At 43.9% G+C, this 132,967-nt stretch overlaps 1 protein-coding gene across 2 annotated transcripts; it reads right to left on the reverse strand.

Moving 5' to 3' along the window:
- Positions 1 to 26,443: 26,443 nt before the first annotated feature.
- Positions 26,444 to 119,625, reverse strand: LOC138765294 (uncharacterized). Of its 2 annotated transcripts, XM_069942340.1 has the most exons (9): positions 119,486 to 119,625; positions 86,413 to 86,793; positions 68,914 to 69,279; positions 68,099 to 68,461; positions 58,744 to 58,815; positions 56,722 to 56,976; positions 31,353 to 31,421; positions 30,104 to 30,175; positions 26,444 to 26,587 (listed from the first exon to the last, which is right to left on the reverse strand). In XM_069942340.1, the coding sequence occupies exons 1-9, from the start codon at positions 119,532 to 119,534 to the stop codon at positions 26,547 to 26,549; spliced, it is 1,668 nt and encodes a 555-aa protein (XP_069798441.1). In that variant the 5' UTR covers positions 119,535 to 119,625; the 3' UTR covers positions 26,444 to 26,546. The 2 variants fall into 2 exon arrangements, with proteins under 2 accessions (XP_069798441.1, XP_069798446.1); XM_069942345.1 differs by lacking the exon at positions 68,099 to 68,461.
- Positions 119,626 to 132,967: the final 13,342 nt, after the last annotated feature.

The following is a 132,967-nucleotide window of genomic DNA, read 5'->3' on the forward strand; positions in this document are numbered from 1 at the left end:
CTGTGTTGTTTATTCTTCTTCTTAAATCATTAAATTCTTGCGCTTGCCATTCTCTAAATGACTCCATGTATTCTTTAATAAGAGAAAGTATATCCTTTATCTTGCCTTTCCCTTCTTCTTCTATTTCACTGTACTCTTCCTCTTCTTCTTCCTCTGGGTTGGCCATCTGTTGTTTCTTTGATGCCCTTTCCTCCTCTTCTTTCTTGTTTCCATTGTCTTCTGTGGTCTCTTCTTGCTGCAGGTGTTCTGCAGCTGTCGTTGCCGGCTGTGGAGATCGACTCCCCAGCTGGTCACCCCTCCCGTCGGTGTGTTTTTTTTCATGCGCGGTTGCGCACTTTTACTCGGCTCAACGAGCCATTTTTGTAGTCCACTTTCTACCGACCTGAGGGAGCGGGTTTCTCTCTCCACCGCGGGCCTCTTCGAGCAGGTAAGGCCTTCTCCTTCTTCCTCCGTTGTCTTCTCTTCCTCTCTTCTTACCGTTGATTTCGATTTTTCTTTTTTTGTCACCATCTTCTTTCCACCTTTATACTCACTTTTCTTTAACTTTTATTTCTGTGCCTTTGTGTTTTCCTTTGTTTTTTCCGACTTTTCTGGAGAGGGCTGGAGTTCACCGTCCGGCCACTACTCCATCACGTGACTCCCTCCGGAAGATTTGTTTTGGTGAATTGTCAAACTTATTGAAAATCTTGGATATTCATTAATATTTACGCACCTGATATGAATGATAAGAAATTTATCCAAGATGCTTATTTTAATTGGGTTAAAAAAATGGAAGTATTGTAGTGGCAGCTACACTGCTCCTGGAAGAACACACACAACCAGACGGGTTGAGCTCAGTGAGAAGACTAGTTTATTGCAGGCTGCTGGGCTGCACTTATACTCCCAGCCCGATCCTGGCTGAGAACTGTGCTGGAGGGCGCTGACGTCATCTAGGCATCACGTGGTCCCCAAGCGCGGGATTCTGAGCCCTAAATTGGAAGAAAGGGAAACCCCTGACGGCACCATTTTGGCCAAATGCCCTGCTGCGTGGCTTACAAGTGGGGCGGGTTCGCCTGGCTTGTGGTGAGCCACCACAGTATGATAATTGATGGAGATTTTAATTGTGTTTCGATCCAATTTTAGATAAATCTCAAAAGTCTTTAATAAAAACAAAAACTGTTAAAGGAATTTTGATGTTAATGAAAGATTTGAAGCTGCTAGATATTTGGAGAAAATTGAATCCCAGGGAATGAGATTATTCATTTTATTCATATCGGTTTGATTCTTATTCTAGAATAGATTTCTTTTTAATCTTGGCTCATTTTCAAGGAAGAGTTAAATATGTACAGTATATACCTAGAATTGTAACTGATCATTCACAATTATTGATGTCATGTTTAAGATCTTATAAAATTGATTCACTTTATAGATGGAGATTTAACTCTTCATTTTTAACAAATGTAGAATTTTGTAATTTTATGAGGAATCAAATACAAATATATTTTGATATAAATGCTAATTCAGTTGATAATAAATTTGTTTTATGGGATGCATTAAAAGCCTATTTAAGAGGTCAAAAAATGTATTCAACTAAAATTAAGAAAAATTATTTTAAAGAGGTAGATAAATTAGAGAAGGAAATAACAATTTGGTAAAAGAAATTGCTAAAAGATTCACCTGAGAAAAAAAGGTTGGAATTAATAAATTTTAAAATGCATTATAATTCAATACAGACATGTAGAATGGAGAAATTAATTGATAGAACTAAACAGAAATATTATGTATTCGGAGAAAGGGTAGATAAGGTTGGCAATTGAATGTTAAAAAGAATTCAGAAGTTACTGACAAACCATAAGATATAAATGATTCTTTTGAGGAGTATTATACTAAGTTATATACATCTCAGTCAGTAGATAATGACGGGAAAATTAATGCATATTTACAGAAGTTTCAACTTCCATCTTTAAATTGTCAAGCTCATAAGGATTTAGATTATCCATTTAAGTTGAAAGAAGATATTAAGGCTTTAAATTCTATGCAAAATTGTAAATCTCCAGGTGAAGATGGTTTTATGTGTGAATTTCATAAACAGTCTAAAGATTTATTAATGCCTTTATTAATGAAGGTATTAAAACAAACAACTCAAACTTGCTCATTAACAGAATCCTCTTCAAATGCTGGGCTGATTTCCCCATTCTGCACTATGTAGCCCAGGATTGGCAAATTCCTGGTGCTAAAGACCACATTTGTCCCTGTTGTATGTTAGGTTCCTTTTCTCGGCTGCCTGGAAGAAGCATTTTAAATTTGTGTCATGATCCTCCTGAGTGTGGCCACAGATTGTCACATTGTCTAAGTAGGGGAACACCGCTTTCATTTGGAACTCATCTACTATTCGGTCCATTTTTCTCTGAAACAGGGACACTCCATTTGTGACACCGAGGGGGAGTCATAGAAATTGATATAGCCTGCCGTCTGCCTCAAGTGCCATGTAAATGCGATCGCTGTTTCTAATGGGCAGTTGGTGGTATGCTGCCTTCAGGTCTATGGTGGAGAACACCTTATATTGCGCAATGTTGTTGACCATGTCTGCTATGCGTGGCAGTGGGTAGGCATCTGTTGTGTAAATTTGTTGATTGTCTGGCTGTAATCCACTACAATGTGCAGTTTTTCCCCTGACTTTACTACAAACACCTGGGCTCTCCAGGGGCTGGTGCTCTGCTCTATGATGCCCTCCTGTAGTAGCCTGTGGACCTCTGTCCTAATGAAGGCTCTGTCCCTCGGGCTGTACCTCCTGCTCTTGTGGCTATTGTTGTGAATTCTGGGGTCAGGTGTGTGAACAGCAGAGGGGGTTCTATGTTCAGGACAGACAGGCTACAGTGCTGTTTCTCCGTAAGGCGTAGTGGGGGGTGAGGCCTGTTGTCCACTATTGTAATGCTTTCTAACTGGCACTGAAAATCTATCCCCAATAGTACCGGGGGACAGAGGCGAGGGAGTTCTAGTAATTTGTACCCTTCATATTTTGTACCCTGGATTTCTAGAGTAACCCTGCAAAACTGTTTTACCTCAGCCGCAAGGCTGCTGGCTGCTAACAGGATCTGATACTCACTCGGGCGTGTGGGTAGGGCAAGGCAGTTGACTAACCCCTGGTCAATAAAACTTTCCGTGCTTCCACTATCTATTAAGCAATTTACCCTCACATCATTAATTTTGATGCACACAGTGGCATCAGATAAATTGTGTGGACTGGTCTGATTCATGCGCAGGAAACAAGTCTAGGATGTCCTTCGTGTCCTTTGATCCGATAGTACTAGGCATCATATTCATCTCCTGAAGACTGTGTCCTCTGCTCTGTAGTATTTGTCCAAGATGGTCAGCTACACATGGCATTCTTCTTCCTCTGTTTGTCTGTGGAGAAAGAAGAGCTTTCGCACCTCTCAAAAGCATAAGAATGGGCCTTGGCCATGGCCTTGGGACTTCTGCAGACTTTTGCATAATACCCACGTTTTCCACAGTTGGAACAGACATTTTCTCTGGCAGGGCAGAGGGCTCTGGGGTGCTTTCTTTGTCCACAGAAAAAGCACTTGGGACCCTCAAGGTGCCGCTGCTGTGAATTCCTGTGAGGCAGCAAACTTTTCTTTTCGTGGGGCGAGAGAGTCCAGCAGTGTGATGTTTGTCCCAGCCCCAGGGTCCTGTGAGTACTCCTCCAATTCTTTCCTGGTGCTTTCTAAAGCTTCTGCAATATTCTCTGCCTCATCTAGCCCCACCATTCCTTTCTCCAGCAATCGATGTCTCATCTCAGTGGACCATATGCCCGCAACATTTCTGTCCCTAATAAGGTCCTCCGCATACTCCTGAGCTGATACTGCTTTGAAGTTGCAGCCTTTCTCCAGGTCTTTCAGAGAGAGTATAAAGTCTCTGCCAGACTCCCCTACTTGTTGTGACCTGGTCATGAGCCTGTACCAGGAGTGGAGTTCCCAATACCCCTCACTGTAATGCCTCTGTAAAGTGCTCATTGCTTCTTGGTAGGACCTGGCATCCTGTATAAGGGAGTAAGGGTGGTCTCCCAGCTGTGCTAACAGTAGCATTAATAGCTCTTAATCCGATGCCTCAGCACCCTCCACGTAATTCAGAAAGCATCTCTGCCAGCAGCCGAAGTGTGTGCTGGCTCTGGGATTTCTGCGGTTGAGCTCCAGACTGTCTGGTTGCACGCATGGCTAAGTCACAGTCTCTGGTCCCTTAGGTGTAGTAAGGGTGGACCCTGGGGTACTGGGAGCTGCTGGTAGACCCTCTGTGGGGCTTGTGTCTGCTGGAGGAGTAACCTGGGTGCTTGGGGCTGTTGGCTGAGTCTCTGGCTTTGAGATATTTGCAACGGGCTTAGTGGGGATCCCAGAGGAAGCGTCAGGTCTCTGTGGTACTGCGGAAACTGCTGCTGGGGGAGTGACAGTAGCAGTGTCTGCTTTCCCTGGTTCTGGAGTGGTCGGGAATTCTGCACATACGTGGCAATTGAGAGTACGACTTATGGAGATCCTTCCACCTGCTCTTGTAGTGTCCCCTTTATGATCAGACCAGGGTTTAGGGTAGGCGGTGCCTGTACTAGTGAACCCACGGGCAGGCAGGGCTCTTGGCCGTTTCTTACCTCCACTATTGTACTTCTGTGGTCTTCCCTGCATTCCACCACAATTCCAGTACAGCGGTTCCTCGCCGTCTCTGTCCTCAGATGCCTGTGCATGCTGGTCATCCCCAGATTCCATTCCTCAGGTAGAGTCTTCAGGTGGTTGGGAATGTGCATTGGAGCAGAAGCAGCTTCCATCCTAGTAGCTATCATATTAGTTTATTAAATTGTGCTGACAATAACCACACCAGCAGTGTGAGTATTAGACAGCTTTAATAAACTAATATGTACACTAAGAGGTCTTGTCTCTCTGCAAGATGAACCTGGAAGGTTAGACTGTAGCTCTGGACTGCTTTCTAGACAAGGTCACCGGGATGACCCCTGGTGACCTACTGGTGGAATTACATATCACCACAAAAACAATAATCCATAATACATGACTCCACAGCAGGTCCAATTAACACCTATTTGTGAAGTCTCTATAGCCATTCTTCAATGTTTTTGTAAAGGCACTTGGAGCCTGAACTGTCTGGCTTGAGCAGAGCTCTGGCATTTTAAATGAGATCTGTTTTGTGAAGTGTTTGTATGTTTTTGTGACCTAACTAAACAAAAACCCACAATTTATCTCCTTTGAAACATATCTATATATAATTAAAATATTACATAATCTGTCACAACAGGGACTGTTTGAAGCAGGAGTGTTTAAAAAGACAGAAGAGCAGTGGTTCTCAACCTTTTTCTTTCCACTCTTTAAGGATTCCCTATGTCATTGGTGCTCTGTGATTAGTAAGGGATTGCTTAAGGTGGAAAGAAAAAGTTTGAAAACCACTGTTTGAATTGTCCCTAATCGACTTGTTATGTGTATGGTTTCAGAGTCCAAAGGAAATGGCCCAATTTCTCAAGCAAAATATTTAACAATTGGGTCTGGAGCAGTGGTTCTCAATTTTCCATTCCCACTCACATCCCACCTTAAGCATATTAAAGTGGGAGATTGGATGAGACGTTACTACCAAGGAGTGGCAGTGTTGAACTATGCGTATGAAAAAGCATCATCTGTGACCATGGGCTATCCTGTGATTCTGTTCACGCACCATAAGGTAGCAGAATTATTAGAAAAAGGAAAATTTGTGTTGTCACCAGCCAGGATAGCAGCATTTCAGACGTTATTGACATTTCCAGACATAACTATACAAATTACATAGCTGATTACGTCCCATTAGGCTGAGGGGGAATCCCATGATTGTGTAGGTATGTACTAAGTTAAGATCAGATTTACAGTCAGAACCATTGGATGACAAAGATAAAAAGGTCTTGTTTGTAGACGACACTTGCTGCGGGGACTACAGTGGAAATCACACAGGGTTTGCAGTGCTACAGCAGGATCAGTCAAACTTTAGGACAATTATATTGGAAGCTGTTCCCCTGTTAAGGCTCTGACAGCAGCGTGTGAAATGATGAAAGGTGAGAAAGTTGATATCTATACAGATTTGGAATATGCTCAAGGGGTATGTCATTTGTTTGGGGCAGTTTGGTAAAAAAGAGGCTTCAAGGAAAGCAGTAGGGATCCTATACGCCTCGTCGGGAAATTTCTGAGTTAATAAAAGCATTGATGAAGCCTCGAGCACTGGCTGTTGTGAAGTGCCAGGCACATAAGAAGGACAATGACATGGTAACGAGGGAAATCAGATTGCTGCTGCTCTCCGACAGATCTTCAGATGGCAAGGTTGGCATGGCGGGTAGTGCAATATCTTTACAGTGCCAGGGATCTGGACTTGGGTTCGAATTGCGCACTGTCTGTAAAGAGTTTGTATGTTCTCCCCCTATCTGCATGGGGTTTCCCTGGGGGCTCTGATTTCCTCCCACTGTTCAAAACCTACCGGGGATATTGGTTAATGTGTTATAATTGGGTGGCCAAATTGGCCTGTTACTGTGCTGTATGTCTAAATGTAAAATTCTCTGTGGACATTCTGGTTGGTGGGGGGAAGGTTTGCCTGTAAAGTCCTGGGCTGTGTCTACTACATTTTGGAGGGCTTTCCGCTAGGGGGCACTGGTGTCCCCATACCAGACCGATCAGCAGAATTTCTACCACCCCTCCGGAAGGTTTCTGGTGTCATACCAAACCTCCGCAAACTCCTGAAGAAGTAGAGATTAGTATGTTGGGTCCAGGAAAGGTCCTCTGAGATAGTGACTCCTAAGAAGTTGTATTTGCTCACCCTCTGATCGCCCAAGGATCACTGGATCATAAACCTTTGGTTTTCCCTTCCTGAAGTCAACAACCATCTCCTTCGTTTTGGTGACATTGAGTGCTGGCCATATTACCTCAGGCCACACCGCCCAGGTCTGACTTACATTGTTCAGTGATCTTTGATGAAACTCAGAGCAAGGTATTAGAGGGGCAGTGGAGCATAGGGGCATGAACCCGGCAACTCCTAAAAGGAGAGGCTATAATAATTGGAAAGCAGGGGGAGGCCTTGCAATTTAAATGAAACACCTTCTTGGAAAAATGGTAGAGGCTACCAGAAGCTGCACCCTGTGTAACGATGCTTATAAATGAGGGGCACCAGTCCAAAGACTTGGGACTCCTGGTCACTAATTGGGAAAAGGTTACACCAAAGGTATGGAAATCTGGAAAAATTAACTACATCAAAGTAATGGTGAACATAGACATGGTAGGAAATCAAAGTAGGTCGGAGGACCTCCCCAACAACACATGCCATTGCTAGAAGAAGGAGACCAGCAGAAGAACAAAAGGTTGGGTGAACTGCCATCTATTCTATGCTCAGAACATGATATAGATGTAGGGAGAGCAAATTCAGCAAGTCCAGTCAAATTAAAATTGAAGCAGGGAGCAATTCCACCTCGAAGACCACAATATCCCCTAAAATCAGAAGCAGAAGGTATTGCATCAACAATACAATGTGATGGGCCCAGAGGACCCCCAACCCAGCAGCAATAGAAGTTCACCAAGTCAAATGGTTACTTAAACAAAAGTTGCTTTTAATTATATTTAAACATAAAAACAGGGTCAAACTTTAGCATTATTTTTAATTTAACTTAACCTAATTTAACCCCTTCTAATTCTAAGTGCACATGTATGTAAAGTGTATGTAAGTTCAGAAAAGTTCTTTGATTCACAGTCCAATCTCACTTCTCACTCCTCCAAATTCACCGGTATCAGGCAATGCTTAGACTGTGCACAGAATTTAATATTTATGAATCTTCACCAGACTTTGGTGCTTGAAAGGTAAATGGCTACCGCTCAGGAAGGTTCTTGTCAGTTTTCAGATTTGTTGCTCGTTGGACACAAACTGATTCCTTCCAATCAGCCACCTCAGTATCTTGCCAAAGAAATGCTCCATCAGTGATTTCCAGATGATAACCTCTTTTTTTCAGGTCACTACAGAGTTCCTTTTCTGCTTCCCTTATCTCAGGTGAAACATTATAGAGCCAGCCCTCTCCTCTTGTATGGACCACAAGGGCTTTGACCAGGCTGAACGAAGAACTCACAACCTGTCTTCAAAATGGGGTTTTCCACAAGCTTGTCAGCTTGTCCTGTTCCAGTCCCAGCTGCTACTGTTGACTGTAAAATTGTACAACTGAATTCTCTCTCTCTCTCTCTCTCTCTCTCTCTCTCTCTCTCTCTCTCTCTCTCTCTCTCTCACTGAATTCTCTCTCTCTCTAATCTCTAATCTCTCTAATCTCTAATCTCTCTAATCTGTCACAACAGGGATTGTTTGAAGCAGGAGTGTACTGTTCCTGAGGACAGTGCATGCTGAAGAAGTTAAACCCTTGTTTCTTGGTATACTATGCCTGTGCATTGTGTACATTTGTCTGTCAGTGGGTGTCCTTTTCGTGAATTCCCCTGTGTGTAAATAAAGACCACTATTTGTTCATAATGCCTGTTCAGCCTTACTTCTCTTTGAACCCATCAAACCTATTCTGAACACAGCGTGAGAGAGGGAAGACTACTTGTTGTGGAATAGATTTCCATAGGTCAGCACAACATTGTGGACTGAAGGGCCTGTATGGTCATGTTCTTAACAATCAGAGATCATAGTTTTTTGGATATCATAAGACTAAATCGAGAAGGAAAACTATGAGCTATTGCAGAGTGGAGCAGCTATGAAGGGCCTCTTCCTCTTTCTGTTGACTAAGTTCATGCATTTCCTGTGTATTCTCACACAGCGTGCTGAGGTGGAGAGATCAGTTCACAGAGTGGGGAACATTAAATGTTGTAAAGTAATAATTGATAGCAGCATTGCACAGAAGGAAAAGTCCCCACTCTCTCTGCATGTCATTTATGGCCAATCCAAGATTGCCTTTGAGCTAACTGGCTTTCTGAAGCATTTCAGTAACCTTTGCTGATGGTCTCAACTCGTGCAAGGACAGCTCCTTTCCTTCCTGAATTGGCAAAGTGACTTTTTTTTCCAATCTTTTTTATTGGTTTTTATAATAAATAATGAAGAAAAGGGAATTAAACTGAAAATTCAATTTTGTAGCAGCCCACGCGCGGAGACACGGACTGGCCCACAAAATGGCCGTCGAGCGTGGTGGCCGCATGGACCTGGGGGTGACGCCAGCCATCATTCTAGGTGACCTCCCGCACGTGGGGAGACAGTGCACTATGGCGGGAATGCCGGCCAATCCCAGGCCGGCATTCTGATGACGCGGTGGCCTGATGTCAGCACCCGGGGCCCAAATAAACGCGACGGCCAGCGCAATAAACCAGTCTCGACATCAAGGATTTGGTGTGTGTGTCGTTCTTCTCCAGGTTCACGTAACATGAGTGCTACATGGTGACCCTGCCAGTTAGACCTAAAGATAACGGACCAGGCGGAGCCAGTGACCATCCACGTGGTCTCACTCAGGCTCCCAATTTTGTTGCGTGTCGCAGCCACCCATGTGGTTCAAGCAGGTCGAAGCTCAGTTCCAGCTTCGACACATCGCCGCCGCCGACACTCGCTACTTCTACATCGTGAACCCACTCAATCGAGACACAGCGGCAAGGGTTGTTGACATCCTACAGTAGCTTCTGGAGCAAGGGAAATACATGGCCCTCAAAGAGCTGTTAACCCATACTTTTGGGATCTCCCAGCACGAGCACGTCAGCTGATTGCTGCTTAAGGACTGATTGGGGTACAGGGCCCCGTCCACCCTGAAGAGAGAGATGTTTGCTTTGACTGAGAGCCACAAGCTTTGCCTGCTCTTCGAGCAGACCTTTCTGGTGCAACTGCCCAAGGATATCCAACTTTTGATCATGGATGAGGACTTCAGTGACACTCGGAGGATCGCAGCCTGGACGGGCATGCTCTGAAGAGCGAAGAGAGATACCATTGCCCTCGTAGACCAGGTCAGCAAGCCCCATGAACAGCCGACTGCTAAACCAAGACCAGCGGAGAGGCAAGTTAATACCCCGGGGCAATTCTGCTAGTATCACCAGCGATAGGGTGCGGAGGCCTGTTGATGCCGCCCACCCTGTGGGTTTCTGGGAAATGCCCTGGCTAACTGCCATTGATGGCTGTGGCGGTTGGCCCATGTGACAGCCTCCGCTATGTTTGAGACTTCTTGCTGCACAGGCAGATATAAGACAGCCGTCTCCTGTCTCAGGATGGATGACGACCCCATCAGAACCAGGCAACCTGTCACTGCTGTGCAACATCTCCACCGGCAGCCCTCGCCCCATCGGCCCGGCCACATGGAGGAGGCAGATTTTCGAGCCCATACACAACCTGGCACATCTGGCAATATGAGCCCCAGTCAAGATGGTGGCTAGCAGGTTTGTCTGGCATGGCATCCATAAGCAGGTCGCCCAGTGGGCCAAGACCTGCACGAACTGCCAATCCTCAAAAGTGCAGAATCACACAAAGGCGCACACAGACTTTTGAACCAGCCATATCAATATACATATCAATATAGTGAGGCCACTACCAGTTTCCCGCAAGGGCAAGATACCTACCATGGTTGTCAGCTTCACGAGGTGGCCTCAGGCAGTGCCACTGACCTCAGGCAGTGCCGCTGGCTGATATCGCCACAGAAACCTGCGCCAGGGCACTCATTGACACATGGGTGTCCAGATTCATGGTCCCAGAGCAGCTAACCTCAGACATGGGGGCACAATTTATTTCTGGACTCTGGGCAGTGCTGGCTAATTTCCTGGGAACACAGCTCCACCACAATATAGTGTATTGTTACGGAGTCCAGAGGACCCCATAAGCCAACAGCAATAGATAAGCACCTCAACACACAGGGTTACTGAAACAAAAGTACTTTTTTAATTATACTTGATCAAAAATCCAGAATTAAACTTTAACTCATTACTTAACCTACTTACTTACCCTACCTAACCTACTTAATTCTCCCATCTAATACTAAGCGCAGGTGTGTGTAATGTCAATTTAAGATTAGGAAAGTTCTTTGGATCACAGTCCAATCTCACTGGTTGCAGGCAATTCTTGTTCTGTGCACAGAAGTTACCATGAACAAAGTTCACCAGGCTTTGGTGCTTAACAGGCAAATGATTACCACTCAGGAGGTCTCTTTCTGGTTTGCAGAGAGAGATTCCTTTTCCAGGACATCCGCAACTGATTCCTTCTCAGTCAGTCTTGCTGACAAAACTTGCCCCCTTCAGGGTTCTCCAGATGATCCTTCTTCTTTCAGGTCACCTTTCAGACAGGCAGTCTTCTCCTTTGACCAGGCAGCCTTCCAAAGTTTGCCAGCTTTGCCCTACTGGAACTGATTTCTGTCTCCTTTTCTCTCTGTTTCACACCCTCCCTCTCTGAGAGCAAAACTGTTCTGTCACTGCCTGAAAAGATCACATGCTGTATGTTGATACTTTGTTGCTCTTTTGCAAAAAATCTCTCTGTAAAAGTCCTGAAAAAATTCTGTGTGTTAAAATGTGTGTGTGTGTGCAAGCTGCTCTCATAATTCCTCCCAAGGCCCCTCAAAATACTCTGTCACAGCACCACCCTCAGGCCAAAGAGTTGGTGGAGTGATTTCACAAGTACTTGAAGGCAACCTTGAACGTCCAGCTCAAGGATACCAACTAAGTGGACGAATTATCTGGGGGCCTGCTTGGGATTCGCACTGTGCTGAAGGAATAATTCAATGCCTCAGCAGCGGGGACGGTCTACTCTGCACTCTTAATCATTCCAGAGGAGTTCCTGGCCCCTGATGAATGCCCGGAATAACCTGAAGCCACCCTTGAGAACTTGCGGCAAAATCTGGGCTCCCTGGTCCCGTGACAACCCCCAACACACAGCCGACACAAACAGAACATCCATAAGGACTTAAAAGACTTGTCAATATGTGTTTGTGAGAAGGGACACACACTGGCCGCCCCTACAACAACCCTACGAGGACCCCTACAGGGACAACGGCTCCACTTTCGTCCTCAACGTCGGTGGTAAAGAGGAGTGTCATGAGCCAAGAAGACCCATAAATCCAGCAATAGTAGATATTCACCAAGACAAATGGTTAATTAAACAAAAGTTGTTTTTAATTATCTTTAAACATGAAAACAGAATCAAACTTTAATTTATATGTTATTAACTTAAGCAATCTCTTCCTAATCGCTGAGCACCGTTGGCATTGAGAGTACTTCAAGTGGTATGTCAGTGGAAAGATAAAGGTTGAGAACCACTGATCTAAATGGAAGAGAGGTACCCAATAAGGATGCCAAGTGACTGTTAATTAACAATGACAGCTGATGGTTTGAAGATAACCAAAGGAAGAATTTCTCAAATACACTGACCCCAACATTTACTTGTCTCGCAAAAAAAAATCACCCAGAACATTGATCCTTCGGCGGGTGAGCAGTGTAAGAGGCACCGCCATCACGCTGAGGGTCGTTAACGACTGTTTTAATTGAATTTGGCGCATGGGTGATGACATCACAATCGCTGCCCGGGGTGCATGCCACGCGAGAGGTTTGAGTGAGGAAGAAACCCTCGACGATGCCAACTTCCCAGGGCTACCCTGCCACATGACGTTACAAGCGGAGCCGGTTCGCCCTGAGTGAGTGCGCCGCCACAATACATTAATTACTCTTTGGGTAGGAGCAATCACAATATGATCGAATTCTCACTCGACATGGAGAGTGATGAAATTAAAACTGAGACTAAGGTCCTGAATTTAAATAAAGGGAATTATGATGGTATGAGACGGGAGTTGAGTAAGATTGATTGGGTGGTGTTTATGGGGAAGTTGACTGTGGATAGTGTAAGGTAAAAACATCATGAGTTGGGACCGGAGAAGGAGTCACCCAGTACTAAGGAGTAACAGGATGCAGGTGTGACCTTGTACGCTCAAGATAAGTGTGGCAATAACAAGATGATGTGCAGCAGACTAACAGAGAAGGGTAGCAACAGCTTATTCATTGGACAATGTAATGGTATGATCATTTACTAAGTGCGTGTCCTGAGGTATAAAAAAAACACCACTTGCTGATATCGGGAGAATGCGCCTTCTCCAACTAACACTGTTAGTTGCAAGTGTTACAATCCGGTAATAAAGAACTTTGATTTCGACTCAGTCTGGTGTCTGACTCACTCATTCTCGAACAAAGCAGACCTAACAATAGACAATGGAAAGCATTCACAGATCTAATGGAGAAATTGCAAAAATCGTTTATACCGGTTTGGCATAAAAATAAACCAAAAAAGGTGACTCAACCGTGGATAACAAGGGAAATTAGAGACAGCATTAGGTCCTAAGAGAGAGCATATCAATCGGCCAAAAAAAGTACCACAACCGAAGACTGGGAACAGTTCAAGATGCACCAAAGGAGGACAAAGGGATTAATCAAGAGAGCAAAAATAAATTACGAAAGTAAGCTCGCGGCAAATATAAAAACCGACTACAAAAGCTTTTATAAATTTGTAAAGAGAAAAAGATTGGTGAAATCCAGCGAAGGTCCCTTGCAGTCGGAATCAGGGGAATATATAATGGGGAATAAGGAAATGGCAGACCAATTAAATTCTTACTTTAGTTCTGTTTTCACAAGAGAGGATACAAATAACCTCCCAAGGATGTTGGGAAACATAGAGACTAATGCAAGGGAGGAACTGAAAGAAATCAGTATCTCTAAGGACATGGTCTTGGGGAAATTGAAGGGATTGAAGGCAGATAAATCCCAAGGGCCTGATAATCTACATCCTAGGGTACTTAAGGAAGTGGCCATTCAGATAGCAGATGTTTTAAGAATTATTTTCCAGAACTCAATAAATTCAGGATCAGTACCCATGGATTGGAGGGTAGCTAATGTTACCCCACTATTTAAAAAGGGGGGTAGAGAAAAAGCGGGGAATTATAGGCCGGTGAGCCTTACATCAGTAGTGGGCAAAATGATGGAATTCATTATTAAGGATGTAAAAGCGGAGCATATGACTAGCAGAGAAGGGATCGGACAGAGTCAACATGGATTTACAAAAGGTAAATCGTGCTTGACAAATCTATTGGAATTCTTTGAGATGGTGACAGGTAAAATAGATAGGGGAGAGCCAGTGGATGTGGTGTACCTGGACATCCAAAAGGCCTTCGATAAGGTCCCGCATAAACAACTGGCTTCCAAAATCAAGGCTCATGGGATTGGGGGCAAAGTATTGATGTGGATTGAGAACTGGCTGGCAAGGAAAAGACAGAGAGTTGGGATAAATGGCTCGTTTTCTGAGTGGCAGGCGGTGAACAGTGGGGTGCCACAGGGATCTGTACTGGGACCCCAGCTGTTCACAATTTACATTCATGATCTGGATGAGGGGATTGGATGTAATATCTCCAAATTTGCAGACGACACTAAGCTAGGAGGGGTTGTGTGCACGGAAGAGGGGGTCAGGAAGCTCCAGTGTGATTTGGATAAATTGAGGGACTGGGCAGATACATGGCAAATGCACTTCAATGTGGATCAATGTGAGGTTATCCACTTTGGTGATACAAACCGGAGGGAAGATTACTATTTGAATGGCAATAGATTAAGAGATGGGGAAGTGCAGAGAGACCTAGGAGTACTTGTACACCAGTCTCTGAAGGCGAGTATGCAGGTACAGCAGACGGTTAAAAAGGCAAATGGTATGTTGGCCTTCATATCGAGGGTTTGAGTATAGGAACAAGGATACCTTACTGCAGCTGTACAGGGCCTTGGTGAGACCCCACCTGGAGTATTGTGTGCAGTTTTGGTCACCTTATCTAAGGAAGGATGTTCTTGCAATGGAGGGAGTGCAGAGGCGATTCACCAGGCTGATACCTGGAATGGCAGGAATGACTTAGGAGGAAAGATTGCGCAAATTGGGATTGTACTCGCTGGAGTTTAGAAGATTGAGAGGGGATCTCATAGAGACCTATAAAATTCTGGCAGGACTGGACAGAATGGATGCAGATGGGATGTTTCCAAGGATGGGAAAATCCAGAACCCGGGGCCATGGTTTGAGGATAATAGGCAAACCATTTAGGACCGAGATGAGGAGGAATTTCTTGACCCAGAGGGTGGTGAATCTGTGGAATTCATTGCCACAGAGGGCAGTAGAGGCAGGTTCATTAAATATATTTAAGAGGGAATTAGATTTATTTCTTCAGTATAAGGGTATTAAAGGTTACGGAGAGAAGGCGGGGACGGGGTACTGAACTTTAAGATCAGCCATGATCTCGTTGAATGGCGGAGCAGGCTCGAAGGGACGAATGACCTACTCCTGCTCCTATCTTCTATATTTCTATGTTTCCATGTCATGAAAAATCTTGCTGTGCATTTATTTCATACTTTGCAACACACAGTGGCGATAAAGTACCTCCTGGGCTCCTCCCCCCCACCCCCGGCCCTTTTGTTGAATAGAAAAATGTAACACTGCTCCATCAAAATGACTTCTGTAATCCCTCGGACATTTTGGCATCTGTAGTTTGGCATCGGCTTTCGCATTTGGCGATAGACATAATCAATATTATATTTTTCATTAAATATAATAAACATTAAGTATTGATTAAAATTGTTTCTTGGCGCTAACAGTTCGGTTACAACAATTTATTCACTTATTATACTTATTGCGAAGCGAGGTGCAGTGTTTCGGGCTGTCGTGTGGGGCCCTGCACTCAGCACAGTGGCTTTGCTCTATCATGTCAAGCTCACTGGCACAGCACTATGGGCGCTGGAGGCTTAACAGCGATGATTGAGTCAATGAGTCAACAGGACCGGGAGACAAGGGGGAGCCAGGTAGAGGGGGGGGGGGGTTGGGTGAGATGGAGGGGGACCGGAAGCGGAGGGTGATCAGGGATCATGAGACAGCCTGCCTCCGCTATCCCAAATGGGCTTAGCAACAAGTTCCCTCCCACCATTCTCTGCCGTCGCTTACTCACTGCCAAGCGGTGGTAAGCCTTCAACACCAGTGGTTCCTTGTTGGTCAGCTTGACATGATAGAGCAACAGCCACTGTGGGGTCCTGCATGACAGCCCAAAGCACCACTCCTCACTTCATAATAAATCGAAGTGAATAAATTGTTGTAGCCTAACAGTTAGGGACAAAATGTCCACCACCAACCTTCATTAAAATTAAACGAAACTTTTCCTCACAGAAGATCACGCACGTTGTTCCATGGTATAAAAAGGGTTCAAGGAGTAAACCAAGCAATTATCGGCCTGTAAGTTTGATGTCAGTGGTGGGCAAACTAATGGAAAATCTTCTTAGAAATGGTATATATACTTATATGGATAGACATGGTATGATCAGGAACAGTCAACATGGAATTGTGTTTGACAAACCTCATTGAATTTTTTTAAGAGGTTACCAGGAAAATTGACAAGGGTAATATGGTGGATGTTGTCTATATGGACTTCAGTAAGGCCTTTGACAAGGTCCTTCATGGAAGGTTAGTTAGTAAGGTTCAATCATTAGCTGTGAATATGGAAGTAGTAAAATGGATTCAAAAGTGGCTAGATGGGAGATGCCAGAGAGTGGTGGGCAGGTTAGAGGTCAGTGGCTAGTGGAGTGCCTCAAGGATCTGCACTGGATCCATTGTTGTTTGTAATATATATTCATGATCTAGATCAGGGGTGTCAAACTCAAATTCACGGAGGGCCAAAATTAAAAACTTGGACTAAGTCGAGGGCCGAACTAAATATTTATTGAAAATTTTCAACAACATCTGCATGTTTTCTCTTCTTTCAACATATGTAATGTTAAACTTTTTCTTATTAAAATAAATGTTTAATAATAGTTTTGGATAAACTGTTTCCAGAAGCATTAACAAATGAGAAATAAAATATTCAATAAATAATATTTCTCAATAGAGGATTTGTCAAATGTTGCTAGTGTGCTGTCGAATAGTAAAATCTGAGGGCTATTGAGAATGTGGGAGAATAACATGATTCCTGAAAGAATCAAATGGGTGACTGATTGTGGGCATGAACTCTAGCAGGGTTATTTGCCGCGCCCTTTTTCCATTGGTACAGATATCCTTTGATTGACACACTTTTCAAGTTTTATACCTAATGAGCTTGTATCCAGGTGCAGGACCATTTTTAACCAGGAATATATTTATCACTGTGACATGAAACTATTGGAAGATCGTTTTATCCTGAGATTAAAGTTCATAATCCTTACTCAGGCCTGTGTGCGGGAGGGCGGGGCTTGCGGGCGATTGGGTTGGACAACGACAGTGCGGGGGCATCGGCTCTCGCTGCAGGGCGGCATCTCGGCGGATCAGCGGCCCCGTCACCGTGAGTCGCGGGTCGGCCTGCGGCAGGGAGGGGTAGTGGACAACGGTCCTGGCGAGGTCAGGCCCGAGGCCTCCGGTTCCGGATGCTGGGAAGCGGCCTTAGCTTCCCCTGACACCGGCCAGGCCCCAAAACCAGAGTCCACGGTGAGACCCTGCAACGTAAAGAGAGGAGGTGGGGGGCGATTAGCAGGCTGACGCCAATGCATTCTGGGATTTGTTGTATTACTGTGCATGCGCTTTACTGCTGCGGCAGCCAGTGGGCCACCTCTAATACATTTTTGAAATGATCTTGCGGGCCAAATATAATTATATCGCAGGCCAAATTTGGCCCACGGGCCAGAGTTTGACATGTGTGATCTAGATGATGGGGTGGTAAATAGGATTGGTAAGTATGCAGATGATAGTAAGATAGATGGCATTGAGGATAGTGAGGAAGGTTTTCAAATCTTGTAGAGAGATTTGGGCAAGTTAGAAGAGTGGGGTGAAAGTTGGCAAATAGAGTTTAATGCTGACAAGTGTGAGGTGCTACATTTTGCTAGAACTAATCAAAATAGGACATTCGTGGACATTGATGAGAGAGATCGAGGAATAATGGTCCACAGTTCCCTGAAGGTGGAATCTCAGGTGGATCAGGTAGTGAAGAAGGCCTTTGGAATGTTGGCCTTTATAAATCAGAGCATAGAGTATAAGAGTTGGGAGGTCATGTTAAAATTGTACAAGGCATTGGTGAGGCCAAATTTGGAAAAGTTGTAGAGAAAGGTTAAACAAGTTCAGTCTTTATCCCTTGGACCATAGAAGGCTGAGGGGGGAGTTGATAGAAGTCTTTAAAATGTTGAGGGGGAGAGATAGAGTAGATGTGGGGAGACTTTTTCCGTTGAGGACAGAGGAGATTCAAACAAGAGGACATGAGCTGAGAGTTAGGGGGCAAAAGTTTAGGTGTAACACAAGGGGAAGCTTCTTTACCCAGAGTGTGGAATGAGCTTCCGGTGGAGGGGGGTGAAGGCAGGGACAATATTATTTTTTAAGAAGAATTTGGATGGGTATCTGGATGTAAAAGGTATGGAAGGTTATGGGCAGAATGCAGGTTAGTGCGACTAGGAGAGCGTAAGAGGTTCGGCACGGACAAGCAGGGCCGTGATGGCCTGTTTCTGAAGTGTAATTGTTATATGGTTATAAGATGTCTGTTAACCCTGAATAATTTGAAATGTCTGTTAGTTACAGTTCTAAACAATGTCTCAATACAAATAACACAGGAGAAGGGAGTCTTTTTTTAAATTAAACCTCAGCTCCACAGAAATATAGTGATGGTTAAAAGCCTTTACCCACTGTGAATGCTGCGAGATCTGCTGAGTTCCTCCAGAATTTCCATGTTTTTACTTTGCAAAAGAAGTGCAGTCCCCTCTCCCCCTCAGGGTGCCCAGCGCGCAGGTATGACAGAGCATGATTGACAGTTTTCATCGCTACACTTGACAGGGGTAATGGGACACGTGGTGGCGAATGGCCTGGAGGCGGGTCCAAGTGAATGACAGGTTTCCGAAGGCGAACACTGGTGGAAGATGGTGGGGGGGGCGGAGTTGAGTGGGTGGGTGCTGTGTGTGTACAGGAGATCACGTGGTCTACTTGCAGTTTGTGTATTTTTTCCATTGTGGGCAAAAACCCTGACTGTGCCCCATGTTAAGACTTCTGCTCCGGCAGCACTGCATCCCTGTGATGGCTGTGTTGGGCCCCCTTACCTTCCAGGCCCCTCGGTTTCAGCCTACTCATCCGCCACTGCCAACAGAGACTGCAGTTGAAAAGCACCACGCTGGCAATATATTGATCTTGGACATCTTGGCTTTTGCGAGACAATTTTCTCAAGAGTAGCTCTGAGTTTGCACTTGAGCAGCTGATGACATTTTGCAAACGTCCTGCCCTGCTTGTAAAGGTTACAACCTTGTGTTTTTACTTCTTAGTTAATTTTATGACTTTCCCTTTAAGAAAGATTGTTGTTTGTAATGTTACCACAGTTATAATAACATCATATGTCGTAATATCTGGGTGTATGGGGAGCTTGCTTTCATTCTTCAAAGAACCATGGAGGAGGCATAAGCCTCAAAATACTTTTCTTTGAATTCATTTTATTTTCTCTTAATCATCTCTTATTATCGTCTTATATCATTATGTCTTTAAATATAGCCGAATGGCAGAGGAGTCACGTGATGGAGTAGTGGCCGGTAGGAGAATACCAGCCCTCTCCAGAAAAGAAGGAAAAAAGTGAGGAAAAAACAAAGCCCCAGACACACAAATCACAACAAATAAAAAATAAAGGTGTGGAGAGAATGGCACCAAAGAAAGAAAAGCCAAAAATAACAGGAAGAAATGAAGAAAGAAAGACTTCAGAAGAGAAAGGTGAAGGCCTTACCTGTACGAAGAAGCAGGGACCCGCCGTGGAAAGAGGAACCCACTCCCTGAGGTCAGTGGTCACGACCCATTGAACGCAGGACTGCAAAGATGGCTCATAGAGCCAAACAGAGGTGCGCAATCCTGCATGCGTGAGGAATCACGCATGCGCGATGCACACGACAAAGTCAACACCGACAGGAGGGGGGACCAGCTGTGGAGTGGAACTCTACAGAACGAACAGCCGAGAAAGACCCGACAGCAGGGCTCCCAGCGGGAAGATACAGAAAATAACGGGAACGGGAGGGGTGAGAATGAAAAAAGGAAACCAGAGACACAACAGATAACCAGCCCAGAGGAAGAGGACCAACATCAAGAAACCATGGAGAAAAAAAATACCCAACAAACTGAGACAAACAGCCCAACAAGAAAGTCAGAAGAGACACAGATACAAGGAAGAGAAGTAGAAGACACAAACCCTTGAGCAGACACAGAAGAAGCTGAAGGAGAACATCAAGCTCTGCACAGAAAAATAGAAGATAAAGTGAATGGACAGTCCATAGATTAAAAAAAATTTCAAGAATATATGGAAGCATTAAAAGAATAGCTGACATGAGAATTTAGTGAAATAAAAAGAAAAAATGAAAAGTCCAGAAGAAAAAGTGAATAGAATAGAGCTGGTCATAACAGATGTAGGGAAAAGATTAGAAAATGTGGAAGAGCGTGTAATGGCGGTAGAAATGGAAGTGAACAACTAAAAAGAAAATTGGAAGAAACTGATAAAAAAGTTAAAGAAACACAGGAGTTGTTAGCTCAGAAGACGGATATAATGGAAAACTATAGTAGGAGAAACAATATAAAGATAGTGGGCCTGAAGGAAGATGAAGGCAAAGATATGAAAGAATTTATAAAAGAATGGATCCCAAAGGTCCTGGGAATGCCAGAAATACAGGAAGGAATGGAAATAGAAAGGGCACACAGAACATTAGCCCCTAAACCACAGCCACAACAAAAATCAAGATCCATTCTAGTAAAATTCCTGAGATATACGACAAGAGAAAATATATTGGAGAAGGCAATGAAAAAAATGAGAGAAGACAAAAAACCACTGGAATACAAAGGTCAAAAAAAAATTTTCTACCCAGACATAAGTTTTGAGCTCCTGAAGAAGAGGAAGGAGTTTAATGCAGCAAAATCAATCCTATGGAAGAAAGGCTATAAATTTATGTTAAGATATCCAGCGGTGCTTAAAATAGTTATCTCGGGGCAGCAAAGCAGACTATTCTCGGATCCGGAGAAAGCACAAGAATTTGCAGAACGCCTGCAAAACAGAAAGGGAGATGAAGAGATGTAACAAGAACAAAGAATGACAACAAACTACATATAAAGAAGAAAAATAATCTATAAATAAGAACTAAGGGGAAGGAAAGGGAAGAAAGGAAGTGAGGGGGGAATTAAGAGGGTGAGCTTTGTTATATGTGAAGATAAAAGTATTTTCTGGAGGGGGCTGGGTGGGAGAGAATAACAGTCACTACGAAATCAGTTGACGCTTGCGAGCGGGTTCCCAATCCAAATGGAGAGGGGAGTTGTGGTTGCCCGGCAAGGGACAAGGGGCAACTCAGAGAGGGGGGGTGACATTTGGGATTAAGGGAATTTTAGATGTGGGAATAGTGGAAATATTTTATGTTTTAGAAGTGTTGTCTTACAGTGCATTCAAAAAAAAACCAGAAATGGATAAGGAGGAAAGGTGGTGATGAGGAAGCGGAAATGAGAGGTAAACAAAGTATGAAATGGCCATGTTGAACTATATGACTGTAAACATTAATGGAATACATAACCAAATCAAAAGGAAGAGGCTGTTAAATTTACTGACGAAAGAAAAAATTGATATAGCATTCATGCAAGAAACGCATCTAACTGAAGTGGAACACAAGAAATGAAGGAGAGATTGGGTAGGACATGTAACGGCAGCATCATATAATTCAAAAGCCAGAGGAGTAGCTATATTAATCAATAAAAATGTACCAATCAAAATAGAGGAGGAAATAATAGATCCAGCAAGGAGATATGTAATGATAAAGTGTCAGATATATTCAGAATTCTGGAATTTGCTCAATGTATATTCACCTAATGAAGAGGATCAAAAATTTATGCAAGCTATCTTTTTGAAGATTGCAGATACGCAGGGGAATATACTGATAGGAGGGGAATTTAACCTTAATTTGGATTCAAAGATGGATAAAACTTGAAAAAAGACTAGCAAAAAGAACAAAGTAACCAAATTTATGGTTAAATCAATGCAGGAAATGCAACTTTTGAATATATGGAGGAGACAACACCCAAAGGAGAAGGAATACTCATATTATTCGGGTAGACATAAAACATACTCAAGGATTGACCTGTTCCTGTTGTCAGCCCACATCCAAGGGAGAGTTAGGAAAACGGAATATAAAGCTAGATTGTTATCTGATCGTTCACCCCTGTTATTAGCAATAGAGCTGGAGGACATCCCACCAAGGACATACAGATGGAGATTAAACTCCATGCTACTTAAAAGACAGGATTTTAGAGAATTAATTGAATGCCAGATTAAAATGTACTTTGAAATAAATACAGAATCAGTGAAAGATAAATTTATACTATGGGATGCAATGAAAGCCTTCGTTAGAGGGCAGATAATAAGTTATGTAACTAAGATGAAGAAGGACGACAATCGGGAAATAGAACAGCTGGAAAGGGAAATAGTAAGTACAGAAAAAGAATTAACAACGAGGGGAGATACAACAAAAAGAAGAGAATTGGCGGAAAAAAATACGAAACACTACAAACGTATAAGGTGGAGAAGAGCATAATGAAGATAAAACAGAAGTATTATTAGCTAGGAGAAAAAATACACAAAATACTAGCTTGGCAGCTTAAAACAGAACAAACTAAAAGAACGGTATTGGCATCAAGGAAAAGGGGCAAACAAATTACATATAACCCAACAGAGATTAATGAAATCTTCAAGGAATTCTACGAGCAACTATACCGAACTGAGACCGAAGGGAAAGAAGACAAAATAGATGAATTTCTAGCTAAAATTGAACTACCAAAATTGCAAGAAGAGGAGCAAAACAAATTAATAAAACCATTATGTTATATGTTATTTGAAATAGAGGAAATACAGGATATATTAAAACAAACTACTGAACAACAAAACGCTGGGAGAGGACGGACTCTCAATAGAATTCTATAAAACATTTAAAGACTTATTGATTCCTCCTCTCCTGGAAGTAATGAACCAGATTGAAGAAACATAAAACATGCCAGATTCATGTAAAACAGCAATAATTACAGTAATACCAAAGACGGGGAAAGATCCACTAACACCAGCATCGAATAGACTAATATCTCTACTCAACTCAGATTATAAGATAATAGCTAAACTATTAGCAAACAGATTGGCCGACTGTGTACCAAAAATAGTAAAACTAGATCAAGCTGGATTTATTAAGAAAAGACGAACAACGGACAATATCTGTAAGTTCATTAACTTAATCCATGCAGTACAAGGAAACAAGACGCTGTCTTGCGTAAACTTATACCTCTCATTTTGTTCGTTTTAGATTGATTACAGTGTTTGAGCTACCGAAAGAAAATAGACACACACACCGAGAGCAGTTCAGTTTATACAAATATTTATTGGAAAATCAAAAGCTGATTTCACACTACAATATGCAAGCCCTTCCCAACTATACTTATCAACCCTTGGACTGGTCCCAACTGCCGAAGCGAGGCAACGACTGCACACTTGTAGTAGGTTGTCAGGGCGCCGGTAGCAGCTTCTCCACCTCACCTGACCGGGACGTTGGCTGGACTCTAGAAGTTCTTCTTCTTACTGAGAGATGTTGCCACCTCTCGGAGAGTCTCAGACTTCAGCAGTGGGACCATGGCTTATATTACCCAAAAACTGCTTACCCAAGCACCTATTCCCAGCACAGCAAGAAAGATAAGCAAGCAAGCTAGCATGCTAGGCTTCTATCAAATAACATAATTTTCAGCTTATCACTTTGAATACAATGGTTTATTTTGCATCAAGGCTAGGCCTCTGACAGTCTGTGACCAAAACAAGCAGGAAGATTAAATGTTTTGGTACACAGAAGTCCTTTCTTCAGATAACTGCATCTCTGGCCCCTTGGTGGAATTTAGCTTATGTTTGCTGATTCTAAAAACAAGCAGGTTCTCAGCCTTGCAGAAGCAAAGGCTGCAAAAGTAAAAAACAACACAGTTAGAATCTTCCATTACAGATGCCAACAGTGGTGGTTACCTTAGATGTAGAGAAAGTCTTTGACAGAGTAGAATGGAATTATTTATTCAAAGTACTATAGAGGTTCAACCTACCAGAGAAATATATTAATTGGATTAATATATAAGGGACCATTGGTGAAGGTGACAGTAAATGGATATATATCAAACCAATTTAAATTAAGCAGGTCAACTAGGCAGGGATGTCCACTATCTCCTTCACTGTTCACATTAGCTATAGAACCCTTGGCAGAACTGATAAGAACAGAAAATAAAATAAAAGAGAAGGAATACTATTTGCAGATGACATCATAGTATACTTAACAGAACCAGAATTATCAATAAAAGAATTACATAAGAAATTGAAGAAATATGGAGAAGTGTCGGGTTACAAGATCAACGCAAATAAAAGTGAAGCCATGCCAATGAATGATGCGGATTTCACAAAGTTTAAGAAAGAATCACCATTTAGATGGCAAACACAAGCAATTCGATACCTAGGTATACAACTAAATAATAATCTAGGCCATCTATACAAACTAAATTATCAGCCATTAATTAAGAAATTACAAGATGACTTAGAACATTGGAAAGATTTACCACTAACACTAATAGGAAGGGTAAATTGCATTAAAATGAATATCTTCCCAAGGATACAATACCTATTTCAATCATTACCAATTCACCGAACAGAGAAACTCTTCAAGGAGCTAAAGAAAATAATTTTAAAAATCTTATGGAAAGGGGGTAAACTGAGGGTAGCGCTAGATAAATTAACAGATTGGCACAAACAAGGGGGCTTACAGCTACCAAACTTTAAGAATTATTATAGAGCAGCACAATTGAGATACCTATCAGATTTTTATCAAACAAGGGAAAAACCAAATTGGACCAGATTAGAGCTAGATAAAATAGGGGAGAAGGTACCTGAACATATACTATATAAGTGGATGAAAAGCTGGTGCAACATAGGAGTTCACCAGTACTGCACCATCTGCTCAACATTTGGAACAAGATTCATGTAGAAAGGAAAAAAACAAATTACCCACTATCAAAATTAATATTGACGCAAAATCAACTAATCCCTTTCACAATAGATAACCTTTCCTTTAGAAAATGGGAGAGAAAAGGGATCAAAAGAATAGAAAATTGTTTTTTGGGAAATAAATTATTATCTTTTGAAGAAATGAAGTACAAATATGGAATAACTCACGGTACAATGTTTGCATACCACCAACTGAAAATCTAAAAGGACAAATTGGGAAGAAGGCTGAGGTTACCAGAAGGAAGCAGTTTTGAATATGTGATAATTAAAAGATTTATAACGAACACGTACATCAAACTGCAAGAGAAAGAAAACGAGGAAACAAGCTGTAAACCCAAATAAAAGTGGGAACAAGGTCTAAACATAAAGATAAAGAATGAAACATGGGAAAAGCTATGCTCCGGAACTATGAGAAATACAATAAACACGAGGTTACATATGATACAATATAATTGGTTACACCATGCCCCAAAAATTAAATAAATGGGACCCAACAGTGTCAGACAGATGTTTTCGCTGTAAGAAGGAAACAGGAACAACAGTACATGCAATTTGGGCATGTGAGAAAGTGAAAAGGTTTTGGGAAGATCTAAATCTGGTATTAAATAAAATCACAAAAAGCATCCCAAAAAATCCAGAGATCTTTCTTCTAAGTAATATAAGAAGTAAAGAACTTGGCCTCGATTTGGTTGAAGCACAAAAAAGATTTATTATGATAGCCTTAGTTGTAGCAAAAAAATGTATAATGTCAACCTGGAAATCAGAAGAGAGCCTGAGAATACAGCAATGGTACATGGAAATGAATAAATGTATTCCATTGGAAAAAATAACATATAATTTAAAAAATAACGTCACAGTATTCGAACAAATTTGGGAACCGTACATGGAACACAACAGAGAGGACCTATCGCGGACCTCCATCCCCTAAAATAATAGAATGAGAAGAAGACGAAATGAACTGACCCAGAGTGTAAAAGTAGATGACACAAATCTCTTGTTTATTCTCATTGTGTGATGACATTGTCTAATGGGTTTAATGTATTGTATATATTGAACGTTTAGTGGGTAGGGAGGGGGTGGGGAGGAGGGAGGGAAGGGAGGGGGGGAAAGGGGAGAAAATGACACTGTGTATATTCAAGAAGGAAATGTTTATGTGTAATTTGGTTAATATGGTTCATAGTGTGAAAAATAAAAAAATTAAAAATAAAAAAAAATATATATATAGCCGAATGCTTTGTTTATCCATTGTTATGAAAATCTTGATGCAAACGTATGCAAATATTTATCCATTTATATCAACAAATTAAAGCTATTTACAGCTGCATCGACAGAGTTTGATTTATTGGAGATAAGATGGTCATTCGGAATATCGCCGCTTACGTTTCTTTGAAGATGACGTTTTGAAATTGGGAAATACTAGATATTGGAAAGTGTCATCCACACTGCTCCCTGTATGTGTCTCGAGGTTCCAATCCAGCTGATGATCAGAACTCCTTCAATGTTGTCCAGGGAGGTGTGTAGTGCACAGGAGACTTGATCTTCTTTCACATCATTGTTTATTTGAGTTAACAACTGTTGCGTAAATCTCAGCTGAAACAGGAACAACTCCATTTTAGAATTTCATTCTATGTATAGAGCTGAACTTTTCAGAAACATACTAAACACAAAATGGAACGAGATAGTACAGGAACAAACCTTTTGGCAGGCATTGTCTGTCCTTGACACAATGCCACTCAAACTAAATCACTTCTGCCCATACGATAAATATCTCTTTCTACAAGTGTCCATCTAGAAGCCGCTTAAACACAATTATATCACTGAAGGCACAGGAGAGACTGCAGTAGCTGGAATCAGAAGCTAATCTGGAATCTGGAGTTCATCCAGATATTTTCGTAATCTCAGAAAAATCTTCTTCATTCTACCATACCATTTGTTGTTTTGTTTTAAACTGTAGATTTAATTACTTTAAGTTCGACTGTCTTCGCTGCTACATCAGGATTTCAACCCACGCGATTAATGATCTGAGACTTTGGTGTTAGGAAATGAACCATGGCGTTATTGTACAGCCGATGAGATGCCCTTGGGCCAACCATTCTCAACCTCATTTGAACTGTGGCCCTTCTAGGACTCTGCTCAACGTTTTTGGCCCCCTCCCCGTAAAGCAGCCAAACTGGTTTCTTCCATGCTTCTCTCCCCTGACATCATTAAAAAAAACACATAAAATGTATGTTTAAAGAATTTCTTGCATGTAGCGTTATGACAATAATGGAACATTTACCTTTTTTTATGTGGGGTGGAAAGAAAACAAAAGCTTTCACTTAAATGTGGTGTGGCCCCTGGAGGGGGTGAGGGGTTGACATAGGGCTGCTCAGGGTCAGTCACTAGAGAGCAACAGCTCACAGGCCGATGTGTCAGAACCGGGAGAACTGATCAGAGATAGGGTATTAACATACTCACACTCATTGATACGATTTGCAGTCTGATCATTTCAGGGTTTCAGTTCAGGTTAACAATGGAGATTACAGACTTTAGCATGTAAACAAACAGGATTTTCCTGCCATAAAAAAACCCACTGGAACTTGATCCTTGCAATTCCCTCCAAATCATGCCCTGACAGACCACAGGCTATTATTTGGATAGGATAGAAGAATGAGGGAAGATTATGAGGGGGATTTACAGAGTAAATGTGAGTAGGTTTCTTCCACTGAGGATAGGTGAGATACAAACCAGAGGGCCTGGGATAATGGTGAAAGGGGGAATGTTTAGGGGGGAACCTCTTCACACAGAGAGTGGTGGGAGTGTGGAAAGATCTGCCAGCAGAAGCGATGAATGCGGGCTCAATTTTAACATTTAAGAAGAATTTGGACAGGTACATGGATGGAAGAGGTATGGAGGGCTATGGACTGGTTGCAGAACAGTGGAATTAGACAAAAAAAAATGGTTTGGCACAGACTAGAAGGGCCAAAGGAGCCTGTTTCTGTGCTGTAATGTTCTCTGGTTCTCTATGGGGAGGTCATTCAAAGTTTGGAGGTGCAAAGGGACTTGGGAATCCTCGTGCAGGATATCCAAAAGGTTAATGTCAAGACTGAGTCAGTGGTGGAGAAGGCAAATGCGATGTTGGTATTCAGATTTCAAATTTTTTGTCAGAGAACATACATGACATCACATACAACCCTGAGATTCCTTTTTCCTGGGGACAAGGCAGAATTTCCACTAATTGGTAGTGCAATAAATAAACAGTACGCAGCGTAAACATGTAAATCAGTGGTCTCAAACTTTTTCTTTCCACTCACTCCCACTTTAAGTATTCCCTATGCCATCGGGGCTCTGTGATTAGTAAGGGATTGCTTAAGGTGGTCTGTGAGTGGGAAGGGAAGGTTGAGAATCACTGCTCTAGACCCAATTGTTACTGGAATATTTTGCTCGAGAAAAATTGTCATTGTCCCATTTCCTTTGGAGTTATGAAACCGTGCACATAACGAGTCAATGAAGTACGATGAAAACAGTGATTTTCAAACTTTTTCTTTCCATCCACATACCACCTTAAGCAATCCCTTACTAATCATAGAGCTCTGATGGCATAGGGAATACTTGAAGTATGTAAATGGAAAGAAAAAGGTTGAGAACCACTGATGTAAACAAATAAAGAACTGTAAACAAATATTGAATGTAAACAAATTGACTGCAAAACAGAGAGAACAAAAATGAAAATCAATAAAGTGCACAAGCAAGAGTCGTTAAATAAGTCCCTGATTGAGTTTGACGTTGAGGAGTCTGATGGTGGAGGGGGAGCAGCTGTTCCTGAACCTGGTGGTGCGAGTCTTGTGGCCCCGAGACCTCTTTCCTGATGGCAGAAGTGCTGGGTGGTTCATATTTAGAGGAATAGTATATAAGAGCAGGGATGTGATGCTGAGGTTTTGTAAGGTACTGGTAGAACCACACTTGGAATTTTGGGTACAGTTTTGGGCTCCTTATTTAAGGCAGGTTGTGCTGGCATTGGAAATGTTTCAGAGAAGATTCCTGGAATTAAGGGATTAGCATATGAGGAAAGTTTGACGGCTCTTGAAGTGAATTCCTTGGAGTTCAGAATAATGAGCATTTGGATGTTGAAAGGCCTGGTAAGAGTAGATGTGACAAAGTAGTTTCCCATGGTAGAGGAGTCTTGGGCAAGAGGGCACAACTTCAGGATTGGAAACAGAGATGCGGAGGGATTTCTTTAGCCAGAGAAGGGTGAACCTCTGGAATTTACTGCCACAGGCTGCTGTGGAGGCCAGGCCATTGGGTACATTTAAGGCAGAGATTGGCAGTATCTGAATAGTCAAGGTATCAAGGGTTATGGGGAGCAGGTAGGGAAGTGAGGCTGAGTGGGAGAATGGATCCTCTCATGTTGGAATGGTGGAGCAGGCTCAAGGGGTTGAATAGCCTACTTCTGCTCCTGTATTTTGTGGTCTTGTGAAGGTCACTCCAGGTGCTGTGCTCTCCAGAGTTCCAGACTCAGTGGGAAACCCGATGCATGTGGTAGCATGGATAACTGTTCTGTGTGCTGTGGTGTAAGTAACCTCTGTGATCAGTGCTACCTTTACATCAGGGAACACAAACTCCCAAGGGAATCGTGTTATTCCTTCAGTGGCCTTGCCATTGGCGATCATGTCTCTCTGTCCATCACGATCTCTGACCCTCCGAATTGTAGTTGTTGCCTCCCCTGTTCTCCTTCGGTGAAGGCTCCGTCTTTGAGCTGAGACTGTAGTCGATGTTGAGGTCATGATTATACAAGGGGTAGAATAATGAAGTGGTTTCCCATTGCCTTCTTCAGTTGCAGGGTCCACACTGGACGGGTAATCCTGGCCATTGATCAGTAGATTCATCTGCCCAGTGTTTTTAGTTGTACAACCATAAATTCCAATTTGTAGAATCTGCTTGTAAAAACCATCCACCACCTGCAACCCATAGCTTCACGTGACCCTGACTGGGAGGCTAAACAGGTAACTACACCTTGCCCAAGGGTGACCTGTACCTATCAGAGAAAAGGAGATTGCAGAACACTAACACCGACGGAATCCATGTAGATGCTGGAATTTCCTGTTCACTGCCACCCAAATTCCTTACCTGTCTCTTCCTTGGCTCTGGGGGCACTTTGGACATTGCTGTAGAGGGACAAACCTGGAGACTTCTGTGGATCTGGAAATCACAGAGATACTTATTGAAACCCCCTCATCCTCTCCCCACTTCATTCTTTCATTAAAACAACCATCTCCACAACTCTGACAGCCCCGCACCTTCCTGTCCTGATAACCCCATCCACCCTCTCCTGCCCTTTTTGCCCTTCTTCCCTCGCGATCCACAGACGTGCTGGAGAAACTCAGCAGGTTACGCAGCAGCCATCAGAACTTTACCTTACCCGACGGGTGCTGCGTGACCTACTGAGTTTTTCCAGCATGTTTGCGGGCTGCACTCGACCCCAGACTTACATTTTTAACATCCTTCTTCCCTTATTCTCCAAAATCTGGGAGAACCTGAACTCCAATTGGAGTCTGCCTCTTCTCCCTGTAGCCGCTTTCCTCTGGGTTCTCCACATCCCAAAGAAAAGCGGGTTGGTAGGTCAATTGGTAAGTATGTCCCTTAAATTGTAATGTCCTGCCCCAAAAGGCAGTTGGTTGCTCCTCTTCTCTCTGCATGCCCCTCTCCCCACCCAAATGCCCCTTTCATCTGCTTGTCACACTCAAATCTTTTGGCCGGCATTGTCTGTGCCTTGAGTGCACGTTCACTGCTCTTAATCTGACAGCAACTTTGTCCCCTCTACCAAAATTCACACCTCACACTTACCCATAGAGTCTCTTTCTCCTACTCTAGCCCATTTGCATTTCCTGCTTCTTGCCTGCCTTGTGGGAAGCAGAAGACGACACCCCTGTGTTGAGATGTAATTACACCACTAGGAGACCAGGAGTCATCCACCGCGATGACCTTGTATATGAAGCAGTCCAGAGATACAATCTAGCTTTCCAGGTTCGTCTTGCAGAGAGACAAGACCTCTTAGTGTACATATTAGTTTATTAAAGCTGTCTTATACTCACACTGCTGGTGTGGTTATTGGCAGTATAACCAGCAAGGTCTTTGGGCCTGTCACACCTTGGGCCTTGCCGCTGCTTCCACCATGAGGGGCTTTACCCACACCCTCCCTCTCAAAGTCAGGATGTCAGACACCAAGCCCACCAAGCAGGGCTAGGTGGGATCCCCGGTGTGTGCTCTCAGCCCAAATGCCTGCTCCCTGACCTACCAGCTGGGAACAGGAATTCCCAGATGGTGTTCACACCACTGCTGGTGTTGGGCTGCACAACCTGATGGCTCCACTCTTTACCTGTTTTTGCTTCCACTTCAGAACGTCTTCGAATGTGAACAGTGCTGTAAATAACAGCATCTGAAGAATCTGGAAAGGACACAGATTTACTGCCTTAGCTCCAAAATCCCACTTTTTAGTTCTTTTTTTGTTACATTTTTGGTGGTAAATCTGGACCAGCTGGAAAAATGGACTGAAAAATGGCAAATGAAATGACAAGTGTGAGGTGTTGCATTTTGGAAGGACAAACCAAGAAAGGACGTACACGGTAATTGGTCGGGCACTGAGGAGTGGGGTAGAACAGAGGGATCTGGAAACACAGATACATAATTCCCTGAAAGTGGCATCACAGGTGGATAGAGTTGTAAAGAGAGCTTTTGGCATCTTGACCTTCATAAATCCAAGTATTGAGTGTAAGAGTTGAGATGTTATGGTAAAGTTCTATAAGACATTGGTGAGGTCCAATTGGAGAATTGGATGCAGTTTTGGTCACCTAACTACAGGAAAAGATATCAATAAGATTGAAAGAATGTAGAGATTTACTGGGATGTTGTCTGGATTTCAGGAACTGAGTTACAGGGAAAGGTTAAACAGGTTTGATTTTATTCCCAGGAGCGTAGAAGAATAAGGGGAGATTTGATAGAAGTATTTAAAATTATGAGGGGGTTAAAGTAAATGTAGACAGATTTTTCCACTGAGGTTAAATGAGAAACAAACCATAGGGTGAAATGGAAACATTTTAGGTGAACATTAGAGGAAAACTTCTTCAGACAGAGAGTGGTGGGTGTATGGAACGAGCTGCCAGTTGATGAATGTGGACTCAATTTTAACATTTAAGAAGAATTTGGACAGGTACATGGATGGGAGAGGTATGGAGGGTGATGGACATGGTGCAGGTCAGTGGGACTGGGCAAAAAAAAATGGTTCGGCACAAAGAACCTAGAAGGGTCGAAGGGGCCTTTTTCTGTGCTGTAATGTACTATGGTTCAAATTCAATACAATTACTGCATTAATCTGCAATTCAAACTATTCACACAAAACACAATTTACAAATTAAAACATGAACATCTCTGTCGATACTGTCAAACCCTTGGGGAGCCATCTGTTCAGGGAGACCCTCCAAGCTGCCCGTGAGCACTGAGTGCTCCTTTTCCAGGGATACACGGCACACAGGGGTCCTCACCTTCTTGCCTGTTAGCCCTTGGACCTTCACTTCTTCATTCCTTTGATCAGCCCACGATGCCTGCCCTGACAGCCTCTCCCAACACTCCTCCTGCTCCAAGCCCATCCCTCAATCTCTGAATCCCCTCTTCACCTTGCCAGCGATGGCCCTTCCTTGATTGGCTTCATCTCTTGCCAACCCTACCCCAGCCATTATAGCTCATTCTCCCTGCGTACAGAGAGCCTTCTCTTCCACTTGCCTGGTCCCTGTTACAAAACCAACAGATGGAAAATAAACAGATAAGAAAATCATGGAAAAGGAGGATTTCTGCAGGCTCCCTGTGGTTTTGCTGCTTGCCAAGTTTTCATTGCTCCTTAACCATCTCCATCTCCTTTAGCAGTCAGTAAAAACTTGGAGGGCAGCCTGTCACTCCTGCCTCTTCAATGGAGATCACAATGTATTTAACTTCGGCTGCAAGTCTCTATCCAACCTCTGCATGATAAATTTCACCCACCCCCACCCCGTGTACATCAAGTATGTGATGAAAATTCTGATGAAGGTTTTTCAAACTCTAACCACTGTTTTTCACTTTAAGGGTTGTGTGGTTTGCTAAATGTTTCTTCTTTTAAAATCGAAACCAGCTCTTCCTCAAAAATATTCAAGATTCTGCTTCTGCCTTTTTGGTGAAGGAAAATCATCTGAAAAAAAAATGACCTCAGCTCTGAGAAAATAATAAGTTGAGATGATATAGTAAAGTTGTACTAGGCACTGGTGAGGCCAAATTGAAGTATTGTGTCCAATTTTCGGCACCTAAGTCCAGGAAAGATCATAGTAAGATAGAAAGAGTGCAGAGATTTACTAGGATGTTGCCCGGACTTCAGGAGCTGAGTTACAGGGAAAGATTAAACAGGTTAGGACTTTATTCCCTGAAGCGCAGAAGAATGAAGGGAAATTTCATAGAGGCACATAAAAATTATAATGGGTGTAGACAAAGTAAATGCGAGCAGACTTTTTCCACTGGGGGTTGGTGAGATATGGGGTAAGGGTGAAAGGTAAAATGTTGAAAGGGCACATTCGGAAGAGTGGTGGGAGTGTGGAAGAAGCTGCCAGCTGAAGTGAGGAATGCAGGCCGATTTTGGCATTTACCAAACATTTGGACTACAACGTGGGTGGGAGTGGTATGGTATGGGTACAGGCCAATGGGACTAGGCTCAGTTAGTGTAGCAGTTAGCACAACGAGATCACATCCAATGCTGTCTATAAGGTGTTTGTACGTTTTCCCAATATGTGCATGGGTTTCCTCCCACTGCCCAAAATGTATAGGGTTGAAGGTTAATTGGATGTAACTGGGGGGCTCGTCGGCACACACTAGATGGGCTGAAGGGCCTGTTTCAGTGCGGTAGTGTTCGATGGTTTTATCCATCTTTTCTGGAGCTTAATGCAGTCTTCTCCCACGTTACAGTCTATTACCCCCATCCATAATAGTCCCTGTTCCCACGCCATTCATTTCACATCTGCCATTGAAGCAAATGCCCCAATTATTTCTCCAGCCCAGTCACCTCTTAGCTGGGCTTAACTCCTGTTATCCAAAATGGTACCAGTTCAGCAAAGCAAAAAAATCTCTTTTGTTCTCATCCATAATCTGACCCAACTCCATATTCCTGAGATCTTTGCCATTTTACTGTAGTAATAGAGTGCTACCACTAGTAGGAGTCGGAGACAAGTTTGTGGAATCTTGGGAATTCAAGATAGATGCCTCCACATGAGGTCTTAGTCCTGTGTGCTTTAGTTAAGAAGGAATAGTTGTTTAAAAAAAAACCCAAGTTTCTTTATTGAAATAAAAGAAACAAAGAAACATCACATGTTACTAGGAGTGGCAGAAGCTGGACCAGGCTGAAAGAAAACACCACAGTGTGAAGAGTGAGTATCAGTCAATAGCAGTAGAGACATGGAAAGTGTAAAGGCTCCTGATGCCGTAAATTGGACTGGAAATGTCGACATCAAGTGGAAGCTATTTAAACAAATATTCAGGCTTTACCTGCAGGCCATTGGAATCGAGAGCAAACCTGATACACAGAAGATTCTACTACTTGTTACCGTGGTGGGGTCTCAAGCTCTAGAGGTTTTCAACACATTTGTTTTTGCCAAGGGATGTATTATAGACCACCTAATGGAGAATGAGGACTAGAGGAGCAAATCTATAGAGAGACAGCAGATATTTGTAATAAGCACAGGGTTGTGATTTCCAAATATAGATTGGGAAACCGATTCTGTGATAGGGTTGGGTGGATTGGAGTTTGTAAAATGTGGTGGCAGTGTTGGATCTACTGTTGCGGAATGTGATAGGTCAGATGATGGAGGTAGGTGTTGGGAGTACTTTGGGTCCAGTGATCATGGTGCCATTCGCTTCAATCTAATTATGGAAAGGGATAGATCAGGGCCTAGGGTTGAGGTTTTCGAGTGGGGAAAATCTAGATTTGAGGAATGCAAAAATTTACAAGGAGTGGATTGGGACAATTTGTCTTATGGGCAGCATGTAGTAGAGAAATGGAGGTCCTTTAAAGGAAAGATTTTCAGGGTACAAAATCTTTATGTTCCTGTTAGGTTCAAAGGCAAAGTCAAAAGTTTGAGAGATCCATGGCTTTCAAAAGATATAGGAAATTTGGTTCGAAAATAGAGGGAGACTTACAATAAATGTAAGAAACAAGGAATAAAGGAGATGTTTGGAGAATACATTAAATGTAAAAAGAACCTTAAGAAAGAAATTAGAAAAGCTAAAAGCTATAGCAAGCAGGGTGAAAATAAATCCAAAGGGTTTCTACAAATATGTTAATAGCAAAAGGGGAGAGAGGGATAAAATCAGTCCCCAAGAGAATCACAGTGGACAACTGTGTGTGGAGCCAAAAGAGATGGGGGTAGATCTTGAACAATTTCTTTTCTTCAGTATTCACTAAGGAGAAAGATATTGAATCGTGCAGGGTAAAGGAATCAAAGAGGGTAATTATGGAGACTCTAGAAATTAAAAAAGAGGAAGTACTGGAGCTTTGAAGCAGATAAATGTGGATAAGTCTCCAGGTCCCGATGGGATTTTCCCCAGGACCTTGAGAGAAGTTTGTGAGGAAATAGCGGAGGCTCTGACAGTGGTTTTTCAAATGTCATTAGAGACGGGTATCGTGCCAGACGGTTGGGGTATTGCACGTATGGTTCCATTGTTTAAAAAGGGTTCGAGGAGCAAGCCTAGCAATTATCGTTCTGCAAGTTTTTATCTTTGTGGTAGGTAAATTGATGGAAAGTGGTCTTAGAGACTGTGTGTATATGTAAGTATCTGGAGAGAAGAGGTCAGATCAGGAATATTCAACATGGATTTGTGCGTGGAAAGTCACGTTTGATCAATCTTGTTGAATTTTTGAAGAGATGACTAGGAATGTTGATGAGGGTAGAGCAGTGGATGTTGTCTATATGGACCAGTAAGGTCTTCGATAAGGTTCCGCATGGAAGGTTATTCAGGAAGGTTCAGTCGTTAGGTATTAATTTTGAGATAGTCATATGGATTCACCAGTGGCTGGAAGGGAGATGCCATAGAGTTAGAGTGGATAACTGTTTGTCTGGCTGGAAGCTGGTGACAAGCTGATCTGGATTGGGACCTTTGTTGTTTGTCTTATACATCAATGATCTGGATGATGGGGCGGTAAACTGGATTAGTAAATAGGCAGATGGTATTACAATAGGTGGAATTGTGGATATTTTTAAAGTTTGTAGAAGAGTTTGGACTGCTTAGGAGAGTGGGCTGAAAGATGGCAGATGGAGTTTAATACTGAGAAGTGTGAAGTGCTCCATTTTGGAAGAAATAATCAAAACAGGGTGTACGTAGTAAATAAACATAGAAACATAAACATAGAAGATAGGAGCAGGAGTAGGTCATTCGGCCCTTCGAGCCTGCTCCACCATTCAGTGAGATCATGGCTGACAATAGACAATAGACAATAGACAATAGGAGCTGGAGTAGGCCCTTCGGCCCTTCGAGCCAGCACCGCCATTTTCCAGATCATGGCTGATCACTACCATCAGTACCCCTTTCCAGCCTTATCCCCATAACCCTTAACTCCTTTGCCCACTAGAGTCTTATCTAACTCTCTTTTGAACATAATCAGCGAATCTGCCTCTACCACCCTCTGTGGCAGAGCATTCCACAGATTCACACTTCTCTGGGTCAAAAAATGTTTTCTCATCTCCGTCGTAAAGGGCCTACCCTGTATTCTTAAACTATGCCCTCTAGTCCTCGTCTCCCCCATCATTGGGAACAAGTATTCCGACTTCATCCTGTCTATCCCCCTGATGATTTTGTATACCTCAATCATGTCCCCCCTCATCCTTCTAAACTCCATCAGATACAAGTCCAGTTTTTCTAGCCTTTCAGCATATGTCAACCCCGCCATCCCTGGAACTAACCTTGTAAATCTGCGCTGCACACCCTCTATAGCTAGTATGTCCTTCCTCAAAATTGGAGACCAGAACTGGACGCAATACTCCAGGTGGGGTCTCACCAGGGCCCTGTACAACTGCAGAAGGGCGTCTCTGTTCCTACACTCCAATCCCCTCTTTATGAAAGCCAACATGCCATTTGCCTTCTTCACAGCTTTCTGAACCTGCATGCTAGTCTTCAGTGACCGGTAAACAAGTACTCCCAGTTCAATTTGCTCCTCCCCACTCTCTAGCTTGTCTCCATTTAAATAATACTCAGCTTTCCTATTATTGCCCCCAAAATGGATAACCTCACATTTGCTTACATTGAACGTCATCTTCCATTCAGCAGCCCACTCCCCCAACCTGTCCAAGTCCCTCTGCATTTTCCTGACATCCTCCTCACACCCCACACCGCCACCCAGTTTCGTGTCATCTGCAAATTTGCTCAAGTTATTAATAATCCCCTCATCCAAATCATTTACATAAATTACAAACAACTGAGGACCCAATACCGATCCCTGCGGCACTCCACTCGTCACATTCTGCCATCCTGAAAAAGACCCGCTTACCCCAACCCTTTGTTTCCTATTTCTTAACCAATTTCCTATCCATGTCAGCACCTTACCTCCAATACCATGCTCCCTGATCTTGCCCACTAGTCTCCCGTGCGGTACCTTATCAAAGGCCTTCTGGAAGTCCAAATACACCACATCCACTGGCTCTCCCGAGTCCACCCTCTTTGTCACATCCTCAAAAAATTCCAGAAGGTTAGTCAAGCATGACTTACCCTTAAGGAATCCATGCTGACTAGCCCTTATACTATTATTTCTGCCTAAGTGTTCTGCTATTACTCCTTTTATGATGGACTCCAATATCTTCCCCACCACCGACGTCAGGCTGACCGGTCTATAATTTCCCGTTTTCTCCCTCCCTCCCTTCTTAAAAATCGGCACCACATCAGCCACTCTCCAATCCTCAGGGACCTCCCCCGAATCTATGGACTTTGGAAAATGTCGACCAGTGCCTCCACAATTTCCATAGCAACTTCTTTAAGCACCCTGGGATGCAGCCCATCAGGCCCTGGGGTTTTATCAGCCCTCAGTCCCAACAATTTACTCACAACCTCCTGCTTCTAGATCTGGATATCCATTAGATCCCCTACTTCCCCAGGAAAGTTCCCCAAGTCTCTTGATACCGCATGACCACTACCCCCTAACTGACCATAACCTATATCCTCCTTGGTGAAGACAGTTGCAAAGTATTTGTTAAATTCTTCAGCCATCTCCTTGTTTCCGGTAATAATTTCACCCTTTTCCATTCATAATGGACCAATTTTAGACTGAACCAATTTCTTCCTCTTCACATATTTAAAAAAGCTTTTGCTATCCTCCATTATATTATTTGCTAATTTCCTCTCGTACTTCATTTTCCCCTCTCTTATGACTTTCTTAGTTACCCTCTGATGTTCTTTGAAGGTTTCCCAATCCTCTAACTTCCCACTCCACTTTGCTATCTTATACTTACTCCCTTTGGATTTGATATTACACTTGATTTCATTAGTTAGCCACGACTGCCATTTGCATCTCCTCGAGCCTTTCCTCCACTTTGGAATAAATTTGTCCTGAAACCTGTGAAAAATGTCCAAAAATACCTGCCATTTTTCCCCAGTTGTCCTCCCAGCTAGAGTATCTTTCCATTTTATTTTGGCTAGCTCCTCCCTCATAGCTGCATAATCCCCTTTATTTAACTGCAGCACAGATGCTTCCAACTTCCTTTCTTTTTCCCTTTCTAATTGCAGCTCAAAAGTAACCATACCATGGTTCCCCTACATCGAGGTCACTTATTAACTCTGCATCACTGCACAGCACCAAGTCGAGAATCGACTTCCCCCTGGTAGGTTCCTCCACCAGCTGCTCCAAGAAAGTATCTCGTAGACATTCAATAAACTCAGTCTCTTCTGCTCCTGCCCCCGTCTGATTATCCCAGTCCACCTTCATGTTAAAGTCCCCCATAACTACTGTATTGCTACCACTTTGACATGCCACTCTTAATTCCTGATTTATACTTCTACTGATATCTAAGCTACTTTTCGGAGGCCTGTAAATGACCCCCATTATGGTCCTCATGCCTTTACAATTTCTTAATTCTATCCAAACAGTCTCTACCCCACCTGTTTCAATGTCTTTCCTTTCAAACGCCTGAATTTCATTTCTTACCAACAGAGCTACCCCACCTCCTCTTCCTAACTTTCTGTCTTTTCTATAGGACGTGTACCCTGGAACATTTATTTCCCAATCTTGCCCTTCCCGCAGCCATGACTCCGTTACTCCGACAATATCATAACCTCCCATTGCCATTTGTGCCTCAAGCTCATCCATTTTATTCCTTACACTCCGTGCATTCATACACAATACCTTGATACCATATCTCCTTTCTCCCTCCACCTTTGTTCTCGATGCACTTGCCCCTACTCTCCTATTCTTTTTAGTTCCATTTTTCCTTATTGTATAACGGAAACGCCCCTATATTCACTCTCCTATCTGCTTCCCTATCAGTCCTGTTCCCTTCCCCATGCCAAATTAGTTTAAATCAAATCTGACAGCATTTTTAAACCTAACTGCCAGTATATTGGCCCCCATTGCATTCAGGTGTAAACCATCCCTCCTGTAGAGGCCTTGTCTTCCCCAGAAGAGATCCCAATGGTCAATGAACCTGAATACCTGCACTCTGCACCATTCCTCCAGCCACATTCCTCCCGCCTTCTCTCCATAACCCCTAATTCCCTTATACTGAAGAAATATATCTAATTCCTCTTAAATATATTAAATGAACCTGCCTCTACTGTTCTCTGTGGCAATGAATTCCACAGATTTACCCTCTGGGTAAAGAAATTCCTCCTCATCTCGGTTCTAAATGGTTTGCCTATTACCCTCGAACCATGGCCCCGGGTTTTGGACTCCCCTAACATTGGAGACATCCCTTCCGCATCCATTCTGTCCAGTCCTGCCAGAATTTTATATGTCTCTATGAGATCCCCTCTCAATCTTCTAAACTCCAGCGAGTACAATCCCAAATTGTGCAATCTTTCCTCCTAAGTCATTTCTGCCATTCCAGGTATCAGCCTGGTGAATCGCCTCTGCACTCCCTCCATTGCAAGAACATCCTTCCTTAGATAAGGTGACCAAAACTGCACACAATACTCCAGGTGGGGTCTCACCAAGGCCCTGTACAGCTGCAGTAAGGTATCCTTGTTCCTATACTCAAACCCTCTTGATATGAAGGCCAACCTACCATTTGCCTTTTTAACCACCTGCTGTACCTGCATGCTCGCCTTCAGAGACTGGTGTACAAGTACCCCTAGGTCTCTCTGCACTTCCCCATCTCTTAATCCATTGCCATTCAAATAGTAATCTGTCCTCCGGATTGTATTACCAAAGTGGATAACCTCACATTGATCCACATTGTAGTGCATTTGCCATGTATCTCCCCAGACCCCCAATTTATCCAAATCACACTGGAGCTTCCTGACCCCCTCTTCCGTGCACACAACCCCTCCCAGTTAAGTGTCGTCTGCAAATTTGGAGATATTCCATCCAATCCCCTCATCCAGATCATTAATGTAAATTGTGAACAGCTGGGGTCCCAGTACAGATCCCTGTGGCACCCCACTGGTCACCGCCTGCCACTCAGAAAACGAGCCGTTTATCCCAACTCTCTGTCTTCTACCTGCCAGCCAGTTCTCAATCCACATCAATACTTTGCCCCCAATCCCATGAGCCTTGATTTTGGAAGCCAGTCGTTTATGCGGACCTTATCGAAGGCCTTTTGGAAGTCCAGATACACCACATCCACTGGCTCTCCCCCATCTATTTTACCTGTCACCATCTCAAAGAATTCCAATAGATTTGTCAAGCACAATTTACCTTTTGTAAATCCATGTTGACTCCATTCGATCCCTTCTCTGCTCGTCATATGCTCTGCTATTACATCCTTAATAATGGATTCCATCATTTTGCCCACTACTGATGTAAGGCTCACCGGCCGATAATTCCCCGCTTTTTCTCTACCCCCTTTTTAAATAATGGGGTAACATTAGCTACCCTCCAATCCATGGGTAATGATCCTGAGTCTATCCAGTTCTGGAAAATAATTCTTAAAGCATCTGCTATCTGAATGGCCACTTCCTTGAGTACCCTAGGATGTAGATTATCAGGCCCTTGGGATTTATCTGCCTTCAATCCCATCAATTTCCCCAAGACCATGTCCTTAGAGATACTGATTTCTTTCAGTTCCTCCCTTCCATTAGTCTCTATGTTTCCCAACATCCTTGGGAGGTTATTTGTATCCTCTCTTGTAAAAACTGAACTAAAGTAAGAATTTAATTGGTCTGCCATTTCCTTATTCCCCATTATATATTCCCCTGATTCCGACTGCAAGGGACCTACTCTGGATTTCACCAATCTTTTCCTCTTGACATATTTATAAAAGCTTTTGCAGTCGGTTTTTATATTTGCCGCAAGCTTACTTTCGTAATTTATTTTTGCTCTCTTGATTAATCCCTTTGTCCTCCTTTGCTACATCTTGAACTGTTCCCAGTCTTCGGTTGTGGTACTTTTTTTGGCCAATTGATATGCTCTCTCTTTGGACCTAATGCTGTCTCTAATTTCCCTTGTTATCCACGGTTGAGTCACCTTTTTTCGTTTATTTTTATGCCAAACTGGTATAAACGATTTCTGCAATTTTTCCATTAGATCTGTGAATGCTTTCCATTGTCTATCCACAGTCAACTCCCCCATAAACATCACCCAATCCATCTTACTCAACTCCCATCTCATACCATCATAATTCCCTTTATTTAAATTCAGGACCTTAGTCTCGGTTTTAATTTCATCACTCTCCATGTCGAGTGAGAATTCGATCATTTTGTGATCGCTCCTACCCAAAGGGCCTTGTACAACAAGATTGCTGATTAGCCCCTTATCATTGCATAATACCCAGTCTAAAATGGCCTGCTCCCGAGTTGGTTCCTCGACATATTGGTCTAGATAACCGTCCCGTAAACATTCAAGGAATGGGAGGGCATTGAGGAATGCAGTGGAGCAGAAAGATCTAGGAATAACGGTTCATCGTTCCCTGAAGGTAGAATCTCATGTGAAGAAGGGTTTTGGTATGTTGACCTTTATAAATCAATGCATAGAATACAGGAGTTGGGAGGTAATGTTAAGACTGTTCAAGGCATTGGTGAGGCCAAATTTAGATACTGTGTGCAGTCTGGTCACCGAATTATAGGAAGGATATCAACAAGGTAGAGAGAGTGCAGAGAAGATTTGTGTAAATGTTACCTGGGTTTCAGAATCTAGATTATAAAGAAAGATTGAGAAGATTAGGTCTTTATTATTTGGACTGTAGAAGGTTGAGAGGGGATTTGATAGAGGTATTTAAGATTATGAGGGAAATAGATAGAGTTGATGTGGATTGGCTTTTTCCCTTGAAGGTAGGAGAGATTGAAACAAGAGGTCATGAGTTAAGAGTTAAGGGGTAAAAGTTTAGAAGTAACATAATGGGAAACTTCTTCACTCAGAGAGTGGTGGCTGAGTGGAATGAGCTTCCGGGAGAAATAATGGGGGAAGGGGAAGGGGAAGGGTCCATTTTGTCATTTAAGGAAAAAGAGGTTAGGATGGGAGGGGAATGGAGGGTTATGGGCACGGTGCAGGTAGGTGGAAGTAGAGGAGAGGACTTGGTTCGGTGCAGACTAGAAGGGCCGAGATGTCCTGTTTCTGTGCTGTAATCGTTATATGGTTATATAATAGAAGGCATAAATGGGGTACGTGTACATGGATGACAAGATCCTCTGGGAATGGACATAACAACACAACAAGAGGTTCATCAAAGTGCTACAACGCATCCAGATGTATGGATTAAAGTTAAACAGAGAAAAGTGTCAGTTTGGTGTGAAGGAAATCACCTTTCTGGGAGATAAACTGTCAGAAGCAGGTGTGGAGCCTGACAAGAGCAAGGTGAAAGCCATTTTAGAGATGCCCAGACCCACTGACAAAAAAGACATATTGGGAGTGCTGGGAATTGGTGTATTACCACACATTGGTAAATTCATACCAAACCCCTCTTCCAAAGCAATGTACCTAAGGAAGATGATACAGGACAAATGTGAATTCAAGTGGACAGACAACTGCGACGAAGAATGGGGACAACTGAAGGCCACTCTAACTACAGAACTAGTACTTTTGACTTTCTTTGATGCATCCAGAAGGACAAAAATATCCACGAATGCTTCAAAAGATGGAATAGGTGCCATACTCCAGGCTGTGGGAGAAGATTGGAGGCCAGTAGCAGATGCATCAAGGACGATGACAACATTTGGATGTCGATATGCACAGATCGAGAAAGAGAGTCTTGGTCTGATCTATGGACTCGATAAATTCCACAGTTATGTGTATGGTCAACCAACATTCATGGCAGAAATAATCAAGAGAAATCTCAGTGAAATGTCGCTACAAATCCAAAGATTGATGATGAAGCTACAGAGTTATGACTGAATTGGTGTACACACCGGGGAAACTTATTGTGTTAGCTGATGCGTTATCCAGGGAAATGATGCAGAGTGAAGCACACATTGAGAGTTCCACAGAGACGGATGTGAATCTCCACATGAACCTGATCACTGAATCTCTTCCCGAATCTGCCATAAAATCCAAGCAGATCTCAGCTGAAACAGAAAAGGGCACAGTTCTACAGAATTAAAACTCAAAAATCTGTAGACACTGTGGTTGAAGTAAAAACACAAAATGTTGCAGAAACTCAGCAGGTCAAACAATGTCCTTTATGTAGCAAAAGTAAAAATACATAACTGTGGCCTTCTCTACATCAGGGAGACACGTCACAGATTGGGCAATCACTTGCTCAGCACCTCTACTACGTCTGCCACAGCAGAGACCTCCCAGTAGCCAACAATTTCATTTCTGAATCACTATCCCACACTCATATGTCTGTCCGTGGCCTTGTGTACTACCCCACCCTGACCACCCGCAGAATGGAAGAACAACACCTTATTTTCCATCTGGGCACCCTCCAGCCAGATGACATTAACAGTGACTTCTCTGCATCCTGCTAAACTTGCTTTTCTTTTATTTCCCTTCCCCTTTCCAATCCTCCCCTTGCTTTCCCCTCCACCCTCCCAGCCATCCCTCCTCCCCCCTGATTGCTACTCTCCCCTCCCTCCCTTCTCCACCTATCATCTCCTGCCTTTGCCATTTCCACCCCACCCCCTAACCTTTTTGTTCAAATTATTACGGAATAAGTTAATACAATTATGGAATAACATATATCTTAAGGTGTAAGGTTAGGTTGTGGGTGTTTAGGTATTAGTTTGGGTACACTTCACAGACATCTCAATAACATTTCACAAAAGACATCTCATTTGAAATGTAAAAGTTATGCCTAAGCATAGACTTCATGTTTGCCAGTGTCTTTACAGAAACCATGATGAGTGCCTATGAAGACTTCACAAGTAGTTGTTAATGGGTCTGATGTGGTAGAAGTGAAATAGACCATTGTCTTTAAAGGAACAGATGTCCAGGCTCAGAAACTGATTAATCATTTATTGCTAAACTGGTGCCAGCTGGAAGGTTGCTATTCTAAGAGGGGTCATGTGGTTTTGCAAATAGAGAGAGAGAGAGAGTTTTACTGTAGTCGGTTCGTGGTGAAGGCTGAAAAATTGGGAGACTTGGTAAAGGTCCCATTTGAAGATGGGTTTTGAGTTCTGAATTCAGCCCATTCTTATCCCTTGTAGTCAATTATAAGAGGATGGGGCTGGTTAATGTATTTCTCCGGAAATAGGGGGAAAAGAAGAACTCTTTGTGGTAACCATATATAACCAGAAAACCATTACAACAATTTACAGTACGGAAAACAGGTCATATCTAGTCCGCACCAATTTACATGAAACTCCATTAGTTCCACCTACCCATTCCCATGACCCTCCAACCCCCTATCAACCAGGTACTCATCTAACCTCCTCTTAAATGACAGAATTAATCCTGCCGCAACTACCTCCTCCGGTAGATCCTTCCACCCAGCCACCACTCTCTGAGTGAGGAAGCATCCTCTTATATTACTCCTAACATTTTTCCCCCCAATCCTTAACTTATGACCCCTTGTGCCAATCTGCCCTCAGTAGATTCGCATCTATTCTATCTATTCCCTTCATAATTTTAAACACCTCCATCAAATCCCCTCTCAACCTTCTACACTCCATTGAATAAAGTCCCAGTCTACTCAATATTTCTCCGTATTCAAAATACTGCAACCCGGGCAACATTTTCGTAAACCTTCTTTGCACCCTCTCTAACTTATTTATATCCTTCCTATAATTTGGAGACCAGAATTGCACACAATACTCCAAACTTGGCCTCACCAATGCCTTAAACAGTCTCAACAGCACCTCCCAGCTCCTATATTCTATGCTATGATTTATAAAGGCCAGGATACCAAAACCCTTCTTGGGAATCCACATTCGAGGAATGCTGAACCGTTATTCCAAGATCCCTCTGTTCCTCAGCATTTCTCAATCCCCTCCCCTTCACTGCATACGTCATATTTTGGTTATTCCTCCCAAAATGAAGCACCTCACACTTATCTACATTAAACTCCATCGGCCACCTTTCAGCCCACTTTTCCTTCTGCAGTCCATAAAAACCCTCTTCACTGTCCACAACTCCCCCTATTTTTGCATCATCCACATATTTGCTCACCCAATTTACCACCCTGACATCCAAATCATTAATATAAATGACGAACAACAAAGGACCCAACTCCAATCCCTGGAACCTGGAAGAAGAGGTTATCTTTTGGAAAAACTCATGAGGGGGCAAGTTTCTTTGGCAAGACACTGAAGTGGCTGATTGAAGGAAATCAGTTTGTGTGTGTCCAATGAACAATGAATATCTCTCACTGAAACCACAAAGATCTTCCTGAGCAGTAACAATTTAAGTTAAAGCACCAGTGCCTGGTGAAGACTATAAATGTTAAATTCTGTGCACAGTATGAAAATTACCTGATACCAGTGAAGTATGAGAAGAGAAAAGTGAATGATTGGACAGTGAAGCAAAGAACTTTCCTGAACATATGCACATTATATACATGTGTGCTTAGAATTAACTTAATACAAACAAGTTAAATATTGACTTTATGTATGAAGAGAATTAAAAGTATTTTTGTTTCGTAACCATTGTCTTGGTGTATTTCTGTGGTTGCTGGTTCTTTGAGTACTCTGAGCTTGTAACAGGATGCCTGCCAACACTCTTTCATACCTTGATGTCAAGTCCCAAACGTTGGTTCTGTATCTTTACCTTTGCTACATAAAGGACCCTGTTTAACCTGCTGAGTTTCTCCAGCATTTTGTGTTTTTACAGTTCTACAGAAGGTCATCAAGAATCTAAATGCAGGATGGCCTGAAGGTGAATGTCATCAGAGCTGAGCTGAGTATTGTCAATGAGCTTCTACTCAGACGGAGCAGAATTATCATTCCCCAATCACTGTGACAAGAGATGTTGAAAAGGGTGCACGAAAAATGCAAGAGGAGGGCCAGAACTGCTGTTTATTGGCCAAGGATAAATGCTGACCTTGGCAGGATGGTTTCAATCTGATTGAAACATCACACAAAGCAGGCAAAGGAACCCATTACCTACCAGCAGAACCAAGGCAGAAAGTTGGGACTGATCTGTTCCACATGGGTGGAAAAAATGACTTGTTGGTTATTCACTATCTATCGAACTATCCAGAGAGGAGGAGTCACGTGAGGGAGTAGTGGCCGGTCAGGGAATTCCAGCCCTCTCCCGAAAAGTTTAAAAAAAACACACAAAGCACAATGGTTCAAGATTGAAATTTATAATAAAGTAAAAATAAAGGTGAGAAGAAAATGGCAGCGAAGAGAGAAAAGTCGAAAACAACGGGAAGAAAAGAGGAAGAAAGAATGTCGGAAGAAGAAGGTGAAGGCCTTACCTGTCCGAAGAGGCCCGCCGCGGAGAGAGAAGTTCGCTCCCGCAGGTCAGTGGAAGTCCCGGGCTCGGGACTACAAAAATGGCTCGCGGAGCCGAGTAAAAGTGCGCAACCGCGCATGAAAAAAAACACACTGACGGGAGGGGGGAACAGCTGCGGAGTCGATCTCCACAGCTGAGAGAGACACCTGCAGCACAGCAGCAGGTGCAGAACACAGACAATAACGACAACAAGAAAGAAGAGGGTCAAAAGAAAACAAGGAAACAACAGATGGTCAACCCAGAGGAAGAAGAAGAAGAAGAACAGAAAGAAATGGAAGAAGAAGAGAAAGGCAAGACAATGGATGTATCTTTTTTTAAAGAATATATGGAATCAGTGAAAGAATGGCAATTACAAGAATTTAATGAGATAAAAAGAAGAATTAAGAATGCAGAAGAAAAAATGAATAAAATGGAAATGGCCATGTCAGAATTGGCAAAAAGAGTTGAAAATATTGAAGAATGAGAAATAATCGTAGAAATGGAAGTAGAGGACTTAAAAGAGAAATTAGAAGAATCTAATAAAAAAGTTAAAGAGACACAAGAGCTGTTAGCTCAGAAGATAGATATAATAGAAAACTATAATAGAAGAAATAATATAAAGATAGTGGGCCTTAAGGCAGATGAAGAAGGCAAGAATATGAGAGAATTTATAAAAGATTGGATCCCCAGGGTCCTAGGAAGACCAGAATTACAGGAAGAAATGGAAATAGAGAGGGCACATAGAACTTTAGCCCCAAAACCACAACCGCAGCAAAAACCAAGATCCATTTTAGTAAAATTCTTAAGATATACAACAAGAGAAAATATATTGGAGAAAGCAATGAAGAAAGTAAGAGAAGACAAAAAGGCACTGGAATATAAAGGTCAAAAAAAATTTTTCTATCCAGACATAAGTTTTGAACTCCTGAAGAAGAGGAAGGAGTTCAATATAGCAAAAATGATCTTATGGATAAAAGAATATAAATTTATGTTAAAGTACCCAGCGGTACTTAAAATAGTTATTCCAGGGCAACAAAACAGACTATTCTCGGATCCAGAGGAAGCACGAAAATTTGCAGAACAACTACAAAACAAGCAGAGAGATGAAGACATGTAATGAGAGTAAAAATGACCATGAACTATATGTATGTGTGTATATATATAGTGTGTATACATGAATGTATCCGTATTTAGAGGAAAATATATAGAGTATAGACAAGAATTAATAAGGGAGGGAAAGGGAATAGAGGGAATAAGGAGGGAATTAAAAGAGTGACCTTTGTTACATATGAAAATTGAAATCTATTCTGGGGGGGGCTGGGTGGGGAGGAGTTATGGTCACTGCAAAATCAGTTGACATTTGCGAGTGAATTCGCAAATCCAAATGGAGAGGGGAGATGTGGTTGCCCGACAAGGGATAAAGGGCAACTCAGGAGGGGGAGGGGAGAATGGGGTTAAAGAAGTTTTAATTAGGAGAATAAGGAAAATGTTTGGTGTTTTAGAAATGTTGTCTTATAAAGTGTTCAAAACAAGAAAGCAGAAATGGATAAGAAGGAAAGGTGATGATGGAGAAACGGAAAGGAAAGATAAACAAAGTATGAAATGGCTACGTTGAACTATATGACTTTAAATATTAATAGAATACATAACCAAATTAAAAGGAAGAAACTGCTAAATTTACTGAAAAAAGAAAAAATTGATATAGCATTTGTGCAAGAAACACATTTAACTGAATTGGAGCACAAGAAATTAAAGAGGGTTTGGGTAGGACATGTAACAGCAGCTTCATATAATTCAAAAGCTAGAGGAGTAGCTATATTAATTAGTAAAAATGTGCCAATTAAAATAAAAGAGGAAATAATAGATCCAGCAGGGAGATATGTAATGATAAAATGTCAGATATATTCAGAGTTTTGGAATCTACTCAATGTATATTCACCTAACGAAGAAGATCAAAAGTTTATGCAAGATATTTTTTTGAAGATAGCAGATACGCAAGGGAACATATTAATAGGAGGGGATTTCAACCTGAATTTGGATTCAAATATGGACAAAACTGGGAAAAAAATTAACAGAAAGAACAAAATAACCAAATTTTTAATTAAATCGATGAAAGAAATGAAACTTTTGGATATATGGAGGAAACAACACCCAAATGAAAAGGAATATTCATATTACTCGGCTAGACATAAAACATTCTCAAGAATAGACCTATTTTTGTTATCAGCTCGTGTGCAAGATAGAGTAAGAAAAACAGAATATAAAGCTAGAATATTATCGGACCATTCACCCTTGATTTTAACAATAGAGTTAGAGGACATCCCTCCAAGAATGTATAGATGGAGATTAAACTCCATACTACTTAAAAGGCAGGATTTTAGAGAATTCATTGAAAGACAAATTAAAATGTATTTTGAAATAAATACGGAATCAGTGAAAGATAAGTTTATATTATGGGATGCAATGAAAGCGTTCATTAGAGGGCAAATAATAAGTTATGTAACCAAGATGAAGAAGGACTATAATCAGGAAACAGAGCAGTTGGAAAGGGAAATAGTAAATATAGAAAAAGAATTAGCAATGAAGGAAGATACAACTAAAAGAAGAGAATTGGCAGATAAAAAAATAAAATATGAAACACTACAAACATATAAGGTGGAGAAGAATATAATGAAGACAAAACAGAAATATTATGAACTAGGAGAAAAAACGGACAAAATTCTAGCATGGCAGCTTAAGACAGAACAAGCTAAGAAAATGGTATTGGCATCAAGGAAAAAAGACAAACAAATCACATATAATCCAAAGGAGATTAATGAAAACTTCAGAGAATTCTACGAACAATTATACCAAACTGAAAACGAAGGGAAAGAAGGGAAAATAGATGAATTTTTAACTAAAATTGAACTACCAAAATTACAAATAGAGGAACAAAATAAATTAACAGAACCATTTGAAATAGTAGAAATACAAGAGATAATAAAAAAAATTACCAAATAATAAAACACCAGGAGAGGATGGATTCCCAATAGAATTCTATAAAACATTTAAAGATTTATTAATTCATCCCCTCCTGGAAGTAATCAACCAGATTGATAAAACACAAAGCTTACCAGATTTATGTAAAACAGCAATAATTACAGTAATACTAAAGCAAGGGAAAGATCCACTCGCACCAGCGTCATATAGACCAATATCATTACTTAACACAGATTATAAGATAATAGCTAAACTATTAGCAAACAGATTAGCAGAGTATGTACCTAAAATGGTAAATCTAGACCAAACTGGATTTATTAAAAAAAGACGCACAACAGACAATATTTGTAAATTTATTAACTTAATTCATGCAGTAGAAGGGAGTAAAGCGCCAACAGTAGCAGTTTCTTTAGACGCAGAGAAGGCCTTTGACAGAGTAGAATGGAATTATTTATTCAAAGTATTACAAAAATTCAGTTTACCAGAGAAGTATATTAATTGGATTAAAGCATTATATAAGGGGCCATTGGCGAAAGTGACAGTAAATGGATATATATCAAAGCAATTTAACTTAAGCAGGTCAACACGGCAGGGATGCCCATTATCACCCTTATTGTTCGCGTTAGCTATAGAACCACTAGCAGAATTGATAAGAACAGAAAATAATATAAAAGGGATAAAAATAAAAGACAAGGAATATAAAATCAGTTTATTTGCGGATGATGTTATAGTATACTTAACAGAACCAGAACTATCAATAAAAGAATTATATAAGAAATTGAAGGAATATGGAGAAGTGTTGGGTTACAAGATTAACGTAAATAAAAATGAAGCAATGCCAATGAATAATGCGGATTTCTCAAAATTTAAGAAGGAATCACCATTCAGATGGCAAATGCAAGCAATAAGATACCTAGGTATACAAATAAATAAAAATCTCAATTATTATCCACTAATGAAAAAATTACAGGACGATTTAGAGCATTGGAAAGATTTACCATTAACACTAATAGGAAGGATAAACTATTTCAGGCATTGCCAATACACTTGACAGAGAAATTCTTCAAGGAGTTAAAGAAAATAATAAGGAAATTTTTATGGAAAGGGGGGGAAACCGAGGATAGCACTAGATAAATTAACAGGATGGTATAAACAAGGAGGCTTACAACTGCCAAATTTTAAAAATTATTATAGAGCCGCACAATTACGATACCTATCAGATTTTTATCAAACAAGGGAAAAGCCAAATTGGACTAGATTAGAATTAGATAAAATAGGGGAAAAGATACCTGAACACATATTATATAAATGGGATGAAAAATTGGTACAACGTAGGAGTTCTCCAGTATTACATCATCTACTCAATATTTGGAAAAAGATTCATGTAGAAAGGAATAAAACAAATTACCAATTACCAAAACTAATATTGATGCAAAATAAGTTACTCCCTTTTACAATAGATAACCTTTCCTTTAGAGAGATGGAAGTCTTTTAAAGATCAGATTTTGAGAGTGCAAAAGCCTTATGTTCCTGTTAGGTTAAAAGGAGGGGCAAAAGGTTTGAGAGAGCCGTGGTTTTAAAGGAATATTGGAAACTTGGTTCGAAGAGAAAGGGAGGCGTACATTAGATATAAGAAGCATGGAGTTAAGGAGATGTTTGAAAGATACATTGAATGTAAGAGGAATCTTAAGAGAGGAATTAGGAAAGCTAAAAGAAGGTACGAGAAAACTATGGCAAGCAGGGTGAAAACTAATCCAAAAGAGTTCTACAAATATGTTAATGGTAAGAGGAAAGCTAGAGACAAAATTGGTCCCTTAGAAAATCAGAGCGGAAAACTGTGTGTGGAGCCTAGAGAAATGGGGGAGATATTGAACAGTTTCTTTTCTTTGGTATTCACTAAGGAGAAGAATATTGGCAGATGTGAGATAAAAAAAGCAAATTGGTTAAATATGGGGAATATAGAGATTACAAAAGGTGTAGTTTTAAGGCTTTTGAAGAATATAAAGGTGGATAAGTCTCCGGGACCAGACAGGATCTTCCCCAGGACATTGAGAGAGGTGAAGGAGGAAATAGCAGAGGCTCTGGCGGTAATTTTCCAAATGTCATTAGATATGGGGATAGTGCCGGAGGATTGGCGCATTGCGCATGTGGTTCCGTTATTTAAAAAGGGTTCAAGGAGGAAGCCTGGCAACTATCGGCCTGTAAGTTTGACGTCTGTGGTAGGTAACTTAATGGAGAAAATTCTTAGAGATAGTACTTATAAACATCTGGATAGACAGGGTCTGATCAGGAGCACTCAACATGGATTTGTGGGAGGAAGGTCATGTTTGACCAATCTGATTGAATTTTTTGAAGAGGTGACTAGGAATGTGGATGAGGGTAGCGCAGTGGATGTTGTCTATATGGACTTCAGTAAGGCCTTCGATAAGGTACCACATGGAAGGTTAGTTAGGAAGGTGCAGTCTTTAGGTATAAATTTTGAGATAGTCAAATGGATTCAACATTGGCTGAAAGGGAGAGGCCAGAGAGTGGTAGTGGATAATTATCTGTCAGGTTGGAGGCCGGTGACCAGTGGTGTGCCTCAAGGATCTGTATTGGGCCCATAGTTGTTCGTTATATACATTAATGATCTAGATGATGGGGTGGTGAATTGGATTAGTAAATATGCAGACGATACTAAGATAGGTGGAATAGTGGATAATGAAGAAGGTTTTCAAGGATTGCAGAGGGATTTGGGCTGCTTAGAAAAGTGGGCTGAAAAATGGCAGATGGAATTTAATGCTGATAAGTGTGAGGTGCTTCATTTTGGTAAGAAGAATCAGAATAGGACATACGTGGTAAATGGGAGAGCATTGATGAATACAGAAGACCAGAAAGATTTAGGAGTAACGGTACATTGTTCCCTGAAGGTAGAAACTCATTTGAATAGGGTGGTGAAGAAGGCTTTTAGTATGCTGGCCTTTATCAATCATTACATGGAATATAGGAGTTGGGAGGTGATGTTGAGATTGTATAAGACGTTGGTGCGGCCTAATTTGGAGTTCTGTGTGCAGTTCTGGTCGCCTAATTATAGGAAGGATATAAACAGAGTGGAGAGAGTGCAGAGAAGGTTTACCAGAATGTTACCTGGGTTTAAGCATCTAGAGTATAGGGAGAGATTGGACAGATTAGGTCTTTATTCTTTGGAGCGTAGAAGGTTGAGAGGGGATTTGATAGAAGTATTTAAGATTATGAAAGGGATAGACAGAGTGGATGTGGATAGACTATTTCCGTTAAGAGGAGGAAAGATTAAAACAAGAGGACATGAGTTAAGAATTAAGGGGCAGAGGTTTAGAGGTAACATGAGGGGGAACTTCTTTACTCAGAGAGTGGTAGCCGTGTGGAATGATCTTCCGGGAGAAATAGTGGCGGCGGAGACAATTGTATTATTTAAGAAAAGGTTGGACAGGTATATGGATGAGAAGAAGATGGAGGGTTATGGGCATTGTGCAGGGAGGTGGGACTAGAAAGAGGTGTTTGGTTCGGTGCGGACTAGAAGGGCCTAATGGCCTGTTTCCGTACTGTAATTGTTATGTTATGTTAGAATGGGAGAAAAAAGGGATCAAAAGAATAGAAAATTGTTTTTCAGGAAATAGATTATTATCCTTTGAACAAATGAAAGATAAATACAATATAACTCAAGATACAGTGCTGGCATATTACCAACTGAGATCCTACTTGAAGGACAAATTAGGAAGCAGTCTGAGGTTACCAGAGGGAAGTAACTTTGAATATGTGATTACAGATACAATGACAATCAAAAGATTTATAACAAATATGTATATTAAACTGCAAGAAAAGGAGAATGAGGAAACAAATGGTAAAACTGAACAAAAATGGGAACAAGATTTAAATATAAAGATAAAAAAGGAAACATGGGAGAAGTTATGTTCTGGAACGATGAGAAATACAATAAATATGTGGTTACGTATGATACAATATAACTGGATACACAGGCTATACATTACACCTCAAAAGTTAAATAAATGGGACCCAACAGTATCTGACAGATGTTTTCGTTGTAAAAAAGAAATGGGAACAACAATTCATGCAATCTGGACGTGTGAGAAAGTAGAAAAATTTTGGGAAGATCTAAACCAAATATTAAATAAAATTACAGAAAACAATATACCAAAAAATCCAGAGATCTTCCTCCTAAGTAACATAAAAAACAAAGAATTTGGACTCGATTTGGATGGTGCACAAAAAAGATTTGTTAAGATAGCTCTAGCCGTAGCAAAAAAATGTATTATGTCAACCTGGAAATTGGAAGATAATTTGAAAATACAACAATGGTATATAGAAATGAATAAATGTATTCCATTAGAAAAAATAACATATAGTTTAAGAAATAATATTGAAATATTTGAACAAATATGGGAGCCTTACATGAAACACAATAGAGAAAACCTACCGGGGACATTCACTACCTAAATTAACGAAAGGAGAAGGAAATGAAAAGAATTGACTCAGTAGAATTTCTTGTTTATTTTTATTGAATGACAACATTGTTTGACTTGTTTAAAGTATCTTAGATTTTGTACTTTAAATGGATGGGGGGGGGAGGTAGGGAGGGTGGGATGGGAGGAGGGAGGGGGAGAAAATGGCACTGTATATATTTGAAAAGGAAAATGTATGTATCATGGTCAATGTGGTTTATGGTGTGAAAAATAAAAAATGTAATAGAAAAAAAAACCTATCCAGAGATTGTGCTGCTTCCCAACATGTCTGCTGCTTGAGTGATCAAATGTAAGAAATCGATTTTTGCAAGACATGGAATTCCTCAAGTTGTCAACAGTGACAATGGACCATGCTATAGTTGTGGAGAATTCCAGAACTTGGAAGAAGGATAACTTTCAACATGACTTCAAGTCCTCTGCATCCACAGTCAAATGGTAAAGCAGAGAAAGGAGTTCACATCATCAAACAGTTGCTCAAGAAAGCACTAGACAGTGACGCAGATCCGTATCTCGCTCTACTGAGTTACAGGCTTTGCCATTTTAACATGACATGTCACCCACTGAGCTTCTGATGGGACAGAGACTACACACCACACTTCCCTACTCTGCAGACCCAAAAAAGAATGGAGATGTCAAAAATGTGGACCGGAAACAAAAGCATTTGCAATGAAGACAAAAAGCAAACTATGGCCAGTCAGCAAGAAGTTTAAGGCCACTGGCACGACATGACACAGTGAGACTCAGAGATTCCAATACTTGGGACAAAAAGGCCACTGGCACAACATGACACAGTGAGACTCAGAGATTCCAATACTTGGGACAAAAAGGCCACTGTTCTGAGGAAGTCAATCCAAGATCCTACACAGTCAGACAGAAGATGGTCAAATACAGAGGAGGAATCAAAAGAGCCTGCTGAAAATGCAAGAGATACTGTGGGAACAGACAAATGCAGAGGATCCAGCCTGCACAGAAACAGAGGAAACACCACCAGTGCTGGACAGTAGTGGAGCAGCGGAGCCGACACAAGCAACTGTGTTAAGAAGATCCACACACGTTATTGAAGCTCCTGGCAGACTGAATCTCTAAAAGAAAAAGAAATGTGCACTTAAAAGCTTGTGTTGCTCTTTTTGTGGATAGTGAGGAAGGTTTTCATGGACTGCAGAAGGATTTGGACTGCTGAGAAGAGTGGGCTGAAAGGTGGCAGATGGGGTTTAATGAGGATAAGTGTGAAATGCTTCATTTTGGGAGGAATAACCAAAACAGGACACATGCAGTGAAGGGGAGGGGATTGAGGAATGCAGAGGAACAGAGTATTGGAGTAACGGTTCATCGTTCCTTGAAAGTGGATTCACATATAGATAGGGTGGTGAAGAAGGCTTTTGATATGCTGTTCTTTATAAATCATAGCATAGAATATAGGAGCTGGGAGGTGATGTTGAGACAGTTCAAGGTATTGGTCAGGCCAAGTTTGGAATATTCTGTGCAATTCTGGTCTCCAAATTATAGGAAGGATATCAATAAGGTGGAGAGGGTGCAGAGAAGATTTACTAAAATGTGCCTATATTGCAGTATATAGAAAACGGAGAAAGATTGGGTAGATTGGGTCTTTATTCATTGGAATATAGAAGATTGAGGGGGGATTTGATAGAGGTATATAAAATTATAAGGGGGATAGATAGAGTAGATGTGAATAGGCTCTTCCCCTTGAGGGTAGGGGAGATTGGAACAAGGGGTCATAAGTTAAAGATTAGGGGGCAAAACTTTAAAAGTAACATAAGATGAAGCTTCTTCACTCAGAGAGTGGTGGCTGAATGGAATGACCTTCTGGAAGAGGTGGTTGCAGTAAGGTCAATTTTGTCATTTAAGTGGAGGTTGGATGTGATGAGGTTGGAGGGTTATGGACAGAGAGCAGGTAGGTGGAACTAGAGGAGTTCACTTAAATCAGTGCGGACTAGAGGGGCCGAGTTGGCCTGATTCCATACTGTAATTTTTATATGATTTTTATATCTTTTGTATTGAACTTAAAATTGACAGAATACTGTATTAGTGTGTCATGTTGCTAAATTAAATATGTCAAGGAAAGGGGATATAGTGATAGGGTGTTAACACTAGGAGGAGTCAGAGATTAGTTTGTAGCATCTTGGTAATTCAAGTTAGCATGAGGTCTTAGTGCTGTGTGCTTTAGTTAATGAAGAATAGTTGTTTTAAAAGAACCCGTTTCCTTATTGTAATAAAAAAATCATCACACTTACCTTCAGAAACATCCCCTGTTTTAACCTCTTTGGCATTGGTGGCCATGCATCCAGCTGCTGGATCATGAAGGCTGGAATTTCCAGCCTGAATCTCTCCATTCTCGACACTGTTCTGTGCATAACGATCTATAATGGCCATGCACACATCATCATGGCTGTCCATTGTTCCTGGTGTTGGAGCTGCCTGGTTTATATTTTCCGCTGTTGTCTTAATAGTGGAGTAAATAATAACTTCTTTTTCTAACCCCTGTAAAACTGTCAAAGACACAGAAATGTCAGAAAACATGGCAGGAAAATCACAGCTCCGACACGACTCTCTCCCAGGACTGAAACTGTCAATGGGAATATGAGGGAATCCTGGATCAATTATCACAAAATAGGGAGCTTTCCAATGTGGCCTTTGGCCAGGATCATGGGAGATGATGTCGCTGCTCTATTCCCAGCTCCAGGGTTGGGAAGAATAATTCAGGCTGACATTCCAGGTGTAGCACTGTTGGGGAGCCGCACTTTCATCTGAGGATTGCGGATGAGGTATTAAATAGAGACCTTTTCCACCTTTTCAGTGAGATCTAAGGGGTGGTTAGCGTAGCGATTAACGTGATGCTATTACAGCGCCAGTTACCCAGGTTCAAATCCAACGCTGTCTGCAAGAAGTTTGTACATTCTGTGTTGGAGGACCCCCCCCCCCACCAAGCTTGGGATTTGAACCCTGGTCCTGATGGCTGGCGCTGTAACTGCATTGCGCTAGCAGCTATGCTATCCATGTCACCCTAAGTTTGTATGTTCTCCCCGTGACTGCGTGGGTTTCCACTGGGTGCTCCGGTTTCCTCCCACCGTTCAAAAAGTACTGGGGCTGTAGGTCAATTGGGTATGTTACAGAGTCTAGAGGACCCCAAAAACCAGCAGTAATAGATATTCACCACAACACAGGGTTTCTTAAACAAAAGTAGTTTTTAATTATATTTGAACAAGAAAACAGAATTAAACTTTAACTTATTACTTAACCTACTTAACTAATCTACCTAACTACTCAATCCCCTCTCTAACACTAAGCGCAGGTGTGTGTAATGTCAATTTAAGATTAGAAAAGTTCTTTGGATCACAGTCCAATCTCACTAGTTGCAGGCAATTCTTGTTCTGTGCACAGAAGTTAGCATTAACTAAGTTCACCAGGCTTTGGTGCTTAACAGGCAAATGGTTACCACTCAGGAGGTTTCTTCCTGGTTTTCAGAGAGAGATTCCTTTTCCAGGACATCCACAACTGATTGCTTCTCAATCAGTCTTGCTGACAAAACTTGGCCCCTTCAGAGTTCTCCAGATGATCCTCTTTCTTTCAGGTCACCTTTCACACCACCAGCCTTCACCTTTGACCAAAGTTTGCCAGCTTTGTCCTTCTGGAACTGATTTCAGTCTCCTCTCTCTCTGTGTTTCACACCTTCCCTCCCTGAGAGCAAAATTGTTCTCCTCTGCCTGCAAAGATCACATGCTCTCCCAGGCAACCTGCTGTCCATGCTTTGTTGCCTCCTGCAAAAAGCATTCTGCAAAAGTTCTGCAAATATTCCGTTTTGAAATGTGTGAGTGAGAAAGCTGCTCTAACAATTCCTCCCAAACCACCTCTAAATACTCTGTTACAGGTGAACTTGGATGGCACAGACTCATGGGCCAGAAGGGTCTGTTACCATGCTCTATCTCTAATTTTTTAAAAATTTTCATAAGGAAGAATGAGAGGTGCCCAATTGAAATGTACAAAATACTCTTATTGGGTTTGACAATTTAGTAACATGAAGGATATTTTCCATGACTGAGGAGTCTAGAACCAAGGCAAATGTTAGGCAAGTCTTTTGGATGTTAGTCTTCCATCTTACCCACACAACTGAATCAGCCAAGCTCAGAGAGACCATCTTTGGCAAGGCTTGGATGATACTGGAAAAACTCGTTATAAGATTCAAGTCTAATCGCAGCCTTGCTTTTCAAAGAACATTCTCAATGTGAATGAGGTGTTTTGGAAGATTGCCCCATTACCTGGCTCCGCTCCTTCTGATTTCAGATCATTTGCCACATTGGGATCAACAGAGCTTTGACCCTTATGGGAATCTGTCAAATAAAAACCACAAAGGTAAGAAAGTATTTCCAGGGAGATGAACACTGAGGAGTGGATCAGGACCAGGGTTCGAATCCCATGCTGTCTGTATTTCCAGGGAGATGAACACTGAGGGGTGGATCAGGACCAGGGTTTGAATCCCATGCTGTCTGTATTTCCAGGGAGTTGAACACTGAGGGGTGGATCAGGACCAGGGTTCAAATCCCATGCTGTCTGTAAGGACTTTGTATGCTCTCCCTGTGTCTGCGTGGGTTTTCCCCTGGGGCTTCGGTTTCCAGTCACTATTCAAAAATGTACCGGGATGTAGGTTAATTGGGTGTAAATTGGGTGGCACAGACTCATGGGCTGAAATGGCCTGTTACAATGCTGTATGTCTAAAATCCAAAAAGATCTAAGTAACAAAGCTACCAAAGCCCTATACATTCAGAGCAGTGGTTTTCAACCTTTTTTCTTCCCACTCACATCCCACCTTAAGCAATCACTTACTAATCACCGAGCACCGATGTCATAGGGATTACATAAAGTGGAATGTGAGTTTGGGGCACAATTTGAAAACCACTGATTTAGAGCAAGAAATCTTAACTGTTGCAGTCATAATGTCTTGCATTAAAGTTCTACGTAATATTTGTCTTCACCTGCATGTCAGTTTATCTTGACTTGTGCACAAAGATATTTTCAGAGAACAGAGATCATTCCTGCTCATGATGCTGTGCCAACCTTTGTAAACCTACTCCACAACCACCTCACCCTTCCCTACCTCACGCCCAGAGCCCTCCATTTTCTGTCTAAGAGTCTTTCAAAATGTCCCTGTTGTACCAGCCTCTACCACCTGGCAATGCATTCCAGACACCTGCCGCTCTTTGACATGTCCCCAAAACTTTCCTCCACTCACTTTAAACGGATGTGTTCTGGTATTTGCTGTTGTCATCACAGGAAAAAGGTGGTAGCTGTCCATCCTATCTATGCCCTTCATATACCTCTATTATCTATCCTCTCATCCTCAGTTGCTCCGGAGAGAAAAGCCCTAGCCTTTGCTTCACATGACATGTTCTCCAATCCAGGCAACATCCTGGTAAATCTCCTCTGCATCGTCTCTAGAGCATCTACATCTTTCCTGAACAGAACTGAAGACAACCCTCCATGCTTGGTCTAACCAGAGGTTTCTTAGTGTTGCAACATCTAAATTACTCCTGGTGCCATGAACTAGGGAGGATCAGAATGGGAAGATAGCGCAGACAAATGAGCGGTGGATGTGATGGTGCAGGGGGCAGGGTTTCAAAATCTTTGAATCAATAGAACTTTTTTCTGGGGAAAGGGTGGCCTGTACAAGTGGGACAGGTTGCACATGAACTTGAGGGGAGCTAATATCCTGGCAGGGAGGTTTGCTCATGCTGTTTGGGGGGATGGGGGGTGGGAAATGGTTTTAAAACTAGATTAACGGGGAAGTAAGGGGTGGGAACCAAGAGGTGGAGGATGCAGCGATTGGCTCCTGAGCACAGGCAGATGGGGAAAAATTGAAGCCATGGGAAGAGCTGCAATGCCACAAAAACAGAGTTTTAAAAAAAAACAAGTACTGGGCTAAAGGTTTTGTATTTAAATTCATGCAGGAAAATAAATAAAATGGATGACCTTCTCATACAGCTGGAGATTAACAAGTTGTGGTCATCAAAGAGTTGAGGCTAACCCAGTGGTCCTCAACCTTTTTCTTTCCACTCACATCCCACTTTAAGTGATCCCTCTGCCTTGGTGGGATTGCTTAAGGTGGCATGTGGATGAGAAGAAAAAGTTTGGAAACCTCTTTTTTAATCGTCCCTAACATTATGTGGACGGTTTCCAAAGGAAGTGGGCCAATGACAATTTTTCTCAAGCAAAATATTTCAGTAACAATTGGGTCTAGAGCAGTGATTCTCAACCGTCCCTTCCCACTCATATACCACCTAAAGCAATCCCTTACTAATCACAGAGCACTGATGGCAGACGGATTACTTAAAGTGGTATGTAAGTGGAAATAAAAAGGTTGAGAATCACTGCTCTAAGGGTTTTAGGTTCTAAAACTAGATCAAATAGCAAGGGTCTAAAGAGACATCCCTGTCTAGTTCCCCTAAACAGGAGGATGTGTTATTATTAGTAACCACCATAGGTAAGGGAGTACTATAAATCAATTTAATCCATGATATAAAGCCCTTACCAAAATTAAATCTCCTTAATGTTTCAAATAAATAGTTCCACTCCACTCTGTCAAAAGCCTTTTCAGCATCTAGAGAAATTACACATTCAGGAATTAAAACCAAAGGGGAATAAGTAATATTCAATGATCTATGGATGTTAAAATTTGAATAAATCCAGTCTGATCTTTAGATATAACAGAGGGAAGGATATTTTCCAATCAACCAGCCAAAATCTTAGCGAGAACCTTAAAATCTACATTCAGCAAAGAAATTGGCCTAGAGGAAGTACATTCAGCCAGATCTTTATTCTTTTTAGGAATCAATGAAATTGACGCTTTTTTAAAAGTTGGCAGTAAGGTCCTAGAAAAAATGGAATTTTCAAATACTTTAGATAGTTGAAGGGCAAGTAAATTAGTAAATGATTTAAAAAATTCCACCATAAAGCCATCCAGACCAGGAGCCTTGTCAGATTGAAGAGAATAAATAGCTTGGGAAACTTCAAAGTCTGAAATTGAAAGCTTCCAACAAGTTTTGATCTTCCAGTGATATTTTGGGGAAATCCAATTGTTGCAAAAATCTATCCATTGACATAGAATTATCAGGAAATTCAGATTTGTATAGATCTGAACAGAATTCTTGAAACATTTAATTAATTTCAGAATGGTCAAAAGTAAAATTTCCATCCTTCTTGTAATTTGTCTTTTAGATGCCGCTGCCTTCAGTTGACTAGCTAACAGGTTACCTGATTTCTCTCCATGTACATAAAATTGAGATCCCTAAGTCTTCTGCTCCTCCTTTGCTTCAGTCGCATTTGAAAATGGTTCTAAGCATCCCCACTCAATCCTGGGCCACTTTGCTGCTCTTGTTAAACTGAGTGGGGATATGATGGTGTTGGGTGTTCAGAAAGAGTTGAAGAGGATATATCCTTTGATATTCAGATACATATCAATATCTGCCTTAAATACCCCCAATGATCTTGCATCCATAGCAAATTCCAGAGGTTCACCACTCTCTGGTTAAAGAAATTGCTCCACATCTCTGTTTGAAATGGGCGCCCTGCAATCCCGAAGTTGTGCCCTCTTGTCCTCGACTCCCCTCCCATGGAAAGCAACTTTGCCACATCTACTCTATCTAGGCCTTTCAACACTCAAAATGCTTCTGTGAGGTCCCCCGTCCTCCTTCTGAACTCTAAGGAGTATAGTCCAAGAGCCGTCAAATGTTCCTCACATGCTATTCCCTTCATTCCAGGAATCTTTTCTGAACTCTCTCCAATGCCAGCACATCCTTTCTTAAATAAGGACCCCACAACTGTACCCCATTCTCCAAGTGAAGCCTCACCAGTGCCTTGAAAACCCCCAACATCTTTTCCATTCAAATATTTCTTATTTTTTGGAATATACCCTCCTTATTTCTTCCAGAAATTCCAGCCATTGCTCATCTGCTGTCCTCCCTGCTCCTGTGCCTTTCCAATCAACTTTTGCCAGTTCATCTCTTATATCTCTGTAGTTCCCTTTATTCCACTGGTATACGGACACATCTGATTTTAGTTTCTCCCTCCCAAACTGCAGGGTGAATTCTATCGTATTATGATCATTCGCTCCTAAAGGTTCCCTTACCTACAGTTCCCTTATCAACTCTGGTTCATTGTACAATATCCAATCCAGAATGATCCCGGTCAGCTCAACCACATGTAGTTCTAAGAAGCCATCTCATAGGCATTCTACAAATGTTCTCTCTTGAGATCCCATCCAACCTGGTTTCCCCAATCCACTTGCATGTTAAAATATAACTTTGCCCTTCTGACATGCCTTTTCTATTTGCTGTTGAATCCTTCCTGTAATGCAGTAACCAGATTAGACACAGTTGTCCAAGTGTGGCCACAACCAGTTTTTTCAGTGGCAACGAGATTTGGTAACTTTTATACTCAGTTCCTCAGGCAATGAAGGCAAGTATGCTGAATGCCTTCTTTACCACCTTACTAGTTGTGTGGCTGGAGATGGAAGGGTTAAATGTTGGTGGAAAACATGTTTAGATATATATAAAACAACTATTGAGGACAGCTGAGTGTGGTGAAACCACTTATATATGTAAATACCCTTGACCTTATATGCTCAACCCTGCTCGCACTGGCCGGCTTGTGACTCCTTCCCTTTATTCCCCATAAAGGCTGTCATGCCACAGCCCTGCCCCCAGTTTGAGTCCGGGTCAGTGTGAGGCACAAACTCAAGGGATGCTGTCCATCTCCAGCTAATAAAAGCCTTCAATTCCAGTACTTCAGTCTCTTGGTTAATTAACTGTGTATCAATTTTATTAGTTAGATTTTTGCTTCTTCGGAACATGGACAAGTTTCTGAAACTTGATCGCCTAGAAATCAACCCACGAGAACCCAATGGCCAAGGGATTCGCTCTCTGGCATCGCTATTTCAAAAGATTCCTTGCACCCTCTGCAGGCACGATTTAGGATAAGTACCATCTACTGCTCTCATATATTGGGCATCAGGTCTACCAGATGGTCCGGGACTGCTGAACCCATGGAGAAGCCATGGACATTCTAAAAGACCAGTATAAGGTCCAGGTGAATGAGGTCTATACGTGGCACGTGCTCCACTCACGCAGGCAGAGACCCAGAGAGACATTCAATGACTTTGTCAGGGCCCCACAAGAGCTTGTAAGGGACTGTAACTGCCAAGCTGGTGAGTACTGAGCAACATGCGCAGCTACTGATGAGAGATGCCTGTGTGGCGGGCGCCTGCCCTGACTACGTGAGGTGAAGGCTGCTCAAACAGAAACAATTGAGCCTACCTCAAACCATTGAGCTGGTGAATACCCTAGAATGGGCCATCCACAACGCTGAATCATTCTCCAGCGAGCACGCGGCCACCTCATGGGGGACTCGGGCGTCACCATCTTGGGGAGGCGGGATCATAAACCTCCCACTCTGACCTGACATCCACCGCTATCAGTGACCTCCCGATGTGCTATTTCTGCAGGCAGGGCAAGCACCCGAGGAAACGTTGCCCTGCCAAAGACGCCACCTGCGCCAATTGCGGGTAAAAGGGACACTTTACGAAGGTATGTAAGTCAAAGCAGAGCCCTTAACCCAGCAGCGCCGCATGCGAACAGGGACCACCACCTCTGGGGAACAGGGATGCCCACGGAAGTGTGCTACAGAGACCAAGAACTGCTATGGTGTCACTTCCGTCTTCTCCCACGTCACTTCCAGTAATGACGCCACGTCACTTTCTCCTTCTCTTCTGGTGAGTGACGATGGAGCCACTTGCGAGCCATGGGGGCTGCCATCACAACCGCCATCTTGTCAGACGATTGGAAGACAATGGAACCCCTTGGACAACGAGATGACGCTGGCATAAGTAACCCTGGATCAATGCCGACCACATCAACTCTCCATGGCCATGATGAGCATCCAGGTAAAAAGCCACCCCATCTTGTGCCTATTTGACAGTGGAAGGACTGAGAGCTTCATTCACCCTTACACAGCATGGCAGTACTCCATGGACATGCAGCCCATAAAATTCAGCGTCTCCCTAGCCTCACAGGCCAAATCGGCAAAGGTTCGAGAGGGAGCTGCACAGTAACCCTGATGGTCCAAGGCATTGTATACACCAACTTTACGCGACTTGTCCTGCCACAGCTTTGTGCGCCCGTCATCCCGGGGTTGGACTTCCAATGTAACTTAAAGAATGTCACTATAGAGTATGACGGGCCCCACCCTCCCCTCACGGCCTGTAATGAGCAATTCATGAACTAGGCGCTGCCCCCCTTCTCACAATGCTGACCAGCAGCCCCAGGCCATGCCACCATGCTCTGGATCCACCCCTCCCCCTACTCCTGTTCACCAATCTCACCCCTGATGGTAAGCCTATTGGCAATACAGCGCCGAGGACAGGGCACTCATTAGGTCAGACACCTCCTCACTGAAGGGGTGATAGAACAAAGTACAAGCACCTGAAGAGCCCAAGTGGTAGTAGTCAAGAGCGGGGAGAAACACCAGGTAGTCATAGATTACTTCCAGACCATCAACAGGTTCACACAGCTAGACACCTACCCTTTACCTGGCTTTGCTGACATGATGAATCAGATCACACAATACAGGGTCTTTTCCACCATCAACCTCAAGTCGGCATACCACCAACTCCACATTTGCCCTGAGGACCGCCAGTACACCACCTTTGAGGCGGATGGCTGACTGTACTATTTTCCTAGAGTCCCTTTTGGGGTCACAAATGGAGTGTCTGTCTTCCAAGGGAGATGGATCAGATGGTGGATGAACATGGGATGTGGGCCACCTTCCCATACCTTGACAACATGACTATCTGCAGCCATGACCAGCAGGTCACAACAGGAACCTCCAGAAATTCCTACACACCGTGAAGTGCCTTAACCTGACATATAATACAGGGAAGTGTGTCTTCAGCACATATCGCCTGACCATACTAGGCTGCGTGGTGAATAATGGAGTCATCACCCCCGCCCCTGACTGCATGTGCCCATTATTAGAACTCCCCCTCCCGCACTGCCTCAAGGCCCTGAAAAGGTGCCTGGGCTTTTTCTCTTACTATTCTCATTTGGTCCCCAACTACACAGAGAAGGCCAGTCCCCTCAACAAAGCCACCATTTTCCCCCACGGCAGAAGTCCGCGAGGCATTTGACTGAATCACAGCCAACTTTTCTCTGGCCGCCACACTACACCAGGTGGGCAGGCCTGTTGCATTTTTTTTCACACACCCTCCAGGGCCCTGAGATCTTGGCACTCTTCCATCGAGAAAGAGGCACAGGCAATCGTTGAAGCAAAAAGGCACTGGAGGCATTACCTTGCCGGAAAGCATTTTACCCTCCTGACTGACCAACAGGCAGCCGCCTTCATGTTTAACAACCAGCAGTGGGGTAAAGCAATAAAATCCTGAGGTGGAGAATCGAGCTCTCCACCTACAATTATGACATATTGTACCAGCCTGGAAAGCTCAACGAGCCTCCTGTCGCCCTGTCTCGGGAGAAATGTGCCAGTGCGCAGACATTTCGGCTGCAGTCGCTGCACGATGGCCTCTGCCACCCCGGGACCACCCGCTTTTTTTTCATTTCATTACCTCCCCTGCTCCATTCACCACGTCCCAGGATGCTGACCAAAAATTGCTGGGTTGTGTTTCCACCAGCCTGACAAGTCACACCTGATCACATGCCCCTTTAAACGTCTAAGTGTAGACTTCAAGGGTCCCCTATCCTCCATGAACCACACTTCATCACCATCATCGATGAGTACTCGCGGTTCCCCTTCACCATCGCTGCCCAGACATGACCACAGCCACCGTCATAAAGGCTCTGAGCAACCTGTTTACCATTTTCAGATACCCCTGCTACGTCCACAATGTTAGAGATTCATCCTTCATGAGCAACGAGCTGCACCAATTCCTACAGTCTAATGGCATTACCTCTAGTGGGACCACCAGGAATGGCCAGGTGGAGCTGGTGAACGGTCTGGAAGTCAGACCTTAAAGTCCAAGGGCCTTCCCATCTCCACGCTATCTGGTCCCTCCTGTGTACAGCCACCAATGTGACACCTCATGAGAGACTCGTTACATTCCCCAGGAGATTGGGATCAGAAATGACCCTACTTACCTGGCTGATGTCCCCAGGACCAGCACTCCTGCAAAAACATGTAAGGACCCATAAGTCTAACCCAAATTGAGAGGATCCAGCTGCTCCACGCCAACCCACAGTGCGCCTAAGTGGCATTCCCAGATGGATGTGAGGACACAGTATTCATCCGGGATCTGGCACGTGCGGGAGGATCTGGACCCCCCCCCCCCCCCCACCTCTAGCCAACAGTCGGGTACCCCTCTCCCAGCTCTCCAGGGCTTCAGATTCCCACACCCACCCCCTCGACCTACCAGCCACCTAGTACACTTGCATCCACACCCCCCACCCCCTCAGCTCAGCCAAACACCCCGGCCAAGCTGACTGAGAACGAACAGTCACAACCGATGGGGGGCACCACACCACCGGAGATGCACCGGTCAAAGGAAGCCACCGGACGGACTGAACATATGAGGGCACCTGACTGGACCACAACAAACCCCCCAACCCCGGGAATTCTTTTTAAAAAGAGGGGGTGAATGTGCTGGAAGGTAAATAACTTTGACCTTATATGTTCGACCCTGCTGGTGTGTTGAAGAATAATTGGGAAGGAAGGAATGAGAAAGAGAGAGAGAGAGAGAGAGAGAGAGTGAGGATAGTGAATTCCTCTAATGCAGACTTCCGAACACAGCAGCAAGCAGTGGTGGAGAGAAGGAGGTGAAGAGCCTCAAGCCCGAAACGTCGGTTATGGATTTCTATTGTTGCTATATAAATTGGACTGTTTGACCGGCTGAGTTTCTCCAGCATTGAGTTTAACTTAAAATCAATGCAAGTGACTTTAGATCAGTCAGGACAACTGACGCCATGTTGGGAAGCTCTCAATTTAATTTAGTTTAAATTAATTTAGACGTACAACAGGACCTTTCAGCCCACAGGCCAGTGCGCCCAATTACACCCAATTAACCGGCATCTCCAAGATTGTTGTGAAGACTGGAAGTAAACTCGAGCCTCCGGAGAAACCCCACGCAGACACGGGGATAACGCACAAACCTCTTACAGAGAGTGCGAGGTTTTAACCCAGTCCCGAGCACTGACACTGTGACAGCGTAGCACTAACCTTGCCACCCTTACTGAAGGCAGATGGGAGTCTGTGCAAACTGAGAAACTGTGATCGATGGATATTTCCACGGGTTGATATATTTGTGCTGGGGACCAGGAGAGTGACAGGAGTTTTAAAGGCTATCAGCCATGATCCAGGTGATATGGTGGAACGGGGTTGAGGGGCTGAAGGTCATCCAGTGCCTATCTCCCTCTGTGAAATGTAATAAAGCCATCAAACCCAGGAACATTCCCACCAAATGCTACGCAGTGCACCGTTTCAATTTACATTTAGACATACAGCACGGTAACCGGCCATTTTGGCCTATGAGCCCATTCTGCCTAATTACACCCCATTGACCTACAACCTCCCCTCCCGGTACATCTTTGAACAATGGGAGTTTACTTAGAGACTCACCTTTTTTCACAAAGCAGAGAGCAAAACCAGCCAAAAGCAGGATAACAGCTGCACTGGATATTCCAATAGAGAGAGCCAGCTTGAATGCATTAATTCCCCCCGTGGGTGAGAGGAACTCGCGGCTGTCTCTCCCATATTGGTTCTTGGCCACACAGTGGTAGCTCCCTGTCAGGCTGGGTTGAAGCAGCTCTACCGTGATTTGATCTCTCTCTGGACCTCGTCTGACTCTCGTCCCGCTGCTGTTCATGGCCAGCGTGTTGTTCCCAGGGCTGATCCACGTGATGTCTACAGGAGGCACCCCTTCAGCTGTGCACGAGAGTGTGTCTCCAGCCACAATTCGCAGCTGCAGGATGGCCGCTGGGACTTGGAGAGGAAAGAAAGTCGAGTTAATCTCCACTGGACGGGGTGTGGCGAAGGAATCCGCGTGAGGTGACGCGCAGGAGATTGGAGGAAAATATTCAACGAGGAAACGGGCCATTGTGATTGCTCTCGCGTTGGTGTGGATGCTGGAGACAGGATTCAACGTCCCCAGTCGGCGTATGCATCTTCACAACACAGGGTCTGGAAATTTAGCAGCTCAGTGGGATCCTGAACCTCCAACCTTGTCACTGGAAGTGTCAGCTGATCAGGGTCAGAATTGGCAGAGGAGATAGGGGCAGCGTTGAGTAAGGAAGTTGAGCCCAAAAGCAAGAAAGGGACCCTCAAAGGATCGGGCCAATCTGGCTCCAGCTCCTCAGCAGGAGCTCCTGAACCTCCTATTCATGTTCAATGTGTTTTTATTGTTAACACAACAATATTGACAGATTTTTCCTTACCCACAACCTCCAGCTTTATTTCATCCTGAATCACTAGTTTCGGTCCTTCATTCCAGATCCAAATGTGACTGAAGTAGAAGCTGGTGTCGTTCAGTCTGAGGTCCGTCACCCTGATGGAGGCGTTTCCTTGCTCTGGCCTTCCCACCAGCTCGTATTGACCTCCTTTATTTACAGTGACATTGCAGGGAAGGGCCGCAGAGAAGGAACAGGTGCAATTAAAGACAGTAAACTCTTCCTGTAGATTCCCCTTCGTCCAGACGATAATGATGGAGCTGCCATTCTTTCTCTTGGGTTTGTAAGTCAATGGCAGCAATATGGCAGAACCACCCCTTTTCCCAATCACTGGTGAGGCTCCGGTGCCAGGATCTTGGAAGGAGAAAGATTTTAAAGCATAAATATTATTTATTTGTTGCATAGATTTGTTGTATTTTCTTTATCAATACTTCATCCAAGACCCTGATTTTGATTTGGAGCAGCAGCAAACCCATACGGCCCGTTTCAACCTCCTACCCAAGATCCGCAAACCTAATTGTCCCAGCAGATCCATTGTATCCTCCTGCTCTTAACCCTCTGAACTGGTGTCCTCATACCTCGACTCCACTTTGTCCACCTTGGTCTAGTCCCTCCCCACTAACATCTACGACACTTAACACGCCCTCCATCACTTCAACAACTTCCATTTTCCTGAACTCAGTCTTATTATCCTTACTGTGGATATCCAGTCACTATACCCCTCCATCCCCCATACCAAAGGTTGCAAAGTTCTTTGTTCCATTCTCAACAAACCAGTCCCAACCAGTCCCCCTCCACCACTGCCCTCCTCCGGCTGGTAGAATCTCTCTTCACCTTCAATAACTTCTCCTTTGACTCATCCCACTTTCTCCAAGTCAAAGGGGTAGCTTTGGGTATCCTCAAGGGACCCAGCTAGGCCTACCTTTTTGCTGGCTATGTGGAGCAATCCATGCTATAAGCCTAAACAGGCAAGGCCCCACCACTCTTCTTCTGCTACATCAACAACTACTTTGGTGCTGCCTCATGTACACATGATGAGTTTGTCAACCTTATCCACTTTGCTGCCAACTTCCACCCTGACCTCAAATTCACTTGGTCCATCTCTAGCAACACTCTCCCTTTCCTCGATCTCTCTGTCTCCATCTCGGGAGACAAACTCTCGACATATACCTACTATAAACCTACCAGCTCCCACAACTACCTCGACCTCACCTCTTCACACCCTGTCCACTGTAAGGATTCTATTCCTTTCCCTCAATTCCTCCATCTCCGTCGCATCTGCTTCCAGGATGGTCTTTTGTATGAGATCATCAGAGATGACTTCCTTCTTCATACAAAGGGGTTGCCTTGGGTACCCACCACCACCAATAACTCGGTGCTCAGCCCCATATCCTCCGCTGCTCATGCATCTTCCCTGGCCCCCTCCGCACCTGTACCAGCACTGATTTACCACAGCGTACAAAACAAATGAAGAATGCACTCACTCGTTTCTTCCAGCACACCATGAAGTCAACTTTCTTTAATTATCCACTAGACACAACATTGCATTCTTCAACTCCTCAAACCCTACCCAACTAAACCTCTCTGACCTTCACTGCCACACGGATGATGCTGGCACTCTCACTCCCCTCCTCCTGCATCTGAGATTCACCACCCATATACTGATGCTCAACACACATGCGCGCTATTACTCCCCATGCATCGCATCGCTTATGTCATCAGCAATGACTAGCACTGCTCCCATTGAAGATAAGTATGTGACTGCCACACCTTTACATTTAACAAGGAGAGGATTCCACTTGTCCTCACCTACCTCGTATTCAGCATATCATTCTCTGCCATTTCTGCCACCTCCTACCTGATCCCACCACAAGTCACTCCTTCCCTCTCCAGCTTTTGGAGTGACCACTCCATCCACCACACACTCGTCAGCTCCTCCATTCCCACCAATCTCCTCCTTGGCACCTACTCCTGTGACCGCAGGAGATGCTCCACTTGCGTCCACACCTCCTCCTTCACCACCAATCAGAGCCCCAAACAGCCCTTCCAAGTGAAACAACATCTCTCTTGTGAATCTGCAGGGGTCATCTACTGCATCCAATTCTCCCGCTGTGGTCTCCTCGACATCGGAGAGACTGAACGCCGACTGGGAGATATTGCTTCGCTGATAGTGTGGATCTCCCAGTGGCCATCCATTTAACTTCCCAACCCCACTCCCTTGCTGACATGTCTGTCCATGGTCTCATGAATTGCCAGATTGAGACCACCCACAAATTGAAGGAACAACACCTCATATTCTATCTTGGCACCCCCCAACTGCTTGGCATTAATATCAACTTCTCCAGTTTCCCCTGGCCACGGCACCCCACCCATGTCTCCTTTCTTGTTGCGCGCTCTCTCACTCTCTCTCACTCTCTCTCCTTCAGTTCAGCTCTGCATTCACTGAACCAAACCCTCCCCCTATCAATTCTCACCTTTCCTATCTGGTCTTCCTATACATATCTCTGGTTCCCTCCCACCCTCCTAAAACATGGGGTCTGTAGGTTAATTGGTGCCTTTGCGTGGCATGAGCTCATGGGCAGGAAGGGCAGTATCTCTAAATATAATTATTTTATTTTAAATTTTAAAATATCAACCTCCAATTTGCAGAAATGCCCTTCCTCTGTCTTCCTGCTCTCTCTCATCCCTCAGTCGTGCCCACAAAAATCACATCAACATGATGGAGTCATTAAACACCTTTAATGACCAAAAGCTTGAGCATTTCTGATACGCTACCTGGCCAGGTTCCAGGTACAGGAGCAAGAGGGGGCAAATCCGTGCATGCCTGTCTTTACTGGGAAATCCAGGGAGGAACCAGGGGAAGGGTTAGGGAAGGTCAGGGAGGTTTGTATTGGCCAGTCCATACATCTATGCAAATGCCTTTCACTGCACCCTCTGCTTCCCTTCCTCCAGCCCCTCCTATCTCCTATCAGGGAGCAGCATTCTGCCACCCTCTCCCCATCACCTTTCAGCTCCTTTATCTTCTTCTCCCTCCCGCCTGCCTCCAGCCTGCCAGCCCCCCTTCCCCACCACCTCCTTTTCCGGCACACCTGAAGAAGGGCTCGGGCACGAAACATCGGCAGCTGATTGCTTTCCACGGACCTCGTCACTTCCTCCTCCACTTTTGCGCATTGTACAGCCCGATTTTCTCCTGTGTTTTCTGTTTTTATGGCCACATGGTTGCCCTTATTTTAGACTCAATAATTTCATTCATGAGCCCCAGGAACTCTCACCCTACTAAACCAGCCTCGGAATATACTGCGCCCTTGTCATGTGAAATAAACAAAAAAGCTGTAGATTCTGGACACTGAAATGACAGGAGTTGGGGCAACTCGGTGGGCCATGCAGCATCCGCTCATTGAAATGTCTGGTCAATGTTTTGGTTGGAAACCTTTGTCCAGATTGGTCCCAAATCCAGGAATGCCACCGGCATAAGCTTTTGATGAAACCATTTGGTTGATGGATAAGGAGGGAAACTGGAGAGAAAAAAAAAGCTGTTGGAAATGCCCAGCAGATCATGTGGTGTCCGTGGAGAGCAGAGTCAGTATCGCAGATGGGTCACTTCCAGTAAAACTGTCCTGCTCTTCACGGACACCACATGATCTGCTGGGCATTTTGGGCAGCACAGTCGGTGCCACGCTGTTACAGCGCCAGTGGCCGGTACGGGGGTGCGAATTCCGCGCTGTCTGCAAGGAGTTTGTAGGTTCTCTTCGTGTCTGCATGGGTTTCCTCTGGAGGCTCTGTTTGCCTCCCACCCTTCAAAACCATAGTGAGGGTTGTGGGTCATTTGTGTGTAATTGGGCTTTTGGGCCAAAAGGGCCTGTTACCGTGCTGCATGTCTTAAATTTTAAATTCTAATGAAGTAGGGAAAGCGGGTTAGGTGGTCAGCATGGCTTTATTGAGGAGCAGGCTGTGCATCTCTAGCCCAAATGAGTTTTTCGAGGAGGTGACAAACAAATTGAAGTTAGGGCAGTAGACGTGGATTTTGATGAGGTGCTTGATGAGGTCCCCCATTCAGTAAGTCATAAGGCATGGTATCCAAGGAACTTTGTCTGTTTTGGTTCAGAATTGTCTTGCCTGCAAATAGCAAAGGGTGGTAATAGATGGATTATACTCTGCCTGGAAGTCCATGATTAGTGGCTTTCGGGAGGGATCTCTTGTGGGACCTTTTATCTTTGATGAATGAATTGGTGGAAAATGTAGAGAGGCAGGTCAGTAAATTTGCAGATGTGAATAGCATAGAACATTGTCATAGGTTACAATGGGATATAGATTGAATGTTGAAGTTTTACAGACTGCACTTGGGGTACTGTGAACACTTTTGGGCTCCTTATCTAAGGGTGTGTTGGCATTGCAGACAGTCCAGATGAGGTTGACGAGAATGATCCCTGGAATGAAAGGGTTTTCTTATGAGGACTGTACCTATTGGACCTTAGAAGAATGGGTGGGGATCTCTGAAACCTATCTAAAGGCACTTTCAGGTGGTCAATTGCCCCGCATGTAAAGCCGCAGGTTTAGGCAACATGCGGCTGTTTTGAGGCCACTTGATTGTGCAGAAGGAGCTCTTGAGGCGAGCTACATAACCCTCCTCCGAGAGGGATAATCAGCTCAGCTCAGTGGTTCCCCCAGCCACCTGAATGCAGCTGGCTGAAAGTGGATGTTAAAACGATCAAGCTGCTGATCACAGCTGACACTGGGCAGGAGCCCGAGTGCGCTCAGAGCCACGTCCTGTGCAGCCGTGTCCTTCAGGTGGCCAGCGTTGCGCTTTAAACGCTGCCACCTGAATGGCAATTTAAAGGGCTGCTTCTGCTTCTTCAGGCACATTCTTAGCGTAGAATACACCTGAAAAAGCCTAAAGGCTCATTTAGGTAGTAAAAAGGGATTGAATGCAAGGAGGCCTTGCTGTGTGGTTACAGAATGCAGAGGTTGGTTGTCAATGGAGGTGAATGGTGTTCCACAGGGATCTCATCTCACCTGGGACCCCTCCTGTATGTGTTTTTTATAAATGTCCTGGATGCGATGATCCTAACCCGAAACTAAGCTACTCCATCACCACCAAAAGATCTGCCTGTAGTAATGAAAAACCACCATTTACTCACACGAAATGCAATGTGAACACTGTGGAGTGTTTCCAGCACTTTTGTGTATTTGCACGGCCAATCAACTACCTTCAATTTCATGTAAGTTATTTGTTTGTAGGACACACAAAGACACAATGCTAATCCCTTCAGATTTCTCTTCAGAAAACACCCCTTAACCACGACCCTCAGACTTCCATCATCAAGCAAATTTTGGATTGTTTGCCAACAATCACGTGCTTGTACCTTCGACATCTGCCTATCACTTGGGATTTTGTCAAAGGTCCATGTGAACCATGACCACCATGCCGTCCCAATTGATTTCCAGAGTTAACTCTTAACAACTTTTTCCCCCAAGCCACCAGGCTCTTGAATTCCCAGAACATATGTAGTACCATGGACTTTTACTGTATATGTCTTAATATTTTAATATTTCATTGTGTTTAACTTCTATTCTAATTTACATTTATTTATATCTACTCCGTGGCCCTGGAGAAACGCTAGCTGTCTTCACTAAAGAAGCATGGGATGAGTGTCAAATAAAGGTGACTTGACTGGACTTGAAAAACTAATTTGTGAGGTAGTATTTTCCCTGCAGAAGAACATTGTGACTTCATCTAATTAGTCCCTACATTTCCAAGAGAGCAGAAATCCTGTCTCAGTGCTTTTTCCAACAATTTCCCTGTCATTGATAGAGCTCCCTGGGCTCTACTTCCTGGCCTATCCTTTCTGATCTGTGGTTCACACCAATCCAAAACATGTCTATTTGAGCCCCACCAATCTCCTCCCTTCCTTCTCATAGCACTGTGGGATAGATCCTCTCAATCCCTGGGGATTTATCCATCTTGATGCCAATATGTCCGATAATACTTCCTCGACCAGATGTGTTCCAGAGTATCAGCGTACCCCTCCTTGAACTTTCCATCCTACATGTCCTTCCTGGTGAATGCCGCGATCCTGTTCATGTTCCCTGGTTGATATCCACTTTCAGGACTAACGCATTCCCCCGTAACCTCTTCCTTTGAATGGACTAATAGAGAATTTTTGGATTCTCCTCCATCCTATTTATCAGGGGCTCTGTTGCTCTCTTTTTGTCCTCATAACGTGGCAAAGAAAAAGACCCTTTGGCCCCAGTTCCTTCTGCACATCCTGGTCAAATGCACACGATAGATATTCCTCTATTCCTCATAACCAAGCATATCGTGCAGTCTCTTAAATGCTGCTCTCATATCTGCTTCTTCCATTTTCCCCGGCAGTCCATTCCAGGAACCAAGCACTGGGTAAAAATACCTCGCACTGCACATCTCCTTTAAACCCCCTCCCCTCACCTCCAAATGCATAATTGGACACGGTTACACCGGGAGAAAGGTTCTATCTACCTGATCTGTGCCTCTTCTAATTATATAAACATTTATCAGAGCATCTCTCAACATCTGACACTCCAGAGAAAACCGCCTGTTTGTCCAATCTGTTCCCATCCCCCCGATCCAGGTTGCACTCTGGTAAAGGAGTGAAACACGCAAGTCTGCAGACGCTGCGCTTGTAGTGAAAATACACATAAATTCTGGAGGATGTCCTGTAGATCCTTCGTGACCGGCCGAGTTCCTCCAACGTTCTGTGTTAGCACTCTGGTAAATCTCCTCTGCACCCTTTCGAAAGCCATCCCATCCTTCCTGCAGTTGGCGAACGGAATTTCATGCAATTCTCAAAACGCAGCCTCACCAAATGTTATATTGTTGCAACATGACTTGCATCCAAACCAAGACTTTTATTAGCAAAAGACAGGAGCTCTTCACAGATGGCCGACCAGTCCGGAATGATCCGACCTGGCTAGGGACACAACCCTTTAAGGCCCAGACAATAGTCGTGGCTTAGCTCTCAGCCAATCGCTGTAAGCACAGTCTAGATACTGTAACTATATACACTATATACATTGGTGATAGATCTGTACTATCACATTCACCCCTTCTTGGAGAATTGGCCCTGGGAAAAAAAAACAAAAACGAGGGAGAATGAAAGGAAGGGGTAGGTCAAGGACTGTAGCGGTCAGGGGGTCTGACCATCCGGCGTGACCGCCGTGGTGCCGGGATTGGGGTCGCTGGAGTGGTGTCGCCAGTGGGCTCGTCGGGTGCGACTGCTCCGTCGCTCAATTCCCCAGTCGTGTTGTCGGCAGGGTGGCCCGGGTCATTGGGGTGCTGTTGGTCTTTCTGTTGCGGCACGGGGCCTGGAGAATAAGGAGTTGGGGGGTTTGCTGGGTCTACCGCGTCCTGAGCTAGGTCCCGCACCGAAACAGTGTCCTCCCGCCCGTCTGGGAACTCAACGTAGGCGTAATGTGGGTTTGCGTGGAGTAGAGTCACTCGGTCGACCAAGGGGTCGTTCTTTGAGTGCCGGACGTTGCGTCGCAAAAGGACGGGGCCAGGGACGGTGAGCCATGCCGGTACAGTGGTTCCTGATTCGGATTTCCTCGGGAAAAGGAACATCCTTTCGTGGGGGGTGGCATTTCTTGCAGTACATAGGAGGGAGCGGATGGAGTGTAAAGCACTAGTGAGAACCTCCTGCCAGTGAGAGGTGGGGAGACCTTTAGACCGGAGAGCCAGTGTAACCGCTCTCCATATGGTGGCATTCTCCCTCTCGACCTGGCCGTTACCGCGTGGGTTATAGCTGGTGGTCCTGCTTGAAGCAATACCACACTCCAGAAGGTACTGTTGCAGCTCTGCACTCATGAATGAGGACCCCCTATCACTGTGGATGGAATTGGGGTACCCGAAGATTGTGAAAATACTGTGAAGGGCCTGTATCACTGAGGTGGCAGTGGTGTCTGGGCAGGCCACAGCGAATGGGAAGAGGGAGTACTCGTCGATGGCCGTAAGGATGTAGGTATTACGGTTGGTCGACGGTAGGGGCCCCTTAAAGTCTACGCTAAGATGCTCGAAGGGGCGGGTGCCTTTGATAACGTGGGATTCAGCGCACACCGAACAGGCTCGGGTCATGGAGCGGATCTCCTCGACTGTGTAGGGTAAGTTGCGCGCCTTGACAAAGTGAGCAAACCTAGTGACCCCTGGATGACAGAGCGCCTCATGGAGTTTCCGTAGTCTGTCCATCTGTATGCTGGCGCACGTCCCCCTGGAGAGCGCGTCAGGCGGGTCGTTGAGCTTACCAGGCCGGTACAGGATGTCATAGTTAAAGGTGGAGAGTTCGATTCTCCATCTGGCGATTTTGTCGTTTTTTATCTTACCACGCTGGGTGTTGCTGAACATGAAGGAGACCGCGCGTTGATCAGTCAACAGTGTAAAGCGCCTCCCAGCAAGGTAATGTCTCCAACGACACACTGCTTCAACTATGGCCTGGGCCTCCTTCTTGATCGAGGAGTGTCTACTCTCCGGACCCTGGAAGGTTCTGGAGAAGAAGGCTACAGCCCGACCGGCCTGGTTCAAGGTGGCTGCCAGGGCGAAGTCGGATGCATCGCTCTCGACTTGTAATGGGACAGACTCATCAATCGCGTGCAGCGTCGCAGCAGCGATGTCAGATTTGATTCGATCGAAAGCCGCTGTGGCTTCGGTCGAGAGGGGAAAAGAGGTGGTCTTGATAAGAGGACGCGCCTTGTCGGTGTAGTGTGGAACCCATTGGGCGTAATACGAGAAAAGGCCCAGGCAACGTTTGAGTCCATTAGGGGACGCATGCGGTCAGGATCTGGCATGACTATCCCGTTCTCCACCACACAACCTAGAATAGCGAGTCATGTGGTCCGGAAGATACACTTGTCCAAATTGTAAGTCAGGTTTAGCTGACGGGCAGTTTGAAGAAATTTGTCTAGGTTGGCGTCGTGGTCCTGCACGTCATGGCCTCAGATGGTGATATTGTCAAGATACGGGAAGGTAGCGGTTAGCCCGTTCTGGTCCACCATCCTGTCCATTTCCCGCTGGAAGACTGCGACATCATTCGTGACCCCGAATGGTACCCTGAGAAATTAATATAGCCGCCCATTCGCTTCAAAGGCCGTGAATGGTCGGTCCTCGCAGCGGATCGGAAACTGGTGGTAGGCCGAACGTAGGTCAATAGTGGAGAAAATGCGGTATTGGGCGATCTGGTTCACCACATCCGTGATGCGTGGCAGGGGGTACGCATCCAGGAGCGTGAAGCGGTTAATGGTCTGGCTATACTCGACCACCATCCGTAGTTTTTCCCCATTCTTGACAACCACCACCTGGGCTCTCCAGGGGCTTGAACTGGGTTCGATGATGCCCTCATCCAGCAATCTACGCACCTCACTCCTAATGAATTGCCTGTTTTCGTAACTATATTGCCGACTTTTGGTGACCACAGGCTTCCAGCCAGGGGTGAGGTTTGCGAAGAGTGCTGGCGGGGCAATCCGGAGTGTGGAAAGGCCGCAGGATTGGCCCCGGGGCATGGGGGCAGGTTGCTCGGGTGCTTCGGGAGTGGGGCGATGGCAGACCGAGAGGGGGGCGTGGGGTCCCCCAAAGTGGAGGGACACCATTTGGAACTGACACTGGAAGTCTAATCCCAGCAACACTGGGGCGCACAATTGGGGAAGGACGAATAATTTGAAGTGGGTGACCGTCACGCCCTGTACTTCCAGCGTGGCGATGCAATACCCCTTTATCCCAGTCGAGTGCGACCTCGTAGTGGGGATAATGTCAAGTCCCCAACGGAGGGCCAGATCTGGCTGGATAAAACTGTCAGTTGACCCAGAGTCAAATAAGCAATTGGTGTAGTGTCCATACACTTTAATCAGTTCCATTGCTCTGGTGAGGGGATGAGAGCATTGCTGGTTTAGTGTTATTGAAGCAGTTTACAGGGGAGTTTTGCGCGATGACGTCACGCACTGAGATGACGTCACGCAACGGGATGACGTCACGTAACGGGATGCCGTAGTCAACGCTTGAGGAGCAGGTTGGAGGACCTCCCGGAAGTGCTGTTGTGGCGGCGTTGGCGGGTGAATGGTAAGTAGTGGGGTTTGTAGTTGCTCGCGATTGGCGGTGGGTAGGTCGTTGATCGCGGCGGTCGGGCCCTGGCGGTCGTCAGCGATGGACGCTAGGGTGAGCATCTGGTTGGCCGCGGGGTTGGCTGTGGCGGCGGCAGCAGCGGCGGTAGCGTCGGCCCCGGGAGTGGCTGTGGCGGCGGCAGCAGCGGCGGTAGTGTCGAGTGTTCCGCATGGGGGCGAGAGGCGGGCCATCACCATGGTTGCGAGGGTGGGTTGCCCCTTCCGGGTTTGGCGTCTCCGTGACGTCAGGCGTTGCCGTGCAGGGGAGCCCTCGCTCTCATTGGACGAGAGCTCTGGGGAAGAAGAGTTTGAATGGGATAGTGGCGATTGGGCTTCACACGAGGCACTGTGTTTGCCGGCGGCCATTTTAGACCTGCAGACTGCAGCAAAGTGGCCTTTTTTAAGGCACTTCTGGCACTTGGCTTTTCTTGCTGGGCACTGGGACCTGCTGTGCTTGTCCCTCCCGCAGAAATAACATTTTGGGTTCGCACGGGTCAGTGTAGCAGCAGCCAACAGGCCGTCAGTATCTCGGGGGGTGGTAGGGTAGAAGGGCACTCTATTCACATCAGAACGTGGGTTCCAGTCCCTCGAGAACTCAGTGGACTTTAAGGCTGCATCCTCCATTGTGATTGCAATCCGGGCCACGTCCTCTAGTTTTTCTACCCCTTGCTCGAGCAAGAGCAGCCTCACTTCGTTCGATCGGAGCCCGGCCACATAGGCATCCCGGACGAGATCGTTTGTGATCTCGGCAGCAGTTTTGTCCACACAGTTACAGTCCTTGCCCAATGCCTTTAATACTTGTAAATATGCCCTGCTGGACTCGCTGGGCTGTTGCTTCCTCGAAGCAAGCACGAGCCGGGCATTAACTCTGTTCACCGGTTGATTATACAGTCCTTTCAGTACCTTTATGGCTGCGGTGTAAGTGGTCTCATCCTGGATGTTCTCGTAGACTCTCAAGGACACCATAGACAGCAATGCTGTTAGACGCTGGTTATCCTCCTCTACCTGAATGAATCTCAGGAAGTTTTCAAAGTTCAGCAGCCAGAAGTTAAAGGCTTTGAAGGCTGTAGCTGACTGTGGGTCGATATCAAGTTTTTCTGACCGAGTCAAACGCTCCATCCCTTCCAAAAAAAATTCTTTTGCTAATAAAATTGTAGAGCTCGTCGAAAGAATCAAACACTTGTTGATCCAAACCAAGGCTTTTATTAGCAAAAGACAAGAGCTCTTCACAGGTGGCCGACCAGTCTGGAATGATCCAACCTGGCTAGGGACACAACTCTTTACGGTCCAGACAGTAGGTGTGGCTTAGCTCTCAGCCAATCGCTGCAAGCACAGTCTAGATACAGTAACTATATACACTATGTACATTGGTGATAGATCTGTACGATCACAATGCCCACTTTCAAGGAGCTAAAAATCAGGACCCCCCGTTCCTTCTGCACATCAATGTTTATAAGAATCCTGTCGTTGTACTTTCCCCTGACCTTTAACCTTCCAAAGAGCTGCATCTTACTCTTGCCCCGATTAAATTCCGTCTGTCTTTAACGGATCTATTTTAGAATTCTTTGATAGCTCTCTGCACTGCTCACAAGTTCACATTTTGTGTCATCTGCAAACTTTCCTAATCCACCTACCTCCTTCTTAATCCAATCATTTCTCTACATTACCAACAATAGGCGTCTACTGAACGTTTACATTTTGTTTCACAGATGGGACTCAGTTCTCACCTTCTATTCTTCTCTGATGTACACAGGCATGGACAAATCTCCTGCGTCTGCTTGGATATACCCGATGACATTGTGGGAAAGATTTTTGGATCCAGTGATCATAATGCGATTCGTTTCAAGTTAATTAATGGGTAAGAAGATTCTGAACTGGACAAAAGCCAATTTTCAGGATCTGGAAAGGATCTGGATTGGGATGTTATTTTCTGGCAAGGATGCATCAGGTACTTGGATGCCTTCAAAGGCGAAATTTTTAGAGTACAGAGTTTGTATGTTCCTGTCAGGATTAAAGGCATATTGAACCTTGGTTTTCAGGGGATATTGGGATTTGGTTAAGAAGAAGAGGGAGGTGGGCAGCAGGTATCGGCAACAAGGAACAAGCAAGGTACTTGAGGAGTATAAAAATATCAAGAAAAAGCTCAAGAAGGAAATGATGAGGGTTAAAAGAAGAAATGAGGTTGCCTTGGGAGACAATGTGAAGGAAAATTTGAAGAGTTTCGACAGATGTTTTAAGAACAAAAGGATAGTCAGGGACAAAACTGGACCTCTTGAAGATATGATTGGTCGACTATAATCTTAAATGGAATTCTTTGCATCAGTATTCATTCAGGAAATGGGCATAGAGTCATGGGAAGTAAGGAAAACGAGCAGTGAGGTCATGGAACTTATACAGATTAAAGAGGAGGAGGTGCTTAAAACAAATGAGGTTGGATAAATCCCCAGGATCTGGCAAGATATTCCGTCGGACCTTTGGGGAGGCTAGTGTAGAAATTGCAGGGGTTCTGGGAGAAATATTTAAAGTGTTCTTAGCCATGGGTGTGGTACCGGAGAATTGGAGAGTGGCTCAGAGAACTATAGAACGCTACCGCATGGAAAACAGGCCCCTCTAGTCTTGCAACCGTCATCTCCCTAGTCCCACTGACCTGCACCCATTCCATCAACCTCCAGGCTTCTCCTATCTGTATGCTTATCCAATTTATTCTTAAAACACAAGATCGAGTCCACATTCACCACATCGGATGGCAGCTTGTTCCGCAATCCCACCACTGTCTGAGTGAAGAACTTACCCCTAATGTTCCCCTTAAACCTTTAAAATGATGACCTGTCATATTTATCTCCTCAAATCTAAGTGGGAAAAGCCAATTCGCATCCACTCTGTCTATACTGCTCAAACTCTTGTAAACCACTATCAAATTTTCCCTCATTCTTCTTCACTCCAAGGAGTAAAGTCCTAATCTCTTTAATATTTCTCGGTAACACAACTCCTGAAGACCCAGCAACATCCTAGTAAATCTTCTCTGCTCTTTCAATCTTATGACATCTTTCCTCTAGTTAAGTGACCAGAACTGCACACAATATTCCAAATTTGACTTCACCAATGTCTTAAACAACTCAATATAACATCCCAACTCCTACACTCAAGACTTTGATTTATAATGGCTGAGATGCCAAAAGTCTTTTTACAACCCTGTCCACATACGATGCCACTTTCAGGGGACAATGTATTGTTTCCCAGATCTCTTTCTCCTCTGCACTCCTCAGTGCCCTATCGTTTACTGTTTATGTCTTACCTGGGTTTCCCCTTCCAAAATGCATCACCTTGCACTTATAACCATTTACGGAGCGGAAACAGGCCATGTCGGCCTTTCGAGTCTGCACCAATTCACTAGAACAACTCCACTAGCTCAAATCTCCCACTCTCCACCAATACCCTCCAACCCCTTCACCTCCATGTAGACATCCAACCTTCTCTTAAATGACAGAAGGGACCCTGCTGCAACTATCTAATTCGGAAGATCATTCCATTATGCCACCACTCGCTGAGTGAAAAACCACCTCTAATATTTCTCCTAAAGTGTTGCCCCCTTACCCTTAACTCATGGCCTCTTGTTCCAACCTCTCCTGCCCTCAGGGGAAAGAGTCTGTTTATGTCTAGTCTATCTATTCCTTTCATAATTTTAAATACCTCTATCAAGTCCCCTCTCAGTCATCTACATTCCAATGAATAAATTTCCAGTCTCCTTAATATCTCCCTGTAATTCAGATGCTTTAAGCCAGGCATCATCCTTGTAAACCTTCTCTGCACTCTCCACCTTATCTATATCCTTGCCTCCATTAAACTCCATTTTCCATTTTTTGGCCCATTCTCCTAACTGGTCCAGACCCCTCTGCAAGCTTTGATAACCCTCCTCGCTGTCCACGAAGCCTCCTGTCCTTGTATCGTCAGCGAAATTGCTGATCCAATTTAACACATTATCATCCAGATCATTGATATAAATAAATAAACAACGATGGTCCCAACACAGACCCCTGAGGCCCACCACTAGTCATAGGCCTCCAATCTGAGAAGCAACCATCAACTACCACTCTCTGTTTCTCCCACACAGCCAATTTCAAATCCAGTTTACCACCTCTCCTTGAACACCCAGCATGATAACCTTCTGAGCTAACCTCCCATATGGGACCTCGTCAAAGGCTTTACTAAAGTCCACGTAGACAACATCCACAGCCTTTCCTTCATCCACCTTCCTGGAAACCTCGAAAAATTCTACAAGATTTGTTGAACATGACCTACCACACACAAAGCCATGCTGACTCTCTTTCATCAGCCCATGACTATCCAAATACCTATATATCCTGTCTCTCGGAACTCCTTCCAATTACTTACCCACTACTGACATCAGGCTCACCAGCCATAATTACCCAGATTATTTTTGGAGCCTTTTTAAACAATGGGACCTCATGAGCTACTTTCCAATCCTCCAGCACCTTACACATGGCCAAGGATCATTGGGCCAGGGCCCCTGAAACTGTGCTGGGACCATTGTTGTTTGTCATCTATATCAATGATCTGGATGATAGTGTGGTAAATCAGATTAGCAAGTTTGTAAATGACCCAAAAATTGGAGGCGTTGTGGACAGTGAGGATGGTTTTCAGTCTTGCAGAGGGATCTGGACCAACTGGAAAAATGGGCTGAAAAATGGCAGATGGAATTTAATGCAGACAAGTGTAAGGTGTTGGATTTTGGTAAGAAAAACCAAGGTAGCACATACACGGTAAATGGTCGGGCACTGAGGAGTGTGATAAAACAGAGGGATCTGGGAATATAGATAAATAATTCCCTGAAAGTGGTGTCACAAGTGGATAGGGTTGTAAAGAGAACTTTTGATATATTGGCCTTCATAAATCAAAGTATTGAGTACAGGAGCTGGGATATTATTGTAAAGTTGTATTGGACATTGGTGGAAGCCAAATTTAGAGTATTGTATGCAGTTGTGGTCACCAAAATACAGAAAAGATAATAATAAGCTTGAAAGAGTATAGATTGTAGATAGAAAGATTGAATGAGGATGTTGCCCAGACTTCAGGAACCGAATTACAGGGAAAAGTTAAGCAGGCTAGGTCTTTATTCCCTGGAGCGGAGAAGAATGAGGGGAGATTTGATAGCTATAGAAAAATTCAAGTAAGTATTCTTCACTGAGGTTTAGATGAGATACAACAGAGGATATGGGTTAAGGATTAAAGGGGAAAAATTTAGGGGGAACATGAAGGAGATAGTGGAAGTGTGGAATGGGCTGCCAGCTGAGGTGGTGAATGTGGACTAAATATTAGCATTTAAGTAGAATTTGGACAGGTACATGGATGAGAGAAGTATAGAGGGCTTTGGACTGGGTGCAGGTCAGTGGCAATAGACCGAATTATAGTTTGGCACAGACTAGAGGGCTGAAGGGCCTGCTTTCTCTGCACTGTAATGTTCTATGGTTCAATGGTTAATTTGTTTTTAAATATTTTTTTTTAATTTAGACATACAGCTCGGTAACATACCATTTTGACCCACAATCCCGTGCCGGCCAATTTACACTCAATTAACCTACACCCCCCAGTATACTATTTGAACAGTGCGAGGAAACCAGAGCCCCCAGGGTAAACACACGCAGACACGGGAAGAACGTACAAACTCCTTACAGACACCCCAGTCCCAATCGCTGATGCTGTAACGAAGTTGCGCTAACTGCTACGCAAGCTGAGCCCCCAAACCATTCTAAGGTGAGATGCCAGAAGAGTAGAAGGTGGTAAATGTTGTGTCTCTATTCTGGAATCGCTGCGGGGAAAACTCTGGCAGCGACAGGCCAGTGAGTCTCACATCTGTGGCTGGTAACTGACGAGAGTACCCTGAAGATGAAGGTAGACATATACTTGGATGGATATTAAGGAGCATGGTTTTGGAAGTGGAAGGTCCTGTCTCACAAATTTGTCTGAGTTCTTTGAAGATACGATCATGAAGGGCAGATCTGTATTTCATCAAGGCATTCGATTTGGTTCCGCCCAGTAGGCTGTTCCGGAAGGTTGGATCACATGGGATCCAAGGTGAGATAGCAGAATGGCTATAAAACTGGTTTCATGGAGGAAGTAGAAGGTGATGGTGGGAGGTTGTCTTTTGGACTGGAGACCTGTGACTAGTTGTGAGCTACAAGGTTTGGTGATGTGCCCTTTGTTTGTCATCTACGTTGTTAAGTGTCTGATATTGTAGATGGTGAAGATTGTTGCCAAAGGTTGCAACAGGGTCCTGCTAGGTTGGGAAGGGGTACAGAGGAATGGTTGAGGGAGTTTAATACAGAGAAAAATGCATTTTGGGAGATCTAATGTGGGTAGGACCCACACAGTGAATGGTGGGGAGCAAAAGGCACAGGTACATAGTTCCTTGAAAGTGGCATCACAGGTAGACAGGGAGGTCAAAAAATCCTCTGACACATTGACCTACATATTGAGCATTGAAGTTGGGAGGTCATGTTTCAGTTGATGTTGATGAAGACCCATTTGGAGTTTTGTGTTCATTTTTATTCACCGTGGTGCAGGAAAGATGTCAAACTGGAGAAGGTTTACAAAGATATTGGCAGGATTCACGGGCCTGAGCTACAGGGAGAGGTTGAGCCGGCTGGAGCTTTGTTCCTTAGAGTGTGGGTTGACAATGTGTGGTGTCACAGAAGTTTCCAATATAATGAGAGGAATGCGGAGAGTCTTTAGCCCAGAGTCGGGCAAATCAATTTAAATTGTGGAAAGATTGAACAGGAACCTGAGGGGTAACATTTTTGCACAGAAGATGGTGGGTATATGGAATGGGCTGCCAGAGGAGGTGGTTAAGGCAGGTTTGATAAAGATTTGGATGGATACACAGATAGGTTGGGTTTAGAGGAATATGGGCCAAATGCAGTCACATGGGTGTGGGTGTGGGTGGGACATTTTGGTCGTCATGGGTAAGCTGGGCCGAAGGGCCCGTTTCCATGCTGTGTGACTCGATGACAACCACTGCTAGTGACACGGAGATCCCAGGAAGCAGGAAGGAAGACACTGCGGTAAACCACTGCTGTATGTATTTGTCTGGTCAGGCACACCCATTGGCCCCTCCCACAGGCATCTGTATAAAGGTGACTGTTCCACGCCCCCCCCCCCCTCAGTGCAGGACAGTCGAGCTGTGTGGATATGACTTTGTTTTTTTAGTGAATAAAAACCTTTGGTTTCTCAACCTCAGTCTTTGAGTAATTGATGGTGCCTCAAAAACATGAGTGTAATCGTATTACTTTACTACCTAATAGAGCAGTGTTATGCAGTTATAAAAATATTTCAGTCTCTATTACTTTTTACCTTTTATAATGAGAGTCCCATGTTCCAGTTCAAATTTATCCTTTGGCTTCTCTTTGAGATCGACACGACACTTGATCTTCTTATCTTTGTCCTTCAGCATCAGCTTTTGAATGAGTATGGAGGCATCGTTCCTCCGTGGGTTCCCTCTTGCTTTGTAGCGACTTTCCTCATTCACCTCGATCTCATTCTTAAACTTACTTCCTATTTGATAATTTGTGTAATTGAAAAACTGATGGACATTCGTGTTTTTCCAGGCAATGCTGATGTTGCCACGATAGTCAGGGTGAGGGTGAATGAACTTGCAAAATAGAATCAGACGCTTCCCTTCTCGCCCCACCACCTTGTCTGGGGTCTCCATACTCCATCCGTTGCCAGAATGGCCTTGAGGACAAAGAAACATGATGTTAACGTGATGCCAGAAGTTTGTGGAGGTTTGGTACGACACCAGAAACCCTGGCACAATTTCTATAGATGTGCGGTGGAAAGTGTGCTGGCTGGCTGCATCACAGTCTGGTATGGGGACACCAATACCCCCCACCCCCCCAAGCGCAATGCTCTCCAAAAGGTAGTGCACACAGCCCAGGACACCATCGAGAACATCTCCAAGGAATGCTACTGTCGGAGAGCAACAACAATCATCAAGGATCCACACCACCCAGCACATGCTCTGTTCTGGCATCAGGAAAGAGGTATCGGTGCCACAAGACTCGCACCAGCAGGTTCAGGAACAGCTGCTACCCTTCCACTGTCAGACTCCTCAACCTCAGACTCAGTCAGGGACTTGTTTAAGGACTCTGACTTCTGCACTTTATTTATTTTTAAAATTGAATCTGTATTGCAGTGTTTACAGCTCTTTATTTGTTTACGTGTGTACTCTGTGTACAGTATTTTTGGACTACCAATAAGTGGTAATTCTGCCTCATCCACAGGAAAAGGAATCTCAGGGCTGTATGTGACGTAACTCAACCAATAAATCAGAAATTGGAAATCTAAAATGTTATCACTGAACTGAGGGCCACAGTCACCAGTGAAATGGGGTTAGATGACAGTAGAGTTGCGTTGCATTATGAGAGTCACATGCCACAGGTGGTGAGGGGAGAGAAGTGGAACAGGAGGAACAGAGACACTCCTCCCTGCGCCATGCCACGTGTCACATCTGTAAGCTGCTGTCTGGGAGAGAACTTCACGTTTACATCACTTTCTTCACAGCTTGCAGATATTTGTAGGAAAGGCACAGAAAAATCACAAAGAGTAGAAGGGAACTCAGATTGGGAAAACTTTAAAAAGCAATAAAGAACCACTAAGCAAGCAATAAAGAAAGGGAAATTAGAACACTAATGGTGGCACGATTGCTGTACCGGTTAGTGAAACACGGTTACAGTGCCAGCGATCAGAACCGGAGTTGGAATCCTGTTTGTTTGTAAGGGGTTTGTACGTTCTCCCCATGTCTGCGTGGGACTCCTTGGGGTCTCCAGTTTCCTCCTACTGTTCAAAAGCTTGCCGGAGGTTGTAGGTCAATTGGGGGTACAATTGGGAGACATGGTCTCATGGGCCGAAAGGGCCTGTTACCGTGCTGTATGTCTAAATTAAATTTTAAATTTAACCCTGGTCCACAACAGCACAGAAACAGACCCTCTGGCCCATCTAGTCTATGCCAAACTATTATCCTGCCCAGTCCCACTGACCTGCACCCAGACCCTATCCCTCCATACCCCTCCTGTCCATGTACTGGTCCAAATTTTTCTTAAATGTCAAAATCGTGCCTGGATCCACCACTTCAGCTGGCAGCTCGTTCCACACTCTCACCGCTCTCTGCGTGAAGAAGTTTCCCCTAATGTTTCCTTTAACATTTCGCTTCTTGCCTTTAATCCATGTCCTCTAGTTATCTTACACAGAACTCCATTTTCTCTCTGAATAAATTTCTGGCCTCTCTCTTCATCCAAGGTTCTCTGACCTTTGGCAAAAGCTGTTGTTCATTCATAATGAGTCAGTTGTATGCAGTGTGAATATGGTGGGGCAGCCTGGGGCCTGCTCTCTCACAGCTATGTCTCCATGTTCAATTCTGGCCTCCAGTACTGAGTGCAGTTGACTGCTCTTCCTTTCTCTGCAATCTGTGTGAGGTGGAAGGTCAAGCCAGAAGGCTGAGTACAGGGTTAATGGTTGGTTACTTAAGAGTGTGGATGGACAGAAGGACCTTCGAGTCTAAATCCATACATCCCTGAAGGTTGCCACACTGGTTGTTAGGATAGTTAAGAAGGCCTATGGGATGTTGAGCTTCATTCATGGGGGATTGAGTTCAGGAGTAGAGAAGGATGAGAGGAGATTTAATAGCGGTCTACAAGATTATGAGAGGCATAGATCGGGTGGGCAGCCAGAGCCTGTTTCCCAGGTCAGGAATAGCAAATACCTGAGGACACCTGTACAAAGTGAAGAGAGAGAAATTTAGGGGAAATATCAGGGGTAGGTCTTTTACACAGAAAGTTGTGAGGACCTGGGATGCCTTGCCAGGGATAAAGGTGGAGGCTGAAACATTAGGTGCATTGAAGAGACTCTTCGACAGATACATGGATGAAAGAAAAATAGAGGGTTACAGGGTTGGGTGGATTTAGTATTTTTTAAGGAATATATGGGTTAGCAAAATATCGAGGGCTGAAGGGCCTGTACTGTGCTGTAGTGTTCTATGTTCTGTGGGGGGGGGGGGGGAATCATTAATTCACTGAATGCTGTAGATTGCCTCGAGCATGTCAGGGCAATCCCACCTGTAGGTTGGCATGAATTTGAGGGGCTAAACAGCCAATTCCCCTGCTGCAGAACCCCATGACCCTATTGGCTATAGGTCGCAAGGATAATATGGTGACAGCATTTGTTCTTTGGGTTACCTGAATATTCGGAATCAGAACTTGTTGTCATGAACAAGTCACAAAATCCATTGTTTTGCAGCAGCATTTATATTTATATAAAACCACCCGACAAAAACAGATAGAAATAGTCCTCGGAAAGTCAAAGTAAAGCCACTGTTCATGGAGTTTTCAGAAATCTGATGGCAGCAAGGAAGAAACTGTTCTTGTATTGCTGAGTCTTGGTCTTCATGCTCCTGTAACCTTTTCCCGACGGTAACAGACTGAGAAGCGCATGGCCTGCGTGGTTGGGGGGTCTTTGAAGGTAGACGCTGCTTAAGACACCACCTCATGTCAGGTTTACCCTAACCCTCGATGGAGTGAAGACTGGTGCCTGTGATGTTGCAGGCCGAATTAACAACCCTCTGGCATTTATTCTTGTCCTGAGAGTTGGCGCCTCAGTACCAGACAGTAATGCAACCAGCCAGAATGTTTGATTTACAATGGTATAACAATGGAATTCTTAGTATTCACATTGGGTCATTCACAACTCGAGACCATAAGACATGGCTTCAACTGATTCCTGTGATAGAGGTAGTCTGATCTTTGGGAGAAGAAATTTCTCTTCATCTCAGTCTTGAATGGCCTTCTCCTTTATCCTCACCCAATACCATCTTGGTCCCAGACACCCACACTAACAGGATCATCCTTCCTGCATTTCATATGTCTAGCCCTGTTTGAATTTTGCTGGTCAACTTGGCCAGGAATGACAGAAATAGATCTTGGATTAATTCTGTCCAGCCCTGTTAGAATTTTGCTGGTCAACTTGGCCAGGAATGACAGAAATAGATCTTGGATTAATCCCACTTCCTGGGCCACAGCCCTGCTGGGCAGGACCTTTTACACATGATGAGAGTTGGCCTCAGCCATCCTTTAAAGCAATGAGATCCAGACTTTCACTATGAATTGAAGAAGGATGTTTTCCCAACTTCTCTACAATTAATTTAAATTAATGCTTTGTTTGCAGATGGAGGGAACCACCTCACCTAAACTTTCGCCTGCTCACTTTAAATGCTCTTCACCCTCTCTAAAGCATTCACATCCTTCCTGCGATGAGACAACCAGCTCTGAGTACAATATTCAGTGATCTAACCAGAGTTTTAGAATTACATCTTTATCATACAGCTCTTAAACTCAGTCCCCTTACTAAAGAATGTCACCACATGATACACCTTCTTAATCACCCTATCAACTAGCCTGGCAGCTGAGGAATCTATGGACTTAATCCCACACTTCCTTATTACTGCCATGAATCCATTCCCAGTATCCAGAATTCAATCAACCGGAAACTCAAGGAACTGGCAAAAAAATCAAGGAAATCAATAAAGAGAAAAAAAATTCAAGTGAACAAACTGGATGCAAATTCTCAGGTTTACCTCACTGAACTAGCAAGTGCCTCAATGCCTGCACATTCTTTTCACTGTAGCCACTTGCCAGGAGATGAGTTGGGTTGTCAGTGCAAGGAAAGTGCTCGAGGGTCCGACTGGGTCACTTGACTGGAGGTGACTCAGGTTGCGCAGAGAGTCTGACCTGGACTCTTGTGTGGAGGTGGGTCAGGTTGTCAGCATGGGGAAGGTGCGCCGAGGGCCTGACAGGAACACTTATGTGGAGGCCAATCTGGCTGTGCCGAGGTTCTGTCCGGGACACTTGTGTGGAGGTGAGTCGGGTTTGTCATTGTGTGGAAGCTACTCCAAAGGCCTGACCGGGACTCCAGAGCGATGCCATTTGCCAGTGGCATGACTCCCTCAAAGTGTTTCCCCATCCCTGCCTCGTAAAAGTCTTTATTTTTATTAGTATTGGGTATTACTAAAGTTTTATCTGTGATTATGGGGTTACTTATGAAAGTGGAATGGTTAGCATAACCCTGATACAGAGCCAGCGAGAGGGAATAAAATTTAAATTTAAATTTTGTAAGTATGGGAATTACTTTATTAAAGAGAACATTACATAATTAAAGACTACAATACTGATTTTTTTTTAATTACTTTACATTTTGCACTGTCTTTTATCTTTTAAACAGTGTATTCTTAATGCAGGTGTATTAGGCATTGGAATAATGAGTCTCTGTCAACCGTAAAATTCTCATATCCCACATCTGCACTCCCCGTAAGTGTCAGATAATGGGGACTTTATTGTAATAACCTTGTATTACTCAAATTTGATCTTCCAAAATATTTCACTTCACACTCTTCCAGGTTGAATTCCATCTGCCACTCTATATGCTCTCTATATCCATTTGTAACCTACCACAACCTTCTACACCACCCACAACAGCTCCAACAAGTGCACTACCCATATCGGATGCACAATTGGAGCTCATAAAATCAGAGACAAGGAAAGATGAATTACTGAGACAACTGAGAACAAACATCTTGGATGAATGTCCTAACATGAAGCAGGACTGCTCACCTGACGTTGCAGAGTACTGGAAGTGCAGGGTGGAACTATCAGTGGTTGAAGACATCATCTACAAAGGAAGTAAAATCCTTATCCCAAAGAGTCTGAGAAAAGAGATGCTAAAAAGGATCCATGGAGGACATTTCAGAATCAAAAAGTGTAAGGAAAGAGGACGAGAGGTGATGTACTGGCCAAGAATCAACAAAGATATAACAAATGAAGTGTCAAACTGTACAATATGCTGGAAATATCAAGCAAGTGATCCTACAGAACCACTGAAACCACATTCAGGACCATACAGACCTTACCAGAAGGTGGGCGCTGACCTATTTGAATGTCAAGGGAAGGACTATCTTGTAGTAACAGACTATTACTCCCCGTATCCAGAGGTGTGTGGACTGAACACCACCACTGCAGATGCTGTAATAACAGGTATGAAAGCCATATTCTCCAGACATGGTGTCACAAGCAAGGTCTTCACAGACAATGGACCCCAGTTTTGAAATTCAAAGTTCCGACAGTTTGCCAAAGGGTGGGACTTTATACACACCATGCCAAGTCCCCATTTTCAACAGTCCAATGGTCTAGTGAAAAAATCAGTACAGACAGTGAAAAGACTGATGAACAAGGCAAAAGACAGTGGAACGGACTTCTACCAGAGCATGCTAGTATACCGCACAACGCCACTCGAGCGTGGAATGTCACCAGCACAACTCCTTATGGGACGTAGGGTAAGAGCAAACCTACCCATTCAGGAGAACTTCCTAAAAATAAAAGAGGGGAAGAAAGTGAGAACGTTCAAAGAACAGCAGAAAGAAAAGCAAAAGTATTACTTTGACAAAGGAAAAAAAACCTACTGGAACTCTACACTAGTGACCAAGTAAGGCTAAAAGACAAAGCAAACTTATGGACTCAGAAGGGAACTGTCCTTAGTGAAGTCCAACCAAGATCACACACCATTCAGACAGATGAAGGTACTGTTCTGAGAATAAATCATCGAGACCTTCAAATGAGACCAGCCACAGTAGATGGAAAGAGGGATACTGTTGAGGAACCTGAATGCACAGCTGAGGAGACATCATCTGAGGGAACAACTCAGATTCAAGGACAATCAATCAGGAGGTCAAGACACGTGGATCCACCTAAGAGACTCATTGAGCAAATTTCAAGACTCCTTATTCACTCTTCAGGTTTTAGTGGATGTAAATGTGAACACACAAAATAAGTTGAAAAAAATGTTAACAATGTTGATAATAATGAAAATGTTAGTTCCTGGTATTAAAGTTAAAATTGCAGTTATACAAAGAAAACATGTTTTAAGAAAGGGAGATGTAATAATAATGATCATGTTTTTATGGCCACTGGCTCCTGTTTGATTAGTCTTGGCTGCCAGCAGGGGACTGACACAGAGCAGAAGACTGCAGCATGTAACATCTGTAATGGAGGCTGCAGCCTCATGGGCTGTTTACATCAACTTTAAAGTAAAGAACCTTTTCCTTCATCCATGTATTGTCGAAGAACTCACACGTATGAATACAAGATGAAACACTGACCTTCCAATTTCAACTTACAATAACACGCCTTATTCCTGTCTAAACAAAAACCAATTCTGTCTATTGTTCTGGGGAAGTAAAACACGCAAGTCTGCAGACACGGTGGTTGAAGTAAAAACACAATGCTGGGTAACTCAGCAGATCAATCCCCTTTCTATAGCAAAGATGAAGATACATAACCAATGCTATGGGCATGAGCCCTTCATCAAGGTCTAGTGTCTGTTGTACTTTTTCCTCTCCTTCTGAGTATACTCCAGGCAGTTGGGCATGTCCAAGTAACAAATTATAGACCCATAGTAACTTAACTCTGATCTTACCTGCCATGTGACCACCCAATGAGAGAAAGTCTCTTCGTTACCCATAGCCTGACCAGAACTTTGCTCCATCCTTGACCAGTTTTTCACTCTCTCAAATCTGATGAAGCGTTTTTCATATGAATCAGAACCTGCCTCTCTTTCTCTGTACGTTGCCTGACCTGTCAAGCTTCCTCAGCATTTTCTGTTTAAATTCCCAATTTTTATTCTCCAACATGTAGCATGATCAGTAGCCTCTCGCAGACACGAAGTAAGGGCCAGAGGCTTTATTGATCTAAAGGTCCAAGCATGCCACAGCATGCTGCTGGCTCAGGTCCAAGGTATGAGGGAGGACACTATGGCTCTCGCCCTTTATTAGGGGTCTTGAGAGGAGGGGCTACTGGTTCAGCAGGTGGGCCAGCCTGCCCAGCTTAGTGGGGAATGTGCCTGCAATACCATATAACGATTACAGTCCAAGCAACATTTTAGTCAATCTCCTCTGCACTCTCTCTACCTTATTGATATCCTTCCTATAATTTGGTGACCAGAACTGCCCACAGTATCTAAATTTGACCTCACCAATGCCTTGAATAGACTGAACATTACTTTCTTGCTTTGATTTATAAAGGCCAGCATACCCATAGCTTTCTTCACCGCTCTATCTACATGAGATTCCACCTTTAAAGAACTATGAACCATTATTCCTGGATCTTTCTGTTCTTCTGTATTCTTCAATATGTACAGTTTTATTTTTTTCCAAAATGAAACACTTCATATTTATCAGCATTAAACTTCATCTGCCATCATTCAGCCCACTCTTCTAAGCCGTCCAAATCCTTCTGCAGCCTCTGAGAACCATCTTCACTATCCACAACTCCCCCTATTTTTGTATCGTCCACATATTTACTAACCCAATTTATCATTCCATCATCCAAATCATTAATGTAAATGACGAACAACAAGGGACCCAACACCGATCCCTGAGGCACACCGCTCGTCACCGGCCTCCATCTTGACAGATAGTTATCCAGCATGACTCTCTGGTATCTCCCTTCTAGCCACCGTTGAACCCATCAGACTACCTCAAATTTAATACCTAGTGCCTGAACCTTCCTCAACAATGTGGAAACTTATCGAAGGCCTTCCTGAAATCTATATAGATATCATCTACTACTCTACCCTTATCAACCTTCCTAGTCACCTCCTCAAAAAATTCAACAAGATTTCTCAAACATGCTCCACCCCTTCAGCCATGCATTTATCCTCCACCTTCCTGCCCTCACTATTGTGTGGCACAGATAGTAGTCCAGAGATTACCCCCTTTGCCCTCCTTTTTAGCTCCCTATACTTTTTTTTAGGATCTCTACCACTCTTCCTCCCTCTGTTGTTGGTACCAATGTGTACCTTGACCTCTGGCTTATTTCCCTCCTTCCCAATTCTGTCTGTTGTTCTGGAAGTAAAACACGCAAGTCTGCAGACACGGTGGTTGAAGTAAAAACACAATGCTGGGTAACTCAGCAATGCTGGGTAACTCTGGGTATACTAACCACGGGAAGCTATATCCCGGACTCTGGCACCAGGGAGACAAACCACCATCCGGTTCTCCTTAGCGTGTCCACAGAATCCCCTATCTGTCTTCCCAACTATTGAGCCCCCTATGACTACTGCCCTCCTCTTCCTTTCCCTACGCTTCTGATCTACAGGGCCCGACCCTGATCCAGAGGTACAGCTGCTGATGCTTTTCCCAGCTTGGCTGTCTCCCCCCTGCACCCCCCCCCCCACCACTACCACAGTACTCAAGGAGTACCTATTGTTGAGGATTACAGCCACAGAGGTTCTCATTAGCACCTTACTCTTCCCCTTCCCTCTCCTAACTGAAACCCACTGCTCCTCCTCCCGTGGCCCTGGTGAGACCACCTGGCTGTAACTCCTGTCTATGATGTCCTCACTCTCCCTGACCCGGGCAAGGTCGCTAAGCTGCAGCTCCAGTCCCCTAACACGGCCCTTGAGAAGCTCCAGCTCAACACACTTAGTGGAGGTTAGAAGACACCAGGACCTCCCACATCCAGCGCTGAGAACAGCAAACTGCTCTCACTCTCACTTCCTCTCTCCCTCTCACCTCAAAAATGCCATGTTCCACCACACAACAAAGACAAATAAATACCAATATCCCTGTTGCCTCAGATGGTTAAACAAGGCACCTGTAGATGCTGTGGAACTGGAGCAATAAACAAGCAGTGGAGAACTCAGAAAGTAAAACGTCAATTGTCCTTTGGCTTCCATGTGTTACCTGCGTGACCTTGTGTTGCCCAAGTTGCCCTCACAGTTGCTTCCTGCATCTTTGAAATTTTTTACATTTTTTAAAATTTAGACATACAGCTCAGTAACAGGCCCTTTTGGCCCACGAGCCTGTGCCACCCAATTAACCTAAACCTCCCCCCCCCAATCCGTTTCCAATGATGGGAGGAAAGCAGAGCCCCAGGGAAAACCCACTGTGACAGAATATTTAGAGGTGGTTTGGGAGGAATTGTTCGAGCAGCTTTCTCACTCACACATTGTAAAACACAGAATATTTACAGGACTTTTGCAGAATGATTTTTGCAGGAGGCAACAAAGTTACACAATGCAGCTTACCTGGGAGAGCATGTGATGATTGCAGGTAGAAGATAGGAGTTTTGCTCTCAGAGAGGGAGGGTATGAAACAGAGAGAAAGGAGACAGAAGGACTCCTCTTATTTATCAGTTCCAGAAGGACAATCTGGCAAACTTTGGAAGGCTGCCTGGTCAACGGAGAAGACTGGCTGTCTGAAAGTTGACCTGAAAGAAAGAGGATCATCTGGAGAACCCCGAAGGGGGCAAGTTTCGTCAGCAAGACTGATTGAGAAGGAATCAGTTGCGGATGTCCTGGAACAGGAATCTCTCTCTGAAAACAAGCAAGAATCTTCCTGAGTGGTAATCATTTGCCTGTTAAGCACCAAAGCCTGGTGAACTTTGTTATTGTTAACTTCTGTGCACAGAACAAGAATTGCCTGCAACCAGTGAGATTGGACTGTGATCCAAAGAACTTTTCTAATCTTAAATTGACATTACACACACCTGCGCTTAGTGTTAGAGAGGGGATTGAGTAGTTAGGTAGATTAGTTAAGTAGGTTAAGTAATAAGTTGAAGTTTAGTTCTGTTTTCTCGTTCAAATATAATTAAAAGCTACTTTTGTTTAAGTAACCCTGTGTTGTGGTGAATATCTATTACTGCTGGTTTTTGGTGTCCTCTGGACTCCGTAACACCACACAGACAGGGGGAGAACATACCATCTCCTTTCAGACATTTCGAACCCCAGTCCCACTTGCTGGCACAGTCATGGCATTGCACTAACCACTGCACAGACTATACCTCCCCTCCACCAACAGTTCCACCCATCTACAGGAAGCAGCAGAGCTTGACCTCATTTACTGAATTTGTGTTGTTCTTATTTAGTTTATCAAACATATATGACCTCATATTTTCCCATTATTACACCCCATCTTTACTTCCTTGTCCACTTATCTTACTTGTCTATCCCCCACTCCCAGCTCCCTTTCCCGCTGAGCTTTTGGTCGTTAGCAAACCCAATAAATTGCTTGCAGTCTCTGCTCCTGTGTGAAGTCATCATTATATAGGATTGGCGCAGGCCCTCAGCCAACTGGTCACAGGCTTCCCAATGGAAAAGCAACCCTCCACTAACCACCACCCACAATCACATACACACAAGCCCACCACCCCTCCAGCAACTCCATCTTTACCAAACATTGCCTCCTTAGAACCAGAGAACATTACAGCACAGAAATAGGTCCCTTCGGCCCCTCTTGTCTGTGCTGAACCATCTTCATTCCATTGTCCTGCACCAGTCCATAGCCCTCCATACCCATCCCATTCATGTACCTGTCCAAATTCTTCTTAAATGTTCAAACTGTCACTATATTCACCACTTCAGCTGGATGCTAATGTTCCCCCTAAACCTTTCCCCTTTCACCTTTAACCCATGTCTTCTGGTTTGTATCTCACCTACTCATAGTGGAAAAGGCCGATCTACATTTACTCTGTCTATCGATCTCGTAATTTTAAATACCTCTATCAAATCTACCCTCATTCTTCTACACTCCAGGGAATAAAGTTTAAACCTGTTTTCCAAGAAAGCAGAGGCCCTGCAGCGCTTTCTTGAATGTCACATCAATGTGCTTGTCCCAACTCAGGTCATTGGAGACATTTATTTGCAAGAACCTGGCACAGGGTTGGCCCCTGTAGGCCAGAGGGTAGGGAAAGGAAGAGGAGGGCAATAGTTATAGGGGGACTGATAGGGGATTCTGTGGTGACGATAAGGGAAACTGGATGGTGGTTTGCCTCCCTGGTCCCAGGGTCCGGAATATAACTTCTCGTGTCTGTGACATCCTAAAGGGGGAGGCTAATGAGCCAGAGGTCATGGCCCATGTTGGTACCAAAGACATAGGGGAAGGAGGAAGTGGTCGTGAAAAATGAATACAGGGCATTAGGTAGGGAGCTGAGAAGAAGGACCGCAAACGGGGTAATCTCTGGATTACTTCCTGTGCCACATGACAGTGAGGGCAAGAATAGAATCAGGTGGAGGTTAAATGTGTGGCTAAAGGGGTGGAATAGGAGTCAGGGATTTGAGTTCTTGGGTCACAGGGACCTATTCTGGGGGAAGTGGGACCTGTACTGAATGGACGGGTTACAACTGAACCCCAGAGTGACCAGGATCCTGGCGGGGCATTTGCTAGGGCTACTAAGGGGGCTTTAAACTTGTATGGTTGGGTGAAATAGAGATGTTTTGTCAGCAAAGAGAAAAGGCTTATAGACAACATTTGGAGGTGGAACAGCAGTTGATTGAGGAGGAAAGGGATAGATACTATGATGGGGGAGGGAAGATGGTGACAAATAATAGTGTGGATGGCAGAGGGGGGGGATAGGTAGAAGGTAAGATGCAGGAAGTCTCTGAAATGCATTTACTTCAATGCAAGGAGTGTTGTAAGGTGGACGAGTTGAAGGTGTGGATAGACACTTGGCAGTATGATGTGGTGGCAATTAATGAGACGAGATTGCAGGAGGGATGTGATTGGCAGTTAGATATTCTGGGATTTTGCTGCTTTAGGTGTGATAGAATTGGAGGGGTGGGGGGGTGGTGGCTTTACTTGTCAGGGAAAATATTACTGGGGTGCTGAGGTGTGATTGATTGGAGGCCTCATCAAGGGAGGCAGTGTGGGTGGAATTAAAAAATAGAAAAGGTGAGGTTACAATTATAGGGGTGTATTATAGATCACCTAGTGGGGAGAGAAATAGAGAAAATGTGCAAGGAAATAGCTGAGATGTGCAATAAGCACAGAGTTGTGTTAGTTGGGGATTTTAATTTTCCTAATATAGATTGGGAAATGCATTCAGTGAAAGGGCTGGATGGCTTAGAGTTTGTAAAATATGTGCAGGATACCTTTTTGCAGCAATAGGTTGAGGTACCCATTAGGGAAGGGGCAGTTTTGGATCTAATATTGGGGAATGAGATAGGGCAGGTGACGGAGGTGTGCGTTGGAGAGCACTTCGATCCAGTGGTCATGGTACCATTAGTTTCAACATAATTATGGAAAGGGATAGGTCTGGTCCGATGATGAAGGTCTTTGAGTGGGGGAAAGCCAGATTTGATGAAATGAGAAGGGGTTTGCAAGGAGTGGTTGGGCTGATTCGTTTTTTGAGAAGGAGGTGGAGGAGAATTGGAGGGCATTTAAAGGTGAGATTTTGAGGGTACAGAATCTTTAAGTTCCTGTTAGGATAAAAGGCAGAACCAAATGTTCAAGAGAGCTGCGGTTTTCAAGAGAGATTAGGAAATTGGTTTGAGATAAGAGGGAGGCCTACAGTAAATTCAGGAAGCAAGGGATGGATGAGATGCTTGAAAGATATATAGATTGTAGAAAGAATCTTAAGAAGGAAATTAGGAAAGCGAAAAGGAGGTACGAGGTGGCTACAGCGAATAAGATGCAAGTAAATCCAAAGGGTCTTTACAAATATACGAATAGCAAAAGGAGAGTGAAGGATAGAATTGGTCCACTGGAAAATGGGAGCGGACAACTGTATGCGGAGCTGAATGAGATGGGGGAGATATTGAATGAATTCTTCTCGTTGGTATTCACTAAGGAAAAGGATATGGAATTGTGTAGGATAAGTGAAGCAAAAGAGGTAATTATGGAAAAGATAGGGATTAGGAAAGAGGGGGTTTTGAAATATAAAGGTGGATAAGTCTCCAGGTCCTGATGAGATTTTCACCAGGACTTTAAGGGAAGTCAGGGAGGAAATGGCTTAGGCTCTGACAGTGATTTTTCAATGATCACTGGAGGAGGGTCTGGTTGTGTTGCAAACACAGTTCCACTGCTTAAAAAGGGCTCCAGGTGTAGGCCCAGCAATTATTGGCCATTGGTGGTGGGTAAACTAATGGAAAGTATTCTTAGGGATAATATGCATGTATCTAGAGGGGCAGGGATTGATCAGGGATACCCAACATGGGTTTCTGAGGGGAAGGTCATGTTTGACTAATCTTGTTGAATTTTTGGAGGAAGTGACTAGAAAGGTTGATGAAGGTTGAGCAGTGGATGTGGTCTATTTGGATTTCAGTGAGGCTTTCGATAAGGTTCCAAATGAAAAGTTGGTGAGGAAGGTTCAGACACTATAGATTAATGTTGAGAAAGTCAGATAGGTTCAACAGTGGCTTGAAGATAGGCACCAGAGAATCAAGGTGGACAACTGTCTGTCAGGATGGAGGCCAGTGACGAGTGGTGTGCCTCAGGGATCGGTGTTGGGTCCCTTGTTGTTCATCATTTACATTAATGATTTGGATGATGAGGTGGTAAATTGGGTGAGTAAATATGCAGATGATACAAAAATTGGGGGAGTTGTGGATAGTGAGGAGGGTTTTCATGGACTACAGAAGGATTTGGACTCTTTGGAAAGGTGGGCTGAAAGGTGGCAGATGGAGTTTAATGAAGGTAAGTGTGAAATGCTTCATTTTGGGAAGAATAACCAAAATAGGACTTATGCAGTGAAGGGGAGGGGATTGAGGAATGCAGAGGAACAGAGGAATCTTGGAATAATGGTTCAGCGTTCCTTGAAGGTAGATTCTCATGTAGATAGGGTGGTGAAGAAGGCTTTTGGAATGCTGGCCTTTATAAATCATAGCATAGAATATAGGAGCTGAGAGGTGCTGTTGAGACTGTTCAAGGCATTGGTGAGGCCAAGTTGGAATATTGTGTGCAGTTCTGGTGCAGAGTAGATTTACTAAAATGAATACGGAGAAAGATTGAGTAGACTGGGTTTTTATTCATTGGAGTGTAGAAGGTTGAGGGGGGATTTTATAGAGGTATATAAAATTATGATGGGAATAGATAGAGTAGATGTGAATAGGCTCTTCCCCTTGAAGGTAGGTGAGATTGGAACGAGCAGTTACGAGTTAATGGTTGGGGGAAAACTTTCGGAGTAATATAAGAGGAAGTTTCTTCACTCAGAGAGTGGTGGCTGAGTGGTTGCAGCAGGGTCAATTTTGTCATTTAAGAGAAGGTTGGATTAGTGCATGGATGTGAGGGGGTTGGAGGGTTATGGGCAGAGAGCAGGCAGGTGGGACTAGAGGAGTTTACTTGAGTCAGTGCAGACTAGAGAGGCTGAGATGGCCTGTTTCCATACTGTAATTGTTATCTGGTTATAATTTCTACTTCTGTTGTAACTCCCTGACTTGCTGCTCTCCTATTCTCTTTGCTTTCATTTTGATTTCTCTCCCCCTGCCAAGCTAATTTAAACCCTCCCCAATGACTCTAGCAAACCCCCCTGCCAGCATATTGGTCCCTTTCCAGTTGAGGTGCAGCCCATCCTTTTCATAGAGGTCTGACCTTCCCCAGAAGTGATCCCAATGATCCAGGAATCTGAATCCCTGCCCCCTACACCAACTTTTTAGCCACGCCTTTCTCTGCCATAACTTCCTATTTGTACCCTGTCTAGTGCATGGCACAGGCAGCAATCCAGAGATTACCACCCTCGAGGTCCTGTCTTTTAACTTTCTACCTAGCTCCCTGTATTCTCTCTAGAGGTCCTCATCTCTACATCTATCCATGTCATTGGTCCCCACGTGGACCACGACATCCAGCTGCTCTCCCACCCCTTCCAGAATGCTGCTGAGATGATTTGAGACATCCCTTACCCTGGCACCTGGGAGGCAACATACCATCTGGGAGTCTGTTAGGTCTGCTTTGTTCATGAATGAGTGAGACAAACACCAGACTGAGTCGAAATCAGGGTTCTTTGTTCTTTATTACCGGATTGTAACACTTGCAACTAACCATGTTAGTCGGAGAATGCATTCTGCCGTTATCAGCAAAATGGTGATTTTTTATACCCTTGGATACGTGCTTAGAACATCATCATATCATTACTTGTCCAATGACTAAAACTGTTGCTATCCTTTCCCTGCTAGCTTCCTGCCTCTCAATCCATCAATGTCTCTCTTATCTTGTAAGTACAAGGATGCATTCACATCTTGTTACAGCCCTGTACAGGGTAACTCCTTACACATTCCCATCTCATGATGTTTTACCTTACAGAGTCTCTATGCATTCCAGCTAACCAACGAGTCCCCTATTACTGCTCCTTTCCTCTTCTCAGCCCTATTCTTCTGAGCTGAGGAGTCAATCTCTGGGCCAGAGACTTAAATCTATTCATGTCTTGATTTATGAATTCGTCCGCATTTGTATTTTTCAATATCTTAAATTTTTCTTTCATTCTACTAAAAGTAATACATCTCCTGCCTTCAAAACAATCTTTAATTTTCATAATACCATAATTTTGCCAGATTTTTAAAAATTTATTTTCCATAGAAAATGGAATGTCTATTTTAGAATGAAGGTGTTCTTCCAGACATGCCTGCAACAATCTTTAAAGGGTGTTAATGTTGCTCAGGCCACCACAGAAGCAAACCTTCCTTCCATCGAAAGTCGCCGGCAAATTAAAGGAACTCATCCATCCCTGGTCATACTCACTCCCCTCTTCAGTCAGGCAGAAGAAACAAGAGTTTGAAAACAAGCCTCCCATATCCAAGGAGTTTCTTCCCTCAGAATCAGAAAGTATCCTCATTTAAACATGTCACAAAATTTGTTGTTTTGCAGCAGCTTCTCATTTGTATAAAAACCAACTTAATGAAATAGAAAAGAAATAGTGCAAAAACAGTCAAGGTGAAGCAGTCTCCACGGTTCATCTTTCATTCAGGAATCGAATGACGGAGGGGAAGAAGCTGTCCTTGTGCCGTTGAATGCTCGTCTTTAGGCTCCTGTACCTTTTTCCACACGGTAGGAGAGTGAAGAGGGCGTGTCCTGAGTGGTGGGGGGTCCTTGAGGTTAGAGGTCTCTTTCTTAAGACACTGCCTGATGTAGGTGTCCTCATTGGAGTGAAGGCTGGAGCTGTGATATCACAGCCCAAGTTAACAACCCTCTGGAGTTTTTTCTTCTCCTTCACGTTTGCACCTCCCTACCAGCCAGTGATGCAGCCAGCCAGAATGGTCTCCATGGTACACACGTGTCTTCAGTGAATCTCCTTAAACACCTCACAAAGTATAGCTGCTGGTGAGCCTTCTTCAAGATTGCTGTGACAGATTATATAGTATAAAGGAGATCAATTGGGGCAGGTTTTTTTATTGTAGGTCACATACAAACACTTCAAAACAGATCTCATTTAAAATGCCGGAGCTCTGCTCAAACCAGAGGGTGTGCCTTTGCAAAAACTTTGAAGGATGCCTAGAGAGACTTCACAAGTAGGTGTTAATTGGACCTTAATTGGATTGATTTGGAAAGCAACAGATGAACAAACTCAGAAGATTAGGTCTGGTGTCACAATCATCGCATGCAGAGCTGCAGAGCAAGAGAAAAGAGGAACTGATGGTTATTTTAAGCCATTAAAACTGACTGAGGTTAAGCATTGGATGAGGAAAATACAAATACAGGGGATTAGAGTGAAAATATAATGTGTGGGAAAATTTGTTGAGAAAGACTAAGAAAATTTTCCAGAGAATAGATCTTTTGAGTTGCAATTGGAATTGGAGAAATTGAGGGTGGAAGAAGAAAGAGAAAAAGGAGTAGAAGAGAGAAAAAGAAAGGGTGTTAGAGGCTGAAAAACAGAGGAAATTTGGGTTTGAGGTAGCTGAAAGGGACAGTTTCAATTAGAGAAATTTAAAATAGAGATGGAGAGAAGTAAGATAATTGAGGCCTTAACTCCTGGGGAGAGGTTTTTGGCTAGAAGAGAGGTAAATCTAGTGCCTCCTTTTGATGAGGGAGATATAGATATATATTTTCAATCTTTTGAAAAGGTCACTGAGAGCTCAAGATGGTCAAAAGAGAAGTGTCCTCTAATGCTTCAGAGTGTATGGAAGGGAAAAGCACAAATTGCATCCTCTAGCTTGATTGCAGAGCAAGTGGCAAATTATGATACTGCTAAACAAGCAGTATTGAAAACGTATGAGTTGGTTCCGGAAGCAGATGGACAAAAACTTAGGAGTTTGGTGAAAACATGGAATCAATCTTATATGGATTTTGCTCTGAGGAAATCTTTATGTTTTGACATTGGTGCACCTCAAAAGGAATAAATAATAATTTTGACAGTTTGAGAGAATTGATATTACTGAAGGAAATTAAAAGGTGTGTCCCAAAGGAGATTAAATTGTACGTGGATGAGAGAGACGTGGGGACGTGGCAACTGGCAGCTAGATTAGCGGACGAATTTGCCCTAATTCTCAAAGGTAAATCTCAGAATAATAGGCATTTTCAGAGAGTTAATGTGGAACAGATTAATAAGCCTGTTCAGAAGGTTAATGTGGAGCAGACTAGTAAGCCTGAAATTAAGTCTGGAGAGAATGTTAAGAGAAAAGATGAAAGTAAAGTGGGAAAGGACAGAACTTCTGCATTTGTATGTCATTTTTGTAAGAAAACTGGTCAAGTGATTGTGAATTGTCTAGTGTTGAAAAGGTAATGAGAAAAGGCGGTTTTACCAGAAACATGTATCCAAACAGTGGAATATAAGGAGAGCAGATGTTCCAAGACATCATGGATGTTTTCAAACATTTTGTGTCAAAGATCTTCAGTAAAGGAGGGAGAACCATAGGTTCCAGTTAAAATTCTTAGAGATACTGGGGCTGCTGAGTCATTGTTATTGGGAAGTGTTTTAACTGTGGATCAAAGGACTGACACAGGGGAGACGACTTTGATTAAAGGTGGAGGTGAGGTAGGGTCAATATCGCTTCACAATATTGTGCTAAATCCAGAATTAGTTAAAGGACCTGTTGTAGTAGGAATAATTCCAAAGTTAACCATGCAGGGTGTCTCGTTTTTATTGGGGAATGATTTGGCAGAGGATAAAGCTGGGTCAGTTTTAAGATTGACAAATCGGCTGGTATGAATGTGGTTAGAGAGGATAGTGACATATATCGGGGGTCTGATAAGAGCTGAAGAAGATCCAGTTGATAGAGATTTACCCAGTACTTCTGAAGTACTTTTGAAAGAACAGGGTCATTGTGAGAGTGAGGATTTCTTTTGTCAAGGAAAGAGTTAATTCAGCAAAAGAAAATAGATGCAGATCTCCTTAGCTTAAGGGAGAAAGGAGTAACTGAACAGGAGAGTTTTAAAAAAAGGCTTGTCCTTTAAAGTGTTGATGAGAAAATGGAGATCTCTTGATATTCCTGCTAATGAAGAGTGGAAAGTGATTCATCAGGTTGTTCCTAGAAATTACCAGAAGGAAATATTAGATCTGGCCCATAGTACACCTTTGAGTGGTCACCTTGGTGCAAAGAAAACCATGAATAAGATTTTGAAACAATTTTTCTGGCCTGGTTTGAGGAAGGATGTTGTAAATTGGTGCTGGACATGTCACTTTTGTCAGGTTGTGGGGAAACCAAACCAGGGTCCAACAGTGGCTCCATTGCAACGTATTTCTGTTGTTGGGTGTTGGAATCTAGGGGTTAAAACATTATGAAAGAAATGATTAATTAATAAGTTTATATTTACTGCATGGTTCAGGGAAAAAGAGGAATGTGATTAAGTGGCAATCACAGCATGGAGCAAAGTTGGCTGAGCAAAATGGTCTGCTCCCAAATACAGGGAGAGGAAATGCATAAAACGATTTAGGAGGAATGCTCAAACTGAAGGAGGTGGTGAGTAGCACAGGAGACACAGGCCAGACCAGAACAAAGAATGGCCTGCAAGAAACAAAGGGAATGGAAAACCAGTCTAGGAGGAAGATTAAGGCATGAGGAGGTGTTAAAGAGAACAGCAGAAATTGGCCAGACAGGGACAGAATGGTGATTAGAAATATCTGGGGATGAATTAATTTCTGATCCAATCAACAGGATAGTCTGGCTTGGAGGATTAAGATGGGAGTGCGACAACCCAGATATCTGCAAAACAGGAGATGACTTGTGATAACCCTTATGCAAAAAGATCTAGCAAAGGAAGAAAACTTTTGTTCTGTATGATAATGAAATCTAGCAAAGGAAGCCAACTTTTGTTCTGTATGATAAGGTTGACCTATATAAACTGAACCAACTGGACAATAGGGGTCAGTCTTGGGGAATAGCTCACTGTGCAGGTGACCTATGAACTAACGACTGACCCAGAGCTCTGTTAAGTTTTATTCTTGTGCTGTGTAATAAATTGACTGTTGAACCGAATACCTTCTCCTATCACTTCATTCAAAGAACACGCTGGACTCAGACTACACATAGACTAAATTAAGAGTAAGGTAAAGCCAGAGTCCGACAATTTGGTGACCCCAACGTGATAAAGATGGAGAAGTGACGGAAGAAAAAGATACGAAACACCGGTCGATTGTGGTGTGGTGATAACAACAAGTGACCATTCTACAAAGGGAGGTAAGCAGACGCCTGTTTAAACGAAGATCTGCTATTGGCAAAGATAAAATTGTGTGTTGTCACTACTCTGCAAAAGCCCTCGTTAAAGCCAAAGAATAAAACAAAACGGGGTTGGAGTCCCCCTAGTAGAACGGGGTTGGCGTCCCCTGTAGAAAAAAGGGGGTTGGAGTCCCCCTAGTAGAACGGGGTTGGAGTCCTCCTAGTAGAACGTGGTTGGAGTCCCCTCGTAGCGATCTCGAGAGATATTAGACACTTGGCCAATTAGAATAAGGTGCATTGTGATAGTTATTTGTTTCTATAGTGTGTAATAAGTATTCGATTAAGGATCGTGTACCATAGTAGGGTATAATCAGTATCTGTATAAGGTGTATTGTTTTATAGTTATTTGTTTATATAATGTATAAGTATCTGTTTAGGAATCGTCTAGTGTATCATAATAGTTTATAATAAGTATTTGTTTAAGGATCGTGTGTAGTGTGCCGCTGGTGTTTATAATAACGTGGGAAGGGTCGAAGTAGATTGCAGGGTGGCAAAATCCTACCGGGGGGAGACCCAGTGAAGTACGAAGTCTAAAGGGTTAAAAATCGGAACAGAGATGGAAGGAGTAAATAGGGATGTAGGGCAAGAGCTCGGGGAAGACAGAGAAGTTCCCCCATCTGTAAACCGACAGTGGGAAAAAACAAGGAATCAATTACTGGGAGGATTACCGAAGGGAGAGGAGGTACAGGCTATGGCAGGGTACGAACAGATATGGAAAGAGCTGCAGAGTCAGGGGAAGGTACCACGAGGGTTTGAAAAAATCTGGCTGGTACTGTACTTAGGAGAAGCAGAGAGGGAAGCAGCCAAGGAGGTACAGGAACATGAGGCATAGGGACAAGGATCTATATGGAATAGAAGAAGGCTTAAACAACAGAAAGAAGTGAAGGAACAGAGAAGGGCAGATTTACACAATATGACATTGGCTTGCATGGCTGTGGAAGCGAACCTTCAACATGATATTAAAAAGGGATCCCATAACACTAAGGAGAATACGGGGGAGGTGAAGCCGTCAGCCCCGTTATATCCAGAGTTACCGGAGACATTGCCACCGCCTTATCCTATTCCCCAAATGCCAGCGATGCAGATAAATGAGGGAATAGTGAATGTCACTGAATTAGCAGGTCACGAACTCCAGGAGGCGAAGGAGAGACTTAAGAGAGTTATGCAGGAAAGGGTGGAGGAAATGAAGGAGTTAACAAAGGAAATACAGAATGATGTATGTAAAGTGAGGGAAACTAGTATGCAACTGGAAAAAACAAATGAGAGAGAGCAAGAACAGACACTTGAGAATGCCTTCTCGGTAGGAATGTCAGAGGATCACTCACCCCCACTCCTCACAATCGACAAAAGGAGTCAGAGGATGAGGAGATCTCGACCTTTTGGAGTCAGTGTAAGGAGAGTTGGACGGATAAAGCAGGAGTACACCCAGCCACAGATCCCTTGCAGACTACACTCTTTAGGGCTGCAGTAACGAGTGGACTGCCAGCTGTAGTTAGGGAAGCGTTAGAGAATAACCCTGATATTCCTGGCTGCTCGAGTGAGCAATGGGAAAAACATTTGACCCATCACATGAAGCGTTACAGGGCTAAGCAAAAGGAGGACAAACATACTATGGAGTCGGCACAAGTGCAACTCCTTAAGCTTCAATTGGAAGAGGCTAGAAAAAAAGCAAACGAGGCAAAAAAGATTTCCTCAAAGGGTGCGAACCAGATGATTCAGCAGCCACCGCAGCCACCACAAGGGAATAATATGAGTTGGCACCCGGCCCCATATTTGGCACCGGGTCCCACCTATGTGGGCAGTACGGGAGGTCCAATGGGGGGGATTCGAGTAAGAGGGAGAGGTCGGGGTGCTCCACGAATGCAGCCAGCCGTATGTTTTGTATGCGGTCAGCCTGGACACTGGAAGAGAGACTGCCCCCTGGCTTGGGATCCTCGGGACATTGGGGGAAGGGGATATGGACCACCACAAAATGAGCATTGGGTCCAGCCCCAGAGATTGTCAGTGCCACCCCCGGTACATCAGGCACCCCATGCGGCTTTAGCTCCAAAGGGACAATTCCCTTTGCTGACAGAGGAGGAGCAATATTGCCCACAGTGACGGAGCCCGAGCACCCACGAGCAGGCTAGGTTGGCAGACCCTTTCCTGCAGATTAAAGTAATGGACATGGAAGTATCCTTTTTAGTGGATACGGGAGCCAGATTTTCAACACTCACTGGCACTGAGTTTCAAGATAGAAACTCTTGCATCCAGCTGATAGGGTTCTCGGGTACACCAGAAAATCTGCCGTTTTCTACACCATTAGTCACTTCTGTGGCGGGACAGACTTTTACACATCAATACATTTTGTCAGCCAGGTGCCCTACCAATCTCTTGGGCAGAGACCTGTTGGTCAAGTGCGGAGCATCGATCCTTTGTGGACCCAGCGGAATAGAGGTCACCTTTCCAAATGGATATTCTATGAACTGTTCAGTAACTACACTTCATTCCGGTTCTCAGATGTTGTTGGCGGCAGCTGGAGGTTCCGCGTCTGAGGGACAATGGGCTGACATTTACTGGGGGCTGTTGCAACCAGAGGACCCACAGAAGGGAGGGCTGCTAAAGCTTTATAATCAATGGAAGCCGTGGATCCAGACGTTACACCCGTATAACATAACATAACATAACAATTACAGCACGGAAACAGGCCATTAGGCCCTTCTAGTCCGCACCGAACCAAACACCCCTTTCTAATCCCACCTCCCTGCACAATGCCCATAACCCTCCATCTTCCTCTCATCCATATACCTGTCCAACCTTTTCTTAAATAATACAATTGACTCCGCCGCCACTATTTCTCCCGGAAGATCATTCCACACAGCTACCACTCTCTGAGTAAAGAAGTTCCCCCTCATGTTACCTCTAAACCTCTGCCCCTTAATTCTTAACTCATGTCCTCTTGTTTTAAACTTTCCTCCTCTTAACGGAAATAGTCTATCCACATCCATTCTGTCTATCCCTTTCATAATCTTAAATACTTCTATCAAATCCCCTCTCAACCTTCTACGCTCCAAAGAATAAAGACCCAATCTGTCCAATCTCTCCCTATACTCTATGCTTAAACCCAGGTAACATTCTGGTAAACCTTCTCTGCACTCTCTCCACTCTGTTTATATCCTTCCTATAATTAAGCGACCAGAACTGCACAGAGAACTCCAAATTAGGCCGCACCAACGTCTTATACATTTTCAACATCACCTCCCAACTCCTATATTCCATGCAATGATTGATAAAGGCCAGCATACTAAAAGCCTTCTTCACCACCCTATTCACGTGAGTTTCTACCTTCAGGGAACGATGTACCGTTACTCCTAAATCTTTCTGCTCTTCTGTATTCCTCAATGCTCTCCCATTTACCACGTATGTCCTGTTCTGATTCTTCTTACCAAAATGAAGCACCTCACACTTATCAGCATTAAATTCCATCTGCCATTTTTCAGCCCACTTTTCTAAGCAGCCCAAATCCCTCTGGAATCCTTGAAAACCTTCTTCATTATCCACTATTCCACCTATCTTAGTATCGTCTGCATATTTACTAATCCAATTCCTCCCTCGGATCCCCCCCATATGACCCTCTTTTTTGATAGGGATGGGGATGAAATGTATCAGCATGTCTTTTATGAAGAGGTAGGGGGCATGCTATGGGAAATTAATTCGGACTACATAGTGGTAGGAAAGGAGGGAGTTGCCGCTACGGTGGCACTGACATCTGAACAGCTGGAATGGTATGAGATGGCAGGTGGGGCCATTCCTTATGTCACCCTTGCAATTGGCACTACTCACCAGGCAAAAGATTTGGGACCGATGTGTCGGAACTTGATGTCCCTTAGTGACTGGTCTGACACCCAAATACCGACAGTGCAGTTCTCCTCATCTGGTCAGGCATACAGGATTTTGTCCCCGACATGTGATCGAGTCCTCCTTGAGCATAGACAGATTGAACGCTTTCATGGTAGAGAGAAGATGAATCACCCCGACTCGGCCCCTATGCTAGATTCTCTCCCTGAGAACCTGTGGTCAGTGGGATCAGCAGATGTGGGTTTTTGTCAGCAGGTTGATCCCATAACCTTCGTACTGTCAGATTACACCCCAATTTGGCAGATGCAGTATCCCCACAAACCTGAAGCTGAGGAAGGTTTGGCAGATACCATTGATGGCCTTATGTATTCAGGGGTGTTGGAACATTCGTGTTCTAGTTGGAATACATCCATCTTACCTGTTCCTAAACAAGACTCGGGCAAATATCGGATGGCCCATGACTTAAGGCGCATCAATGGTATTGTGAGAACACCCACAGTTTCAGTACCAAACCCATATATTGCCATGACTGCTTTAACCCCTAACCACAAGTGGTTCTCTTGCATAGATTTAGCGGATGCTTTCTTTTGCTTGCCGCTGGCAGAACCATTAAGAGGTGTGTTTTCGTTCACGTATAGAGGTAGAAAGTTGCGGTATACTAGGCTTCCGCAGGGCTTTATCTTATCCCCAGGGATTTTCAATCAGGTGTTGAAAGAACAGCTGGGGGGGATGGCACTGCCAGGTGGGGTAGTTCTGATTCAGTATGTAGATGACATCCTATTAGCAGCACCTGATCACACTTCCTGTTTGGAGGCCACCTGTCTCCTGCTAGTGCAGCTGTTCAAGGCAGGCTTTAAAGTCTCTCGCTCAAAGCTGCAATGCTGCAGGCAGGTGGTCACCTTTTTAGGGAGAATGGTCTCAGCGAAAGGCACAGGGATTTCCCCTGCACATCGAACAGCGATACTACATCATCCAAAACCAAAGACAGTAAAAGAGATGCTTTCGTTTTTGGGTTTGTCAGGTTATAGTAGGCAGTTTATCCCATCGTATGGTGAGTTGACACCTCCACTGCGAACTTTGGTGAATGAGCAGGGGATGAAGAATCTGGGAGCTACACTGGATTGGACTGCACAGGCTGAGATGAGTTTTATTCTATTGAAGCAAGCTCTTACAACAGCTATAGATTTGGCGATTCCAAATTATAAACTACCTTTCTTTTTGGATGTTTCTGAAAAAGCACACACAATTGATGGTGTTCTTTTTCAGAAAAAAGGGGGAGGAAGATGTGTGCTCATGTATGTGAGTATCACACTAGACCCGACGGAAGACAGACACCCACCATGTACGAGACATGCAGCGGGAGTAGCAAAGATTCTACAAAAGGTGGCACACATCGTAATGGGACATGGCCTGACAGTATTAACAACACATAGCATTGTAGCATTTGTGAGCTCGACAGCATTTACAATGACTTTGCTAAGGCAGACGAGACTAGAAAAGATCCTGAATGCTCCATATGTTACGTTTACCCATGAAGGCATTAACATGGCAGACAATATGGGAGAGGGAGAACCACACTGTTGTGAGAAGAGGGTAGTGAAGGATATTAAAATAAGACCTGACTTACAGGCTACACCCTTAAGAGAACCAGATGAAACCTTGTTTACAGAAGGGTGCTGTTACAGACACACCACAGATGGATTGAAAGCTGCCTAAGCAGTGGTATGAAAAACTACAGGAGGATTTGAAGAAATCATTACAGGGACAGTGAGAGGAAAGGAGTCAGCACAACTCACAGAACTACAGGGAATGATAGCAGCATTAGAATGGGCAGAAGGGAAGGAGGTGAATATATATACAGACTCGGCATATGTGGTAGGGACAATACAGGTTGAACTTAGTCAATGGATTAGAAGTGGGTTTTTAACAGCAGCAATGACCCCAATTAAACACGAGAAGGATGTTAGGAAACTGGCTGAGGCCCTCCTGAAACCAAGGGCATTAGCAGTTCTTAAATGTAAAGGACATGATAGAACAGATACGATGGTGGCTCAGGGAAATCAGGAAGCGGACATGGCCGCTAAAAGGGCAGCAGGATACGGCCCTCAGTTTATTATGATACAGACAGACAGAACAGCACATGACTTATTACCACCGTGTAGGGTAGAAGTAATAGTACAGGAACAAGCAAAGGCATCACCTCAGGAAAGGATGGTATGGGAGGAAAGGGGGGAAACCAAGGATCAAGGACTATGGAGATCAATAGACGGGAGGCCAGTTTTACTATCTGGGCTCATGAAACCCCTCCTCGAGGAGGCGCATGGGCTAACACACTGTGGAAAGAAGCAGATGATAAGGTACTTGATACATTGGTGGCACCCCTTCCTGCCGGCGATGGTGGAGAACCATATTAGAGAGTGTGAGGTATGTATAACTAAATGTCAAGGCGACTGTAAAACCACATGAAGGACAGTTCCCGCTACCTAAGTTACCAGGGCAGGAAATCGTACTTGATTATATGGACATGATTGAGAGGGTAAGTGGCTATCGATACCTCTTAGTAGCAGTAGATGTGTTCACAGGGTGGCCGGAGGCAATCCCTGCCAAAAGGGAAGATGCAAGGATGGTATGTAAATTCCTGATCAACCAGTATATTCCGAGACACGGATTTCCTAGAAAAATTAGGTCCGATAATGGAAGTCATTTTAAGAATAATGATCTACAGGAGGTAGAAGCAATGTTGGGACTGAAACATGCCTTTGGAATGGTGTACCATCCACAATCCCAAGGGAAAGTGGAGAGGATGAACCAAACAATAAAAGGTAAGATCGGGAAAGTACAGGCACGGACCAAACTAAATTGGGTGGATGCGTTGCCCCTGGCATTAATGTCAATAAGGAGTTCGGTAAGTTCTGTGACAGGATTTACTCCATATGAACTACAAACAGGGCACCAGTTTCCAGGACCGGGAGCCGGAATTCAGACTACGAAGAATGAGGTAAGCTCAATGGGATACAAACTTTATTATGATAAACTAACGGCTCTGGTGTCAGATTTTTCACAACAGGTCACAAGTCCCAACAGAGAAGGGGAAACACCAATACCTTCAGTCGCGGAGTGGGTTCTGCTAAAGGTCATCAAAAGAAAGTGGTCGGAGCCCAGGTGGACAGGACCCTACAGAGCGGTGGAGAGAACGTCCCACGCAGTTCGACTACAGGGAAAAAGCGAGACGTGGTATCATTGGAGTCTGAACAGCAACGGACCCACCGACACGGACACTGGAACAGATTCGAACGGAGATGACTGGGACTCTGTGAAGAAACCACGGACTAAGAACACTTAACGTCCCTTTTTAAAGAGACTATTGGACTACAGTGACTGTGTATCAGTGGTTGACGGTATAATCCATTTATTGGCATCAAAACAATGAAGGGAGCTGGGATGAATACTATGCGGGGACTATGGGTGATGTTGTTCCTAGCCCTTGAAGCATCTGGAGAAGGAAACAACTGTACAAAGGGTTTGTGGTCAGCCTGGGAGGCCCATAACGAACTGAAACAGTACTTTGCGGATTGGACTGACGTTTCTGAACACTGTGTTGGGGCCCCCACTGGACTGAAGTGTGTTCATAATGGCCAAGTTTGTGAGGTTAAGTTTAACAAAGGGTCGGAGATGCCGGTCCTTGCAAAAACTCCAGAGGTCTTGGTCCCATAAGTTAACTGGTGGTTGGTCTCATTTTCATGAGACCAAAAGGGGGACTGTTGGAATCTAGGGGTTAAAACAGTATGAAAGAAATGATTAATTAATAAGTTTATATTTACTGCATGGTTCAAGGAAAAAGAGGAATGTGATTAAGTGGCAATCACAGCATGGAGCAAAGTTGGCTGAGCAAAATGGTCTGCTCCCAAATACAGGGAGAGGAAATGCATAAAACGATTTAGGAGGAATGCTCAAACTGAAGGAGGTGGTGAGTAGCACAGGAGACACAGGCCAGACCAGAACAAAGAATGGCCTGCAAGAAACAAAGGGAATGGAAAACCAGTCTAGGAGGAAGATTAAGGCATGAGGAGGTGTTAAAGAGAACAGCAGAAATTGGCCAGACAAGGACAGAATGGTGATTAAAAATATCTGGGGATGAATTAATTTCTGATCCAATCAACAGGATAGTCTGGCTTGGAGGATTAAGATGGGAGTGCGACAACCCAGATATCTGCAAAACAGGAGATGACTTGTGATAACCCTTATGCAAAAAGATCTAGCAAAGGAAGACAACTTTTGTTTTGTATGATAATGAAATCTAGCAAAGGAAGCCAACTTTTGTTCTGTATGATAAGGTTGATCTATATAACCTGAGCCAACTGGACAATAGGGGTCAGTCTTGGGGAGTAGCTCACTGTGCAGGTGACCTATGAACTAACGACTGACCCAGAGCTCTGTTAAGTTTTATTCTTGTGCTGTGTAATAAATTGACTGTTGAACCGAATACCTTCTCCTATCACTTCATTCAAAGAACACGCTGGACTCAGACTACACATAGACTAAATGAAGAGTAAGGTAAAGCCAGAGTCCGACATGGGGAACCTTTCACTAGGGTTATTGTGGATTGTGTAGGTCCCCCGCCGAAAAGTAAGTCTGGGAATCAGTGCTTATTAACAATTATGTGTACAGTGTCGAGATTTCCAGAGGTTACACCATTGAGAAATATTAAAGCCAAAATGGTGGTGAGGTGCTTCATTTCAGTAAAAATAATCAATATAAGACATATGTAATAAAAGGGAGGACATTGGGGAATGCACAAGAATGAAGAGATCTTGGAGTTATGGTGTAGCATTCCTTGAAGGTGGATTCCCATGGTTAAGAAGGCATTTGGTACGCGAGCCTTCATAAATCATAGCATAGCGTATCGGAGCTGGGAAGTGATGCTGTGGCTGTTTAAGACATTGGTGAGGCCAGGTTTGGAGTATTGTGTTCAATTCTGATCTTCAAATTATAGGAAGGATATAGATAAGGTGGAGAGAGTGCAGAGAAGGTTTACAAGGATGTTGCCTGGCTTAAAATACCTAGAGTACAGAGAAAGATTGAAGAGGTTAGGACTTTATTCATTGGAACGTAGACGGTTGAGAGGGGATTTAATAGAGGTGTTTAAAATTATGAAGGGAATAAATAGGCTAGACACAAGTAGACTCTTCCCCCTCCGAGCATGGAAACAAGAGGACACAAGTTGAGGGTAAGGGGGAAAAATTTTAGGAGAAACATTAGAGGATGTTTCTTCACTCAGAGAGTGGGGGCTGAATGGAATAATCTTCCGGAGGAAATAGTTGAGGCAGAATCAATTCTTTCATTTAAGAGGTGGCTGGATAGATACATGGATAAGAGGGGGTTGGAGGGTTATGGGCAGAGAATACGCAGGGGGATCTAGCAGAGTTGTTTGAGTGAACCGGCATGGACTTGTAGGGCCGAGATGACCTGTTTCCATGCCATAAACTGTTATATGGTTATATGGTCATATACAAGTATTTGGATCGCCAACAACTAATTAGGGATGGTCAACATGGCTTTGTGTGTGGTAGGTCATTTATAATCAACCTGATAGCATTTTTGAGGAGGTTAGCAGGAAAGTTGATGACAGAAAGGCTGTAGATATTGTTTTCATGCACTCTAGTAAGGCCTTTGGCAAAGTCCCACATGGGAGGTTGGTCAAGTAGGTTCAGACACTAGATATTCATGGTGAAGTTATGAACTGGATTCGATATTGGCTACACTGGAGAAGTGATGGTGGGTGAATGCTTCTCAGACTGGAGACCTTTGACTGGTGATGGGCCTCAGAGATTGGTGCTGCGACCATTGATGCTTGTCATTTATATCAATGATCTGGGTGATAAGGTGGTAAATTTTATCAATGAATTTGCAGATGACACCAAGAATTGAGTCATTGTGGACAGCAAGGAAGGCTTTCAGAGCTTGCAGAGAGATCTGGACCAGCTGGAAAAATGGGATAAAATATGACAGATGGAATTTAATGCAGACAAGTGTGAGGTGTTGCATTTGGAAGGACAAACCAAAAAAGCACATGCCTTGTAAATGGCCAGGCACTGGGGAGTGCGGTAGAACAGAGGGATCTGAGAATACAGATACATAATTCACTGAAAATGGCGTCACAGGTGGGCAGGGTTGCAAAGAGAGCTTTTGGTATGTTGGCCTTCATAAATCAAAGCATTGAGTACAGCAGTTGGAATGTTATTGTGAAGTTGTACAAGACATTGGTGAGGCCAAATAAGGAGTAGTGTGTGCAGTTGTGATCACCTAGCTACAAGAAAGATATCAATAAGATAGAAAGAGTGCAGAGACGATTTTCTAGGATGTTTCCCAGACTTCAGGAATTGAGTTACAGGGAAAGGTTAAACAGGTGAGGACAATGGTTCTCAACCTTTTTCTTTCCACTCACATACCACTTTAAGTATTCCCTATTGTTACAGGCCCAGAGGACCCCAAAACCCAGCAGCAATAGATATTCACCAAGACAAATGGTTACTTAAACAAAAGTTGCTTTTAATTATTTTTAAGCATGAAAACAGGATCAAACTTTATCTTATTACTATTAACTTATCTAACCTAACAACCCCCTTCTAATTCTAAGTGCACGTGTATGTAATGTGTGTGTAAATTCAGGAAAGTTCTTTGGTTCACTGTCCAATCTCACTGGTTGCAGGCAATTCTTATACTGTGCACAGAATTTAACTTGCAATGTGGGAGTCTAAGCTCGGAGATATATTGAGGTTGGAAAGGGTGCATGAATAACAATAGCGGGTGCGAACATTCTTGCATGTGAATACCCTTCTTCCCCAGCCAGTTAATGATCTGTTAGCTGAGCAGCTTGGCCAGCGCCATTTTAGGGCTGCTGGTCTTGACCTGCTCCAGCTTTCAACCATGCCGGTTCGCTGTGATAAAGGATGTGTTACAGTGTTTACTACCGCGTGTGCTGCGCGATGTGCTGGCTCGATCTCTGCAATGGCGAGCCGCCACACATTTATGAATTTCACCAGGCTTTGGTGCTTGAAAGGTAAATGGTTACCGTTCAGGAAGGTTCTTGTCAGTTTTCAGAGAAAGATTTGTTGTTCCAGGACACAAACTGATTCCTTGTAATCAGCCACATCAGTGTCTTGCCGTAGAAACTTGCCCCATCCGGGTTTTCCAGATGATAACCTCTTTCTTTCAGGTCACCATAGAGTTCCTTTTTGTTTCCCTTATTTCAAGTAAAACATTGGGCAGCCAGTTCTCTCCTCTTGTATGGACCACAAGGGCTTTGAGAGGGCTGAACTAAGAACTCACAACCCATCTTCAAAATGGGGTTTTCCCACAAGCTTGCCAGCTTGTCCCGTTCCAGTCCCAACTGCAGCCGCTGAACTGTAGAACTGCAGAACTTGAATTTTCTCTCTTTTTTTCTCTCTCTCTCTCTCTCTTTCACAATCCCCCAGACTGTTTGACTCTCTCTGCTTGCAAAATCACATGACTCCAAACCTAATCCTCGGAGTTCTTTCATCTGTTGCATTTCAAAACAGCAATCAATTAGTGAAGTCTCTATAAGCATTCCCCAAAGCTTTGTCAAAAGCAATCGGAGCCGGCCTGTCCAGCTTGAGCAGAGCTCCAGTATTTTAAATGAGATCTGGTTTGAAGTGTGTATGTGACCTACATTAAAAAAACTGCCACTATTTATCTCCTCTACAATATAAAATACAACATAATCTGTCACTATGCCATTAGTGCTCTGTGATTAGTAAGGGATTACTTAAAGTGTTCTGTGGGTGGAAAGAAAAAAGTTTGAAAACCCTGTTTTAATCATACCTAATTGACTTGTTATGTGCACGGTTTCATAACTCCAAAGGAAATGGGCCAATGACAATTTTTCTCAAGCAGAATATTTCAGTAACAATTGGGTCTAGAGCAATGGTTCTCAACCTTCCCTTCCCAATCTCAGACCACCTTAAGCTATCCCTTACTGATCACAGAGCACCAATGACATAGGGATTACTTTAAGTGGGATGTGAGTGGAAAGAAAAAGGTTGGGAACCATTGGGTTAGGAGTTTATTCCCTGGAGTGTAGAAGAATGAGGGGTGATTTGATAGAGGTATTTAAAATTATGAGGGGGGACAGACAGAGTAAATGTAGGTAGGCTCTTTCCAGTAACAGAGGTGAGATGCAAACCAGAGGACATGGGTTAAGGGTGAAAGGGGAAAATGTTTAGGGGGAATATCTTCATACAGAGAATGGTGGGAGTGTGGAACGAGCTGCCAGCTGAGGTGGTGAATGCGGGCTCAATTTTAACATTTAAGAAGAATTTGGACAGGTACATGGATGGGAGGGGTATGGAGGGTTATAGACTGGGAGCAGGTCAGTGGGTCTAGGGAGAATTATAGCTCAGCACAGACTATAAGGGCTGAAGGGGTCTGTTTCTGTGCTGTATGGTTCTATGGTGCTAACGTGATGCACTTCGTGCAAATGGAGCTATCAGGGAGATGGCACATCTCACGAGATGAACACTCCATGAACCCAGTTGCCATTTCGACTAATCTACCTTGACAGTGACACAAGGTCAAAGAATAAATAATAATAATAAACTCTCTCCGGCATCTTAACTTACTCTCCACTCCTTGAGCTCACCATTCCAACTCTGGCCCACTCACACTTGCCCTTCTCACCTACTTAAACTGTCCCGCTCTCGGCCACTCTCACCCCAACTCCCACTGGCTGCAAAAGGGAGTTGCCGCGAGAGTACGTAAAAGAATACTTAACTGTAGTTCTTCATTTAAATTTTTAATTTAAACGGTACAGCATTGTGGAAGCCTCTTCGTGTCGGTGGGTCCGTTGCTGTTCAGACTCCATGAAACCCATACTGCCAATTACACCCAATTAACCTACTGATCTCACGTGTTTTGGAGATTGGGAGGAAACTGCAGCATGTGGTGAAAATAGATGCCAGTCAACAAAGGTATGATATTATAGCAGCCAAATTATAGCACCTAAGGCGTGATCCTACACAGTTTCCACTGGAAATCCATTTTATCTCATGCAGTTAATCATTTAATTCACACAGTGAAAACTGAGTGCTACTCCTCACGACAAGGTACTTACGTTTAGCGGAGACACCCAGGGCAACGGCACAAAGCAAAATGCACAGCATTCTCTTCCTTCACTGAGTCCTCAAATATCACTGACCCTTTTTCTGCTTTGTTGGGACTGAGGTTCCTGGCTGTTTCCTGCCTTTGTGGTTAATACAGGCTGTAAAAGGGCTTGAAGAATCTTGCAAGTTCAGATGGTTCAGATGAGGAAGTTTATTTTGACACATTGCGTTTCCGTCATCCACCCCTCATCACTGGAGAGGCAACATGGAATTGCACAACTGCAGCCATAGTTTCAGACATTGGCTGTCCACGGAGCATTCCAAAGGACTATCGATATTCCAAGTCAATGAAAGAATTCTCAAGAATTCTCAGAGAACAAATAAGGAAGGAACTAGTAAGATTTTATCACTTATTGATAATAATTGTTTTTTTTAATTTAATTGTTAAAAATTTAGACATACAGCACAGTAACAGGCTATTTTGGCCATCATTTCTGCGTGCACCTGCCGCACCATAAGGATGTCCACTTACATCAACTCGATTTTGTCCCCCCCAGTCCAGTCCCTCTCCACTTCCCATACTTCAATAACATCCAGTTCCTTGAATTCAACCACCTCATCTTCACCACAGGCATCCAATCACTATACACCACCTTCCCTCCTACCTGAAGTTCCCCTCCACCACTGCCCTCCTCCGGCTGGCAGAACTTGTTCTCACCATCAACAGCTTCTGCTTTCACTCATCCCACTTTCTCCAGGTCAAAGCGGGTAGTCATGGGCCCCGGTTGTTTGTTGGCTACGTGGTGTAATCCATGCTACACAGGCAAGGTTCCTCAGTTCTTCCTTCACTACATCGATGACTACTTTGGAGCTGCCTCATGGACCCATGATGAGCTCATTGACTTTATCAACTCTGATGTCAATTTCCACAGTGACCTCAAATTCACTTGGTCCATCTCCCAATCTCTCTCTGTCAGCATCTCGAGAGATGCACTCTCAACAGACATTTTTTTTACAAACCCACCAATCATATAACTACCTCGGCTATACCTCTTCACACCCTGTCAACTGTCACCTCCATCTCCATTGCACCTGGCCCCCAGATGACGTCTTCCATGCAAAATCATCCCAGATGACCACCTTCTTCACAAATGTAGCTTCCCTTCTACTGCCAACAATCTGGCCCTTGCCTACACATCCTCCAGTACCCACACATCTGCCCTGGGCCCCTCACTCCCCAAGGACAAGACTTCCCCTGCCACCCACCAGCCTCCGTACCCAACATATAATAGGTGCCATTCCTGTCACCTATTATTTGATCCTATCACCAGACATATCCTCGACTCTCCACCTTCCACAGGGATCACTCCCTCCATGAGTCCCACGTCCACTCTTCCCTTCCCACCTATTGGCCCCTTGGCACCTATCCCTATGACTGCAGGAAGTGCGAGACTTACACCCACACCTCCTCCCTCTCCACCATTTGGGGCCCAAACATTCCTTTTAAGTGAAGCAACACACTACCGTATGAATCTGAGGGTCTCATTTACTGCATTGAGTGTTCCTGTTGCGGCCGCCTCTCCATCGGAGAGACTTGGCGCAGACTGGGAGATCACTTCACTGAGCACATTCTCTCTGTCTGCTGCAAAAGTAGGGTTTCCCAAGAGGCAATGCATTTCAATTCCCTGCCCCATTCCCATGCCAACATTTCTGCCAATGGCCTCATACACTGCCAGATTAAGACCGCCCGCAAATTGGAGGAACATCATATTCCATCTGGGCCCCCTCCAACCAGATGGCATTAACATCTACAGTTTCCATTAGCGCACCCCGCTTCGCGACTCTCCCCAGGCCCTTCCCCAATATTCCCTTTCCTCTAGATCTGCCCATCTCTCTCTCTCTCTCTCTCTCTCTCTCTCTCTCTCTCTCTCTCTCTCTCTCTCTCTCCCTCTTTCCCTTTCCCTCAGCTCCGCATTCACAGAGCCTCCCTCTCCATGATCAATTCTCACCTTTCCTCTCCTCTCCTCTTATGCATGTCCAATCACCTTTCGGCTGTTGGCCAGTGCTCCTCCCCTGCCCCGTCCTCCCTTCGCCCCCGGCTTTTTAATTCAGATGCCAGCCTTGCTTTTTTTTTGCTCACACCTTGAAGAAGGGCTCAGGCCTGAAATGTCAGCGATACAGCTTTACCTCCTACGGACACCTGTTGAGTTCCTCCAGCGTTTGTGTCCTTAACCATAATCACAGCATCTGCAGACTTCCAAGTTTCACTTAATTACCCAACCCCCCAACCTCCCCTCACACCCCCCCCCCCCACCACTTATCAGCAGCTGCACATGAGAGGGTGATAGTCATGAGGAGAGCAAAGGGTCCTAGGTTACATGGGTTGGTCACCAACTTGTATTGGGCCACAGTGGAGATATTCACCAGGGAGATATCCTTTCAATTTCTACAGTGCCAACGATCCCTTCACACTTTACTGAGATTGTCAGAGGATATTTCCTTGCTGACCTGTGCCAACCTTTCCCCAGCATCTGCAAAAGAAAATTAACTAAATGGGTCAGGTGCTCCCAATACTGGCCATTGCTGTTTGTGGGGAGTGTTCTACGCGCAAACTGGTTGCTGCTTTCCCAACACCAAAATTACACCGCTTCAGGGATATTGTTACTTTGTGGTGTAAACATCACATATTTAGAGATACAACGTGGTAACAATCCCTCTGGCCCGCAGGCCTGAGCCACCCAAATACACCTGTGTAACCATGTAACCGTGTACTTTTGGAACCAAAACAACTGGAGGAAACATATGTGGTCATGGGAAAAACTTATGTTATTTATAGATAGCATCAGAAATGAACCAAAGTCACTGAGGCTGTGTAATAGTATGCGCCAACCATCAGGCTAAACATGAAGTTGTAGCAGAAAATGTGGAAATGCAACTTTATTTTGCTTATTTGCTTAACTGTTTGGCGGTTAGTCACCAGGAAAGATATAAATAAGACAGAAAGTGCAGAGGAGACTTACAAGGATGTTGCTGGCCCTTGAGAGACCGAGGTACAACAGGTTGGGACTATTATTCCCTGGAGTGTAGAAAAAGCAGCTTAGAATCTATAAATTGATGAGGGGCATAGACAGAGTAAATGCAAGTAGGCTTTTTACTGCTGAGGTTAGGTGAGACATAAATGAGAGGACATGGGTTAAGGGTAAAAAGCGAGACATTTAGTGAGGAACATTAAAGGGAGGTTCGCAGAGAGCAGTGGGAGCGTGGAACGAGGAGCCAGCTGGAGTGGTGACTGCGGGCTCAGTTTTGACATTTAAGAAAAATTTGGGCAGGTATATTGGTGGAAGGGGTATGGACTGGGTGCAGGTCTGTGGGAATAATAGTTCAACGTGGACTAGATGGGCTGAAGGGGCCTGTTTCTGGGCAGCCATGTTCTGTGGTTCTCTGGAAATTTGCTGTCTCGGTCTATTGGTACACGAGGCACTTTTAAACCGCAGCACCTGGGTGGCCCTCCTGGGACCCAGGTACAATTACTGGGGTAAAGGTGCTGGAAGCACCTTGTAAACTGCAAGGGGATAGACCCATTAAATCGCCAACCCAGCGATTTAAGGGGGATTCCAGCCCCATGATGTGTCACGCACTCATGGGAACGATTGGTAAGTCTCCCCCACCACCCCCCCCACTGGCCATCAATCGCACCTCCCCCCGTTAGTCACAACCCACCATCAATCACCACCCCCGTCAATCGACACCCACCCCATCAATTGTGCATCCCTCAGCAATGTCCCGCTGCCACAAATGTTGGGCCGTCACTGTGAACCAGCCCCGGCAGTTCGCAGCACCCCCAATTCCCCCCAATCCTGGCAGTGACCTCTCTCCCCTCTGCGACAGCAAACCCACCCACCCCGCTGCAGCGACCTCACTCCCCCCGATTGTGGCACCCCCTCTCTCCCCCCCACCCCCTGTGGCAGCGACCTCTTCCACCCCCAACCCCATGCCCGATGGTAGCGACCCTTCTCTCCAACCCCCCCCCCAATCGTGGCAGACACTTCAGCCAGGGGTTTCTCTGTGACAGCAGCATACAAGTGCTGACGTCACCAAAGTAATCAGGTCAGCCATTTCCCTGTTCAAGTCGCCGATGGACGTAACCTGGTTAAGTTTAACTGGGTTCCTTGACTACCTCTGAGGTAGGTCAGGGACACGGTGGGATTAGGACCATGCTGACCAGGTCGGACCCTCTCAAGCTGTCACGTGAGTGTGGTGCTAACCAGGAAAATTGCCCAGTTAACCCCATTTTACACAGCAGCTTGAAAGGGCCTAGTGACACCTTCGTGTGAGCAGTGACCCTGCTGTGAACCTTCTGAGATTTAATTCAAATCTGGAGCTTGGCTGTTGATTTATTGGTGCCAGGGAGACTCATCCAAGCTGGTGTCTGTAACATCACCATCAAACAAGTAATGTTGCAAACAAACACCTTCCTGCTTCTTAAGAAAGCATATGGCTCTCCTTCTCCACTCTTGTCCACTTCAATACTTGTCTTTGTATATAATTTTAGCTTAGTTTCTATCTCACAGCTTGGCAAACCTGTTCAGAATCTGATATCAACAGGACCCCTCTCTTCCTCTGGTCTATTCAGAATGGGGTCAGCATGCCAGCTGATCTGTGCTGTGAGGCTTGTACCATCCTTCGCCATCTCAATCCATCACCACACCACCATGCAGGAGGCTGATTGAAAACTTGGCTGAATGGTGCACCAACAACCTCGCACTCACTGCCACCAAAACTAAGGAGCTGGTTGTTGACTTCAAGAAGGGAAAGCCAGATGAGTACGATCCAGAGAAAATTGGGGGATCAGAGGTGAGCACATTTAGGTTCTTGGGAGTCACTATCTCGAAGGATCTATCCTGGACCCAACACACCAATGGCATCGTGAAGAAAGCATGTCAGCGCCTCTATTTCCTCAAGAGTTTGTGGAGGTTTGATATGACACCAGAAACCCTGGCAAATTTCTACAGATGTGGGGTGGAAAGAGTGTTGACCGGCTGCATCATGGTCTGGTATGGGAAACACCAGCACCCCTGAGTGTAAAGACCTTCAAAAGCTAATGGACTCAACCCAGGACATCAGAGGCAAAACTTTCCCCACCATCGACAATATCTACAGCAAACGCTGCCATCAGAGAGCAGCAGCGATCATCAAAGATCCACACCAACCAGCACACACATTGTTCTCACTGCTGCCATCAGGAAAGAGGTCTCGGTGCCACAAGACTCGCACCACTGGGTTCAGGAACAGCTGCTCCCCTTCCACCATCAGACTCCTCAACAACAAATTCAATCAGGGACTCATTTAAGGACTCTGACATGCACTTTATTGATTGATCTTCTTTATTCTTTTTGTATTGCAGTCAGTTTGTTTACATTTCTTTACTTGTATACATGTTTACGCTTTGTACAGTTTTTTCTTTGCATAACCAATTAGTGGTAATTCTGCCATGCTCGCAGGAAAAAGGAATCTCAGGGTTGTATGTGCTGTCATGTATGTACCCTGACAATAAATCTGAAATCTGAAACCCTTCGTTTCTCTCTCCCTCATGTGTTCACCTAAAATAGGGTTCTAATGGTACCTCAGCTCTCCTGTAACAGGCCGTTCACCGCAGACTAGATCAGGGCACTGGATTCATCATCATGGACTTTTATTGCTGCACCAGGGGTCTTAGGAGCAGAATTAAGCCATTCAGCCCATCATGTCTGCTCTCCCATTCAAATCATGGCTGATGCAAAACACAAAAGTCTACAGACCTTGTGGTTGAAGTAAAAACTCAACTCTGGAGAAATTCAGCAGGTCAAACAGTGCCCTTTATATAGCAAAGATAAAGATACATAACCATCATTTCGGGCTTGAGCCCTTCATCAGTGAATGATACCTTATGAGTATGTATCTTTATCTTTGCAAGAAGAGTACACAGTTTGACCTGCTAAATTTCTCCAGCTGTAGTGATATGGCCACCAGCCTTCTGCAAGGGGCGATCTCTGTTCCTGCAGGAAGAACACCTAAGGGGCTGGCTCCACCTGGCCAACTGTGAATCAGCCAACCTGAATATAGACCTGAGCCAGCCCCTCCTGAGCCAGTCACACAAGGAGCCACCAGGCATGAACTGCTGTTCAGACTTTTACTGGAATAAAGTCTTTTGAGTTTTGTGCTTGCTCGCTACTACACAGTACACCACACCAGCTTTTTATTTTTAAATCATGGCTAGCTTATTTATTTTTCAACCCCTTTCTATCGCCTTTTCCCCTGTAAACTTTGACACTCTTACACTACTCTATTAATATACCCAATCACTTAGCTTCCTTCACAACAACCGTCCATGGCAACAAATTCCACAGATACAAAACCATTTACTGAAGAAATTATTTCTTTGACTATTTTCTAAAGGGATATCCTTTTGTTCAGAGTTTGAAAAAGCACCCTCACTGGAGAGTGGTCCCCCGAAACGAGTGTCCACCTCCACAAGACACACCACCTACCCCTCCCCAGAAATATACACACATACACTCACAGACACTCAAACACACACACACACACACACACACACACACACACACACACACACACACACACACACAGGCACAAATGCAGACAGACACAGAGATACAGACATACCCTCACACACACACACACACTCACACACACACACACACACACTCACACACACACACACACACACGCACGCATGTACACACACTCACTCACTCACACACACACAAAGATATTGACACGCGCAAACACATACAGATAGGCACACACACACACACACACACACTCACACACTCACACACACACACACACACACACACACACACACACACACACACACACACACACACACACACACCACAAATATCCCCCCACCACAGGTCCCTGGGTCAGTGAGGCAGCGCTTGCCCCTACTAACAGTGGCTCACCCATGCTGCAGGTAACCTCTCCCCCACCCTGCGGCCAGCCTGCCTTAATGCTGGTGGCAGCCATTCTCCCACGCCTCCTTGACTCATGAGGCCCCAGCTTCCAACCATGTGCTTGTCTAAGAGTTTTTTAAATGCCCCTAATATTCCAGCGACTCAGGAATGCAGTTTAAATCCCCTCCCTGTGTGAATGGCTACTCCCTAAAGTAATGTGTGAAATTTATCAATGGGATTTTGTCACGATGGCAGACCAAAAATAATATTCAACATATGAGGATGCTCAGCTACCTCTGCGAAAGGAGACAGAGGAAATGGGGAAGAGAGAGAGAGAGAGAGAGAGAGAGAGAGAGAGAGAGAGAGAGAGAGAGAGAGAGAGGCAGACCAATCTGGGGAAAGGTGTCAGGGGGAAGAAGATGGGGTGGAGGGGGTTCACAGAAACTGGAGAAATCTATGTTAATGCCCAGGACAAAAGATGAGGTGTGGTTCCTCCAATTTGTGGTTGATCTCAGTCTGGCAGTGCATGGACAGAAATGTCGGCATGAGAATGGGACGGGGAATTGAAATGGATGGCCACTTGGAGATCCCCATCATCGTGCTGCATGGAGCTGAGGTGCTCAATGAAGGATGTTGCATAGACTGCCAGAATGGTCAGAAGGAAGAGTATAGACACTAGTTGGAACAGAGGAGTTAGTGCGAGAGGGGAGAGAGCAAAAGAATCCAGTGGGAAGGTGGGAGGGTAGGGGGATGGAACAAAGTGGAGGGAAGGGTATAAGAATTGTGTGGGGACTCTGTGGGGTTGGGTGGGAAAGGGAGTCTTGGAGCGTAGGAGAAGGTGTGATCTCATAGAGGTCATGAGAGGAATAGATCGGGTGAATGCAGAGAGTTTTTTTTCCCCCAGAATAGGGGAAATCGGTTTTTCAGAGGACATAAGTTGATAGAGATAAATGCGAGATTTAACAAGAACTTTTTTTACACAGAGGATGGCAGGCATCCTGTCTTGCATCCGCAAGATTGTACCGATTCTTCCAGCCGCCCGGCAGAACGCGGATGAGGCAGCCAAGTGGTGCTTAGCAGTGCCCTCCACCAGCCAGCACGAACTAGTGTGCATGGCCAGCGGCCCAATGGCTTGCAGCAGAGCATCGGAAGATGCGCCTACGCAGCTGCCAGGACTTCTGGACATGCGTAGGAGTACGCGGATGCGTGATTTGCTCGAGAGTGTCTGGGCTGTGGGGGTCTGGGCGTTGCGCCGAGGAGGTCGACCCGATGTTGGCAGGGGTCCAAACCCACAGCAAGACGACACGCCCGGCAAGGATAGCAGGTGAAGAGGAGGAGGAAAGTCCTACTTTAGTGGACTTGAGGCGCAAATTGGTACCCATGCCTATGATTGGGTAGCCATCACGGAAACATGGCTACAAGGTGACCCTAAATGGGAATTAAACTTTCAAGGGTATCAGGTGGTGCAAAGAGATAGACAGGATGGTAAGGGAGGTGGAGTTGCACTCTTAATTAAAGATGAGCTCCAGGCAGTAGTGAGGAATGATACAAGATCTAAAGAGCATAATGTTGAGTCCATTTGGGTAGAGATAAAGAATAACAAAGGGAAAAAATTATTGGTGGGTGTTATCTATCACCCACCAAATAACAATAGTTTAGTGGCACAGGAAATAAATAGAGAGATAAGTGAGGCATGTAATAATGATACGGCAGTCGTCATGGGGGACTTTAACTTCCACATAGATTGGGAAAATCAAGTTGGTCGTGGGAGTCTGGAAGAGGACTTCATAGAATGCATCCGCGATAGCTTTCTTGAGCAGCGTGTTAAGGAACCCACAAGAGAAAATGCTCTCCTGGATCTCGTGTAGTGCAATGAGATAGGTAGAGTAAATGATGTAATAGTCAGAGAGCAACTGGGAAATAGCGATCATAGTAGGATTGAATTTCTCATTCAGATGGAAGGGGAAAGAGTTCGATCTAAAACAAATATATTATGCTTAAACAGGGGTGACTACCATAGGATGAGGGAGGAATTGGGCAGAGTGGACTGGGAGCACAGGCTCATTGATGAAACAGTTGAGGAACAGTGGAAGATTTTCAAAGAAATACTTTGTAATGCTCAACAAAAATATATTCCAGTCAAGAAAAAGGGCAGCAAGGGAGGGAAAAATCAACCGTGGTTCACAAAGGAAATAAAGGAGAGCATAAAATTGAAGGCGCAGGTGTACAAAGCTGCAAAGAGCAGTGGGAAACTGGAAGATTGGGAAAACTTGAAGAGACAACAAGGGGTTACAAAGTGGGTAATAATAAATGGGAAAAAGGATTATGAAAGTAAATTGGCACAAAATATAAAAACAGAAAGCAAAAAATTTTATAAATATATAAAACGGAAGAGGGTGGCCAGAGTTAACATAGGACCCTTGGAGGATGAGAAAGAAAAACTGGTAGCAATAAATGAGGAAATGGCCGAGGCATTAGACAAATATTTTGTGTCAGTCTTAACAGTGGAAGACACGTCCAGCATGCCCAAGTGCGGAGTTAAGGATGCAAATGTTGGGGAGGGCCTTGATAAAATAGTTGTTACAAAGGAAGTAGTGATGGAGAAACTAATGGGACTAAAGCCAGACAAATCACCTGGTCCTGATGATATGCATCCAAGGGTTCTGAAAGAAATGGCAGAACTATTGTGCATGGTGGTCATAGACCAAAATTCCTTGGATTCTGGGCAGGTCCCGGCAGACTGGAAGACAGCAAATGTCACGCCACTTTTTAAGAAGGGATGTAGGCAGAAGACTGGAAATTATCGGCCAATTAGCTTGACGTCTGTAGTTGGAAAAATGCTTGAAGCCGTCATTAAAGATGAAATAGTGAAACTTTTGGAACGTAAGGGTTCAATCAGGCAGACGCAGCATGGTTTTAGAAAGGGAAGATCTTGTTTGACAAACTTGTTAGGATTCTTTGAGGATGTAATGGGTGCGGTGGATAGAGGGGAACAGGTTGATGTTGTCTATTTGGATTTCCAGAAAGCATTTGATAAGGTGCCGCACAAGAGACTTCTCAGTAAGTTACAGGAAAGTGGAGTCTGGGGAAGTCTATTGGCCTGGATTGAAAATTGGTTGTCTGACAGGAGGCAGAGAGTCGGGATAAATGGGAGTTTTTCAGGTTGGCAGAGAATGGTAAGTGGGGTGCCGCAGGGGTCAGTGTTTGGCCCACAACTGTTCATCATTTACATTGATGACTTGGAGGAGGGGACAAAATGTGGTGTCGCCAAGTTTGCGGATGACACCAAATTGAGTGGAAGAGCAAATTGTAATGAGGATGTGGAGAGTCTGCAGAGGGATATAGTTAAGCTGGATGAGTGGGCAAAGGTCTGGCAGATGGAGTACAATGTTAGTAAGTGTGAGGTGATCCACTTTGGCAAGAACAATAAAAGAGCTGAATATTATTTAAAAGGTGAAAAACTACAGCATGCTGTTGTGCAGAGGGACTTGGGAGGGCTTGTGCATGAATCGCAAAAAGTTGCAGGTGCAACAGGTTATTAAGAAGGCAAATGGAATGTTGGCCTTCATCGCTAGAGGAATTGAATTCAGGAGTAGGGAGGTCATGTTGCAACTGTCCAAGGTACTGGTGAGACCGCACCTGGAGTACTGTGTCCAGTTCTGGTCTCCATATTTGAGGAAGGATATACTGGCTTTGGAGACGGTCCAGAGGAGGTTTACTAGGTTGATTCCTGGGCTGAAGGGGTTGACTTAGGGTGAAAGAATAAATCATCTAGGATTGTATTCGCTCGAGTTCAGAAGAATGAGAGGAGATCTTATAGAAACATATAGGATTATGAAGGGTATGGATAGGATAGATATAGGAAGGTTTTTTGAGCTGGCCGGGGAAACTAAAACCAGAGGACACAGTCTCAAGATTCGGGACAGTAGCTTTAGGACAGAGATGAGGAAAAATAGTTTTTCCCAGAGAGTAGTGAATGTTTGGAATTCTCTAACCAGGGAAGTGGTTGAGGCTGCCTCATTAAACATATTTAAAATTCGGTAAGATAAATTTTTACATGATAAAGGAATTAGGGGATATGGGGAGAAGGCAGGTAGGTGGAGTTAGGTCATAAATTAGATCAGCCATGATCGTATTGAATGGCGGAGCAGGCTCGATGGGCCATTTTTGGCCGACTCCTGTTCCTACTTCCTATGTTCCTATGTACCCTGCTGGATGTTGAAGAAGGAGCAATTTTAACTGCAGCAGCTAAAATCATGGAAGGTAGGCCTCAAACTGGTGTTTTAACTGAGATGTCTCCAGGAGTGGAAGAGACTGGGATTGAAGCAGTCTTTACTGTTTTGAAAGGTATTGCTAAACAGATGGAGAATATGGCTTTTCAGGTGACTTGTCGGATGAATGAAGGATTTATGGATATGAAGGGAAGAATTAATAATCTTTGTGAAGAAGTTTCATCAGTTAAAATGGATATATCTACAGTCAAAACTGATATTAAATGTTCAAAACTGATATTAAATGTTTGAAAGCAGTTCATACTGTCCAGGACAATTTTAAGAAAATTGAAGAGACTTTTTCTGAATGTAGAGATCAAGTGGAGCAAAATAGAAAAAGGATGGTTTTAGTAATTTGTGGAAGATTCCTTTACTGGCTTGGAAATTCAGAGGAGGGAGTTGTCAAAGAAGATTGATTCTTTGAAAAATCAAAGCTGACGTAATAATGTGAAGATAGTGAGACTTCCAGAAGATATTGAAGGCTTGGATCTGGTCAAGTTTTTTAAGAAGTGGATTCCAGATGTCTTAGATGTTGAACTTTTTTCCAGATGGCTTGGAATTGGATAGAGCGCATAGGGCATTAAGAAAGAAACCTTACCCAGGACAGCCTCCCCCTCCTCACTGACCCAGGGACCTAATTTGATGTTTGTGGTACCAAGACAGGGGAGATGATTTTGCGGATAATTGTTCAGAAAGCCCGTCAAAGTCAGAATCCACTGATGGTTCAGGGTAACAGAGTATTCTTTTATGCAGATTTGAGTCGAGTTAATTAGGAGGCGTAAGGAATTTAATTCGGTCAAAGAGGTATTGTGGAGAAAAAGCTATAAGTTTCCTTTTTGATACCCTGCTGTGTTAAAAGTTTTCCTTGGGAATTTCCAATCTCAGTTTTTTGAGAATGATTATGATGTATTAATCCTTGCCAATTCTTTGCCAAGTCTCTTCAGATTTGCCGGTTTTAAGGGAAGAGGATATGCAGAAATTGGAGGTTCCATTGACAGATCTTAACATTAAGGAGGCTACACAGTCTATGCCAAATGGAAAATCTCCTGGAGATGATGGATTTACTGCAGAGTTTTATAAGGAGTTTTATAAAGTTTTGTCCCCTGTATTTATGGATGTGCTTAAACAAGCAACAACAGAGGAATTATTACCAGATTCTTTCCCAAAAGCAATAATTTCTCCGCCGCGACCGAGCTCCCATTTAGCGACAGCTCCATCAGCCAAAATAGCGGCTGTTCTCCAGGGATGATTCCCATGATGGAGAGAAATCTTGCATTTCTTTCCAAAGAAAGACAGAGACTCTATGAAAGTAGTTTCATATCGACCGATTTCTTTATTGAATGTGGATTATAAAATAGTAGCTAAGGTATTAGCAAACAGACTTGCTAAATATTTACCCACAATTGGTACATGTTGACCAGGTAGGTTTTATTAAGAATAGATATGCTTCAGATAATAACCTTAGACTGATTACTTTGATCAATGCTTCGAGACATCAACCCAACCAACCAATGATAGTCGCACTTGATGCAGAAAAAGCTTTTGACTGAATGGAATGGCATTTTTTATTTAAAGTACTAGAAAAATTTAAGTTCAGGCCACTTTTTACTGGCTGGGTTAAGGCACTATATAAACATTCATTTGCATTCAAAGAATGGACAAACTTCTTCGTCATTCAATTTATTGAGATCAACACGTCAGGGTTGTCCATTGTCACCAGCCTTGTTCACATTGGTCATAGAGCCATTGGCTCAAGCTATTAGACAAAATAGTAATATTAAAGGAATAAAAATTGCTGGACGAGTATAAGATTCATCTATTTGCTGCTGATGTGTTTATATCTTTAACACATCCAGAACAATCTTTGAGTCATTTGCAAGATTTTTTAGAGCAATATGGAGCAATGTCTGGGTATAAAGTTAATTGGGACAAGAATGAGATATTACCAATTTCAGATAAGGACTATACTAATTGTAAGCAGATTAGAAGACTGAGATGGTCCTAATAAAATTAAATATTTAAAGTTAACCGTTGATGTAAATTAGCAGTCTTTAAACTATGTTGCTTTGCTAAAAAAAATTAAAGTAGATTTGAAGAAGTGGTAAGATCTTCCTATAATGTTAATAGGCTGTGTGAACTGTATCAAGATGAATATTTTCCCACTTATTCAATATCTTTTTCAGTCAATTCCATGTGTACTCCAAAAGGTATTTTTCAGGAATTGAACACCGCTGTGAGAATGTTTTTGTGAAAATGTAAGTTAGCT

Source organism: Narcine bancroftii, chromosome 1 (genome assembly GCF_036971445.1).
Source record: "Narcine bancroftii isolate sNarBan1 chromosome 1, sNarBan1.hap1, whole genome shotgun sequence".
NCBI classification, from domain to species: domain Eukaryota; kingdom Metazoa; phylum Chordata; class Chondrichthyes; order Torpediniformes; family Narcinidae; genus Narcine; species Narcine bancroftii.

Coding starts and splice junctions, on each gene's coding strand:
- LOC138765294 (XM_069942340.1), bottom strand. CDS start 119,534: ATGCTGTGCATTTTGCTTTGTGCCGTTGCCCTGGGTGTCTCCGCTAAA. Junction 86,794..119,485: donor CCTGGGTGTCTCCGCTAAAC/GTAAGTACCTTG, acceptor TTTGTCCTCAAG/GCCATTCTGGCAACGGATGG. Junction 58,816..68,098: donor TCTCTGCTTTGTGAAAAAAG/GTGAGTCTCTAA, acceptor TTTATTTGACAG/ATTCCCATAAGGGTCAAAGC.